The sequence below is a fragment of the Haemaphysalis longicornis genome, unplaced genomic scaffold, assembly GCF_048455015.1.
Source record: "Haemaphysalis longicornis isolate Haplotype H1 unplaced genomic scaffold, Haemaphysalis longicornis Haplotype H1 scaffold_7, whole genome shotgun sequence".
Taxonomy (NCBI): domain Eukaryota; kingdom Metazoa; phylum Arthropoda; class Arachnida; order Ixodida; family Ixodidae; genus Haemaphysalis; species Haemaphysalis longicornis.
The window spans coordinates 76,537,591-76,681,769 of record NW_027526422.1 but is presented as its reverse complement, the minus strand read 5'-3'; the positions used below and the strand labels follow the sequence as shown (position 1 = coordinate 76,681,769).

At 48.8% G+C, this 144,179-nt stretch overlaps 2 protein-coding genes and 1 non-coding gene across 5 annotated transcripts in view; 1 reads left to right on the top strand and 2 right to left on the bottom strand.

Annotated features, from left to right (window-relative positions):
- The first annotated feature begins 54,842 nt into the window (after nucleotides 1-54,842).
- Nucleotides 54,843-54,967, top strand: LOC144147450 (U5 spliceosomal RNA). The gene has a single exon (XR_013317939.1). It is a non-coding gene; the product is annotated as a U5 spliceosomal RNA (small nuclear RNA).
- A 5,036-nt stretch (nucleotides 54,968-60,003) lies between these two features.
- LOC144145990 (E3 ubiquitin-protein ligase MIB2-like) lies at nucleotides 60,004-112,667 on the bottom strand. 3 transcript variants are annotated; one of them, XM_077677882.1, is made up of 21 exons: nucleotides 112,382-112,667; nucleotides 111,269-111,312; nucleotides 109,069-109,302; nucleotides 107,018-107,189; nucleotides 105,187-105,293; nucleotides 102,308-102,505; nucleotides 100,198-100,331; nucleotides 97,250-97,357; nucleotides 96,799-96,903; nucleotides 96,250-96,388; nucleotides 95,594-95,664; nucleotides 93,103-93,207; nucleotides 91,881-92,019; nucleotides 91,201-91,283; nucleotides 90,338-90,489; nucleotides 80,935-81,094; nucleotides 73,556-73,710; nucleotides 69,939-70,065; nucleotides 66,418-66,642; nucleotides 64,695-64,882; nucleotides 60,004-60,399 (listed from the first exon to the last, which is right to left on the bottom strand). In XM_077677882.1, the coding sequence occupies exons 2-21, from the start codon at nucleotides 111,309-111,311 to the stop codon at nucleotides 60,354-60,356; spliced, it is 2,691 nt and encodes an 896-aa protein (XP_077534008.1). In that variant the 5' UTR covers nucleotide 111,312; nucleotides 112,382-112,667; the 3' UTR covers nucleotides 60,004-60,353. The 3 variants fall into 3 exon arrangements, with proteins under 3 accessions (XP_077534008.1, XP_077534006.1, XP_077534009.1); XM_077677880.1 differs by having other exon boundaries at nucleotides 96,160-96,388; nucleotides 112,382-112,665; XM_077677883.1 differs by lacking the exon at nucleotides 111,269-111,312 and having other exon boundaries at nucleotides 96,160-96,388; nucleotides 112,382-112,665.
- Nucleotides 112,668-131,256: 18,589 nt separating this feature from the next.
- Nucleotides 131,257-144,179, bottom strand: part of LOC144146366 (short-chain specific acyl-CoA dehydrogenase, mitochondrial-like) — a 37,839-nt gene continuing 24,916 nt past the window's right edge. The window contains exons 3-7 of the mRNA XM_077678323.1: nucleotides 143,993-144,108; nucleotides 143,082-143,369; nucleotides 136,339-136,476; nucleotides 134,855-134,950; nucleotides 131,257-131,453 (exon numbers count right to left, since the gene is read on the bottom strand). Of these exons, the coding sequence (XP_077534449.1) occupies nucleotides 131,298-131,453; nucleotides 134,855-134,950; nucleotides 136,339-136,476; nucleotides 143,082-143,369; nucleotides 143,993-144,108 (794 nt within the window). The 3' untranslated portion in view covers nucleotides 131,257-131,297. The remainder of the gene's footprint in view (nucleotides 131,454-134,854; nucleotides 134,951-136,338; nucleotides 136,477-143,081; nucleotides 143,370-143,992; nucleotides 144,109-144,179) is intronic.

Sequence of the window (144,179 nt, the reverse complement as noted above, 5' to 3'; positions counted from 1 at the left end):
CCAAGTCCTGTCAACGTGATAGACTAACCAAGCTTATGCCCCGCGTCATAAAGAAGCACGGTGAAGAGGATATAATCAAGAAAATCAACGACAAATCGTTACCGCCTACCCCAGTTGTGCAGCATGACCCATACCAAGGGCTACGAAACAAAACGCTCGATCGGGAAATCGATGTTGAAGAAATTCGAGTGCACTACACGTATTAAACAGCAAATCTGCAGCAGGCAACAGTATCACCGCCGCGACAGTAGAAAACACCCAAGACCATTTTCATCCCTAAGCCAGGTAAACCGCCGGACACCGACAATCTTAGGCCCATATTGCTTACGTCGGGCGTAGGCAAGGTGCTGGAGCATGTCCTCATAAATCGATGGCAGGATTACCTGGCGAGGGAGGAACTATACCCAACCATGGTTATCGGCTTCCGAAAGACATTAAGTACCCAAGATGCGATGCTTCAGTTGAAGCACGAAATCATTCACGAGTCCGGTGCCTCAAGAGACAATAAGGGAATCCTAGGGCTGGATCTCCAGAGGGTTTTCGATAACGTCAAGCACTCTGCAATATTGCCGCAAGGTTCTAAGCTCAACATGGGTGAACGGAGCTACAACTACATCCAGGACTTCCTAACGTGTAGAACCGCTCAGCTAAGAGCACACCATTCAGAACTCGAGGATAAGAAGCTCGCAAGCACTGGCACTCAGCAAGGGTAAGCGATATTACCATTACAATTCAATCTAGTAATGTCTGGAGTAGCCAACAGACTCACCAGAGTACGGATCCGCACACAGTCAATTCCGATGATATTTCACTCTGGATAAACAGGGGTTCCGACGGTCACCTTGAGACCAAACTACAAGATGCAGTCGATGCCATTGATGAACATCTAGATGGGTCAGGACTTGTTGGTTTGTTCTCCAAGCAAATCGCAAATCGAAACTCCTAGTTATACCACCACGGAGGGGTCGCATCACGAACAGCAAACAAGGCACGATCAGGATCAATACGCGATCTCGTCAAGTTGTTCCAGAAGTCAGCAAGAGCAGAGTACTCGGCATGATCATCGAGAGGCACCGAAGAAACGTAAAGATTATCGCACGCATCAAAGCCAAGACCGCGGGTGCAATGAGGCTCATCTAACGAGTCACATCACGGAAAGCTGGCATAAAGGAGGAAGTCTGATCAGACTAGTCCACTCCTTTGTGATCAGCCACATATCAGGTATGTCGCGGCCTAGCACAACTGGTTACAGCACGAGCGTAACAAGATCAACGCCATCATTAGGAAGGCCTATAATTCCGCGCTAGGCCTGTTTGAATCTACAAGCACACAGCTCTTCCTCAAGTTAGGAGTGCATAATACACTTGAGGAGATAGCGGAAGCAAAAAGTACGGCCCAGCTCGAACGTGTATCGACAACGAAGACATTAAGAAAGTTCCTAGAGGACATAGGATATGTACGCCGCAGTGGAGGTGACAACAACTCACCATCCTGGACGAGATGCGTCGCGTGATCAGGGTAGATCTTCCACGAAAACCTGAACCTCGACTACAACAAGGGTAGGAGGGCGGCAAGGGCTAACGCCCTCGTCGACTTACACGCCCAGGATAAGCACACTCGCCATTAGATGCGGCGGAATATCAACATGAAGCCTTCGCTGCCCTTGTCATAGAGGCAACCACCGGAGACGCTGCGACGGCGGCAAGCGTCAAGTGCACCAAGGCAGAACGCGCAGAGGGGGCCATCGCCCTGGCTATACGCCTCGAGATTCGCGATCGCTGCGCCGCCTGCCGCCGCTTCTCCGCGGAGTTTGCGGGATTAGCGCTGCGTGGCTGACAGGTGGTTATGCAGTGTTTTGGTTCTCTTTCGCTTCTCTTTGCCTCTCCGCTCACTGAACCACTTTTAAATGCAGAGCATTTGTATAACTCACGATGTCACCCGTGCGTCGGCGTCCGCAGCAGCCAGCCTCCTCCTACACTATAAAAAGAAATAACAGTTACCGGCGCCTGGTTTCGATCCCCCGACCCTGCGGGCGGAACGCAAGGTACATGGTGCTCTACCCACTGCGCCACAAAACCGACACAGAATGAAAGGCTACGAACGTGCCTTATATCCTTGACTCATTCAAACTACGTCAAGAAGCTGCTGATACAACGCATTCACTACCTGTGGGCGGAACGCGAGGTACATGGTGCTTTTCCCACTGCGCCACAAAACCGACACAGAATCAAAGGCTACGAACGCGCCTTATATCCTTGACTCATTCAAACTACGTCGTCAGCGGCGTGCGTTGGCGACTCAGCGGCGTGCTAGCGGCGTGATAGCTGCGTGGTGTACACGTGATAGCACCAACCCCCAAAACACTAAACGTTAACGAAATACACCCACCCCCTATGCGACGCATTTACGCGAGTCCCCCTCGCGGGGAGATGGGCCCATTTTTATGGTGACGTCTGTAAGCAAATCGCACGTTCAGGGCACTTAAAAAAACAGGTGCGTCTTGGTAGAGCGCTCGAACACCAACAAGAGCTACCCGGGGAGGCGGTTCTGCGCGCTTCTTGGCCGCTCTTGCAGGCGTCGGCGAGGGCAGCAGAATATCACCGCTGTCACCTTCGAACACGTCAGTACAAGTGAATTCTATTTATTGTCGCCTCGTTTAGACCTGATATTGGCACTGTAAGAGGTTGGTTTGTTTTGCAGCGCAGACAACAAATGCGGCTTTGCTTAGAATATGTACGTCGTAGAAAAATGTTTCGGGGATGTGATAACCCAATAGCTGACAAAAACTTGTGCCTTTTGGGAATATAAGCCACGCGAAAATGTCAAGTACACTCAAAGGCTGTGCATTGTCAGATATGTGCCCACTCATGCCGTATCGTAAGAACCAAGGTATGAGTTAATGAAACCACGGGAAAATGAATGGTCTGCAAGTCAGGAATAAATGGAATAGTCGTACGGGAATGAAAAAAACCGAGTGCAGCTTCTGACATGCTGAAGACGTTTGTTTGAGCAAGGTAGTATTCACCAGACCAACTAGATGCGAAATGCACTATTTCGCTAGATATGGGGGGGGGGGGGGGGGGAGTACGCTGAACTATCGTTGTTTACAAATGCGGAGCGAAATCAACGAATGAACGTTTTAGTAATCACACACACAAGCTGCGTGTTCACTTTTCGTTTGTTTTTCGTCTTCAACGAACGGCTGATCACTCGGCGGACGCATTTTTTGAAGAATACAGGGTCGGCAGTTCACAAGCGATACGAGGTGTCGTTGGAAGAGTTGATTGATTGATTGCAGGGTTTAACACACCGACGCAACGGAGACGATGAGGCACGCCGTAGTTGAGGGCTCCGGATTAATTTTCACCACCTGGAGATCTTTAACGTGCGCCGAAATCTCGTACACACGGGCTCGTTGGAAGAGTGTCGTATCTGATAAGCGTCTCTGATTTCGGTTTATGCTAGATTCTGCAGTCTCCCTCTGTCATATGACGATGTTTCGAAGAAGAGTTTGGTCACAGACGCGGATTACTCTATAAGCCCATCTTCGCGCTTCTCGTGGAGGATAAATGTAACAGATGAATCTTTGCGAGCGCTCACCTCACGACAAGACGACCCATCATTAAATTTGTCGTCGTGTGCTGACTCCGGGGTGTAATTTTGCATTATCCATCGCACTTCTTTGGTACAATGTTTGTGAAATTTATGCCGCATTGGCTTGTTCATGGTACTGATCAATATCTGATATGTGATATTGGCAGGCGTAACTTACGTGCTGTCAGGTATGAGTGCTCCACTGGATTTTGTAAGCGAACAAAGTCGATTTACATCACAGTGTGTATGGCCGCAACATGGCCATCGGAGGAAACACTGCTTAGGGAGACACTGACACTAAATTTTAGGGCAGCGGAATTGCAATCAGCTGCATGCAAATGCTGGCTTCGGGAAGCCGGCCTGTGACACACGCCCGGCGCTCATATAGATCTTACTAAGATCGCGTCATAAACGTTTATACTCTCGTGAACACAGCACGCTTGCAAACAGAGTGCCTGCTCCACGTTATTCGGTATTTCTAACGCGGACAAACGGTAAATCACTGTCTTGAACGAGCCCCGAAAGCAACGGCGACAGGGGGGAGCGGGCCGGGGACTCCCGCGCCTGATTTCGGAACGGGCCGCAAGGGGGATTTCAGTGGCGCCCCTACAGGCCGTGCTCGAGGCGTATAAATGACGCAGGCTGCCAGTCGGTGATCCGCGACTCATGGAACAGCAGTTCGGGACTGCGCCAAGCGACGCATCTGCAAAGAAGCTTTGGAGGTGCTATGCAATACACGTCAATAATGCCCAAGAACTGTTCCAGTCAAGGGGGTCCCGGTGCACGCGGGCAAGGACGCCTCGGGTAAGAACGCAAACGACAACGAGACGGCACACGCGGAGGCGCGAGCACTGACCAACCACGCCCCCGCAACTGACCATCCAACGTGGTTCGGTGCTAAGCAGTGAATGACAGACTGTGGATAAATCACCAAAGCCTACCGCATGGCTCGTAGGACCTTCCCACCTCCGGACCCGGGTTGGGCAGGGTGGAGGCAGTGCTACTAACGCAGTTTCAAAGCGGGTCCCTCTCTATCCGGCTCTGGTGCACCGAATGTATCCGGAGGCGTACCCGACCGACAAATGCCAGCTCTGCTGCAGGGTGACTGCAGACCGGAAGCACATCTTGTGGACCTGTGTCATGAATTCTATAGAAGCAACGTCAAGAACCACCGAGCCACGGATTGCAGAAGCCGCTAGGAGCTACACCTACGAACATCAACACTGGGCCGTCCAGCAGGTCCTGCGGGCGCTCGAAAGGCATGAGACTCGCGAGTCGGCAAAGGCGAGCTCATGTGCCGGCTGAGTAGTAGCTAACTACCAGGACGACGCCGAGGCCCACGTCACGGCCCATAAAAAGTTCTTCCGCCAGCTTAAATAAGGTTTATTAAATACAATCAATCCAATCCAATCCAACCTACTTTAAGACCTTCACTATGCACCCTATCGTCAAACAATTCGCAGCACAGTGATATTCTGAAATTTGGAAAAAAACAATATGCACAAGCGGGCGCCAACTTGGCACTACAGATTCAGTTCTTTTCCTCGAAAAACTTATTATCAAACTCAGCAAAAGTTGACGACAGATACACGGTCAGAAACTGCAAGTATATATACAAAAACGCTAGCGGCGTTCTGGAATCCACTGCTTAGTTTTTTTTTACAGTGAGCTCCCGAACCACACACAACAGTTGTGCGTGGGGCACTAAATAACAAATTCCTTCAGTGTCCCCGCTGTAGTCCAAGGGTGCATGTTGTCCCGCTCTATCCTTCTGTACGCGTCTTTAAGGCTTTAGCCCCGTCGTTTTACTCAAGTATATAACAAAAGGTCCAGAACCATAATTGTGTAGGTAGATTAATTGCTAAACACAAGGCGTAAGGGCTAACTTCCCACTTCGAGGTCTAACGTCGTCAACGGGTAACCATTGAGGAGCGTAGTGAACGTACTTAACGTATTTCAAGCTACACGCAGTGGATGATGTCGCAAGACTTCAACGCGTGACGTCAGGTGAAGGAAGCGGCAGGGATACCTGTACTGATTTTCAGAAGTCAGCACGAAAGCAAGCTTCGCTTGCTGCTCCATATGGGAATGAAGCGAGCGAAAATGAGCGAAACAGCATAGGACACAAAAACATACAAACACTAACGTACCATGAAAGCCCCCCCCCCCCCCCCACACACACACACTGCAGACGCAAGACTGGCAAAAGAACGCATGCACGGAAGCATGATTAGGACAGATGTTCACAGTTCTGTCGTATGTGGCTATGCTCCACGCTCCTGCATGTACCGTATACAGTTGCTGCTGGTGACTTAGCAAAGTGATACACATGTGTTGACAGCACTTACCCGAAGTATGTGGTTGGACAACGTGTTCTGAACAAAACTGTCGCCTGCTGCTGCGCGCATATCAACAGACGCTACCAGACATTACCCAATGAGGGAATGAATACATCAATTACACCGCAAGAACTCTGAGGATAGACCGCAAGAAATCTTTACCCATAGTTTCAAGCGTATGCGCACTCGGAAGTCTAGCAAAGCACTACCCACGCACAGAGCGGCGTGTATCCACACCGGGGTATGAAACAGCGCTTCATAGGAAGGAGGCTGTGCTTCCTTTACGCTATGCGCCCTGGGTGGTGCAACCGAACCGTCTATTGAAAGCATCTAAAAAAAACAACCACCTCACTGCATGTAGTTCGCATTCACGATGTCACGCACCACTGTAAGTGATCATTATCTCTCAAACCGTGCTGGTCTGTCAGTATTTATCTGTCAGTATTCCTGCTTCCTTGTGACATTTATTTGAACTTGATACCGATGAAGGAAGTAAAATTGGAGGGAGGGTGACAGCAAGGAAATGGAACCTTCAAACCGAAAATGTTTGGCAGAGTGAATGGTGACAATGACGACGATGACGATGATGATGATATTTTTATTTCGCCCAAAACGGGGGAAAGGAGGTGGTGAAGGCGCAAGGCAGGCAGGAAGGGAGGCTAAAAGTAATTCAGTTTGGCAGCACAAATCTGGCGCACAACCGAAAGAAGGTTCATCGCATCCTATCGGCAATCACAGGAAATAGATTCCATCTAATCGTTCGCTGCATTCTTGCTAGGCCTTCTTTTCATTCATAACTTTGTAAAGAAGCACTATGCCTTCGAAATTCGGCATTTGGGAGGCATTTATCACACACGAGGATCTTAGCTACCCATCATCATCGTCATTCTGCCACCCTCACTCGGACACGAGCCACAGCTTTCGGAATTCATTCTGCCCTTCTCTGTGCGCCGCGTCCCAAAGGGAACGGCAATGGCAGACGAGAAGATGCGTTCCCCCACGCCTGAGCACCGAGCCCACGCCTCGGACGCAGAGCATGGAACGTTGTCAACCGAGACCTCAAAGCTACAAGCTTTACGTGAGGACGCAGCTGTGGACACTCTCAGTCGCGCCCACTCCAGCTATCCAGACCAAGGTTCCTGTTTGGTTCACTGTGCCGCAGAGGCTTCAGTGGATCGTGTGGCCGATTGCAATCCCGTCGCTTCAGCAGCAGGCTCTCGCAGCGTCTCTTCAAATACACGAACACATATGACTCCGCCCCGACAAGGTAAACCGGAATTTGACCTTACTGCGCGCGTTAACTCGCCCATAAGTCACGCTCTCGACCATGCCAACCCGACCAGCCACGGTCTTTCTCGAGGAAGTCCCTCCATGAAGACAAGGTCACCTCCTGATGTGGTTCCAGTTAGCTTATATTCCCCCAGTGGTGCGCCAACCCAGAAAACTTTGAATATAACCGAAGGTACTCCACCCGGAAAAAGTGGCGGGGAAACGGTCGGACAAGACGTATTCACTGTTTCGACGAAGTACGGTGTGCGCTCGCACGAGAGTATGAAGCCTTCCAACGACGACGTGGCAGATAACACACCAGTAGGAACTTACGCCGACCTTCTTGCCACCACAGGTACAAACATTACAGGGGATGACCGCGGCGAACGAAGATGTAGCTCGGAAAATCGATTCAGCTACACCACAGCGCTAAATCAGCCCGACCTGCGTCTTATACACAACGTTGTTGATGACCTCATTAAGGAATTTCATTCACAGGGAATTTTTAGAAGCCCCTCAGGTCCACTCAGTCAGCGCCACAAAACACCTTTTCAGGATCTATTAGCATGGAGTGAGTCTCCCAAGAGGACCCAGCCATCGCTGCTAGACGCTGGCAAAAACCGTGACAGCGTGCCGCCGCTGAACGCTAAAATGAAAACGATGATGTCCCGAAGATGGTCATCCACCACGCTCCAAAGTCCATCTCCTCCTGATGAAGCCAGCAATAAGGAGCCTTCCCCACATAAAAACAGCGAAAACGAAGTGGACTTAAAATGCGTGTTAGCTGCGTGCTCCGTATTGGAGTCGGTCACGACGGATCTCTCAAACGAAGCGCGTCAACTGTCTCAATCGTGGTCCAACAGGAACGCAATACGGAAGCGGGCAGAAAACCTTGCGGTGCACGTAAACGAAAGAGGAGGCGGCGAAGCTGGGGATGATTTCGAGGGCAGAGGTAAAGCAACCGGCGAGAAAAGCAACCGCGTTTCTAGGCAGAAGTCGAGACGGTCGAACAACATGAAGGCCACGAAAAAGAAACGGAAATCGGTAAGTTCGACAATCGACCAGCCACGAACCATGTCGAAGCAGAACAATCACGGAAACAGTGAGGAAGCGGAGAATACCGTAAATGTTTTGGTCACGCCTTATTCAGTCCGGCCACCATTCTTGGGAAATAGCGCCTCGTCAGGGCACCTCCAAGAGGGCCTTTTCACTTCAAAACCAACGCAACTTACTTCCGCGGAGCATAACTTCCAACAACTCGCTCAGGCTCGACAAGAACAAAAGGACACCAACAAAGAGCCACCGGCCATACGTTGCCCTTTTCAGGTGACCCTTGATGCCACAAAACACCATAAATTTCTGCGAAGCCCAAAGGTTAATATTCCTGAAGGCCCGATTGATACGTCTTCTCTCGTACCTACAGTGCCTTCCTTGAGCTCCATTTCAACGGGCCTTCAACAGCCAGGCGCTGTTATGGTCGAAAAAGTGTCCACCCACTTAAGCTTGCCAGCCCCCGTGGAAGTGTCCTGGCCAAGCTTATTTTACCACATGCAACCGGTCCCCCCAGCTCACATCGACCTCACTGCAGATCTACAAAAGGATGATGTCACTGCGTCTGGGACCTCCATCGGGACCAGCTGCTCGAACTCAACTTACCATTGTCTCACACAGGAAGCTGGTTTTGGAAGCGAACGCGAAATGGAAACGCATCGAGCGGATGCCGGATCCACGAACTCTATCATTTCGAGTGCCGAAAACAGACTCCACAGAGAACCCGCCAAGGCCATTTTCGGGCGTAGGGTCAGTGTGTCCTTCATCACCATCTTGGCCTGCCTGTTCGCAGGAACTGTAGCCTACTTTGTCATTACTGCCAAGCGTCACCAGCCATGGGACATCACAGAAAGCGAAGAGGACAGCGGAGAGAGTACGTGGTTTTTCAGTCCCCTTTCAAACAGCGAGTCAGCTCTGACAGGGAATCACCCCTCCTGCCTGAGTAAGTTCTGCAGCGAGTATGCGGCAAAACTGTTTCGCTCATTTGACCCCAACGTGCACCCTTGCCAAAACTTTTACGGACACGTGTGTCCACTAGGGGTAGTGAAGGGAACGGAGGATGAGCAACTGGCACAGCATCCCACACTTCGCGTTCTGTATTTTCTCAAAGCTAATAAGGACGATGCTAATGAGGAACATCCACTGGTAGTTGCCTCCAGGCACCTCTGGCGTGACTGCGTACAGCTGGACACCCTCAGCCAGAACGACAAGGCATCGTTGCTCGCACTGCTCAACCTTACGGGCCTGGCCGCGTGGCCTTATGATAGTAATGCCTCACTCCCGGACGTCTGGAAGGTAGCGGGAAATCTGCAGCGACTCATGGCACTGGCTCCCCTTGTTGAGCTGAAAGGCTTCTCCAACGGGAAAGCACGGCTTACCCTCGGCAACCTAGGCGGCTCCGATGACGCCGATGACGTACTGGACGCCATGCTGGCGTTACATCCTAGCAGATTACGTCTCCGTGAGCTTGCGGTGGATGTCGCCCGTTTGAACCGGCGCCTCAAAAATCTGCGCTACCGCCAAGCGGTGTCAAAGTCTCTCGATCGAAACAACATTAAGTTTCTGCCAACTCCATACCTTGAAGCGGCTCTGACTGGCCTTGCTTCAAACGTGGGCACAGTGGACATTCAGCTGGAGCCGCTGATCAGGCCGCTCGTGGAGCTTGTGCGGGACAGTAGGCCTCAGCCGGTGCTGAACATGCTTGGCTACCAGCTGGTGCGCCACGTCGACCTTTTCACGGCTACAGGGGCTAACGCGGATTTCCACTCAGGATCTGTGTTAAGCCGGTAAGTTTACTGATGATGTAACGTCAACCGGAATAGGCTTAAGCCGATTATAAGTTAGTAACTGTTGACTGTGAAGTTTGATGGTTGTATGCTGAGCATGCTTTTCTTATACTGGTTAGGGTCTCTAGCCTTTATTAATAAATAATTCTCACCGCTTCAAATTATGTCCTTGCATTTTTCATTGCTAGCAGCAGCCGTTTTGCCTGTGAGCATGCCCTGATAGCGGCTGTGTCTATTATTAAATAAGACATCGCTTGCAAAGTGTGGCTGAAATTATTTGGACCTAGAAAGTCTTGGCTTTGCAAAGTTTTGCATGGTTACGGAACGTTAATTTAAGCCGAGCACCAGGGCCCCATGTTTTATGCATCCTCATTAGAATAAGAGGGTAAAGAATCCTCTTGAATCACGCGGGCATCTTTTACATCTTCGAGTACGTGTGAATATCTCAGCGTCATTCATGGAAAGACAGTCTCGTTATCCTACACTTCCTTCCGGCTCTTACATAAACTAGATGACTGTTTTTACCTAATTTTCTGTTCCTTTATTTTCGAAAGCTTCAGGTATGGAGGTTGTTAGACTTTTAAAATGTCTACTTGTTTATCAAAGCATGTGGACATGCATTGACGTTCCAACAGATTCTAGCGGTAAATCAAGAGAATTAGTTCGACGAGTTGGTTTAGATCCGTCTTGTTGAAAGAACCCGTTATACGTGTGCCCCGCTCAAAGAAACGCTTTGCTTAAATGCTAACTCGGCGAAAGTACTTTGTAAATACATTTGAAAATATTTCGTTCAATAAGTCGACATTACCTCTACGACAAAATACTTGGTCAGACGTAACGTGCAAGAATAGGTGCAACTTTGCTATAGGAAGTCCGCCTGGAACACACCTTAGACATCTTTGGGGCAGCATAAAGGGAACATGTATGACGCATGCCACTGGTTTTAGAAATGTTGAAACAATCTTGCTTAGAAATGCTTAGTGTTGAAAAATTGTTTACACTTAAGGCTGGGCGTTTGTATGCGGTGACAGACAGACAGACGGGGAGGCACGCAGGCAGGCAGGCAGGCAGGCAGGCAGGCTGACCAAAATATCTGCGTTCGGGTAGCCGAAAGACTATCGTCTTAGCTTCGAAGCTGAAAAAGATGTCTTGGTTCAGTAATACGTGTTTTGCGTGCGGAAGGTGCACAGTGACTCGGGTGACATGACGATAAAACGAGTACAGGCCAATAAGTCATCCCAGTGCCCCAGAGACACGACTTCTCAAAATTCTCTTTCCACAGGGAGTCGCGATGCACACGCGCTATCCTGGACGACGCGCTTTCCTACGACGAGGCGGAGTACGTGCGGTACGCGGCGCTACGCGAGCATCTGAACTTCAGCTGGGTGCGATCCGTGGTGTCGGACGTGAAGAGCACCCTGGATGCCAAGCTCGCCGATCAGCGCTGGTTGGACATCCGCACACGCGCGAGGATGCAACGTCATCTTAGGGAAATGAAGGTAGACCGGCCGCGTGTGCAACATCATCGAGTGCCGTTGTTTTGGGTCAGAGAGCCTCAGCAGATTCTCGTAAAATGTCTTGAGAATACGCTTACTTGTGCAGGCGCATCCGCAAAGGAGGAACCGGTTCAGTATGCATCACTTAACCGTGGGTTGAAAAGCAAAGGGTTTTGCTTTGAATGCGAAGCATAACACATTACAAGGCGATGTCGTATTCATTTTCAATCACTTCTCCAAAACCAACCGGCTGTAAGGGCTTCCCGCAGGGAACTCTGGTGGCTTTCTTCCTCGGAAGCAGTACTTGGAGCAACGCATTTGCGTGCGCAGGTTGGCTTCTTTTTCGAACGCTACGAAACAAACGGCGAGAAGAAACTGGCGAACAGGACGTTGGCGCTGCCGTCAGGGGGCCTGGCCACGTACCAGCGGTTCCGTGAGTCGCTGTTCCGTACCCGCGTGCTTCACGGCGATCTCCACGACGACGCAGGGGACCAGGACTGCGCCTACGACGAGCACAAGAAGGTGAGGACATGCCTGCAGATAAAACGAACGCGGGAGGGCCCTGTATTTGGTCCGCTCTCGTGACTTCCTTTATTGTAGTCGAAAAATCCCGTTGTATTGCACCACCGTAACTTCAGCGTACAGCGCCGCCCGTGGCGAGCCGCTCATCAGTGGAACGCCGGTGGCGGTCAGCAGAGCGTTGTTGTGAAAGGCTTTCTGTCGTTCTGCTGCGGTGCGGCTTCCAAAGCGTAGATAACCCCAAAGACTTTTGTCAGATCGGTAAATCTTGAGCGTGGAGGTTACCTTTACGAGGCATGCCATGTGTGTGATTTGCGCCAATACTCAGTGACTACAAATAGCAGACGACGCTAAATGCGCCAGGCTAGAAGTGAAGCGCTGGAAGCGCAAGTCCGTTCCTTCGTGCAAATGTTTCATGCCTGCATGCAGTTTGACGTATCGAGGAATATATTGCAGCTAAGTGCTCCTACAAAGCCGGGGTGTGCGTCATCTAGGAATGCTGCGGCGCTGGCATTTGGCAGTCGATGACAAAACGGCGTCGTGCACAAGCAAAAGACAAAGTTGGGGGTTTCCTTTTAAGATTTACCTCCAAACAGAAATTGTGATGAACGACGCACCCGTAAATTCATTAACTACGATAGAAAAGTGTTTAATTTCACAGAAATACGCTTACTACAGTCATCGGGAATCGTTTACAGAATAAATACCGCATGAGAGTAGAACGTTATGCTTGTCGTGGACAAGCACTGCTTTACAAGAATTGCAATGGCTGCTGTCTAGTTGGTTAATGGTTTTTCAAAAAACAATTCTTGCGTGGCTGAAGGACGAGAGACAGGAGGGTGCCGAAAACCTGAATGCTGCGGTGGTTTTACAAGCTGCCACCTACGTTCGAAAAATTACGCACTCCTCAGTCTAACAACGATGATGGTTTATCGCAAAGCTTCCTCGTGTGGATTTCCTTGGATGCCTTCTGGATTTAAACTTTGACTATTGGAGCTTTGAATTTGACCAGCACGCAGTTTGGTTTTTTGATCGCAGCGCCCTTGACTTTGACCATTTCTCATTAGAGTTCGCACGACGAAAGCTTCGCGGTCAACCATCGTCGTCGTTAAACGGAGGGCTCGATAATTTTGCTATTTAATTTTGCACTTCCATGCACCCCTCTTCAAATCCTCACTGCTTTATAGCGTATCGGAATTGCGTCTGTGTTAGAGGACTGGGGCTGATGCACACCTATTTTAGGCAACTAGTCCCTCCATTTTGCTTTCTTCACAAGGCATCCACGATTTTTTCAGGTGCTTGGTAAAAAATACATCAGCATCAAAAACGCCAGCTGACGTTAACACTGCCACAGTTTTTTAACTATCGGTGCCAGCCTTTATTCCACGCACGGGATAAAATGGGAAGAGGAGGGAAAATGGTCTCTAGCTCGGGCTGTTGGGTGGTTGAATAACTTTTGCCCTTGATAAAATGACCACCACAAACGTGGGAGCTCCGCTTCGGCTCTCAGGCTCCCATGCTGTCACAATGTCGCTCACCAAATCCGAAGGCAGAATGGTCACGGTTTCCACGGCCATACGGTACCCGATCTCGTACGTAAGTGCCTTTCTCTTCAAAGCACACGTATAGAGGTATGTCAGCGTTAACGCTGGCATGGAAACCGTAGTCATTTAAACCAGTGAAGATAAGTTGAAGTGGTAGAAATGAATACTAATATTCATAGTTTTATTCCCACTCAGCTCGCGCGGAACCAGGCGAAGAGTGCTGCGAAAAGCGCTCATGTCAATGTAGCCCATTCCCAAACTTAGAAGCGTCGTATAAGTTTACGTAGCCATTAGTGAATTTGGGAAGGAATGAATACTAATAATATTAGTTATATTCGTACTAAGAACGAGTGGAGTCAAGCGTAGATCGCTGCAAAAAGCCCTCATGTCATTCCAGCCCGTAGCGAAATTTAGAAGCGTCCGACAAGTTTGCGTAGCCACAATCGCATCTGAGAACCCAATATATCGGTCTAGACTTCATTTCACCACACATATCCACTCAAAACCCGCAAAACGTTAAAAGCACCAAAGCAAACAGGGCAAAAACAACGGGAGGCTTCGTAGACCAATGCACCAGTTCAATCCACTAACGAGGGAAGCGCCGAATGGTGGCGCCACCTGTCCAGCTGCCCGGTCCCTATACTTACGCTTGTTGCCATAAACAACGACCCGCCGCAGTGGCTCAGTGGCTAAGCCGTTGTCCCTCTGAGCACGAGGTCGCGGGTTCGATTGCAGGCCGCAGCGGCCGCTTTTCTGATCGAGGCGAAAAGCCAAAACGCCCGTGTGTACCAGATTTGGGCGCACGTTAAAGATCCCAAGGTGGTCAGAATTAATCCGGAGCCCTCCACTACGGCGCGCCTCATCGCCAGCGTTGCGTCGGCGCGTTGATAAGACCTTGTCCAGACGCGCCGCGTTCCCACAAGGCATTTAAAGCTGTGCTGACATTTCTCCGCAGCAGCGGCCTCTCAGCGATATTGTAGTTGAGGCTCATCCGGCTAAACTTTATTACATGCACAGTATAAGTATAGGCATCTTCTGTACATAGCCATTTATTCATTTATCCGCCATCTTCATCTCTCTCGTCCTCTATCCACGCTCTTTCCTCCCCTTTCCCTTCCCACGCACACAATAGCTGGCCAGATACACTACCATCAGGCCGACCTTTCTGTGTTTTTTTCATTTCAATCAAATTACCCCTCCTCTCCTCTCTCTAGACCCTACAGTCAATCAATAAATCAATCAGTCAAGCTGTGGTAAAGAAAGCACTTTTTTCTGACATACGCTTGCGTGATTTCTATGTGAGCCAAATTATCATAGGGAAGATGGGCGTGCGCCTCGATTCGCTGCCGGAGTGTGCTGCGACTTAGGCCGAGGGCGTTCGGCGGCCCCCGACGTTAAACGGCAGGTCATACGCGGCTGTTGGATAGCCGTGCGCAGTTGTCGATCCAGCACCCAGCGATACACTTTGGGCCGCGCACATAAATGGGGTAGTAGACAGGAGGCTTAGCTGCGACTGCGTTTAAGGACGCACAGGGGTGTCCACAGAAGTTGCTCAGGTAGATGACGCTACCAGTCACCTGCACGGTCTCTTAGTCTCCATTGTCCACACTTCCGTAGTCACAACTGCGCTCTCCAGAACCACAGAAAAAAATGGCTCCAATTCACGCTGTGGGCGTCGTTTAAAGCAAAGCTTTAAACGAGACCCACAGTGTGAGTTGTCGTTTAAACGACACACACGGCGTGAATGTCGTTTAAAGCTTTGCTTTAAACGACGCCCACAGCGTGAATTGGAGCCATTTTTTTTCTACGGTTCTGGAGAGTGCAGCGCCGCTGTAGACCGGCCGTGAGTCGGGAGAAAGAAAACGGAAAGGAGCGTCTTTCGAAGGGTGAGACAGCGGAATACAGACATCCTGAACGTTTAACGCGCGAACCTTATCTAGCGAAGCAAGTCTCGAGGTGTTGTTTGAGGAATTAGAGGGCATTAAATGGGATGTAATAGGGCTTAGCGAGGTTAGGAGGACGGGTGAAGCCTTTACGGTGCTGAAAAATGGACACGTCCTATGTTACCGTGGTCTAGAGGACAGAAGAGAACTGGGAGTGGGATTTCTAGTCAATAAAAGCATAGCTGGCAACATAGACGAATACTATAGCATTAACGAAAGGGCCGCAGGTCTTGTAATTAGGCTCAATAAGAGGTACAAGCTCAAGGTGGTGCAGGGCTACGCGCCCACATCCAGCCACGACGACCAAGTAGTGGAACGCTTCTATGAAGATGTGGAATCGGCAATGGCTAAAGTAAAAACGCAGTATACTGTAGTTATGGGGGACTTCAATGCTAAAGTAGGCAAGAATCAGGCTGGAGACAAGGCAGTTGGGAACTATGGTCTGGGCTGTAGAAATAGCAGGGCGGACCTACTAGTTGAGCTTGCAGAACGGAATAACCTACGCATAATGAATACCTTCTTCTGTAAACGGGAGAGTCGGAAGTGGACCTGGAGGAGCCCGAATGGGGAGCACAAAAATGAAATAGACTTCATATTATGCGATTACCCTGGCGTTGTGCAGGATGTGGAAGTGCTCGGAAGGGTAAGGTGTAGTGACCACCGTACGGTAAGATCTCGAGTTAGGCTAGATTTGAGGAGGGACCGCAACAAGCTAGTACGAAAGAAGCCAATAAATGAGCTAACAGTAAGACATAAAGTAGAAGAATTCAGGATCGCGCTGCAGAACCGATATTCCGCCCTTAACATGGAAGCCGAGCTTACGACACAGGAAGCCAGCGACAACCTTACACGCATTATCACGGAATGTGCAGTAGAAGTCGGGGGCACTATGGCTAGACAGGATACTGGTAAACTTTCACAGGACACGAAAGATCTAATCAGGAAACGGCAAACCATGAGAATCTCTACCGCAGCTGACAGAATAGAACTAGCCGAGGTCTCGAAGTTAATCAATAAGCGGAAGACAGCTGACATACGGAAGTATAATATGGAGAGGATCGAATACGTTGTAAAAAACGGAGGTAGCCTGAAAGCAGCGAAGAGACGTCTTGGCGTGGGGAAAAATCAGCTGTATGCACTTAAGGATAAGCAAGGCAATGTCATCACAAATAGGGATAAAATAGTCACAGTGGCCGAGGAGCTCTATAGAGATCTGTACAGTAGCCGGGGCATACAGGATAATGCCGAACGAGACAGTAGTTCAGAGGAGATAGACATCCCACCAGTAACGACCGAAGAAGTAAGGAAGGCTTTGAAAGAAATGAAAGGGGGCAAAGCACCTGGTGAGGATCAGATAACAGCAGACCTCTTGAAGGATGGCGGAGAAATTGTACTTGAAAAACTGGCAAACCTGTATACGCAATGCCTAATGACCGCAATGGTACCGGAATCTTGGAAGAACGCGAACATCATCCTAATCCATAAGAAAGGCGACATGATGGACTTGAAAAATTACAGGCCGATCAGCTTACTGTCAGTCGTCTACAAGGTATTTACCAAGGTAATCGCTAACCGAATCTCTGCAACCTTAGATTTCAGTCAACCTAAAGAACAAGCAGGGTCCCGTAAAGGTTACTCAACAATGGACCATATTCACACGATCAATCAGGTGATAGAGAAGTGCGCTGAGTATAATGAACCCCTATATTTAGCCTTCATAGATTATGAGAAAGCATTTGACTCGGTCAAAACCCTAGCAGTCATTCAGGCACTACGGAACCAGGGGGTAGATGAGCAATACGTAAGAATACTAGAGGATATCTACAATGGGTCTACAGCTACCATCATCCTCCATAGGGAGAGCAGTAAAATACTTATAAGGAAGGGTGTCAGACAAGGAGACGCAATCTCTCCAATGTTATTCACAGCATGCTTACAAGAAGTATTCAGAACGCTGGATTGGGAACAGGTGGGAGTAAGGGTTAATGGAGAATACCTCAGTAACCTCAGATTTGCTGACGACGTTGCGGTGCTAAGTAACTCGGGGGACGAATTGCAAAGCATGCTTTCTGCACTGGGCGAACAGAGTAGAACCGTGGGCCTGAAAATTAATATGCAGAAAACTAAAGTAATGATCAATAACCTCGGGACAGCACAGCAGTTTGAGATAGGTGGCGAGGCAGTGGAAGTGGTAAGCGAATATATCTACTGAGGCCAAGTTGTGACCCCAGATCCCAACCATGAGGCAGAGATAATTAGAAGAATCAGAATGGGGTGGGGTGCATATGGCAGACATTCCCAGATAATGAATAGCAGCCTACCATTGTCGCTGAAGAAGAAAGTGTATGACAGCTGCATATTACCGGTACTCACCTACGGGGCAGAAACTTGGAGGCTGACTAAGAGGGTTCAACTTAGATTGAGAACGACTCAGCGGGCAATGGAGCGGGAAATGCTAGGTGTAACATTAAGGGACAAGAAGAGAGCGGAGTGGGTCAGGGAGCAAACTGATGTTAAAGACATATTGGTAGAAATTAAGAAGAAGAAATGGACGTGGGCAGGGCATGTAATGCGAAGGCAAGATAACCGCTGGTCGTTAAGGGTAACAGAGTGGATCCCTAGAGAAGGCAAGCGCTGCAGGGCGCGGCAGAAAATTAGATGGGCAGATGAGATCAAGAAGTTTGCGGGGATAAATTGGTCACGGTTGGCACAGGACCGAGGTAATTGGAGAAGACTGGGAGAGGCCTTTGCCCTGCAGTGGGCGTAGATAGGCTGGTGATGATGATGATGATGATGATGATGATGATGATGATGATGATGATGATGATGATGATGATGTACACACCACCGCGCGATAGAAGCGCAGACACTGAAGCAATGCGGCATGGGAGCTTAGTGATTCCTATTTATATCGATTTAAACTAGGTAGTTTAGTAAGTTTGAGAATTGCAGGGAACTTTTATAATCGGTATTCATCAGAACCAGTGGCCGCTTTCGCCTTTTGCAATACCTCTTAAAACATAAACGATTTGGTAATCACACATTTAGAAAGCGGAGTCCCATTCGTGGCAAGCAGTGCGCAAAAGGTAGCGTTTCTCCAACGGCCAGATATCATTATGGGGTTCGTACATTTTGTTTTCCCGCACTGCAAACCAATACTTAACGTATTTTTGCCGTACGACCTCTTAATTTTGTTTGCGGCGGGTTACCCTGGAGGTGCTGTCGAACAAGTTATTCAAGCCGTGCGAATACACCGAGCAATGGACGCTAAGCTGTACCAAAACAGGCCATAAACAACCGTCGCTAAAGCAGACGACAAAACCGTACCACCGACACAGACGCCGGCGAGTAGGCACTTCCGCGCGAAGAACGCTTGGTAAATTCGCCGCGCCATCTCTAGTGTGCTCCGTGAGGGGAACCCCCCACCCTCCCCCCGCCACCACTTCCGGCGCGTTTGAAGTTGTTGTCCCGCACGCCACGAAAGAACCATTGGCTGGTAGAGCTAGAAAGCTTTGCTTTAAAATTTGAAAGGAAAACATTATTGGCACAACATCAGAAACCCGACGGGCTGGTCTAAACAAGTAGTGGCTATTTTCTCCAATGACCACAAGTTTTGGGCCGCTCATATCACGGAGATATGTGCCATTCGGGTCACTTTCTCACTGATGGCGGCGATCTCGTGTTTATTGATTCTCTTATGTAACGTGACAGTAACGGTACGTAACTTCCAATGCACAGTGTACAGGATCACTTTACCAAGGACGCCATTGGCGCCACAATGTACGAAATTAATGGCACAGGCGTCACCTCTCCTCACCAATGCAGGTGCTCTTCTTGCGGCTATCGGCAGTTGAACTGCGCGACCCGAAGAGCCCCCTATGGCCGGCCCTACAGGCCGCTCGGCTCGGGCCCCGGCTTTCCAGGTGCGTGCTTCGCGTGTTGCTGCCGTGGCCGACCGACGGGAACGTCCGTGCAGCCGTGCACTGGTCTCCCACGGCCCACACCAGGCTCGACGGCCTATGCGCATGCGTAAGAGCACAGCGCGCTCGACGATCGGAGGCTACCGAACCGGCATGGGGCCCACAGCAAGAAGCACTGGCGGTCATCGACAGTGCTGCCTTGGAGCCAGCCAGAGACGTCTTCCGCGCATACGTGGAGCGCCTAGCCAGCAAAGGCCCTTCAGCACTCTCGAAAAATAGAGCAGCTAGAAACGCCATCGAAAGTGACAGGGTGTGCAAGGTTTTGGTTCTTTATAAGACTTGCAATTTTCAGTGTTACGACTGCTTCGCTACTCTTGCAGTGAAACGCACTCCCTTGGAAATAATAATAATCTTCTGAGCGACTGACCACCTCTGTGAAATTGTGCTAACGATAATTCGAAAAATTCGCTTCTTCGTAGAAATCTTCTTCTAAACATACTTGTTCTAACCATATCTTGTTCTAACCATCTTGTTCTAACTAAAACTCGCTGATACAGCGCTTCGCTGCGACTTAAGCTTCGACACATGATGCCGTAACTGCAATGCATCTGTTTCCCTGCAGCTTTCATATTTGGACATTGGTTTCTGATGGGAATGCACTTGAACACTGCAGGTCTTCTATCTTTCGTACGCCCACTCGATGTGCGAAGGGCCAGACCACGGACGACGTCTGGTGGGTCACACCACGCACTGGGAGACTGTCAACGACCAACTGTCCAATGACAGGGTGTTCCACGAGGCGTTCCAGTGTCGTGCGGGAGACCCGATGCGTCTCGGCAAGACCTGCTCATTTTGGGAGAAGAGCCACTGAAATACCAGTTTCGTGTTTACGTATTCATTAAAAGTCGCACTACAGTACCTTTTTTCGCACTACAGTACCTTTTATTTGCGCCCAAAGCAGTGGTGATTACCCTGTTTTTCTTGGCGCAGAAATATTCACTGCGCGGTAGAACCAAACGAGATCACAGGCATTCGTAATCGTAGTAGTAGCAGCGTTTTATCTCAACACAAACAGTAGCCCTGCCATCCAGGGTGTCAAACCGGAATTTTAATCCGTAGCATTCTTTCCCGAGTACCCCCACAGCCAGGACCGTGTGACGCCCTGCATTTCCACAAAAATGCAGATATCACAGAACTCCCACCTGTAATCCCTATACTAGCGTAGATATAGATAACTGGTCGCACGAAGTCTTGAAAGACCAAAAATAAGAAAAATACAAAAAAATCGTGGGAAATGGCGAAACGTGCAACGACCTGCATTCCCACAATAATGCAGATATCGCGAAAGTTCCACCTGTAATCGTTATAGGCTCCGTGCGCTGGTGTTTCGAGCGCGACCGCAGCGCCGCCGAACAGCGGCGCCGTCGAAAATCGGATGTTGGTCACCCCGAAAGAGCGGCTTACCGGGCGGAGATTCCGCAGTCGATGTGAAAAAGTCCAGCTGGTAGTGTGCATTTCTGTACGTATTGCTGGGTCTACGGCTCTGCAACATTTTAAAAAGGTCGCGAGGAGGCTGACGAAAAAAAAATAGTTAATCTCGGTTCCCTTGAAATGAAGCGGAAAGGCGACAGCGATGGACCCGCGCAGTGCGACGGGCAATGTAAACAACGCCGATCGACTTCTGGCCATAAGCGTTCGTTTTGCTGTTTTGTGTGAATGTGGTTTATGCTCTAGGATCTTGTTTCTGTGCACACCCGCTATCAACTTCGCAGGGGACCTGCGACAGCCCGGCGAAACTTGCATAGGCAACGCGAACTTCATCGGGAACAAAAACAGCGCGTCAGCATACACCCCACCAATCTTACCTGAGTGCTACGCAATGTGACACACAGTAACGGTTGACACGAAACTGCTGTGATCCCACAGGCAACCACCGCAGCTAAACGAATGGGCCATTAATATGCGCGTCAATCATCTTGTAGCAGTGACGGTGTCGGTCGTTTTCTTTTTTCTTTTTGTCGCTGAGCTTATGCTTCCCCGGCATTTTAGCATTACGTGTTGCTTATGCTTCACCAATCTGTATCGGTTATTCCTCTTCTGTATCATGGTGCTCATCGCTGTTTACCCCTTCCTAGGTGTACGCGCGGAGGTTCTGCCCGTGCGACCTTGGCGGCTGCTTTGACGCAGATATCGCGGCCAACTCTATACGAATAACATTTCGTTGATTCGGACAGAGATGAAACACCGGCGTTGATACCGGCGCTAAAATTTTGGCAAAAGCTGGCCGCTGCTCACAGTTATGAGTTGACGAACATAGCAACTGCATCGGCATGTTTACGCGAGCCGTGGCACCCGGCCTTGTGCGTGCAGCTTCCCCCGCCTACCTCGCTTACACTCACTGAACTCATAATAAAGTGCAGAGATGCGTGAGCCGCGTGTTTACAACAGAACTCACAACCATTCACTGTACCCGCCTCTAAATAAAAGTCGCAGCCCAGGGCCACGTCTGTCATGTGCCCAACGCCATTGCTGGAAACATCGGACGGCTCCGTTGCGTTCGCTAGCTCCTCCCGGATGCAGTAAACATCGTTCGTGGCATGTAGCTGGCGACCACGTTTTGAGGTTTTTATATGAAAAAGAAAACGAGCCAATATATCCCATCTCTAAAACCGTTAAAACGAGCGCGCTAGTTTTGAGCAGTCATCGCAGCGTAGCACGGACGGTGGGGAAGGGCGCAAGCGATGACAACAACATCCGATAAATGCCTCCGGTGGCCGTATATGGCGCTAGTTGTTCAGGCGCTGGTGTCGCCACCATACCAGCGCACGGAGCGTATAATAGCGTAAATGGAGATAATTGGTCGAAGGAAATTTTAAAAAACAAAAAAAAAAGAAAAATATCGAATAAGAAAACTGGCGAACGGTGTAACGCCCTGCACTTCCGCAATAATGCCGATTCAAAAAATGTTCCAAATGTAATCGTTATAATAACGTAAATGGAGATCATTAGTCGAACAAAATTTTGGAAAAATAAAAAATAAGAAAAATATGAAATAATCACAAAAAATAGCCAACCGTGTAAGCCGTGCATTTCCAAAATATTCAGATTTCGGGAAAGTTCCAAATGTAATCGTGATAACAACGTAAATGGAGATGATTGGTAAAAAGAAATTTGGAAAAACAAAAAAAAATGAAAAAATATTAAAATGTACGGAAAATGTCAAAACCTATAGTGCATGACATTTCCACAATAATGCAGATTTCGTGAAAGTTCCAAATGTAATCGTTATAATAATGCAATTGGAGATGATTGGCCGAACGAAATTTCGAAAAACTAATAAACAAAAAAAATATTTAAAAAGTATGGAATACGTATAACGTCAAAACGCATTTCCACAATCATGCAGATATCGCGAAAGTAATATCTGCACCACCTCCAATCATTCAACCTGCAATCATTTTAATAGCGCAAATGGAGATAATTGGTTCAACAAAAGTTTGAAAAACTAAAAAGTAAAAATAATATAAAACAATTACGAAAACTGGCGAACCTTGTAATGCCCTGCATTTCCACAATAAGGCAGATTTCGTGAAAGTTCCAAATGTAATGGTTGTAATAACGTAAATAGAGATAATTGGTCGAAGGAAATCTTGAAAACCAACAAATAAGAAAAATACAAAAAAATTGGCCGCCTATCGGCTCCTTTCGTTGCAAATGTCGTCAAAAGACGATAATCTTTGTAGAAATCTGCCAAGGAAATTCCCCCCTTTGCTTTCCCGCTCACCTCTCATGCTGTTCCTGTATCGTCGCGCTCATCCCAAGGTAAACACACTAAAGGTTTACGCAAGGCGATTGGAATTTACCGCGTTCCACTGCTACAGGCCGGGTTCCCCGATGCCAGCGCTGCAGTACGGCGGAGACGCGCGTGAATGGAGGCGGCCGACTACAAGGTTTATAGAACCGCGTGGCCGTGCTCCACGTGCTTTCCAAGCAGAACGTGGAACTTAGCTAGTGGAACCTTTTGTTGCTATTGCCGCGTGATTTTTCAGATGCCACCAGGAGGCGGCGGTTTTCTGCAGTAGATATAGAATATCATTTGCTATCGAAAAATCAAGCATCCATGAATTTTTTAATAAAGGAACACTGTAAATATCCCTTGTGTACTAATTTCCTGTCTTATGTTTGCGTAATGCCTTGTTTTTGTTCAACAAAGTTGACAAGTATGAACATATAAACCGGGTTTAGACGTTTACATTTGGCTGTGAGTATAGGACACTATTGCGCGGTAAGCATTTTACTTTGGCCGGGTGGCTGAATCGAGTTACAGACAGACAGACGGACAGACAGACATCGACATGGATATTTTGAGGCAAAGTGAAAAGAACATAAAATATTAAATGCCTCAGCCTGTGCCGGACAGACAGACAGACAGACCAAAATTTCTGGGTTTAAGTAGCCCAATAAAGACTATCGTCTTTACTACGGAACCGTGTAATGCCCTGCATTTCCACAATAATGCAGATTTCGCGAAAGTTAAATGTAATCGTTGTAATAACGTAAATGGAGATAATTGGTCCAACGAAATTTTGAAAAACTAAGGGCCACAGCCTCCGCATTGCGGTGTTCAACGGCGAGCCCTTCTTAGCACTCGGTCAACAGGCTAAAGAGAATGTTCTCAGTATTTAAATCGCACAGAAGGTGGTGTTCACTGTGCACAGGATGTCGCGTTCCTGCACGGTTCAGGAAATGTCATGTGGTACGGCGCCCACTACAATTGCAAGAGCTATTCATTACAGTCGATTGATTGATTGTAGGGTTTAACGCGCCGACGCAACGCAGACGATGAGGCGCGCCGTAGTGGAGGGCTCCGGATTAATTTTGACCACCTGGGGATCTTCAACGTGCGCCGAAATCTCGTACACACGGGCGTTTTTGCTTTTCGCCTCCATCAGAAAAGCGGCCGCCGCGGCCGGGAATCGAACCCGCGACCTCGTGCTCAGCAGCGCAACGCCTTAGCCACTGAACCACCGCGGCGGGGTATTCATTACAGTCGCTTCATTTCATGGGGCATTCGATTTATTGTTAACAAGGTCCGGGTTCCTTATTAGCCAGTCGATTTTACGGCGATGTCTTGTTTGTCCGTCCCTCTTCGACAACAGCCGAAGTCAGCGTCCAGCGCCGCACGAGAGGAGAGCTCAAAACACGAAGTAAATATATGTCACCACAACCACTCCTTCAAAACGAGCTTCCTGCCAATGCCAAGTAGTCGCTAAGCGCCGACCTGGCTGTTAGAATGGAAAGGTCACTGCCTGAGATCGGCTCAGACAACCCTTCGATGGTAGCGAGCGATGTTTTTAGGCCATGTCTTCCAGGCAGTGGCATCCGGCCCTTGAACTTTTTAGCTTGGCTCCAGGAGAAGCCCCGAACCTGGAAATGCCTCGTCGACGACTGGCCTGGCCACGCACGTTTCCGGGGGGCTCAATTTCTTCACGCGCAGCACCCGAGAACGAGACACCGATTCGGGGAGGACGGCACCTTTGTTTTCAATGTCCTTGGAACACTTCATACTTGAGCTTTTTTTGTCGTAAAGTACCCGGAGGTCCTTGTGCCCGGCGGACACCAACTGGAACTGGTAGAATTCAAGGGAGCAGTGTCAACGTCATTTGACATTGACCTGCCTTCACCACAAATGGAAAAACTATCTTGTTCGTGGGGATTTATCTTACGTCTTTGTCGCAAACGGAAAGCGAGAATGATAAACACACACCCCAGGGCTTCTTGGAGAGGCCGACAGCGACGTTTAGTTTGCTGAAGACCTGAGAAGGGGTGTTGTCCAGATCAATCAAGGAACGCCGCGCATGCGTCGTGCACGTACGCGCCGCCGCTGCGCCCCAGCTGTTGTCAAGGGCAACTGCGCATGTAATGCTTGGCGAGGACATGATACCAAAACATTTGACGATGACTAGCACAGCGCAAAGCGACGACGCAACATGTACATAAACAATTTCAAAAGTCAGAAGCGTCCACCACGCAAGCTCCTGACACGAAGCTGTTCACGACAAAGAAGGTTGCGGCCTTGAAAATAGGGAGCTGGCGCGAGTCTCAACCAAGGAGGTTAAAAGCAATTTTTTTTAACCTCCTTGGTCTCAACTTACCTGCCACTTTATCAACTGGGCGCTGCCTTAGTTTCGATTGCGCCGACATAGTGCGGAGCGCGGCGATGTTTGGCGCTTAAAAAATTTAAACTTTATGGAGAGGTGGCAGTCACCATGGCGCTTCTTATTCGAAAAACCTTGCATTTAACCGATGTAATAGATTTTAGCTTCGAATCATCGAGCCATTTCTTCCATTAAATTTTATGTAAAATTGCTGGGACCAGAACATCACTTTCAATTACCCGAAAATTCCAATTAGGCGACTTAGAATTATCGAGAGTCCATAGTAGCAGTCAAGATAATGGGGTCGACAATAGAAGTTCTACACAAATGCATAAACAGACATAGCTGCACTGAGTATCGATCTTTTGCCCGCCAATGCTAGCTGTGAAATCCCGCCACCGTAACCACGATGTTTGAGGACGCAAGTATTAGGGGCCAACAAATCACGTCACATTATTCTAGCTCACCTCCTACCTTGCTTCGTATTGTCATGCATTGATAACAATCCACTTCTAGCAGCAAACAGTTTTGTACACCAATTACTAGTATTTTTGTCTGGAACAAAATGCTCACACCTTCAGCATGTCTGCAAAACAGCGGCCAACCAACACAAGCAACACTGCCACTTACCTGACCCTGTTTGTCGAGTCATACCCGATGTTTCATCACATGATTATTGTAAACCGTAACCCAATACGTCCCATACAAGTCCGTTCGCAAATAAGTATACCAAGCGGCATCGTGGCACCACGTAAGAAGGCAGCAGATGGAGTTCCGGCTCTTGTTGGATTGCAGAATTGGGGGGCTACATGAAATCAACATAATGACAGGCCATTTTTGGTACCTCCCCCTATTACATCAATGCTTACGTCATGAAACGTGCGATGAAGCTGAAGAACCTAATTTTTGTCTCATTGTTGAACTTCTGAGTGAATAAGGCATCGTTTTCTGCCGGACGAGTACTGAGGATACTCGAAAAAACCGATTCTTTTGTATGCCTTCTTGACAGCCTCTTTAACAAGGGTCTCTTTAACGTGCAAATATCACGCACCAAAGTTTTAAGCTGGCATGAACACGTTCCCTGTCAGCCACCGATCACGGGTACACCGCCAGCCAGCAAGATGCGGCACTTGTAGCACAAATAAAGAACGAGAAATAGAGATTATAGGAATTAGCATCTCTGCGCTTTACAAGTAGTCTATTCACGACAGCCGTCATTTGCAGTGGCGGGTAACCTTTAAGGGCATTGAAAACCTAGCATTAAGGGGCTTGGTTGCAAATAATCTTGTGGGCTATTCAATGTTGATAACCGGTACATAGTGCATAGTTACTGAATGGTTATTTCCGCAGCTTCGCTAATCTCCTTCTTCTGCAGGACAGACTGTCTCAGCAATCTGAAATATTGCAGTTTACCGTATACTATCCATGGGATTCATCGCTGTTGTGAAGAGCTGAGAAGGTCTTCCTGCTCTTTCAACGAGTAATAAGCTGCAGTTAAAATCTTTCTTTGAAGCGCACTTGCGTCGTCAAGGGGCAGTTACAGATTGTGCCTTTTACCCCAGAGCCCGTTCTTACACCTTAACGAACTAAGCTAACGCCGAAAAACTTCTACAACAAACTCTTCAGAAGTATGAACAGCCTTGCAGTCGACCAAAGCGTCGCAGCCGAGTTATTTGCGCCACGCTACGTTTGAACATGACAAGACACATTCGTATGCTCATTTCATGCTCTCAGCGGAAATCATTTCAGCAGCACAGAGCTTGGGCGCCACTCTGACGAACAATGCTGAGCTCATTTAGCAGATCCAGGGCAGATTCGCCACCATCCTCGAAAGACCAGTTGCCTAAATCCGCCTGACATAACATTTGCTTCAAGAACTGCCGAAGGTTCTTCGCAGCAAACATTGTGATATTCCAAATTGAATTAGATCATGCAGCGTCCCGGAGTACACGCACGCTCACCCAAATTCAATGGACGTTGTGCGTTGTTTTTTTCGCACACGATTATGGACAGAAAGTAGGTGCAACTTCAAGCAGCAAATCATTGAAGTGGGTTTGGTTTTTCATAGCTTTCAAGCCCTTCTTTTGGTATTGAATCACCCTGCATTGTACGTAAATCTTAAAATAACAAATCATGTGTGGGCCTTATTTTCATGCACAAAAAAAAAAGGTTTCCCACAGTACAAGACTTGTCCGCTGCTAGCACTGCAACCCACAAACTTGCCCTAAAATACCCTGCTGAAGTAACTACGCATTGACCCTATATGTGTAACATAAGTAACCCTATATGTGCCTAAAAATCTGTACTTGATGTCTATGTACGGGTAATCGGTACTTTTGAATGCCCCGTACAGGCGCCTGAAGCCATGATTTTTTGTGCCTAAAGTTCCGGTCTCTACTTATAACGTCTTCGTTGGATGCGACCAGTTATTATGCCGAAAAAGCGGGTGGGCATTGGCTGCAAAGTTGGCTATGCAATGACCTTGTAGCCCGATTGACTTCATGTCGCAGGACGTCATGCGGTTGCCAATGCATCTGTGCGGCGGCTTGGAGCCCCATTGGACATGCGAAGTCCAGACGTTAAGAAGAACGTTACGCATTAAGGCCTGATGTCGTAACCGACTGCCACCGCTTAGAACATCGTTAAGTTCCACGTCATGGTAACCTCACGCGAAGGCTGAATATAGACCTAATACTATACCCACTCAGCTGGAGTCGCCACTAACTATGGCAACAGCGTCGGACGCCTACGGCTGATTGACCCCTTCCCGGTTGGCCACATACCCACATTCAACACTCCCATAACTACACAGATTGTTGACCAGTGAGGATAAAATTTGCATTCAGCAACCCATGGTCTATTCCTCACTTCCCATTCCCCTTGGGGACAGCATGCTCTCCCATAAGGCTGGCATAAAGACTCGCCTGCAGGGCTGTTTCAAGTTTCTCCGTCCTGCCCACGCTGGAGAGCAGTCGTTTGTCACTCATCTATTGAGCAATGTGTATTAACACGGCGTACAATGTTTGGACAGACGGCATCATCGCAGTGATTGGAAATTCTTTATAGTACGCGGAAGTTCAAATGACTGGCTATTGGTGTGTTTCTCTAAAATTCCTAAGGGCACTTTACGGCTTTTAAACAACTCCATCTGGCGATACTTATCACCCTTCTTTAGTGGCACTAGTGTCTGTTTCCTTATATTTAAAGCGAAGCCTTCTTGGTCTCACTGGTGCCGTGTTGTAACCGAGAGGCAATGCAGGAAAGCCAACTTTACAATAGGAGGGCGCATTATGATGATGATGATGATGATGATGATGACGATGAAACAAGAAAATATGGTTCCAGTGGTCTTAAATAAAAGAGAGAGAGAGAGAGAGAGAGAGAGAGAGAGAGGGAGAGAGAGAGGGAGAGAGAGAGAGAGGGAGAGGAAGATATCCTTTATTTTGGCAGGTAGACTATATGTCAAGTGGGCATATCGGGAGTAGAAGGGGAGGTGTGTCCTGGGCCTCTCACGTTATGGGGCCAACATCCATCCGATTGCGCTGTCATCACATACGGGTCGGTCAGCGTTTCCTTTAGGTTCGTTGCCCGGTTCAGTAAGAAATTGTTCAGTAAGAAATCGGTTCAGTACGGAATTGTTTCTTCAAGTGGTGATAAACTTGCAGTTTTGTTATTGTTCTGTTAGGACGCAGAAGATCTCGGACAATGCCAACTGGAACCGATGCTTTTTGTTCCAGTCCAACCCTACTTTAGGTCAAAACTGGCGTGTCGTCCTTCAGAGAGTGGCAAGGTAAGGGGGGTTCTGACCTCGAGCCGGAGGCCGCATTATATTGGCCCGCCGCTTTCCGCATCTGGCCCGTATACTTAAAGTTTCCGACCCCTGCCGAAAGCAAACAGCAGACTGCTATCAGGATCAAGTTTATTTCACGGTCAAAGGAATGGGGACACCCAAGATTTTTGTACTGCTAAAATTTCCCTATTAAGAGAAAATGGCTCACTGTGCTACCTTAGGCAACATCGGTAAACGATTTAGCTGCTTCCGCAACTGACCATTTTTTGTTCAAACCAAAGTCACGCTGTTGACCAGTGGCGTAGAGAGAAAAAGTGGTGCAGCGAGAAAGAAAAAAAGAAATGGAAAGGGTGGCCTGCGGGGGAACATCATTCCTTTTTGTCTGATTTTATTGTTTTTACATAATATACCGATGCAGAGTGTGATTAGCGCATACAAAAAAGGCCGAAATGAGGAGGGGACAGGGAGGAACTGCACTGCTCAGAAAATTTCTGAGGTGTTCCGACACCGAACCATCCCTCCTCTTCCTCCTGGCTACACCCCTTCTGTTGACTGAGAGGAAGGGCAGGGGCAATACCAAGTCCACGAGATTAGCATTTTTTTTTTTTGCTGTTTCAGAAATATGTCCTTTCTAAACTAAGAAAGGACGCGCTCGCGGTGCCCGCGAGGATTTCGGCAGGAGGCCTGGCTGGAAGTGCGGCCTGATCTTCCGCACGGAGCCCAGCAAGATCACGGCGTTGGGCCGCTTGCAGCGCACCAGGAACAAAAAAGGTCGGTCCACGGTGAACTTCTCGTGCTCGGTGGAAGGCTGCGGAGGCGCCTCCTTGCGACTGATGCGCCCCTTCCAGCTGGCCCGAAAGGCGGCCACGTGCCTCGCAGAGGAGAGGGCGACGCCTTCAGTGCTGCACATGCCCGAGAGGTCGGCGACGCCTTTCTGGAAGAGAGCATCCACTCCCATCGAAGACAGCGACGCGACCAGATCGGCCACGGAGTGCATGTGGAACTTCGGCAGGCTCACGTCCACGTACGGCCGCCTCTTGAGGTTCTTGATGCACTCCGCGAGGGCGGCCGCGGTCATCCGGGCTTCCAGGGCGTCGAGGCCGTCTCGCCTTTGCGGCAGGAGGATGATCAGGGTGCGCTGAGCGTGCTTGTAGGGCAGCTCGAGGGCCGTCGCCTCAAGCTCGCCACAGTCGGCCATGCGGAAGCAGCCGGTCTGGTGCATCATGACCACGGGGCGCGGGCAGAACTGGTCGTCCGTGCAGCCCAGCTCCCCGTTGGCGGGCTCGTAGAATACGCCCTCGCGCACCTGGGCGGGGTCGAAGCGGCGCCGCCAGCGGCCCTTGACGCCCAGGGCGCAGAGCAGCACCAGCGACGTGTTCTCACCCACGCTGCCCCATGGCAAGCACTCGTAAGAGCCGCAGCCCTTGAGCAGCGGCACAGCCTGGGTCAGCTGCGCCTCCATTTTCCAGCGCTGGTGCACCGAGTCGTTGACGAAGTCGTGCTCGCGGCAGCGCATCCGCCGACGCCTCGACGGCGCTGAGCTCTCCGTGTTACTCTCCTCAGACTGTTGCCGGGATGGAGACGCCTTCCCCGTTGCGAGCATCGCCTCGAACTCCGTCTTCAGGGCGACCCCGCGTTCACGGTGCAGACAGCAGTCGTAGTAAGATTTAAAGCCGCTTTTGGCATCGCCCTGCATCACGTGGTGGTCTCTGCGGGCAAAGTACCTCGACACTCTCTTCTTCGCTTTGCTGCTGAGCTGAGGCGGCCAGCCTATGGCGCGGCCGATCTGCGCAGCTGTGTCTCCCTGGGCGCCTGTGTACAGCAGCTGCAGCGCGCTGGCGATCTGGTACGGCGACAGCAGCAGGTTGTCCTTCGGCTCGTCACCGGCTTTGCATCCGGAGTGCACCGCTCGGTGGAGGTCGATGCCCAGTTGCAAGATGGCGTTGCTCAGCTTCGCGTCGGCCTTACGAGTCGATGAGCGGCGCCTGCTTCGCTGCCTGTGGCGAGAACAGAAATTTGGTGTGTCACAAATGGCAGAGACCACGCAGTTGTTTTGTGTTTCTGACGAATAAGTAAAAAATGAGTTGGCTTGGGCTTTGCCAACCACGGAATATCTAAAAGCACATTTTCTCCCGCCTACTTTATTACTCGCAAGGTTTTGGTTTTGAACGATTTGAAATTTCCCGCTGACATCACAGCATGAACCGCGAGTGGCTGTGGCTGTATCTGCGAGCGCTACAAACGCTGCAAACAAGTATTCACGGATCTCGTCTTCCACCTTCGGGGGGAAACTATAGGGGGCTTGAGAAGTTGTATATTCGTATAAAACATGGCGAAGCGTGTCAAAGCAAGCATTGCTGGCATTATAAACATTTTTACAGTAAAGCTGTGTGCAGATACCGCAACAGGAAAATAACTTCCATAGAGCTATCCAAAAACTGAATAGAAAAATCCCTGTACTTCCTTTGGTTTTAGGTGCGCGATGTCCGAATTGATCATTTTTCCTTCCGTTATCTGTGCAGAATCCTAATACGCAATTCGGGGGAACTTTACCCTGAGAGTTCTCGTTCCACCAGTATCATTTGGAGAGGTTGCACTTTACCCCCAAAAATAGTTCCGTGTTCCTGTAATCTTGCAGCCCCCTTTAGTCAAAGTACGGATTTCATCTGACATATACATAGATTGCACATGACATCACAGCCCTCTCTTCTAACGTTCTGAACCACTTCCTGGAAAACAGAGCATCTGATAAGTGTGCAACAGTTCGCCGTGCTTTTGGGCCACAAACATGGCAGCAATGCTGACGTTAGTCCAAGCCGTCTATACTATTGGTATCACGAGGGATATCCAACAGGGCCACTTGCCCCACCTCCAAGATGCGCCATCATGTACTCCTCCACAAACGATGCACCCCGCCCGCGATGCAAAGGGTTTGCGCCGGGTCAAGACGAAATCTTGCCGACGCCCTTGATCTAGACTACTTAACAAAAAATGCTAACCCTAAACAATTATTTTGCCCCTGTAGAGAAATGGCGGAAGCGTGTACGACCTTTCACTCTCGGCCTCCGACTTGGCTTCCGGCTCCAGCTTTGCGACTTCCTCGGAAGGCTTGGTATCCGGAACGTCCTCTGCACCGGACTTGCAATCTGGCAGGGGTATTTCATCGTCGCCCTCCTCGTCCTCCTTCGTCTTGGCGGCGTCCGGCTGGGGCGCACCGCCATCCTTGCCGGGCTCCTGCTGCTTGTCTGGCTCGTACCCTTCGTCCAGAGGCCAGGACGGATTGCGTACGCTCGTCGCCTGCGTGAACGTGGGCACGTTGGTCGTCGTCGGGAAGGTGGTGGAAGACGGGTCGTGGCTCATGGTGCCGGCTGTAGCTCCGTTGCTGCCGGCTGCGTCCTGTGCGCTGCAGCTGCCGCGGACGGGACACCCGCGCTGTATGGAACACCCAAAATGGCGCCGCTACGAACTCGAGCCACGAGTGCACGCACTGCGACAATCTTCTTCCTCTCCTTCTAGTGGCAAGCAGGCACTCAAGAGAAACTACAAAACGCGGCTGATTAGCGACGTTCATTTGTGTACGCATTTTGTAAAAAATCACGATAGACAATTAAGAAAAAAATTGATAAGTTCGGTCCTGTGATAAAATAAACATCCAACAAAGCTGGTCACCATGTTATTGGAGAATAACTGTGTTTGATTGTGGTGGTGGCGGCGGCTCTAAAGCGACACACCGTTCGAACCTAGGTTTATGTTTGGTAATAGCGGCGCGTTGTAAACATAGGTCGGCAAAACAGAAAGAACTCACTCAAACTCAATCACAATTTTTTTCATTCACGCTGTACTCAATCAAACTCAGACTCAAAAAGTTCGTCTGTTCACAAAATCACTCGTACTCACTCATCAAATACTCATTTGTAATCATACTCACTTGTACTCAAACTCATTTGTCCTCACGAGTATTCGTACTCAATCTGTACTCATGAGTACTCAATCTTCTGTACTCATGAGTACTACTCATTCTGCAATCATGAGTACTACTCATTCTGCACTCATGAGTACTCAATCTGTACTCATGAGTACTCAATTTGTATTACGCACGAATAATCAACTTATCTGCACTGTTAGCTAGGTCGTATCTCGGATGAAAGACTAAATAGAAAAAAATAAAATGTATAATTGATTAGAAAAACACAGGATCGGGCTCAGGGGAGCTCGGGGCTTGTCGGTGCGGCCGTGGCCGTAAACTGCGGTTTTCTGCGTGTCTTCGGGTGGCAGCTTTTGTCGTCCGTTTTCGTTTTCGGGCGCGCTGATACTCTCCTAATCGCGCTCCAAATCCGAATTGTGCCTGCCCCCAGGCACAATGAAGCGTTTCCGTAGATTAACGTCCGTTCGTATCCAGATCACTGTCCGCTTATTCACAGATGCTCGATGCTGGCGTTTGTTTTTGTTGTTCCGGATACTAGAAACTTCGTTAGGTGGGTGTTCGTCTCGTTGAGCTTCGGTGAATTTCAAATCTGCTTTCTTTTATTGTGTGTGTGCCGTGGGATTCCCTTCCTCAGACCTGAACTTGACAGTGTTTACGGCATTGCGTTAGTCGCGCCGCTTCCGTCGGCGATTGTGTTCGTGTAGCTCGTCGCGTGCTTGATGCATGTGGGGGCGTAGACGTCCGGTTTGTCCGGTGGCGAGCTGCGCTTTGTAGGGATGGCATAGTTCGGCGTGTTGAGGACGTTGCTTGAATTGACGTGTGCGTTGCGTATGGTGCGGGAGCCGATTGGCTTTTCGTTTATTGTGCGGTAGCGTGGCGTTTTCGTAGGGTGGCATGGCTGATCGGCCCAAGTCTTTGCGGCTCCGTTCTCGCAGTTGCCGTGGTTGTTTCGGAAGTGAAACCGTTGTGGTGGGGAAGCGGGCGTAGTTCGTGCCGTCCGTTCGGTCCCACATTCCTTGGCGTCGCAAGCGTGACTTCATTGTTAGGGCATTCGATGCCTTCGTATAGATCGGGTTCATTCGTTGTCGTTTTTGCTGTGTCCGTGTCGTCGCTCAAGCCCTCGTCTTTTGCCCGTTGTTTCGAGAATGCTATAATCTCTATCTCTCCCATACAAGCAGGCTCCGTTCGTCCCGAGTCCGCTTGCTCGCGGTTGCGTCCTCTTGTACGAAATAGTGTTTATCGTGTGAGTCTCGGTCGGAGCGCGGATGCCGGGGGTATTGTTTGTTCTGGCTCGGACATGCCGCATGCGCTGGCCGTGTCATTGCTCGTTGACGGACACCTGCACGAGTGCTATGTCGTTCGTCCGCTGGACTCGGGCTGGGGCAGCGGGTGTCGGAGAGCTCGTACGTTCCGGTAGGGTTGAACCGCGTGCGCTCGGTCTTTTGTTGCTTATGGCCACGTGATTTCTTAGGTTGTAACATTCGCTGGTCAAGTCGGGATAGCAGAAGCGCGAGCGGAAGATGTCGCGAATAGCAGTTTTTTCCGTGTGTGCTGGCTTGACGGCGTTCCGTGCGCTGTGCATTTCGTTCGCCGTGGTCAGCTCGACTGGTTCAAGTTGGATGTCGTTCGTCACCTCTGGTGCGTTTCGTGCGCTGTGCGTCTCGTTTTATCTAGAAAACTCCCCTATAATTGGTGTGCGGTCGTTCGGCACGTATGGTGCATTTCGGGCGCCGTGCGTCTTGCTCGCTTGTCGGGGCCATATCTAAATATCCGGATGCGATGTCGTTGGTTGCGTGGACCGGCGCCGGGACAGCACGAAAGAGGAACGGGCGAGAGAGGAACGGGCGACACTGCAATACCTCGCGCTACGCAGCGCGAAGTTGCAAGTTTCACGGCGCAACCGCCACAAGTACTCCCTCCGTGATGTGTTTGCCTCTTGGCTAAGGCTTGCGTGTTCGCCGATCCACACGGCGGACCAAAACGATTATTTGGACCGCGGTCCGCGCATCACGTGATAGGACGTCACCAGTTCGCGCGGACCGCCGTTGAACCGTGCAGGACCGCGGCCTTCCCGGTCCAAATATTCGCCGAGGCTTTCGGTCCGCAGTCTCGACGGCGGACCGCGACATCAATCAGCGTGGTCTGACAGCGGCCGCGTCGCGTGGGCGGAGCCGCATCCAGTTGCGCCAATAGAGAACAGCGTGTGCAGCGCGGCTGTTTCGAAGCGCTCGAAGGAGCCTGTCAATCACCCGCGGTTGGATAAGCGGCGGGGTAGGCTTACAATCGCGACGCATACTGTATTCGCGCTTTTTATTGCGACTCCTATGACTCTTACTAGTGCGATGTTAGCTATGATTATCACTTTGTTTCACGCATGTGGACCTCAATTTAGGGAAGAGTTCGGTTCCAGCGAGCGGTGACGAGCCGTATGCAGCCCGGATAGCCCCGCCGTCATCGCTTGTCGTGTCGCCTTCATGCGAACGACGGCGGCGGCTGCGTGAGCACGCCGCCCGGCTTGCATGCGGGTGGCCGTTATTGTGGGGATGAAAGGTTTCGTGCAGGCTTGTGCGTTACAACATGTTGTCGTGGCCAAACGGCGCCTGTGTTCAACCTTCTGGCTTGTCAGTTCAGACGGTCGGCCATTCGCGGTCCGCTCAGCTGGGCCGCCGTGTGGATGCGCTCTGCTTTGGATCGGAACGCGGCTGACCGTGACGTCTCATCACGTGACCGATTGGACCGCGGACTCGGTGCGTTGTGTGTATCGGGACACAGGGAAAGGCGTCAGGGTGGCGCGTCGCTTCTTTCTTTCTCTCCAGGGATGCTATCACGGTGCCAGGAAAGGAGCTGAGGGCAACAGGCAATGGGGTGCCTCTCATTGGTCGATGGCGTGGGTTAACTGAGGTCAGCAAAACAAACAAACAAAAAAGCCTATTTTTCACCGCCTTGTGCCGCCGGTTGCACACTCTTTCTTTTTACTTTCACGCTCGCGCTTCCGGTGCCGGCGCGCCAGCGAGGCGGCTCAGCGAAGAGGGAAAAACAAAATCGCCCTTCAGATGCATTTCTGACGCCGTGCTCTGGTGTTTATTTTTTTTTTTTTCTTGCTTTCATGACGTACAGTTCCCGTAATAGCTCGAAAGCGCGGCAACGTTTTAATCGTTGTGTGCTCCACTGTACATATAAATAATGCACTGTCGACGCCGGCAGCGTCAGAAATCGCACGGCTGTTAGCCAAGCTTGTATGGCTATGGTTCCGTGTATAATTCATGTCTGTAAATAAGAACTCCCGAGACTCCATGTGTCTTCGAAGAGCGCGGGGTTGTAGCCTGAGACTTTCACTTTCATATCACTTTCGTATTTATGTCTGGGTTCAAATATCTCTAATGTTTTATTTTTGTTGAACAAAGCTGATAAATAGGAAGCATGGTCCCAGCCTTAGTAACGAGGGAATATTTTGCCAATATGAAGCCCTCGATTAAGGATTCTTTTAACTTTTGGCCGAGCGGCTGAATCGCGGGGCGGTTGGCCAGTTGTAGAGAGGGCACATTATGTACATAAAGCTACTTAACGGTGACCCCAGTAGCTCCCATGTATACAGCGGGGCGTGATATTAAGTTGCAATAATAAATTATCTTTATGACAGACACAGACAGACAGACTGACAGGCCAACATTGTCGCGCTCAAGTGGCCAAAGAAAGGCTATCGTCTTTAAAACCAGCTGGAAAGGGACGCTGCCGCCACCAGCCGAAGTCAAGGCATCCCGGACTAGGGACGCCTTCCACGGGGCGACGCCCACCCATCAGCCTCTGCTGGAGAAATAAAATCTCTCTCTCTCTCTCTCTCTCTCTCTCTCTCTCTCTCTCTCTCTCTCTCTCTCTCTCTCTCTCTCTCTCTCTCTCTCTCTCTCTCTCTCTCTCTCTCTCTCTCTCTCTCTCTCTCTCTCTCTCTCTCCGCATTCTGCGAACATTGCGCAACCGTACCCCTCGCAAGCGCCGCCAGCCCGCAAAGTAACAGATAAACAGAAAGACGAAAACCGGCTACCGCGCGAAAAGCCAAAGAGGGAGGTCCCGCCGCGAGAAAGGGACGGGACAGGGGCGGTACGCGTCGTTGTGTCTATTTCCGTTAACAGCACGGTCAAAACCCCCACGGGTCTGACCTTAATCACTAATTTTTGTGTGCGTGTGTGTGCGGTTAACCAGAGCGCCCGACACAAATTTGCTGCACATGGCGACGCGCCGACGGTGGGCCCGATTCGCGCCTCGGTCAAACAGCTCGAGGTAGACGTGCCGCGACTTGGCGGCACACAGCGTCGCCGAGTCTACTCTCCTTTTCCCATCGAGACGGCCGCACCAATCATGCCTGGGACGACCAGCTCGAAAAAGACATGCAGCGAGTAGACCCTGGAGACGGCGCCGCTGAGTCGCCTTCCCTTTCTTGCCGTGGCTCGGCTGACGCAATCACTTCGCTTTCAAACTGCGGCCAGTGATAGTCCTGATTGGAAAGATTCGAACTGCACGCGGCTGCGGTGGAACCCCGGGGGTATAAAACCAGCCCTGAAGCAGCGGCTGTGCAGCGGCATTTCATTGGAGGCACTGAGTTGAGAAGTGTTATCGCCTTTGTGCGAGCCATGTAACAGCTTAAAATCACTGTCGGCTCGACAACTTCATCGCTCTGCTCTGCGCCGCGTCGATGGCGGACTGAGCAGGGCAACGTCGCAACAGTGGTGACTGAGCAGGAATGGCCCAGTCCCAACACTGTGCGTGTGTGTGTTCGGGGGGGGGGGGGGGGGGGGGGGGGGAGCGTGGACAGGGTATCGCTGGCAGTCGAGGGCCGCAGGGCACCCAGTTGCTGCCGGTGCTTGGCAGCCGTTCCAGCCGTTCTTCGTGCACTCGAGACCAAAGTTTGCAGACGCGTTTTTTGGAGGCGTGATAGCTTGCACTGACGTCACTGTATTGCCGTGTTGGTTGTTTGGTTGCACCGTTGGAAATCTGCAGCTCTTATCTCGAGCAGTGCGGATGAAGCTGACAGCGATCGATCAAAAATAGCGGTGGCGTCGTTATGTGCAATCCACGTGTTTTACGAGATGTTCCAAGACGTGAGCTTAAGCGACAATCCCGGCGTCTGGCGTTGGCGTTCATCACTTCAAAATGATTCCTTCACGAGGCCTCCCACAGTGCGAGCTTAAACTCGACAGTAGCTGCTAGCGAGGGGTGGGCGCCCGCCTGTAAACAGTAGTGAAGGTAGGGGAATAACAACCACTGAAATTCACCATCATCGTCAGCGTCGTCATTAAACAGGGGCATAAACGAGAAGCGGTGAAGGGGTTGCCACTCGAAAGTAAAGCCATTCGAAAGCAAAACGCTCCTCCAGCGGCAAGATGCCAGAGCTCTTCGACAAAATATGTGAGGCTAAACAAGGCGTCGCACGCGTTCAACAAGATATTATGATGTCTGATTCACAACTCACAAACGTGCTGAGGTGTACTCGGATATTTTATTTGCATTGCTGGGGCAAATTTTACCGCCGCTCCTGTACGGTGGAGCTATATGCTCACTTGTAAATGGCACTACACGAGACCATATTACTAGCGAACCTGAGCAAAATGTTTCAAAACGGGAGCCTAATAAAACCATATGGGCGCACGTACATCAGCCAAATTTTTGCTTGAATACTCACAGCGAAATGGTGCGGACAATTTTGGTGAGACAAACGTTACAAACCACGTAGTCGGTTTGACGCAAGTTACGTAAATTAACTGCGACTGTTGAAATGAGCGGTTCGGCTCACAAAGCGACTACACAGCGCGACATGCGTCTACGGAAACTTCTGAAAACCGAAAAAGATGGATTTCAGTACGCCTAGTGCGTGCATTGTTAGCAGCCTCCACCGCCTCTCCCCTAAAACAACTGGAAGGGAGCACGCGCAATGAAGCCGCCACGCGTTCACAGGCCGCGTCAACAAAAGTAACTGCGGCAGTCAACAAGTGCCGTAGGAGAAGAGCAACTGCGGCCGCGTTTCCCGCTGGGCCCTCACCCCCTCGTTTTTCCCTCTTCACCGTGACCCCTTTGCAAGCGACCACCGTGAAACGCTTACAGCGCCAAACAGGGACCGGGAAAAGGGGGAGGTGCAGTTTTCGTTGTCTAATTTTGCCATCCTTGACAGTTAAGCTGCACAGCGGCACTGCTAATGTTTGGGACTCTTACACGCGCGTCCAAACTCGAGCTCGTGATAAAACCTGTTTGCAGTACTGTACTCACGAGTGCACATACTCAAGAGTGAAAGCGCTCGCAAAACCAGTATTCATGAGTATTGTACTCATGAGTACTGTGTACTCATGAGTACTGTGTACTCACGAGTACTGTGTACTCACGAGTACTGTGTACTCATGAGTACTGTGTACTCATGAGTACTCATACTCAATAGTACTCAAACTCATGAGTACTCATACTCATGAATGCTGTACTCATGAGTACTCATACTCATGAGTACTCATACTCATGAGTAGTGTACTCATGAGTACTGAACTCACGAGTAGTGGACTTACCCCTGTACTCACTCGTCATCATACTCACTTTTTTTTTCTGGGTGTGTACTCACTCATCATCGTACTCACTCGTGAGTTTGAGTACAAATGAGTACAAATGAGTGTACTCACGAGTGAGTACGCCGACCTATGGTTGTAAAACGTCAATTAAACGTGTTGATACGGCGTGCCACCTTCTCAAATCCACCGAAAGGATACCTGTAGTATCGTGATTTTCGTATCCTACCATTTCAGTGTTCTACCACCAGGCGGCTGAGACGCCATCTTGAATAAAGGTTCTGTAGCAGCAGCTCCAGCGACATCGCTAGATCGAGCGCCGCACCTCGCGCGGCAGCCCAAGCGACATGGCGGGACAGGCGCGGCCGCGCGAGCGCACGAGGACACGGGGTCTCGCAGAGTTCCGACAAAATAGAATCTTGTTTTGCCTTGCGACGAACGGTCGTCCTGCCTGAAGCTCCTTCTTCTCGCCCGACATAGCGCCCTACAGTTCTCTTGGCTTCCACCGTCAACGTATACGTTCTCTCTGTAGTGCCCGTTCGTTGCGACACTGCAATACCAAACCCCTTTCATTGATGAAAAGAATGCGCATGACTGAACTAAGAAAATATTTACAATATAAAATCCGCAGTGTTCGAAAAAATCCCGAGCAATCTCCACTAACGTGCAACCTGGGGAGGGGCGAAGCATGCAGTGTATGAATGCAAGTCTCTCTTGCCAAACGGCGCGCGCTGATTGGGCACCGGAAAAGAGGCGATAGGCGGAGCAATCGCACGCTTGCCGATGTGGTGGCGCCGTCTTTTGCGTTGAACCGCGCGAGGTGCTGGAAAACGAGTGTACCGGTGTACACTCGAGTGTACCAGTGTACATGGAGATGAAACGTTCTAAAGTGAGCCGTTAGAAAATGATAGTCATGGTGTTTTAGTACCGTGACTACATGATGCAACAGTAGACGCCGAAAGACCGATGCCCAAGGTGCTTCGCGCCTAAAACATTAGAGCAGCTGGGGCTCGAACACGGGGCGTTCGTTCCTGAACTCACGATACTACCCGCTGGGCTATGAGAAGAACAGCGGAACTATTTTAGCAGACGCATGAAAAAATGCAAGGACTGTTCCATGCGAAACATGTTGATGGCGCTGAGTGCGCTCAGGGAACGCCTGGCTTGTGCCCAGAAGGGAACGAAACCTCGCGGTGGTTAAACATTATATTTGTCCTTGAGGTAAAGCGGAAGGGCAAGTGGTCAGCGTCCCATGTCAGGAGGTCGCGAGGCGGGGCCGATTCTCGTGCTCGTTTTACCAGAGCGAGTAAACAACATTGCGGTGCCGAGCTGCTGAAGGTTCGCTGCCACTTTTCAGGGGTGGGAGAATGAAGGTATTTTGGTGGTGCGGGAAGCTGTGTGGTCAAGGGAAGGCCAAACGCTTAGGAATTACGTGGGAAAGAGGATTGGGAGATGTGTGAGAGAATGGTGTGATTATAGAGTGTCTTTGACTGAAGGCGGCGTTAGACATAGGAGAGAGAGAGAGAGTGGTGGTGGTAAAAACGTTTATTTGAGCTTTAGGGGAGAGGGAAGGGGAAGTGGTCAGCCTCCCATGTCCAGGAGGCCGCGAGCCCGCGCCGATTCCAGAGCTCGTTTCACCAGGCAGAGCTGCTGCTCCGGTGACGAGCTGGTCAGAGCGGACTCCCACTGCTCAAGGGTGGGGGAGTGAAGGGGGGTTGGGTGCTGCGGGCAGGAGAAGACTAGGTGGAAGGTGGTAAGAGGAAGGTCACACGCTTGGCAGTTATGGGGGAAGAGGGATGGGGAGATGTGTGAGAGAATCGTGTGATTGTAGAAAGTTTCCGTCTGAAGGCGGCGATAGACATAGGCTTCATGTGGGGTAAGGGATGGGTGGGGAGGAGGGTACCTTCTTCTGTTGTTTGTGTAGTGGGAAAGGATGGAGCTATAGGTAGAGTCCAGCGGTGTTAAGGTGGTGCTTGCAGAATCTGGACGTCCTGTGGTATCTAGCCTTGCAGAGGGGAGTGCCCGGTTGTGGAGAGCGCGGGCTGCGGCATGGGCCGCTTCATTCCCAGCAAGACCAGAGTGGCCAGGGGTCCAAATTATTGTTATTTCTATTTCTTCGGGGAGACAGTGAAAGATGGGAAGAGCTTGAGGGGGTGCCAGGCCAGCTTGATACCACCGGCATGCTTGCTGAGAATCGGTGATGATGGTTAGGTAGGGCTGTTTTTGGTGGGTGGTGGTCGCATGAGCGACGGCGAGTGCCTCTGCTGTGGGAACTGGTAGCTGCTTGTAGGTGGCTGCAGTGGCGAGATGGCCGGTAGAGTCCAGGGTGACGAGGGTGGTGTGTGAATCGTTGGGAGTATGGGCGATATCCGTGTAGCGCGTTTGGGCGTCGGTTTCATACCGCCTTGTGAGTGTTCTGACACGAGCTTCTCGCCTTCCCCTATTGAACGTCGGATGCATATGTTTCGGGATCGGGGCGACCCTAAGCCGCTGGCGAATGTGAAGAGGGATGCGTTGAAGTTCGTGAGTTGCAGACGGGGTGGACCGCCCAATGGTGCGAAGCACGTTCCTGCCAGTGGGAGTAAGGGCCAACCGTTGTAGCTGTGAGGTTCGTTGGGCTTCCAGAATTTCACTGAGGGTATTATGCAGCCCAAGTTGGAGTAGACGCTCAGTAGAGGTAAATGTAGGGAGGCCCAAGGCAGCTTTGTAAGTTTTGCGGATTAGGGCATCCAGCTTGGTGGTTTCTTGGGGTCTGAGATTCACAAACGGGGTTCCGTAGGTGAGACGGCTGACCATGAGGGCTTGGACAAGACGGCAAGTGTCTGGCTCTTTTAGACCGTATGCCGATCCCCGGATTCGGCGTATAAGGTGGATGAGCTGGGAGACTGTTCGGTGCAGTTGGGGGAGTAGGGCAGAGCCTGAACCATCCCAGTGGAAGGGAACGCCTAATATCCTGAGCGTGGTAACTTGGGGGATAAAAGAGCCACTTATGGTGACCTGTGGGTCAGGGGTGGGCGCAGCCGGACGGCCTCTTGTGCGGGCGCGGAGGACCAGTAGGGCGGACTTAGATGGCTCGCAGGTCAATCCCCTGGGCTGAAGGTAAGCAGTAGTGGTGTCGACTGCTTGCTGAAGGATGTCCTGTTGTGCACCGCTAGAGCCTTGGGTGGTCCAGAGAGTCAGATCATCAGCGTAGAATGCGTGGCGTAGGCCGGGAATGGCTAGCAGTTTGTCAGGGAGGTGAAGCAGAGCTATATTAAAGAGAAGAGGCGAAATAACCGATCCTTGTGGTGTTCCCTTTGCCGGGGTGTGGAAAGTAGGCAAGAGTAGAGGGCCGAGTCGGAGTGTAGCTGTTCTTTTCTCAAGGAAGGCTTTTACAAAGCGAAAGGTATTTACGCCGCAGTTCGTGGTACTCAGGTTTTCCAGTATGTCTTCGTGGGTGACGTTGTCAAATGCACCCTTGACGTCGAGCGTTAAGATTGTTTTGGGAGAGGTGCGGCTCAGGTGGTCCACCACCTGTTCCTTGAGCTGCAGGAGGACGTCTTGAGTGGATAGGTGTTGCCGAAACCCAAACATTGTGAAAGGGTAGAGGTTGTGGTCTTCCAGGTATGCGGTGAGGCGCTGATGTACTAGGTGTTCGAAGAGTTTACCGATGCATGAGGTCAGGGAGATTGGTCGAAGAGTGGTCGGCGTCAGTGGCTTGTTGGGCTTTGGGATTAGTATGATGTCCGAGTGTCGCCACTGCTCAGGTAGAGTTCCCCCCTGCCAGTGATAATTATAAAGTTCGAGGAGATCTTGGAGTGTGTCCTCGTCGAGATTGCGGAGAGTGCGGTAGGTAATATGGTCCTTTCCTGGGGTGGTGTTGCGGGTGAGGCGGGCCAGGACAGCTTGAAGTTCAGTGAAGGTAAAGGGGGCGTCTAGTGCTTCGTTAGCTAGGCCCGTATAGCATGTGTCGGGGATGGGTGGGTAGGTAGTAGGGTCGCCAAAAAGATGGTCACGGATCGACTTGAGGAGTTCTTGAGAGGGGAGAGCGCTGTTGCGGATTAGTTGATGGATTCTATGGTTTGTGTATCTCTTAGTATTGGTGTTGTCGAGAAGGGAACGGAGGAGATGCCACGTTTTCTTTGAGTGGAGAGTGCCTTGGAGCTGATTGCAGAAAGAGTGCCAATTTTGTCTCTGGAGATCGGCGGCATATGCTTGCGCTTGCTGGGTTAGGAGGGCTATGCGCTTTTTAAGTTTACGGTTATGCTTCTGCCGTTTCCAGCGTTTAGTAAGACTACGACGCGCGTCCCAAATGTGCATAAGGTGGGGGTCGACTGCCGGAGTGCTGTCGGTAAGTGCGATTTCTTGGGTGTGCTTTTTAACCCGGTGTTCGAGGGCCTGGGTCCAGTCACTTAAATTTTGGCTTATTGCAGGGAGAGGGGTTGGATCTTCACGGAAGGCGGACCAGTTAGTCAGGCGTGCGGTGCCCGTCCGGGTCGTTTTCTTTTTGGTTGGGAAGCGAAGGGAGAGGAGATGATGGTCACTGCCGAGTGTTTCGTCGAGTCGGGACCATTGGATCCTGGAGGTGTTTTTAGTGAATGATAAATCAGGTGTGGTGTCTCTGGTGACACTGTTGCCGGTGCGGGTTGGAAAGGTGAGGTCGTTTTGGAGGATCAACTGGTGGTTCTGGGTGGCGCGTAAGAGGGCCGTGCCTTTCTTGGAGGCAAAATGGTAGCCCCATGCAGGATGTGGGGCGTTGAAATCTCCGAGGAGAAGTAAAGGGGCGTCCTTGGACAGAGATGCGGCTTCGTAAATCAGTGCCTCAATGTTGTGGAGGTTATCAGATGGGGGACTGTAGATATTCAGGATGAAGATGCTGGAGCCAGTCGGCCTTGTGGAGATGAGCTCTACAAAGGTATGAGGTACGGTTTGATTAAGACAATGTGATTGGGCCGGATGGGAGTTATGTACGAAAGTGGCGGTGCGATGCTGGGGGTCTTGCGTGAAGGCGGTATAATGCGGTAGGCGGGGGGTAGGAGTGTTGGTCTCTTGCAGGGCAATGACATCTGGAGGATCTTGTTTGGTAAACAAGTCTAGCTGGTGTCGCTTGTTGTTGAGAGAACGGCAGTTCCACTGGAGTACGACGAGGTCGGTATCCGGGGGATTAGTCATGGTAAGGGTGATGTTTGAGTTTCTTGGGTTGGTGAGTCGAAGCCAGGGAGTTCTGTATGCCTTGGATGGTCTGCTCTAATTTGTTTTGTCGTTCAGTTATTGCCTGGATGCCACTACATATGGGGGCCAGAGTCTCGGTTTGTGATGCTATCAGTTCTTTTATGGCTTCCGCTATTTTCGTGTCAATGAGTGCATGAATCTGTTCAGGAAGGGGTGCTGGTGGGGGCGGCGGGGCTGGGAGGGGGGAGGCTAATAGGGCGTCAATTTTGGCAGTTAGAGAGGCGAGTTGTGCCTGGAAACGTTGCTGCTGCTGTTTAAGTTCAGCAATAGCAGCGGAGTACGAAGGGTGGATTGGTGGTTGGGGTTTTGGGGGGGGAGGGGGGAGGGAGGGTGAAGTTAGAGCAGTGGGAGTAGAGCGGAGAGCATCTGACCAGCTCACCTGCGGTTGGATGGCGTTCCGGTCTTCAGGGTGGGTAGTCGAGGATTGGGCTTGTAGGGCTGGAAAGTCCTGCTCGTGGTAGGCCAGCGGGGTCTGGCCGATTGGTTGGTATGGGGACTGGGCAGGATGGCGGAACCTCCGTGTTTGGGGAACTGGTAGAAAGCGTTTGGGGCATTCTTTGTTGGCAGTGGCATGGGGTCCATCACACAGTTTACACCGAGGGGCACAGGAGTGGTCCGGTGACGGGTTGGCGATACCACAGGCCGGGCAGCGTGGCTTGTCGGGGTGCGGGCACACGTCTTGACGGTGCCCTATCTCACCACAACATTGGCAAGTCTGGGCGGCACGGCGGTATGGACGGCAGCGCACCATTTCACAGTCTAGTTTAATATAGTACGGGATGCGGAGTCCGTTGAAGGTCAGTAGAGCTGATCTCGTGCGACCCATGAGGCGGGCGTGGATCAAGTACGGTCTGTTAGCGGCGGTGAGCTCAATGAGTTGGTCCTGCGTGATGCCCTCGGGAATGCCGTGAATCACTCCACGAGCAGTGCCCGGAGGGGGCTTCATATAGGCAGATACTGCATAGGTAGTGCTTTGGAGGGTTAATGCGGTGAGTTGGGAGAGTCGATCAGCGATATCTGGGTCAGGGGTGGCAGCTACGAGGAGGTTTTGGGCTGGCTGTACTTGCAGTGTGACAGTCGCACGGAAGAGGGGGCCGGGGATCTCGCTTGCCGCGACGAGGCTGCATACCAGGTCACGAGCAGGCCAGTCTCCGACACGAAGGCCGTCATGAGGTCGGATGACAGTTATGAAGTGGTTTGACGGAAAGCGAGGAGGCGGTATTTTTCGTGCGGGGACGGCAGTCGTTGTAGCGTTTGTGGGGCGTACCTGGTTTTCAGCAACGGTCTTGTTCCTGCGGGAGTTTATGACCTGACGCCATGGGTTAGGTGTCGGAGCAGTTCTTCCTTTGGAGTCGTCGAAATCCATGTGGCCGTCTGCGCTGTTTTCATTGACAAGGTCTTGCGCCGGCGATGGTGTGTTGTCTTGGTCTTGCGTCGGTGACGATGTGTCTTGGTCTTGCGTCGGTGCCGATGTGCTGTCACGCGCCGTAGCGCAGCTGCGGGATGGCGAAGGGGGCATGGTAGATGGCAGGTGCACGTGCGCGTGCGGCAGCGGCAGCTCGGGGAGGCGGCCGCTCGTACTAGGCCTGTAATGTAGGCCTAGCGGCGGCCCCGGCGTGGTCGGTAGGTTCGATGGTCCTGAAGGGGGGCCCGACGGTGGTAGGTGGCAAACGATGATATCCAGAGACGCCAGAGGTACTCACGGAGACGATAGGGGCACAAACTTGGTCAGGCAGGCGAAAAGATCGCGATTGGAGCGACAAAAACGGGAGTCGAAGCGGGGCACAAGCACCCGTGTCGGCCCCCTCGAGAGAGAGAGAGGAAAAAAAACTTTAATGAAGACCAGCGAGGTTCGAAGAGCCGTCGCACTGGCTTGCTACGCTAGAATGTAGCCCAGCGCGTATACATAGGGTTGAGTGGGGTAAGGGATCGGAGGCCACAAGGGTATCGTTTTCAGTTGTTTATGTAGTGGGAAAGGACACAGCTGTAGGTAAATCTAGCGGTGGCACAGTTGCGCTAGAGTCCTGACGTCATGTGGTGTCTGACCTCGCAAGCGCCCAGCTGTGGAGAGCACGGGATGCCGCGCGTGTCGCTTCATTTCCAGGAAGAGTAGAGTGGCCAGGGGTCCGGAGGGTTGTTACAGCGGTGTCTTCGGAAAGGCGGTGAAGGATAAGCAAATAGAGGACAGTGACGGCTGATGTACTTTGCACTGACCTAATCCTATCCCTCCACTTGGGAAGAGCAACGACTAACCGTCTTTTGTAGAGGAAAAAAGCCGTGTCACTGTCTCGAGAACCCGATTCGAGGACCCGATTCAGAAGCATACAGTCACCCACCACCTTATTTCCATGCAGGAAAGAAAGCCTCGCCCTGAACACGAAAGCTGTACGAATCTTCTTGGCGCAAGAAGTATTTCGAATGCGCTTCGTTGCTCCAAGTAAATTTACCGGTAAAGTGGTGGCGTGAAGGAAAATTATCAGCATATTTGTAACTTGAACCCGTAATCGTGGCGTTGAACCGCATCACCTTCCCGCTACGGCGTCAAACAGAACGCTCAGTTCAGCATATTGCACAGCCTGTCTCCCCGGCAGATAGAAAACCCATGCCAACCAGTTAACTCAGCCAGATGGGCAGCCAGGGCCTGGAAGTGTGGAAATCGTTTGCTTAGACAAACTAATTACCCATTACTAAACAGGAAAGTCCCGTACAGGGGCTCTAAATTTCGAGCTACTCTGCAGCACAATTTAGCAGTGCCACTAATGTACAACATAAATAAAATAAACAAGGCAGCTCCTGGAGAGCGTCATATACGAATTTATTAAGCGTCCACCGTTGGAAAACCAGACAAGCGTTCGCTTTTGCGTTGCTTAGTTTGATGTTGCCGACAAAGCGGCATCACATTTGGGTAAAAGACTGAACTGTTGGCTGGAGTGAGTGAGTGAACGACTTTATTTTGCCCGAATCGGGGATGGGGAAAGAAGGGAGGTAGAATCCCCTTCTGTAGCCACCCTTCCGCTCAGATTTGCAGGGGAAAGGGACAACCTATAGTCACTGTGAAAATAATGCTTGGAGCTGGGTTTGCCGCAGTGTGAGCACAGCAAGGGTGATGATGGAACTAATACCATCTGCGGCAGAGGCAAGTTTCAGTGACCTATTTTAGTTTGGAAAGAAGTTAGAAGAATTTTTCTGCAACTACTCCAAAGTAGGTGCACAGAAAGAGCTCAGCAGAACAAAATTGCCAGAAATCTTGCGTGTTAAAGCACACAAGCAACTCAAAAGCTCCTAGCCTGGTTCATTTATTAACATTTCATTAAAATATAGCGTAAATTAGTGGTAAACCCGCACGCGCGATGCCTACAGAGCGTAGTCAAGGCAAAGAAGCAGCCGCGCCAGGCCCATCGTGATCGGCAAGCACACTCCAGAGAGGGGGAAAGGCGGCCAGCGCTCCGCGACCGCTGCGTGCGAGAGTACGCTTCCCCCTCGTCTGATGGAACGGTCTATATTTCGTTCGAAATTGAGTAGCCCTTTCAGGCTTCGGCTGGGGTCAGCAGAGCTTCTCCCAAGCGTACAATCCCTGGAAGAGCCCGACCCCGGGCCAAGGGGACGCTGGTACCCTAGCAATTTTATATGCCGGTGGGTGTACTTCAAGACGACCCTCTGCTTACTGAAAGACGCTTATTTCCAGTTTTTGTAATAAATGCACTCATAAAGAAACCTTGCGGCCGTGTGTACTTTGATAATTTTATCGGGCGCAGTGCGGCAATATTTGAGTCTCGTTGCGCCGTCGCTCACGCGATCACTCTCATGTGGCTGCCTCTGCGAGCGACTGGGACATGAGACGAGCAATTGCGAATCCCCGCGGCGTCGCTCAGAAAATCGCTGCGTGTGGTTACCGCTTATGAAAAGCACTGGTTTCTGCCTATTTTGTATTGCCTCCACGTCAGCAAAATGTACACTGCTCTTTATTGCGGAGCTTTGTTTTTTTTCGCACTTTTAATATCGAAACGCGACACTGCCAGTATATGCGACATCAAACCTGGACTTGTGATGTAGTAAGTACCAGTTACGTGTGTTCAAGGAGTTAACTTGCGTTGGCGCTAATTGAAGGTCCTCACATATCCTTGCAGTACATATCCTTAAACCTTGACCTGTGTTTAGTTCGTGTACGTATTAATCCCGACCAGCTATAACCACATTAACCCTTTCAAGCGCACGGAACGTTTGAAATTCGAACTCTTCACCTAAAATAAAACGACTCCAAGAAAGTGATGATAACCTGCCTGGGTTCATCATCATCATCGTCACCAGCCTATCTACGCCCACTGCAGGGCAAATGCCTCTCCCATGGATCTCCATTTATGTCGGTCCTGTGCCAACTGCGTCCAAGTTATCAATCCCCGCAGACTTCTTTATCTCATGATGGAATGTAACACCGCAATAAACGACGAGGGACACAGAAGGAAATTCACAAGACGGGCACTGTCCCTTTCACAAGACGGTCGCTGTTCCTCAGCGCCCGTCTTGTGAATTTTCCTCTGTGTTCCTAGTCGTTTATTGCGCTGTTACATTCCATCATGAATACGTACCAACTCGGAGAATTTTCAATCTTGTTGCAATACATTTCTTTATCTTATCTGCCCGTATAACTTCTTCTTTATTTCCCACTTATTTCCCACTTCCCACTTTTTCTTTATTTCTACTAACATGTCCTTAACACGCATTTGTTCCCTGACCCACTACGCTGTCTGCTTGTTCCATTAATGTTACACCTATCATCTTCCGTTCCATTGCTCGCTGAGTAGTCCTCAATTTAAGGTGAACCCTCTTAGTGAGCCTCCATGTTTCTGCCCCGTAGGTGAGTACTGATAAGATGACGCTGTCATCCACTTTCTTTTTCAGCAACAAAGGTAGGCTGCCATTCATAATCTGAGAATGCCTACCTAATGCACTCCACCCTATTCTTATCCTTCTAAGTATCTTTGACTCGGGATCCGGGGTGCGTATAGGCGTCCCCTGTCAGCACAGCCAAGTGACGCATGGCACCATCTAGGGACATGTTTGAAGCTATGTCCACGTGCTTGTGGCTTTTTATTTAACCTCCGCCACACGCGCAACTCACCCGTGAGGAAGCCGCTGCATGGCGCCAACTACAAACTAGCACGCTTCCTAGCCTCTCGCTCCGGCACACATTCTATCCTACCATGTACCCGGACAGATGCCCATCCTGCGGAGGACACCCGAACTTGTACCACTCCACATGGGAATGCCCCAAACCCCCGACCCAATTGCCTATACCCAGCCCCTCCCCCTCCGGATGGGAAGCCGCTCTTTCCAGCTCAGCCTTGGACGGCCAGCGCGGACTGATCGACCGGGCAAGACGGATCGCAGCAGCAAATGGGGCCCTGGACTAAGGGCACCACCCTCTGAGGGCTAAATAGTCTGACTTTATAATAAAGTTTTCTACTACTACTAGCGCCCAGAACCGCTTGCTCTCGTAGTGTAGTAGTTCCGCTCCTGCGAAGCAACCATCCTAACCCGGGTTGAAATCCCGTCACAGCTTTTTTTTTTTTTCGTTTTCAAGGGTTTATCATATTCGAATATTAACATTTGTTACCACGCATATAATCTATTTATGACATCTTTATGCATTCTAAAAGGGATTTCGAGTATTTTCGTTGCCTTTTGGTCAGTTTCAGCTATACTGCTTCTCGTACGTTTCTGTGGGTTTGCCCCTTTTATGTCGGTTTCGGCTATTTCTGTTGAGTATTTCTCAACACCGGGGTTTTTAACCATTGTAAGACCGTTTTGACTGTTGTTTATTTCTGTTCGGGTGGTTTTGCATGCTTTAGGTACGTTTATGCTGTGATATAACCCCCACAGCAAGCTAAGATGACTACTTGGCCCAAGTATATTCGCTTACAACTTCCACTGCCTCGCCACCTATCTCAAATTTACCGCTGTGCTCTCCCGAGGTGTTAGTCAAGTGATGGGTTAGTATAGATGTATATAAACTCCGAAATTCCGAGAAACCCCTGGTAAACGTTACACAAGAGAACGCCTGTGGCCAGGATGTGAGCGAAAGTTTGCCTTGCGTCGCGAATCCAATCCAACCCTCTAAATTACGCCGCCTACCTACTTCGAACGTTGACGCTGGGTTGCCGCCCACGGAGCCAGCGACACCCAGCGCCTCCTTCGGCAGATACGTGCAATACTGGGTCGGTCGCCGCGCGCCAGCACGTTCGTGGCGGGGGCGCGCTCCTTTCTCACCGCACCCCGAGAATCGTATTAGCAGTCCTTTGTATTTTTAAAACAAATTGAGCTATTCTACATTACTTCTGCCACACAGTGCAGAAGAACAATTACGGATTTTCTCGGTTGAAATCGCGTATGGGATTGAAGGTCGAAACAAATTGGCGTGACGCCCAGAAGGGAAGCGCATGCGCGGGATAGCTCACGCGTCTTCGGACTGGCCCGCACAGATTTCTCGTGATCTGCCTGTTCTGGTTAAAAAGAAACAGCACTTTACTGTTTTCCACTCCCCTAAAGACGGTGTTTCGTTCAGTCGTTTTAACATATTTTGTGTCGTGTTTGCCAGGGGAGAATGCCGCCGGTCGTTTCGCGGTATGGATCTGCGAATTGTTACCAAGACTTTCTACGAGAATGTTTGACGGATGAAGGGCGGAAGCTGTGTACAGCAAGCTACGTGTACGACGTGGAGCTCCACTGGGCTTGCGCAGCTCCGAGTTCGTGTTGCCCACCTCTGCATGTAGACAGAAAGAAGCTCCTTCCAAAGCAAAAAACCCAAACGCAACGGACTTGCGCGCGGCGAGTTTTAGAGGGGCTTCCCCAACAACCCGCACCCAGCCTGCGTTGCTCGGGTCGGCTCGGGTGTTGGGAACTTTAGGCTTAGCATTGTGGCGGATATTTGATCATTGCGAATGACAAACCCTAACACAACTTTTTACCACACTATCATCCCCTTTCCCGCATGTGGAGCTTTATTTTCGCAATAACTGCGTTTTGAGGCGATCGGTGACTAAGGCATGCAACTGCCGAGGCCTGTTTTGATTCTTCCGCGCAGGTAGCGCCATCGTTCGGCCACTCACCACACTTTGTAGTCACGACGGGGCAATCCGGAAAAAAATTCCCGCGCCTTCCCGCGAGGGGAACACGATTAAATGCAGAGCATTGGGGCCCCAGTTCGGCGGCGTATGCGCGCCGCTTAGCGGCCTTGTCTTCTGCTGTCGATGACGTTGCCTCTCGCGGTACCGTACTACCAAAAATAAAATGGCGCTCCCACTAGGACGGCGCTACCTGTCAGTCAAAGCTCCAGCGCAGGTTCCCTATGAGGGTGTTAATTTTTTGCTCAAATCAAGAATCAAATAAATACAGGCTGGTGTGATGTATATGATTCTGTAGAGCACAAATGCCTGTACAAAACGAAGGCTGTCTGCTTCCTTGAGTCCCCATTGTCTATTTGCCACTCTGCGTATCATGTGAATGACCTGTTCGCTAGACGCCTTTGCGAAGCACTTTTGAGGGCGATTGGCGGTGAGCGCGACCACGGGCGGCGCTGCGAAGCGCGCCTCCGTGACGTCGGCATAGGGATTCTCGCATTTGTCGTCTGCTTCACTCGGGCTCGCTCTCCCTGCTGTTTATTTGCGCTCGGTAGACGTATGATGCTTGTCCGAACCACATTTTGCGTGTGCGTAACTTTTTATCATAGGAATAGATTTAAAATCGCCTACACTAGCTCAAGGCGAGATTTAACGTATAGTTCTCGATACCGCTACGGAAGAAATATCGCCGGCGTCGCCCCATTCTTTGCGAAGCCGGTCTTGTGCGCAGCGCGAAGAGTCGGAGCTAGGCGTCGGCTTCTATTGTAAGCAATATTAGAACTCTTCTAGTACACTCTAGCAATATTAAGGGAACAGCCAGCTTCAAGTAGCCGTCAACAGCCAAAATACAAGACCAAAACAAATACCAGGCCTTCGCGGCTGTCGGCTTGGCAGAAGGCATTACGATTCCCGGTAATCGCATGTAAGGTAAATCAGTTTTGAACGCTCGAAAGTATTGTATCACGTCACTTTACGTTGTCATGGCATGAAAGTTTCCCGACATGCACTATGGGCCACAAAAACTGTAGGCTGAGTTCCAAATAACCCACTGTGTGTATATATAGGCGCGTGCTGTATTTATAAAGGCTTCTAACCAGTATGGAGGTTTATTGAGAAAAACGAGCCACGTCTGCGGTAAAATAATAACACTATGTTTGTTCAGAGCTGGAGGGATATTACGTTACATTTCCCACAGCCTTATCTTTCCAATATTCAGATATGCGTTACAGAAAAGCTGCACTCGAAGGGAGGAGGTGGAGTAGGAGGGGGAGGAGGAGGAGAAAACTTTATTGAACCGTAAAATCGAGATGATTAGTGGGCCGGGTCCTCATTCCAGGACAAGAGCGTAAGATTAATTTTGTTCTTTATGCCTGGAAGTAAAAGTTGGAAAACAATAAAGAGCTGCTTGGAAATATTCATCTGTTTCATTTCTTGTTATACATGCACGTATACTATTTATTGCGTTCGTTAACAACTATATCAAGCCTTCAACACCGTAATCATGTCGTAACTGCTCAGGTTGAGAATCAGTTCATTATGATACGATGGTTACGATAAAAATTAGCACAAAAGCCGCCTTCGAGCACTCTGGACAACGTTGTCTGAGGAGCGATCGCTGTGGCGTAGCACAAACCTTCTGTTTGTATTTGGATGAGAATAAACAACTCACGCTGCAAATATACACCTTCATGCACGCAGCCATAAGGAAAGCCAATTTGTGAAGAAGGGAATCATGTATGCCATACTGCCTGAAGAAAATATCCACACAATCTTTGTGAGCCTGCCAAACAACCCCAAACTTACTAATAACTTATAAGACGTTCGTGACGAAGCAGAAAAATTAATGCATTGGGCACAGAAAAAAAAAAAACATTAATCTGATACAAGTCAACGAAAGAAATAGAAGACAGCCGCTTTATTTGCTACTGTGCGATGTGCGAATCCGCTGCTTGGTGCGGAGCATTCAGACTGCTCAGTCTCCATAAGAGCACCTCAAAAATACTGTAGGGAACCGTACGCATTTGGGATACTTATCAAGCAGATCTGAGCGTTGAGCCTCGCGAATAAGCTAGAAGGACGAGTTAGACCCGATCTTCTGACCGATACTCTAAAGAAAGTTGTCTCTCTCTTCGTGTGTTGCAAACTTGTGGCGGATACAGCTTGAAATTATTCAGATGTGTCAGAAGCCGGGAAAATTAACTGAATTACTAGAAATACGCATTTTAATGCACTAGAGCATCAAAGCGGACGATTTCTAGCGCAGGCAGTGCTGCCCTCACACGCGGAGTGTAGCAGCGGAGTGGCTGCACTCACAAGCGGAGTGTAGCAGACGACAGTGGCGCGAGTCCCTCAGCCGACGTCAGAGCCAGGGGGCGCCACTGAACCGCCGCGGCTCGTGCTGCGGCCGCCTGAAAACCTCAAGTGTGCGGTGCCTATATAAATGCATCACTTATCAACAGTAAATTTCAACTGTTTATATAAAAAGAAAAGTGTATTTTAGACTGCGCAACTGAACCACTGAAAAAGTTATTTACCTAGCGTGACCATAATTTATTGAATCTGTTACAAACATGTAAGGTCACCGGCGATTGTTGGCCTACCACCGTAAAGGGCAACTTTTAACAAACCGATTAATTTTAAGCGCTCAGACCTCTCCTCAAATCGTGCTTGCGAGTTGATCTTTCGCCTTTTACTAAAGATCACCGTGGGGTGGGGTCGCAAATGAGCTTGTGAGCAATTTTTGAATGGCCCTGGTCGTTTGGCTGGGGCCTCCTATATAAACCAAAATCAGAATGTTGCTTCACAAGTGTGCAGTTCTGTGCGTTTCCCTCTGCTGTCCCAGTGGATAGTGCAGGGCATATGCAATGCTTACGAACAGTGTCTCTGCTAACTCTGCATTCAAAGCACATTGAACACGTCCACGGGAACTACGCGGGAACTATTTTGCGGCGGGCAAAGAGCCAACGTCAGGACGCCTCGTGTGCTTGTGGAGACACGGCTACGAGTGTGCCAATCCTTCCCGAGGCGACTTGCAGATCCCGGCCGCTGCCTCGAGTTGATGACGAAGAGCTGGTGGAAGTCTACAATGCTGAGGAAGACTTTGCACCCATCACTCGCCGCGAAGACCTCTTCGATGCATATGATGACGATTACTAGCACCGCATCCATGCAAAAAGACAATAACTTTGTGTCCGGCAATACTCACCTAAAACAGCTTCGCCTTTTCTGAGTGCAAGCTTCCCTGAATTTTTTTTTTTTTAGAGAGTGTGTTGGAGATGTTTGCTAAGATAAAAGGGTAATCAACATGGTGCGAGTCATTATTGGCCGTGAGGGCCAGCACAGGACATGTTTGTGCTGCAAATGTTTTAAGTGCAATGCACTTCTTAAGCGACCCTGAACCTGCGTCCACCGGCGATGTCCGCGCACGTGGAGATGGGCGCGCGCAGCCTGGCCGCTGACATGGCACATACCCACGTGGGGGATTGGCCAGGAATCTCCTCGTCTTCCTTGGCAACGGGGGGAGATGGGCGCGCGCTGCCTGGCCGCTGACATGGCACATACCCACGTGGGGGATTGGCCAAGAATCGGGCGTGAGAAGGGCTAATGCACCTGCTTAAAGGAGTACTGACACGAAATTTCAAAGCTGGACAACACAAATAGGTGTCTGTGAATAAATGCATCTATCTTTCTTTCTTTGTAGTTGTGTGTGTGTGTGTGATCTCTCTTTCGCGAACATTACCGAACCGCGCAAATTCAACTCGTGCATTCGCACTTCCACATTCTTCCCCTCGGGGAAATGCGGGGAATTTTTGACTTCACAAGTAGGATGCCTGATTTTTACCTCACTGCGGTGTTTGCCGCCTCGGGCCTTTTCTGACCTCTCAAGAGGATAAATGTACTTCGCAAGAGAAAAAAAAGGGGGATGGTGATCTTCCAGAGCGAGCAGTGCTTTTCCTTTTTCTTCTTTGCGTTGTGCAGCTCACAAGTCAAGGAACACAATTACGCCCGAGTGCTGCATTTTTAATTTTCAAATTCACGAATACTGTACCCAAGGTCGTGTCCGGACAAACACAGACTCGATCTGCAGAAAAGTGTTGAACCTATTCTGCTGACCTCCACCCAGTTGTAGGTCAGCAGAAGTTAACTTTTTCGGAAGGTTATTGGCAAGACCACAGTTTCTTGTGCACCTACTTTTCCCTTACTGCTGATTCCTGCAGTTTGCTAAGTGTTGAGGCAAATCGAGGCTAGAAGTGCAGTTTAGCGAGACAAGAAGACTGAGCATGAATAAAAAAATGTGGAAGTGGAAGTTCTGCACTGAAGTTGCCTTACTGCATTTTTGCTGTAACGGTTAGAAAAGTGTGCTAGTTTGCAAAGTAGCACCCGCTGTAAACACCTGCTTGTTACTTCCAACTGCACGTTACATAATTATATATATGTGGAATGTGGTGTGTAACACACACGCACACTTACACATACACACACATATTTGGGCAAAGGAACTTTTGGCTACGCACATTTATGAGCCTAAAACTATTTACTCGACAACACAGAACTTTTCTTTAGGCAATTAAGCCCACACCCGAAATCTATTCTTGCATGGCGTGGTTGCTACAAAACATAAGCCTTTACTCCTGTCAAAAACCCACCCCAAAGGCAATAAAAACTGACAATGTCAATGTGTTGCATTCCAACAAGTCAAACCGAACTTAAAAAAAAAATGTAACTTCAGGAATAATGACAAAATGGTGATCACTGCTCACCACATCAAAGCATACATAAATAGGAACTTTAGCAAAAAAAAAAAGTCTTATCGCACTTTCTATCAGTCCTTCTAGGTTCATACGCAATGCAACCTGTTCACCACTCCCATGTTTGTTGCTTTGAACACTGCACTGGGTGCCGAACCCGTGGTAAGATTAGAATTTGGCGCAATGCTCCGGTTCTTGTCGCAGCAGCACTTCTATATTTGTTATGCACACAATTTGAGACACAGTTTGGATGTATTTCATATTGAATTATCTGCTTACCCTTGTTAAAAGCAGTTTAATCGCACTTCGTGGCACTGGGTTGCTGGCTACAGGTCACGACAACAACCACGGGCTATAGATGTTAGCACCTGGTCAGCAAGCTACTTTCTTGCGTCCGGTGCAGCAGAACCTCGTGCGGAACATGCGCGGATGCGACAGCTTGAAGCTTGTGGTCGCACAAGCACAGGGAATGCAAGTGCGAGAGTCCGTCCCCCTGCGGATGCAAGCCTGCCCCTTCCTCTACGCACCCAGTGCCCTCTACAGGTTCGTTTTGAACGCTCCTTCTACTGTTTCGAGAAACTGCCAAAAGAACCCTCTGCTGTTTGGCCTCAGTAGCCTAGGGGTAGACCCCCGGGTTTTGGCAAGAATAACCCGGGTTTGAGCTACCCCAGTGCCAAAATTTTCACAAGACTTGTGATATTTCTTTACTGTAAAATGTTCTTTTGGCTCAGTTCTCAAAAACAAGGGTGGCCTGGTATCTTTTAGGTAGGTCTAGGGGTGGGGCACTGCGTATCAACACATTGAATGAACTTTCTGCCTCGCACCGAAATATTGCAATGCGGGCCACGGGCACGCAACGTAGCCCCATCATCCTAGTGCCACCGTAACACAGAGGTGGGGCCACGGCATGTCTTCCAGGTTGACAGCCGACCAGTAAAGAGGGAGTCCTCACTGGGTCAAAGGAGGTTAAATATCGGTTTTATGGGAAAGTGGCCTCTTGAATGGGGAGTGTTTTGATCTTGTTGTGGCTCTTCTGGGAGGATGAGGAGGAGGAGACTTGTTGTGGGGGACGCATTAGGATGTGCAGACAAGGCCTATTATTTTGAACTAGGCCACTTGATGGTTAAAAATAGTTAAAAACGGTGCAACGGGGCAAAGGGTGTGAGTGTCCACAAAGTGAGGGTATGTTGTCATGTACCTGTAAGCACCTTGCCATGTAACTGCTTCTGTTTACAGGGTGAATAAAGCATTGTTGTCTGTCTCAGTCCCTGGGAGCCTGTCTTCGCACTGTCGGTCAGTTTGCGTGGACCAAGTTTCGCAAGCCCCGTATGCCGCATACTGATGCAGGAGATTGGCTAAGAGTGATTAGGAATGTGTGTCAGCCACACCCTAAAGGTTTGGCTGACTGTTGGCAACACAGTCTGCAGATGGTAGTACTACCAATAAAAGGTTAGTAAAACACACTGTGCTTAGCTTTACTGTTCTCACTGATGGTTTCTGTAACGCGAAAATGCCCAAACGAAAGAAAAAAAAAACGCTTCCCGTGGCCAAAATCGAACCTGGGTCTCTCGCGTTATGGAGCCGGAGTCTATCTATTGCTCCATTTCGACATGGTCGAAGGGGTTTGGAAAATTTAGACGACAACCGAAGAATCCGTGACAAGAAAGCTTCGCATTCGTTCAATCATCGTTTGACAGAGGGGTGCATGACTTTTTGGCCATGTTGACATCAAACCAGAACAGCCCCCTTAGAACACTTGATGCTGAAAAATTTTGCAGTTTTCCCAGCACTATTTTTAAAGGGGCCCTGCAGACAAAATACAAGTTTGTTTTATTCGAAAGATTTCCCGTTTTATAGTGCCCCCCCTGCGCTTGCCCGGAAGCAAACAATGCTTTATTTACTGCGAAATTAATCAATTTAAGTTAAAATTTTCATTCTCCCACCAAATCGTGTGTTTTAACGTCTGCAATGACATCATAGAATGGGTCTTCAAGCTAAACCTGGTGTGAAGCGGAGACTTGTTTACCGTTAGTCAACCTAGACAGCGTTACCATATCGTAGCGGGCCGTTTTCTGCCTTCGCTTTCTTGTCGACCGTATTTGTAGCTGGCTTGTTTTTGTTCAGGAAGAAAATAATCGTTTCGTAAAACATGGAGCTCACTCGACAAATTGGACCCGTAAGACACTGTCGCTGATGCCAGTTGGCCAGTGTCGTCTGAGACAACCCCAAAGCGCCGCAGTGCTGCGCAGCTAAAACAAGCATAGTGCGCGCGGTACCAACAGCAGCACGCATTGGCACTTGCATTGGCACTTCTATGTTTACGTGTGCTTTCATAACTTCCACTTCTTATCCCACCATTCTTACTGCTATGAAAACAATGTGCCCTAAATTTAGGCGCAAATAGCTCGTTCGGCAAGCTTATAAGCTCTGCCTTAATTTGCGTTTGCCGGCCTCAGCCAATCGCAGAGCTGGTGTGTATGACATCGTAGGTTCTGTTGCAGGAAATGAGCTAGTGGGTCGCATGGCCATTCCCTTTTTTCCTAATTATATAGCTTATTTGAGTGAGGTTTACGTTAGGAATATGGTGTCAGTATATTCTAGCGAGGCAATCTTTCGAATTAACCAAACTTGTGTATCGTCTGCACGGCCCCTTTAAGAGCGGTCCTCCTGCCAGCCGATACTTGCCGATCTTGCATGCATACCCAAGAGGACTATCGGCTGAAAACGACACCTTTGCTGTACACTGCTGTGAAAGATAACTCGCATTCAAGGCTGTAAAAACCACGTTAACACCTCCTACGGGAAAAGTTCTCCAGTTATGACAAGTCCTGCAAAGAAGAGGGAGAGGGACAGGTGTGCGGGCAACTCTCCACGGTTTTTTCAGCACTTGGTCAAACAACACATGAGCACATTGTTTTGTGTCGCCTTTCTCAGGCACCACTGGACGACAAATTATGGTTCTTCCCACATGCCCAGCGTCCACAGATAATGCACACAGGAAGGCAGCCATTTTCATTCGGGGCTCAATTATCAAGCCATGGGACACTGCATGTTACCGTAGTACATTTTTTATTCCGGTCTTTGATTTCCCAAAAAACCCTATTTCACAACTCGCGTGGGATCAAACTGCAACCACCTGTCCTTTCAAGTTCGCAATGGTTGGCTTCTTCCACTGTTTTTGCTCAGTGGACAAGTTAATCACTTTCCAAATTAAATCTCTGCTTTGCGTAAAGTCTGCAAAACCCATGCTGTCCGCACCGATATTTGGAGCACAGCTGCCACCGCACGCTAGGCACGCAGGAATCGGGCAGCACATTGCAGATATGGAATTCAAGGGTGTGCGCCGCTGTCACTGGCACTCCTCAGGCAGTCAGGAACAGTTCCCCTTGAGGCGTCCAGGCGATCATCTCAGCATGGTGGGCTCGACGGTGTTTGAAGTCGTCGCATCACTAGGAGAAAATGGGGAAAGCGCCTCATTAGGACTCTAGTCATGCTAGGTAGGGCTCCAATTTGACTCGCTAACTGAGGAGAGTGAAGGGATGGTGGCAAAGTCTGGGTGGGAATCGGAGGCATGGGCATGAATTTAGCTGGTCAGCATGAATTTGTCATGCCACCTGAAGAATGCGAATGTTGTAACACTGACAGCCATCAAATATGTAAGAAAACCACCCGAAGAGACGCAGACACACCAGCAGAGTAGACAGGATAGCCAGTACAGTCCTGTCTACTCTGTTCTTGTGTCTGCATCTCTTCAGCTGGCTGCATTTTATTCATCACAAACAAGTGCCCCAGTTTTAAGCTTTCCTAATCAAATACACAAGGTCTTCTCACAGTTTTCAAAAGTTCAAATGCACGCTCGTGAAGAAAACTGCAGATCCGGTGCATGCAACACTGCTGCAAAGTTCAGTGATTATTGGAGCCCGCTCATTAAAAGTGGGAGCGTGCCTCAGTTGTTCTTGGGAAAACCCACATCAAGCCGCTTCTTCTCGCCACGGCTTTTCCCTGTGTAAGGGCCGTGACGCCCCTGGCAGTCAACCATCCTGCACTGTTATTATAAACTGGCCGTCTGTACACTGAAGTCTAATTCCATATGCCGGCAATAAAATGTTAGAGAAGTTTGAAACGCCAATTGCGTTATTTGTCACATGCTAACACTGTCTGTCTAGGCCACCAAAAAGTAAACATGTGCAGGAGTATGCAAGTAAGTATAGAAACCAAACATCGGAAGAAAACAGTGTGCTCACAACAGACCGAAGGTCTGCAAATAATGCAAGATTTGACAAACCCAACAGAAGGCTTTTAGAACACTTGAGAACCTATAATGCCTTGAAAAGCTTACGTGTAATACGAGTTTCTTCGTACCGTGCTTTTCTCGAGAAAACCGTGGTAAGAAGAAACTCGCATCACACACATGATCACGAGTTTATCTCATGCACACATTCATGGATGGGCATAAAGCTAAGTGACTTTCCAAGTGGAAACACCAAATGGGAAGTCCGCCGGCATAAATTTCAGGGGCCATGAAGACAAAGTTCAACTTTGGTTCATTTAAAGAGACTCCTTTGTCACGATGTCAGTGATACCCAATTCACCGTAAACTTCAAAAAATCGATATGTTAAGCAAGACAGATGAAGTAGTGGCTGCCCCCATCCACTGTCTGGCAATTTCTCTGCGATGTTACAGACTCGTTTGTGCCTTTGGTGGCCGACGATCTAAAAAACCCGCAATGAACATGATTGGGCAGTTGTAGCAGGGCCTCCAGTTCCGTTTGATCACATCACCCTATTGCTATCATGCAGTTAACTCAGCAGTGATGCTACTGGCTTAGGCCACTTTGGAGCAGCTTTTGGAGCAGGCAAAAATGCGTTTCGGAGCAGCAAAACCAGCTTTCGGAGCAGGTGTTAATAGAAGCAATTTTAAGACACGTACTGCATTCTTGATAGATAATCGCTAAAAGCACACCCTTCAACAATAATAAAAATTAAAAGAACCCAGAACATGGATATTTTGTCCCCATTTTTCTGCATTAAACTTTGTGCAGCAGCCTGCCCAACAAAAATTAAAAAAAAAAAAAAAAGCTCTCATTTTTACACAATAGCAGATTTACTATGAAAAAACTAAAAATTGCTCGTCACAACAAACATGCTATGTAAAATCGAGCGCTATTGGAAGGCTATCGTGGGAGCACTGACCAATGATATCAGTAGCGCCACAGCTTTGACTGCATAATTGAACACCACACTCCTCCCCGTGTTGCACATGCATCACTATTTAGCAGCGTCAGCGCTGCCACCGTAAGGGTCTAAAATGACAAGCCACCGATAGCAGCGCTATTGTTTACGAAGGCAGCGGGCAGCCATTTCCGGCAGCCAACATGCAGCACCAGGCTGAACCTTGGCCCTTTACGACACGTTTGCCGCAAGCAACCAAAACGCCTCCGTTAATGACAAGGTAGCCCATTAGTCCCCCCCACACCCTCCTCCTACCCCGAGACTATGTTAATTCCCTGCGAGGCCACATGCGCGCATTTCACCTTCAATTTCCCCATATGTGAATTAAGACGGGCGTCGTCATATGCCTGCCGTACTCGTTAAGCTCTGAAACAAAGTCAGGCATCGTAAAATTGCCGTACTCACTTGCCAGCACGCGGCCCGAACTATGTCACCGTTTCCTGCCCTTGCATACTATTTTCTCCCCCCCTGCACTTTGTGAATTCTCATTTGTTTACAGTAAAATCTCAATGATACGAATCTCGCGGCACCGCGAAAAATATTCGTATCATTTAAAATTCGTGTGAACAACACAGACCAAAAAACTAAGCACCAAAACAAGTTTTCGATTATTTCTTTTCTTACTTTCGCATGACGAAATCCGTGACGTTTTTCTGCTTTTTTTTTAACCTCCATGTCGCCGAGCGGTCCTTTCTGGACTTTCACTCCCTGCAGGGGCGATTTTGCACGCGATTCGTGCGCGTCGGCGTTGTGCGCGCGATATTTTCACGCCCGCGTCGGCGATTCGGCGCCCGCGGACGAGCGTGGCAGTGGGAGGAGCCTGATGACTTGCGCCAATGGCAAGGCACGCGCCTCATGGCGGCAGTTACGAAGTGCTTGAGACAGCCGGCTGGCTCCGCCAGAGATGTTTAGGCTTAGCACCCCGACAGATATTTCATGGGCGCTTTCACTAGCGGCGTGGATGATGTTTTATAGCACCGTTTTCGTTCACATTGTTAGCTCATTTACCGCACAAGGAACTTCCTGTGTGCTTTTAGGGGCATTTTAAAGAGCGGTTAAAAGCGGTCTCTTGAGCGTCCCGCACCACTTCGTGACCGAAACCGCCGCCATGCTGCCGCGGCCAGCTGCGCCCGGCGCAGCGTGCGGGTGGTTTCGCGGCGGCGTCAGCGTGCTTGTAGAGTGCACGGCACGTTTTTGCGAGCAGAAAACAGCTTGGCCGTTCCAGGAGAAAGAGCGACAAAGAGGGCAAAGGGCCCGTATGTCGTCGTAGCTTGCTCGCTCGGCAGTCGGGCGCCTCGCCGACTCGTTCTTATTATCCGCCGGGCACCGCAGGTCCGTTCGTAAGAGCCAAAACTTTTCCCATTTCAAACAGTGCAATTTCGCCGAGACTAATCAGAAATTCGTCTCATCCCGAAATTCGTATCACCCAGGTTCCACTGCAAATACAACTCCTGCGTCCTAATATCTTGCCTACTTTTCTTCCAGCACAACTCCGCAGGCACCCGGTACACGTGTACGCTGTCGGGGCGCGTTGGCGAGCGAGTACGGCGATTTCACGACGCCTGACGTTATTCACGAGTACGGCACGGATATCACAACGCATATCGCGGCCCGAAGACCGCGAGGCGGACGGTCGCGACGGCGGCAACCGGTCTCGCGAACCCAATAGGTCTCGTATAAGGGGGCAGATTTGGCGTTGTGCGCCTACATGCGCAAAACGCATCATCGCCGTTACTAGAGTGCCTAGAATATTTCAGAAATATTCTAGGCACTCTACCGTTACCACTACAAGGGCCAGTTTGCCTTGGCTTGGCTCGGATTGCGGCCTGAAAACAGGTGTACCGCGATGTTGCTTTCAGTGGGGAACCTCAAGTAGTTAGTTTCGTTTCTGAAAGACAGCGTACACCCTTGGGCTCAGGTCGGGCGCAGAATCGCCAAATTTAGAGGAAATGTAGCAGGATGTAGCAGCCAGAGCACTTGGGCGCAGTTTGGCACAATTGGCGCAGCGGTAGCATCACTGTATTAGTATTATGTATGTTTCAAGTGGTGGCCCATTCTATGGCACTCCTGCCCATATTACGCCACCATAGTGCAAAATTTTAAACTTTCAACATTTCTTCTATTTTGTTCGTTAAAAAATGCCTTTCGTGGCTAGTACTCAGATGGGTGGGTTCCCACAGACTGGCTCTTTCAAATTGAACAAAGATGACGATGATGATGATGATGATTTGGTTTTACTGGTGCAAGGTTGATTATGGGCAAAGAGCACCAGACATGAAAACTCAACAAAGGTGCATTTTCTCTTCAGGGCCCCCTTTAAATGTCCATGAGCATACCACCGGCACACGCTAGCACCGTGCCACCAAACCTAACGTACCACCCAACCTAAAGAAGCAGAAAGCCAGCAGCAGCAGCCCTGCATGAGGCAATCACGGGCTTGCGGTACAACATAAAAGCAGACATCACCGCTCGCTCATCTTGCTCGAACGGGTGAGCAAAGCGCACAACTTACCATTTACGAGCTTTCCAGGCAAGGAGGAGCTTTGGCGCGTGGGGTCCAAACCTCCGGGCCATCTGCAGCGGCGTTACCCCGCTCTTGTTCCTCAGGTGGAGGTCGCCACCCCTGCTGGCCAGAAAGCAGGCCAGGGCTAGGCTGGGGTCGAAGGCCGGCCGACGCGACTCCAGAAGCTTGTTCACGATCTGTTAGAAGACGAGCACATCTTTTGGTTTTTACTTGCAGTGACATACATCAAGAGACCACCGGCCGCCCTTGTAACTACGCAAAAATTCAGCTGATATACTCGGGACTGTTCAATTTTCTAAACTGTTTCAATCAGAAAAAAACCTTATGCACGTAAAGGGCCCAACACGACAAAATACTACCTTCTTCAGTTTGGAATAAGTAGCCTTTAGTGACTCACTCAGCTACATTCCAGCCACAAGATATGCCTTCCACACACAAAAAAAAAAAAAAATAATAATAATAAAACTTTTACGAAATGTGATGAAATAGAACTACGGGCCCAGAGCAATCTCCCAGTCCTGTTTCTCATTGGTAGCACAGACCAGCAGCCGCAAATTGCACAAACAAGATTCTCTGACGTCATAGAAAAGTTGCAGGAAAGTTGCAGGAAAGTGGCTCCACTGCTTGGTATGATCGCTTTAGTATCTCCACTATTTGTTTGAAGTGCATGACAAAATTGGTGTCAGAGTTGTTGGGAAAAGGCAGCTTTTTTAATAAATCAAACTTGCATTTTGTCTTCATGGTCTCTTTAGAGGGGCCATGCAGGCAAAATGCAAGTTTAGTTTCCTTCGACCGATTGCTTGTTAGAATGACACTGACACCACTGCGAACGCAAACTTCACTCGAAAAGGCTCAAATAGAACAAAGAGAATGGCCATGCGACCCCCCAGCTCATTTCCTGCACTAGGACCAACGTCATATTTTGGGCAGCTGTGCGATTGGCTGAGGCCGGCAAAAGCAAACGCAAGTTAGGGAGGGCTTATACGCTTTCAGAATGAGCTATTTGGACTTAAATGCGATGCGTATTCTTTTTGTAGCGGTAAGAATGGTGGGGCAAACAACAAAAGTTACGAACGTACCCGTAAAAATAGAAGCATTATGCCGGTTATAGCTGCACAGCTGTCCGGCGCGTTGAGCTTACACTGGCCAACTGGATTAAGTGACATTGTCTTTTTTTGTCGAGCGTATACTCAATGTTACAAGAAATGACTATGTACTATTAACCATACAAAAATTAGGTAAAGATCCAGTCAAACACAAAGCGAGTGCGGAGAGCAGTCCTGAGCAGTATTGTGGCACCATTTAAAAGGACTGAACAATGCACTATGCCGTTTGTTTGAAAAACAAGCAGCAGGTTTGTTTGAAAAACTTCTGCGAGAACACTGATCTTTGTAACACCGTGAACCTTCACCACAGCCACTGCCAATAGTTTGCGTTTAGGCCCCCCATGCCCTGATGTGCAAAACCATTCCAGACAAACAAAAGTGATGCAATATTACGGTACTTCAATTAACTCTGCACTACTTCAATTGCCTCTGCAATATTTGAAAGTCATGAAATATTTGAGTAGGAAATATTCAATTCGAATTCAAAAATAATATACATGCACACGTTCAGTAAATACGGTTCTATTTCTCTAATGCAGGCCTTGTAGTTGCAACATACGGCAGCGCACGGAGAAGCAAAAACATGCACTGGCCACACCACCCACCCCTCTGATGGCCGGAGCGGTTGAGAGACTGTAGTGTGAATCCATCTTCAGAGACAGCCACTGGCCCAAGCTCGTGTGCATGGCCGTGTTTCCGTCTTCAGCTGGCCGGTTGATGTCGGCACCGGCTTCGACCAGCAGCTCCACCAAGTGGATTTTTCCACCGTACACGGCCACGCCAAGGGCCGTTGTCTGCCGGCTGAGTTCTGCGTCGACCGTGCACTGACCCTGCAGAGGAAAGGCGGGCGGTTGCACGTAGCTGACGCACGGGAAGTGCTGCCCGCTAAGCAGTGAAATCTTCCTCCTCATTTTTTGGTGGGAAGGAGCAGGTCTGATCTCCACTTCTACCCTTCACTCTTGGCCTATTCAGAACGAGAGTTCATTGGGACTTCCCGCTGAACACCAATTCTGCCTGTCATCATAGCTTGCACAATTGTGGTGAGGTGGAGATCTGGGGAAATCCGCTGACTCAAACATTAGCCTCTCGGACAGAGGATTGCCCAGGGCTCCTTACCACAGCGATAAAAATGCGATGGCATGAGGCATGAATGCCCGTAAGTTGACAAATTTCATAGCATGGCCTATCTTATGGGGAGGACGTTGCCCGTTTGTGTCTTTTGTGTCAATGTCTTTATCATTCAGGCTTGCCTGTAAAGCGTGTTCCATTCATTATGAAAGACGGCCTAATCCTTGGTTAAGCAAGGTTTTGTTATACAATCGTGGCGAAAGCATGGCCAATTTTTGTCATTCTGGACACAGTACCACACAACTAGAGGCAGTTAACATCTTTGTTGGCTCCTTGGTACATGTCCAGTGTACAGTCGAAACCCGCAATAACGAAACCGCCGGGGAAAGCCAGAAAATTCGCTATTGAGGGAATTTCGTTGCCGCGAGAATGAAACATAAACGACCGAAAAATTGGCCACAAACAAAAAATTAATTTCCTAAAGCCAATTATATTACTTCGTGAGCCTTACCTTGCAGCCAGCGTCACAATTCAGCTCTCACTGTACAAGTGGTTCATTGCTAGTCGTCGTGCGCGCCCAAGAACGAGATCGTGTCAAACGCATTCAAAACATTCCGTGGGTTCACCTTCTCTGCACGTTTCTCGCCCTGGCCCTCAGCACCGAGTATGTCCAATCATGCAAGCGAAGCCCAGCTGCTTCTGTTTGCGAACTTTGCCAGGCAGAGTGGCACCTCGTTGCACCAATACTGTTTAGAAAACTAAGTGAGCACCGCTTTGTTGACGTCCAGAAATGCCACAGCCGTCACTGTTTTGTTTTGCGCACGTGCGCCATTGAGAACTCGTGGGATCCTTGCTTTTCGAAATGGTTGAGCTAGCTCCAGGCGTTTCCAAACTTGTCGGCGCTATCCTCCTTGGGCCACTGACTTGGGCGATGATGGTTGCCTTATCTCGTAGCAATAAAAACCTCTACTTTTGGGCTGACGAAGCATCTTACTGAGAGCAAACATGTCAATCGCCGCATACAAACTACAAGCGCACGCACGCTGTAGCCCAAGCCAAAGCCGCGACTTGAGTCACCATGTGTCACCCCCTGGTGGTGCCACTGCGAGGCTGCCTCCACGGCCACCGGCTGCGCGGTCTTTTGTAAACAAATATGGCGGCGGCCATGCAAGCGTGCTGTGGCTGAAGTTGACGCACTTCGAGTCCAAAAAAATGCATTTGAGCACTTTTTGGACACAGTTAACCTCCAATGGGTAGGTGAAATGCCGACCAAGCTTGCACCGAATTTTGTTAACGCGGAATCAGTTTCCGAAAACGTTTCGTTGCCGCGAGATATAAAATACATGGGCGTCTATGGACGTTCGCCGGGGATGCGAAAATATTTCGTTGATGCGAGAATTTCGTACCTGCGGGATTTCGTTATCGCGGGGTTTGACTGTAATCCCACCGCAGAGCAGACTGACACAAAAGAAGAATGGCATGGACCGAAGCTGCATAGTGACTGAAAGTGATGTGAACACAGGCTTTTTTTGTTTAATTAATGGGGTTGTGCCATCAAATTTGTTGCTTGTGAGTTCTTTGTTGCAAACATTTCATATTGCTTTAAAAAGCATGCTACACGCTCTCCCAATCTCATATTCTGAGTAAATAATTTATTATCGCAAAATTCATGTGAACATGATCCGGTTTCGGTTTCTGGGCGCCGATTTAAGCAGTGACGTCAGTGTTATGTGCGAGGACACTCTGCCATGAGTGTCGGCCATGTGGCGCTGCAGTACGCGGCGACTTTACTGTGGTGTCTGCTCTCACACACACAACAAGTGGTATTCACAAGGGAAAGCATTTCAGCAGAGAAATTCCAGGGAGGTCGTGGCGTCATCGCAGGCGGACTTTGGCTTGGCTAGTTCCTTTACTCACAGGGAGGATCGGACTGTTGGACGGATGTGACTGTTTGCAGTCGCCAATCTCTACCGAAGAGCAGAGCTGCCGTAGCACTGTTGATTCCGCATCGGCGGCGGTTTCTGCTAAATCCCCTATGTACTGATCATGTCAGCCGCCCAAAGAGCGGCCGTGGACGTGATGCAGGCCCTGCGAGTGTTAAATCCTGCCGCGGCTAGAGAACGGCTTGCGAGGCAGTGGGTGGGGAGACGTGTACTGGGAGCAGCCAGCCAGTCTGCCTACAGGTCTGCCTACAGATGTTAGGCTTAACACTCCAGCGGATATTCGATTGCCACTCTCATAAGCGCTGCAGATGAAGATTTTTAATGCAATCGGCCATCACATCATTCCTTCCTTTCTCGTATGTGCATTTTCGTTTGGGACTTGAGTCCCATTTAGTGGAGCGGTAACAAGCTATCGCTCGAGCTACCTGCGCCTGCCTGCACCACTTCGCGGCCGTGGCCGCCACCTGCACAGAGAGGGCATAGCTCCCTCAGTGCACCTGTCTAGACCGCGGCACATTTTCGTGTCCAGTGTAATAAAAAGAAATAAAAAAATGGTGCCTGGCACTACTCGAAAACTTGAGTTGCAGCCAGCTCCCCGATGAGCTAACGAAATCTCGCCGCCTCTGCCGTCACAGATCAGCTCGTTTGTAGGTCAAGAGCAAAAGCTTTGACCTCTGATCGGAGTGGCAGATGGGACTCGCGCATCGTTCGCACTCCCTCGCTGATCCAACCAAACAGGTAACTGTGGTAACTGGGGCTCACGTTGACATCACTCGAGTTGCTAACGTGGTATGACATCGCTGAAAGTTTGTTATGCTGGCAATACATTGATGTGTTGGTTAGTGGCGCTAGCGATGGGACCGGATCTCCAGAACAAGGTGTCCAAGGATGCGGGTTAAATTTTGGCCATGGTGGCTGCTTTTGTCGTGATTTCGTGTGCCGTGATTTCGAAATCACGACCTGTGTGTCGTGATTTCGGCGCACGTTAAAAGATCCCCGGGTGGTAAAAATTAGTGCGGATTAGAAAAATTAGAAAAAATTTGGATTAGGAAAACCCTCCCCATTTATTAAAACACCACGGAGCATGCAAGTTGATCATGCAATCCTAACAGCACCTGTGTCAGCAGCGTCTTTGAGAGCCTGTAGTGGCCACAGTGGACGGCAAACTGCAAGGGGGTGTGTCCCTGTGCAGACCGCTGGTCCGCAAGGCTTGGCTCTCTGGACAGAATCCGATGTGCTGCGCTGTAAAAAACAAAACAAAACTGAGCACATGGACTAAAATATTCGCTTTCGTTTCGATATGTACAGTGTGGTAACCAACGTCCCACACACAAATTCACACCCAAAAAGACTTGAAGGGACACTGAAGACAAAACCAAAGTTGGTCTAAATAGACAGATTGGCATCCCCAGAAAATGCATATACCAGTATCTGGGGCAGTACCTTGAAAATAATTGCGCAAGTGATAAAAAAATTCTACTGCGAATTCGAAGCTACCATTGACCTGATGGACGTGAAAATACGTACAACGATAGGTCGGCAGTACCAATCACGAGTGCACTTACACAGCCCTCCCTCGCCCCTCATGAGTGAGTGGTGAGTGAGCCTCGCCATTGTTTTGCACTGGTAAGTGTGAGGGCGAGTGAGTGTGAACCCCACGCGCAGTGAGCCCCGCTCACGACTCGTGAATGTGAGCGCCACTTGCGGCAAGCCCCACTACCCACTCGCGAGTGTGAGAGCAACTCGCGGGGTGCCCCGCTCACCACTCGTGAGTGCACTCGCGCCATTTGCGGGGTTAACCGCGGTTAGCGCCACTATTGCGCTTGTACTCGCTGTTGGCTATTTGTCGCAGGAGCCGCTCGCTGCGATGGTTGTTAGTGCCGGGATTGATTTTAGCTCCAGAAATATGTTGTCACCGAGCTCCCGCTATGGGGAACCCTAGAATTAATTTTGAGTTAGGAATATGGCTTGGGTGGCTTTCTGACGCCGTAATGCACTAATACTGTTCGATTTCATGACTCATGGAGGGTCTGCACACTCGCGTGGGAGGGGAGTCAACGAGTGGGGAGCGCGAGCGTGAGTGACTGCGAGTGGTGAGCATGAGTGAGTGCGAGTGGTGAGCGTGAGCGCGAGTGGGTGCGACTGGCGGAGGGCGCGTAGTGAGTGTGAGTGTGAGTGAGTCAGTGCGTGAGGAAAATATATATTTTTCTGTGTGAGTGTGAGCGACGGTCGCCCAGTTTTGCTGAGGTATGCATACAGTGCAACCCAACACCCGCTTTCCTCGCCCGCTCGATTCAAGTCTCTTCCTTTCACGACGCTCTCTCCCCCTCTCTCTGCTTATCAGTGTCTTTGAAAGCCGCGTTGTCGCTCTGCTCTTTTCTTTCCTGCCTTTTTTCTGTCACCACCTTATACTATCATTCGTTTCATTTGGCCTTGGCAGTTTCACACTGTCGCCTCGCCTTTTCACCTCTCAATTTGCTCAACCATGTCAACCTTAAATCTCGCGCGCGAGGTGCAGGGCTGGCGGGTTATAAATAGCACCGGACGACACAGGGGTCACTTAGCGCACAATGCATGCTTGGCAGGCTAGCGCAGATGCTGTGGAGAGGAAGGGGGCATTAAATAGGGGTTTTATTTTTAGAAACTTTAGATTTCAGTTAGGGGTTCGCAAATTACGCGAGAACACGTGAAATATAGTAGTTTAAATAAGTTCTTAGCCCACCTGTCGCGCGAGACCATCTACTAGGCCGGCATTCACCCATACCCCGATCGTACGACACCCTGGTCATACGACGCTTTCACACAGTCCCTGGAAAGTTGCATTATTGGTGTTCCACAGTATTCATTTCCACTAAACTCGAGCGCGGACTAAGCGATGAAAGCTGCGCGCTCTCTCCCGTAGAGGGGAGCGGTTCGTGGCGTTCTCTTCGGTGGCCTTCCATATATCACAGGCCGGGGAGTTTTCTCCTTTTCTTCGCAACAGGAGGTGTCTATTTCCGGTGTGGTGCAACAAAAAAGCAAGCAGTGATGCGTGCTCGCAAGTGCACGCTCTGGTTGGTAGGGCGTTTTTGAACCAATAAACGATTGTTGTCAAGTAGTCTGGTTGAAAGAAGAGTATTCAGTTCATCACTCAAACTCTCCACGCACTCAAAACACAAAGTGCCAAAACTGTTTGTACAGGCTCAGGCACAGAAGAAGTTGATGCACAGCACCAACTACAGTGGACCGTCACAGGAAATGCAAGAAATAAACCATTAAGTTGACCAGCAACAGCCAATAGGGCAGCCACGGCCAAAATGACATAATTACAGTGGTGCGTAATGGATGAATTGGTTGGCTGGTTTTTCCCGCATATTTCACAGCAATTTGCGAGCTTACTGCTTTCACATGCACGTGTCATATTTGGCTCAGGTATTCCTGGCAGTGCAACCTAAACGTTGCATTGGTTTATTTGGCCTGCACAAAGCGTGTTGCAGGTCCCATTTAAAGCTCTGTAGCATACCAGAAGAGCCCGTTTTGCACAGACTTCGAAACAGAATGTCACACTGCAGTGCCCAAGTCCTTTCTTTCCTCCGAATTTTCTGATTTCATCACTCCATCGAGTTAATGGTCATCCCCTATGGTAGTCAGTCTGTTACTCGCATCATCCACCAGTTGATTCAGTCCCACTCAAAGGGCAAGTGCACTAACCGCAGGCAAAACAGAGTTGCTACACCGGGTGCGCGAGGTATTTGAGAACAGAACATTGGCGTCAGTGACAGGCGCAACAGAATATCTCCACCAAAATCAGCCATATTTTCACCAAACTTTGCGAAGTACTTCTCTTATTGTTTATTTTCATAACTGCTCCATGAATCCGCCAGCGGTAGCAATAAGCGATTTGATTCGACTTCGCAAATGGCTGCAAGCACTGATCTGGTGCTCCTTAGAGATGTTGGCCATTAACTAAGAAATGGCGGCCTTCAGAAAGTCTTTTGTATTATACGGTCCTTTGTTGGCCTCTCTCTCAACGATGCCCCAGACATTTTAGTCGAGCCGATTTAAATCTAGAGATCTAGGAGGCCACAAGTTGGGAGTGACGGGGTGGCAGAAGTTGTCAGCTATGCCACTATTGGGTGACGCAGGCGGTGTGGACAGGAGGCGGATCTTGCTGCAAGACATATGGTCTTGCTCTAGAAACACTCTCTATCCATGGCTTTACAATGGTGGCAAGCACATCCACGTAACCGTCACCACTAACGCGGAGTCCTGCAAAAAAAACGTGTGGCGGCATGACATCACCCTTATTGCGGACAACGGATAACACCACTACGAAGAAATTAAGGGGTTCTGACGACGTCTCTGGGCTAACTGTGCCTTTTACTATTCGCCACAGATGCCACGTCACCGCCACAACACATCAGCTCTGTCTGCACCTTGTAAACGAAAGACTTCGCCACTTTCAGAAAGGTGGCAGTTCCCAAGTTGCTGTGGTGCGCGGCCAGGGCAACGAAGACTGCATGATGTTTCATTTCCTGCTTCAACTTGCACACTTCCATCTTTGAACAAACTGAGCAGTATGAATGATAAAGGGCCGATGAGCAAGAAGCCATACCCCTAGATATATAAGATGAGGCTGCTGGTGTGTACGGCGATAAGGAATAGCGTTCTCAAATACCTCGCGCACCCGGTTGTACAAAACCCCACACAACTCTCCTGGGTGAGAGCTAAGCGTCAGTCGATCAGTGCTCACCCGTTGTGTCCCAGCATGGCCGCCAAGTGAAGCGGGTTTATGCCCCGCTTGTTCTGGATGGCAAGGTTCGCCCCGGGCGCGTTCACGAGCACGTCAATGACCTCCAGGCTGTTGTTGGCCACAGCAGTGAACAGGGGCGTGTCACCATTGTCAGCCTGCAAAGCATGAGACGTGAAGGTTGCATGAACACAAGGAAAAACTCTAAGGACTCCCAAGCACCTATTTGTTGTGAATGCAAGAGCATGAACGTCTAGTTGAATGCCAGAAACGTCCTGCTTCTGTTTCGTGTTGTTGAAGGGCGGCGCTGTAACTATTACGCTTGGGACACTGTGCTTCACGATCCGCCTTAATAGTTTTGACAGTCTTCGATCTGTCACCTATACATCACTTCTTATTCTTGCCGCCATGTTATGGGCGAACTGACGGCGGCAGTGAATTTCGCTGCCACCCTGTTTGCTCATTTGGCTGCACTCTTCCACTCTCTCATTTAACCTGTGGTGTTCTGGTGTGGACGGTGGATGGCCACCTTTCACTATTGCCAAGCGAAAGCTTGTTCTATGAAATGTCTCACACTATTGGCGATGAGCACGACCACAGGCGGCGCTGTGAAGCACGCCTCCATGACGTCGGCTTAGGGATTCTCGCATTTGTGTCGTCTGCTTCACTTGGGCTCGCTCTCCCTACTGTTGTTTTGCGCTAGGTTTTCCTATGATGCTTTCCCGCTCCAGATTTTGCGCGTGTGCAACTTTTTATCATAATAATAGACTTAACTCTTTCGCTACCGCGCCTATCAAAATCGATCAATTTGATCGGTACTTTTGGGAGCGCCTTTTCATAGCGTTCCAGGCGTTTCTCGAACAAGTAAAGCTGTTCGGAGTTAGATCCAAAAATGGCCTTTCAAAATCAGTTTTGTTTTCATTTTTGCAACGGAATCGTGATTTTTGACATGCTTTTGAATCACCTGGGTGTGGAAAAGGGGCGTGGTCATTGCGCGTCACGGCTACCAACAAAGAATGCGTGCAACTCGTAATTACTCTGCACCAGCGCTTGTTTTTTGCTATTAGGGCGTGAATGAGGAACTAGCAAACGATTTTCAATCATTAGGTTCGCGCTCTGACAGTAATAATCTCAGAAATCGGCTGAAAAATTCAAGCAGTGCCTGGTTGCAAAGCTACTTTATGATTTTAGGCACTTTTATTGCCTTTGTGCACGTTGTTCTAAGTAATGTGGTAGTTCTACTTACCCCAGGACCATTCGCAAACAGTTTCCAACAGTTTCGGTTTCGTTTCTGCATCGCGAAATTCATATTTAGCGCTACTGCGCAGTTACCGAACTTCAAGGCTACCTGCCATGGCGCCTGAAGCGTCCGCGACTGATCCTCAAACAAAGCACGGCGCTCCTGATTTCCCCCCCCCCCACCCTAACCCGATTTCTGCGATAAGAACTTCAGATGCAAGTCAAAAGGTCACACCCAGTCGCCAGATATCTGTTCCGCCGAGGACAGCGCTTCGAACCGGCCTTACACTGCCAACTGTTTGCCTTCCAGTTTCGTTTCCATGCGAGGGTATATCCAGGTGTCTAATGTTGCTGCTTAGTTGAACTGTCTATCTGGACGGAGTCTCTGATAAGTTTTTGTACTGTTTCATTTGAAAAATGTTAGGTGGTGCTGCAATAGAGGAGGCTCGTTGTGCTGATCTTTTTCAGCGTGCAACTGCTACTCGGCCCAAGATCGCAGGGCACGATTCTAGCTTATCGTACCTCATTTTTGCGAGCAAGGCTACAATTGCGAGTAAGAAGATGATAATAAAGCTCAGCTTTATGTTTTGAGAGATAACTGACCGTGAACGACAACAAGCGTCAGCCACGGCGTTCCGTTTTCAACTTCATGCACGTTTTTTTCCACATCGCGTGCTTGTCCCAAATATTGTGCTCGCTGTAAATGCAAAGTCAGCCATTGACAAGATGTTTTTACGTTATGTGGGGGCAAATTGGTGCCTCTGATAATGACAAACCGCCAGATTTATTCCAGGAAACCACCCGAAATTGCACATTTTGAATTGGAGGTTGAGCTTCACCGTATGACACGAGCACCGTGCATGCTAACATTTTTTTTATACATGACAAACTGTTCCGCGCAAGTTGACATTTTTTCTAGGGCGTGTTTTTGAAATGTTTTCCTACAAAATGTATATTCTAATTTTTTTCTACTACCGGTGGTTTGATATACACAACTCCTTTTTTGTCATTTTTTTCGACAACTTGACAAAAATTTTGGCTTTGATATGTTTTTTACAACTATGATATATAAAAACCTTTAAAAAACTGGTATTATTGGAAATGCCGTTAAATAATCTGCATTTTCTGCTCCTGCAATTAGTGCCTAACCTGTTTTTTAGCAGGCCAATTTTTTAGCAGGAAAAAAAAATGTTTTCTTAAACCCCTATAATTAGTAAATTTTCCGGCGGTAGCGAAAGAGTTAAAATGGCATACACTAGCTCAAGGCGTGATTTAAAGTATAGTTTTGGATACCACTGTGGGAGAAACATTGCTGCCGTCTCCCCAGTCCTTGCGAAGTCGGTCCTGTGCCGAGTGTGAAGGCTAGGCGTCAGCTTCTGCAACAGCAATCTTTCGAACAAAGGGAAAAGCCAGCTGCTAACAACCGACAACAGTGAAAAGGCAAGACGAAAACAAATTTCAGGCCTTCAGTGCTGTCGGCTTTGGAAGAAGGAATCACGATTCCCGGTAATCGTATGCAAGGTAAAGCGGTTTTTCAACCTTGCCGAACGCTAGAAAGTATTGTATCACATCAGTTAACGTTGTCATGACATTGAAGTGTTCCGACGTGCACTATGGGTGGCAAAACCTGCAGGTTGAGTACGAAAAAAACCTACTGTGTGTATAGGTGCGTGCTGGGCCCGCTTGCTCGAAGCCAAATAAGACAGTCTTATTCGCAGTCTAATCTTATTGGCAGTCTTATTCGGGGTCTTATGTTCCCTAGGCTATAAGACACTTTCCGGAAACTTATAAGACGGCGAATAAGACCCAAAATAAGAACGCAATAAGACTGTGAATAAGACTGCTCCGAGCAGTCTTATTCACGGTCTTATGCTGACGTGGTCGGTCATTTCATCATAAAGATCGACCTCCATACCGTGAAAAACGAGTGCAGTAGCCGCAGAAGTGGCGAACGATGCCGCGCGGCGGCCGCTTGACCGTCTGCTTCGAACAAATAAATGCCTGTTCTGAGGAGATCGACGCTGTCGGAAATGCCGTCGGGAGAGAGGGTGGAAAGGACCAGACAACGCCGACGCCAGAAGCCGCAAGGCCTACCTTCTTTGATGTGGCACCGATGGCTGCAGCCAACCACCGTTTTCAGCTTTCGCTGTGCGCTATGGGTGTGTGCTTGTTTTTCCCGGGTAGCACGGTTTTTTTTCTCCCTCACGTCAAACAAAGATGGACAGGAATGATAGTCTGCGGCCCAATATTAGTCCCGAGCAGACATCGGGTGGCCAAGCGCGGGGTGTGAATGTGTGATCGTCTGCTATGCCAGCTGTCACCACATTAGCTACGAAAAGGCGGCACGGAAATGACGGAACAAATGTATGGTTTTATAAAATCGTACCCATTAACTCAGGAACAACAAATAGGCGTTCACAATAGAACTACAATGGGACAACAAAATTACACACGACAGCAAAACGCTAGCAGCCTGTAGTACCTCTGCCCGTGAGCGTCAAATAAAATCGCGTTTTCAACGAGACGCTGCGCAGACTCGTGTCTTTTCATCCTTCTCTTCGAAAGTGGCGGTTCCGAAGCTTAATTGTTTGGGTTTGTACTTTGATTGCACATTCTGCTTGAGCAATAGCAATCTTTTGCATGTAACAGCAGCATGTATATCAACATTCGGCTATTTTCTACAGCATGATTGTTAACAGCTGCAGCTCTCGCTAAGCGAGCGGCTAGGCAGCGGATTTTTGTGATCGTGTCACCGTTTCAGGCGGCGTGAGCCGCTGGAGTGCTCGTTGCATCCGAGTCTACGACGATGAACCCAAAGTCAATTCGCAACTTTCTAATTCACGGTGAAATGAAAAGCACGACTCGTGTTGCAACAACGTGAGACAACGTCGTTGCTTTTTGCGTCAACCCAGTGGGTTTCTCAGGCCCACGCTTCGAGCAGACGATCTTTGTTTGTGACTTCGTTTACGCGGCCGGGCGACCGAGGCCCGGCCGCGTGAGTTGGCCTACCAAGGATGGCGGATCATTGTAACGTATCTGTCACAAGGCCCAAATACGCCGTCTGATGGTCAGCATTTCTTGAATTTATCCAATAATGTTTAAAAATAAACGCTTGCTCAACGCCGGCGGCGGCAACAAGCAGTTTTGCGGCGTATTCCCAGCTTTTCCCTAGGGGCCTCTCTCGTGCTCGTCTAGGTACCCGCTGTCCCTATTGTCATCAATAAGACAGCTCTGTAGCCTGGCCCGAGTGCTTTCGAGCAAGCGCACTACTAGTCCGAATCTTATTCGCGGTCTTATTGAAGTCCGTGAATAAGACTAGACTGTGAATAAGACTGCCAATAAGAACGTGTGTTCGTGCAAGCGGGTCCTGGTTTTACCAGGCTTCTAACCAGTATGAAAGCTTATTGAGCAAAATGAGACACGTCTACAGCAAAAATACAGTAACACTATGTTTGTTCAAACCCGGAGGGATATTTTGTTACAATTCCCACAGACATATCTTCCCAATATTCAGAATATACGTTATAGTAAAACTGCACTCAAGAGCAGGAGGAGGAGGAGGACACACTATTTAGCAGTAAAATCGACCTGGTTAGTGGGCGGGCTCCTCAGTCCAGGACAAGAGAGCAAGAGTAATTTTCTTCCATTCATAGAACGCCATCCCAAGTAGGCCAGAATTTGTTCTTTACGCCTCGGAGGGTTGGAAAACAATAAAGAGCAGCTTGGACATATTCATCGGTTTCGATTCTTGTTACCGTAAAAACCCGCGTATAATACGGACCCGCGTATAATACGAGGTGTAATTCGGGGACAGCAAAATCAGAAAAAAAGTTTTCATCCGCATATAATACGAGGTAAAGAGCACAGAAAACATTTATTTGCACTACAGTTACCCTTCAGTCATTGTCAGTTTTAGCTGGCACTGTCTCCGGACGTCCGTTCAGTCATCGTTAGGTTCGCTGCCGCTGTCTCCTGAAGTCGCCTTGTTGGAAATGTCTTCCCACAGAAAGTGGTCCTCAGTGCCATCAAGGGTGTTCGAGATGCCGCATTTCTTAAAGGAGCGACTGACGAGCTCCTCTGGGATGCTGGCCCACGCATCCGCGATGCAGCCACAAAGCACCACTGGAGAAGCCCGCGTCAGCCATCCGGTAGCTGTCACTTACGGGTCTCCTGACCTCATCCACTCTTGGTAGAAGGACCTTATGCAGTCTTTGAAAGGCTTGTTGATGCAAACGTCTAGCGGTTGCAGCTCGGATGTCATGCCTCCTGGAATGACAATGAGTTCGATGCGGGGTTCGCGCAACAACTTCTTCACGGAATCGGCCAGGTGGCAGCGAAAGGCGTCCAACACGAGCACTGACGGGAACCCCGAACAGTGCTCCAGGCCGCCGACACCACACAGACTTTATCCAATCAAGCACCAGTTGCTTTCTCCACCCGCGAATGCTGCCTTCGGTGACGCCGAACTGCCGTCCTGCGGCGCAATTCCTGATGGTTTCGGCACACAAAATAACTTTTCTTTTAATTGCCGCTGAATACTGCCTTCGTGCACCCGACATCGTGATAGACTTGCGGTGAACGTGCCGATCCTTCGCGGGGTCAAACCAATCAAAATGGCACCGGCTGAGAGAAGCAGCAGCCAGCTAACGCCACCGCAAGATGGCCCATTCTCCGCTGAAACCCACACCGGAAGTTCAAATTTTCTGCTGAAAACTTTGGGATCCACATATAATACGAGGCACAAATTTAACATAGTCAAATTTCGAAAAAAACCTCGTATTATACGCGGGTTTTTACGGTATACTAAAAACCGACACGTATACAGTAAAACCTAGTTACAAGAGACACTGTTACAAGAGACACTTGGTTATAAGAGACATTTTAATGAAAGCAGTTTGGTTGGTTCTCCTATGTTTGCCATGTTAGCAACATTGCGTGCAAGAGATCTTGGTTACAAGAGACGTTTTTTGGTTCCTTGGAGTGTCTCTTGTAACGAAATTTTACTGTAATATGTACTGTGCTCATTAGCAAGTATATCAAGCCTTCAACACCGTAATCTTGTCATAACCGTTCGAGCTGGGAGTCGGCTCGTTATGATAACGATGGCGATGGTAGAAATTCGAAGCACGAAAGCCGCTTTGTACTCTGCACAACATTGTCTGAGGCGCGATCGTGGTAGCGTAGCACAGACCTTCTCATTGTATTTGCATGTGAACACACAACGCACGCTGCGGATATGCACCTTCTTGCACGCAGCCATGACGAAAGCCAATTTGTGAAGAAAAGAATGTATGCCATACAGCCTTAAGAAAATATCCACACGATCCTTGTGAGCTTCCCAAACATCCCCAAACCTCCCCGTGAGGTGTTTGTGACGGTGCAGAAAAATTAATGCATTGGGCACAGGAAAAAAAAAAAAAATCATCTGATACAAGTCAACAACAACAAAAGAAATAGAAGACGGCCGCTTTATTTCCCACTGTGCGATGCCTGTGTATGCGTCCGCTGCATGATGCGTAGCATTAAACTGTTGAGTCTTCATGAGAGCATCTCAAAAATACTGTAGGTAAGCCTACGCATTTTGAATGCTTATTGACGAGTTCTAAGCACTGGATCTCGCAAGTAAGGTAGAAAAGGCGAGTTACACAAGATCATCTGACCGGCACACTGAAGAAAGTTGTTCTCTCTCCTTGTGTGTTGTAAACTTGTGCGAAATAGAGTTTGAAATTATTCAGAGGTGTCAGAAGCTGGCAAAAATAGCTCGATTACTAAAACTACGCTTTTTAATGCACTAAAGCATCAAAGCGGGCGATCTCTAGCACAGGCACTGCTGCCCCTTACAAGCGGAACGCAGCAGACGACAGCGGCGTGAGTCCCTAAGCCGACGTCAGAGAGCCAGGGGGCGCCACACAAACATCTCACCACCAATAGAAGACTGCCAAGACACACAGGTTACTACCCGTTTCACAGCTCTAAACGTCGATGCTTTTGTCGATTGTTTCCCTTCCAGAGCGATTTAATGCTGATGCATTAAAAAGGCAAATGCCTTTCGAGGCCAAACCCGACCTAAACACCACCAACAAGCGAGGCAAGGTGAAGGAAAAACAGCAAACCATTCCGCCGTTGTTACACAGCCATCGTACCTGGACGTTGACATCCAGCCCGATGGCGCATTCGGCCAGGGCACGCACGCAGCTGACGTGCCGGGTGGTGGCAGCGTGAAGGGCGGTCCTTTCGCTTTTGTCGGCCGCATTCACTTTGGCTCCCAGGTTGAGCAGCAGCTTCACCATGTTGACATCGTTGCTGGGAGAAGGTGGAGGAGGAAAGCGAATGACGAGACACGAAGCCACTGTCTTCAGCAATCACAAAAGAGAAGCGCTGCCAAGCTAACTGTGACAAGCAGACAGCACCGATGGCTGGCGATTAGGCCCGTGCAATGACTGGTTATTTCTTTCCAAGAGAATGTGAAGAGGACAATCATTTATTTCTGATCGCTTTAAATTGAAGTTGATGCTTTGATCTCTCTGAGATGAAAACTTACATTTACTGCAGTTAAGTTTCAGTAAGCAGTACAAACAAAAATTTCGGGCTAGGAACTCTGTGAGAACTTTTTATGATGTAAAATGAATACAGCAACAAACTTAAATCAGCACACTTATAGGTTGGCTAATTTTTTTGGAGGAAACTCATCTCTGAAGTATATGGAGTGAGAACTATTATTCGAGGTATACAACTACCCAAATTGTTATTCCTGTTACTGTTTATTCCATATCTCGTCCCATTCTATCCTTGTTGCTATTCTAGTTAATATCAAACTTCTCTTCACAAGTGATAATGTCAACAAAAAAGTCAGCGTCACTTAACTTTTGTTTAATTACTTTTGTTTAATTTCTTGTAGGAAAATTGAGTGTGTGGGAGACATGCTTGCAAGGACCAATAAAAGTGCCCAGCTTTTAAAACTTCGCATGCATTATCTCAACAATCATATGGACCAGTGTGGTGGTGCAGTTTCCCCTTGGCACATTAGCTCCAGTCTTAATACTAGTGAGAATGCAATTATTTGATCATTTGAACACGCATGCCCCGACTCTGTTCACGCATGTATTTACACTGTGCAAATATTCCAGGACTGAATTTGCTAAGGGTGTGAATTTTGTTTCCAATGCCTCGTGCATAACATTTCAGGCTTGAAAATTTCAGTACGGGGTCCTTCAAGGTCATTTCATACCCCAATCGGGGTATCGGTACTGGTAAGCGCATGTAACATGCAAAGGCCAAGTGTTATAAGAACCTTAGCCGCGGCCAATGTGGGCACCCTGCATCAATAAGAGAACTATTTTTCATACAACGATGAAATTACAAACTTTGGGAAGTTACCGTCCCTCCAAATGTCCCAAATATAAGAAGAAGGCATTATTATCAAGCTATGACATGTCGCAATGTTCATCATTTCATGAGAAAAGTTTTGTGAAGATGTGTTGACCGGGTGTGCTCACACACGACCACATTGTCAATGTGTGCTGTCGACCCAAAGCCTAGGGATAAGGCCACCCCAAAAGCCCCTCCTTTTCACCTGCCAAGCAGTCGGTTAGCTTCCCAAACATGGAGTGGTGCACTGCGGGAAGGCTGTCGCAAGGTATTCAAGGAAGCCAGGGCATTTTGGCAGTGATCCAAAGATCTCGCAGCGTGACATAGCTGATGCCCAGTTAATTTCAAATGTGGTCATTTTACACGCGGTTTTTAAGCAAACAGTTTTCGGAGTAACGAGGGGCATAATTCCCGGTAGCTAAGTTCATTAAAACCAGGTTTAATCAAGTGTTCCCAAGAATCTATTTGTGCTCTCAAACCTAGACATACTTCAAGGATATTAGCAAGTTGTCAAATACCCCCATTTTATACAATCCAAAATTGAATATTCTATATTTCACATCAATATTTGAAATTTTTGAACATTCCTATTCCCCCCTCCCCCCACCCCTCACCCCAATCAGCCAATTGATGTGCACTGTAAGGAAAAAGGATTAGCAGAAACGTGGATTGTAGTTCTTACAAAATGTTTGCAAATACGTTGCTGTGGGGTGTGGGGTCTCCCAGCACTCCTGCATTTACCTAAACTTGTGTCTTGCGACACAATGCAACACAAATGAAAATGAGTTTATTGGCAACACTCTTAGTGATACCCAAGGAGTTCAGTATCGCTTACATGCACCCTGCTGATCCTCCAAGCTTACTCCAAAGTTGTTGCATAACTGACAGCAGTAGCACTAGACAAGAAAAAAGGTTTTTTTTTTTTTACCGTGGCTCAAACGAAGGTGCGTACCTTTTGCAGCCAGTTCAGCCTTGCCTTTGAGGGGGGTTGGTGGAAGCAAGCATGCATAAGCAGGTGATAGCTGCGAGCTGTGCAAGGGAAATGGAAACTGTTAGGGCTAGGAGAAGAAAAGTGTGACTACAGGCATGCCATGGGAAGCAGCAATCAGACAGCCAGAATATTAAAAGCAGTTAGTGTCGCAAGAAGAGTCTTGGCATCTTACAGCCCTTTAACGTAGGCACCTCGACACTCTATCACACTAATGAAGCATGCTGCTTTCAAAGAAGATTCCATCCAAATGTGTGCCACAATTAAGGTCACCAGTCAAGACAAAAAAAAAAAAAACACCCAAAGCAGACACCTATGTGAACAATATTCTGATCCCTGTTAAAAATACAGGCACACTATATGCCTCGAGCTTCGCGATCGCTGCGCCGCCTGCTGCCGCTTCTCCGCGGCGTTTACGGGATTAGCGCTGCGCGTCTGATAGGTGGTCATGCAGTGTTTTGGTTCTCTTTCCCTTCTCTTTGCCTTTCCGCGCGCTAAACAACTTGTTATGGTGACGTCTTTAAGCAAATTGCACGTTTAAGGCACTTAAAAAAGACAGCTGCATCTTGGTAGAGCGCTCGAACGCCAACGAGAGCTACCCAGGGAGACGATTCTGCGCGCTTCTTGGCCGCTCTTGCGGGCACCGGCAACGGCAGCAGCATATTGCCACTTTCACCATCGAACACGTCAGCGCAAGAGAATTATATTTATTGTTGCCTCGCTTAGACCTGATACTGTCACTGTAAGAGGTTGTTTCGTTTTTCAGCGCCGACAACAAATGCGGCTGCGCTTCGAATATGTACGTCGTAGTAAAATATGTTTCAGGGATGTGATAACCCAATAGCTGACAATAACTTGTGCCGTTTATGGGAATATAAGCCACGCGAAAATATTAAGTACACTCAAAGGCTGTGAGTTGTTAAATATGTGCCCACTCACGCCTTATAGCAAGAACCAAGGTAAGTTAATGAAACCATTGAAAAATGAATGGTCTGCAAGTCAGTAATTAATAGAATAGTCATACGGGAATGATAAAAAACCCAGTGCGGCTTCGGAAATACTAAAGACAATTAAGACAATTGTTGGGAATTAACTCTTTCACGACGGCGCCATAGGCGATCGGAAGCCGGCGTCCGATGATTTTAAATCTCCCGCAAAATCTGAAACCCGCGCTCCACAGACAACTATCGCCATCTGGTGTGTTCATTGGCAACGTGTCTTTCAATTTCGGTTTCGTTTGTTTATGTGTCTCGTGTGGTGGCGGCGTAGCAAGAGTAATTTGAACCGAAGGGGGAGGGGAGGAGGAGGAAAAATGGCGTTCGGTTCGCGCCGCGCTCCGCACAGTCGGACTGCTGTAGCAAGCACTTCGGCTGCTCCTGCTGTCAATTTTTCTGATTCCAGCTGCAGTGAGGGATCAAGCAATGATGTGGGATCTTCAGATTTCAGTTAGGAAGACGAAGCTCCGGTTCAGGTGCCTCGAACTTCAACAAGCGCTGGCAGGTAATTTCGTTGTGACTCCGCGCTGTATTTATAAACAAAACGTGCTTCTTATCTGACGACTGCGGTTTTGATTTTGTGTTTAGGGTCTCGAGAACGTACGGGCGGGATATTTTGCCAAATGCACCGCGCCGTATCGCCCTATCACCTTCAAGATAACCTTGCGCTCGTGTCAGATTAGCGCTGCAGGGTTCAGGTGCGATGCTTGTCGAGAGCGCTCGATTTTTTTTTTTCTTGTTTTTTACCACCGAACTGATAAGGATTTTGTGCGAGGTCACAAAAGAGTATACCGTAATTACCTGATTCTAACGCGCACCCAATTTTCCTGACAAAAAACCGAAAAAACTTGCACCTCCGATTGTAACGCGCATGGAACTGTGTGAGAAAGGAAAACAAATGCGATAAAAACGGGTGATTTATTTCCCGAAGTAATCTCACTCATCTCACTCCTCGTCGCTCTCCGCTGACCACAAGATCTCGTCCTCGGTGCCGTCAAGCACGTTCGCGATGCCACACTTCTGAACGAACGTTCAACCATGGTCGATGGGATCGTGGCCCACGCCTCACACGCCCATCCCGCGAGCTTCTCCAGAGGCGCACGCTTCAGCCGACCGCTCGTTTTGAACACGTGAGAGCCGCTGCTGCCATTGCTGTTATCAAGCGCGCAAGTGGAATGATCTGACTATTTGTATGAACTCCGATGGAAAAGCCTAGGTGGCCTAGGCGCCTATGCTTCCTGCGTGCGAAAAATTGTTGCTAAAAGCTTCAGCGCCATCTTGACATGGCGATGGTGATGGGTGGGACGAAATTTTCGCTGTTTCGGTGTCGGTTTCGTATCCGATTCTAACGCACATGTGATTTTTCGACCTATTTTTCCGGAAAAAAAGTGCGCGTTAGAATTAGGTAAGTACGGTACTTGGATGCACATTTTACATAGACTCACTCACCCATGAGTGCCCTCGCGGCGTGGCACAGCCGTCAGTTGCGCTAGGTTGACGGGCCCTCAAAAATCCAAAACTTGGTGTAGACTGTTGATTTATATATTGAATCATAGCCAAGGAACGTAGGAACAATTTGTATATCTTAAAATACCTGAAATAATTTTTAGTCTCGGTAAAAGTGCCGATTTGTGTTTTTAGTATACTTTTCTTGGGGGCTTTTTTCTGATTACTTGACAAATAAACTGTAAGTAATTGTACTTTTAACAAAATTGATGCTTTGTGTTTGGAAGAGCAATCTATAAGCTACAATTTCATGCATAGCAAGATTACGTGTGTCCAGTAGCTCAAGAGAAAAAAAACGTTTTGTGGAAGCACTTAAAATCGGCCGTTTTTCCGCCGTAACGAAAGAGTTAAGCAAGGGAGTATTCACCAGACCAACTAGATACGAAATGCACTGATATTTCGCAAGACAAGGGGGGTAGAGGAGGGGGATGATCAACTATTGTTGTTTACAAATTCGGAGTGAAATCAACGGATGAACCTTTTAGTAATAACACACACAAGCTGTGCGCTCACTTTCCTTTTGTTTTGCGCCTTCAACGAACGGCTGATCACCCGGCGGACGCATTTTTTTAATATAGGGTAGGCACTTCACAAGCGATACCAGGTGTCGTTGGAAGAGTTGACTGATTGTAGGTTTTTAACGTACCGACGCGACTGAGGTGATGAGGCGCGCCATAGTGAAAGGCTCCGCATTAATTTTGACCGCCTGGATGTCCTTAACATGCGCCGAAATCTCGTACACACAGGCTCGTTGGAAGAGTGTCGTATCTGATAAGGCCCTCTGATTTCGGTTTATGCTAGATTCTGCAGTCTCCCTGTGTCATGTGACGCTGGTTTGAAGAAGAGTTTAGTCGCTGACGCGGATTACCCTATAAGCCCGTCTCCGCACTTCTCGTGGAGGATAAATGTAACAGATGAATCTATGCGACCGCTCACCTCGCGACAAGACGACCCGGCATTAAATTTGTCGTCACGTGCTGACTCCCGAGTATAATTTTGCATTATCCATGATACTTCTTTTATAGAATGTTTGTGAAACCTATGCTGCATTGGCTTGTCCAGGGTAGTGATCAATATCTGAGACGTGATATTGGCAAGCGTAACTTGCGTGCTGTCAGGTATGAGTGCTCCGTTAGATTATGTAAGCTCACAAAGCCGATTTGCATCATAGTGTACGGCCGCAACATGACCACCGGAGGAAACACTGCTTATGAAGACACTGCCACTAAATTTCAAGGCAGCGGAGTTGCAATCAGCTGCATGCGCATGCCGGCTTCGGTACGCCGGCCTGTGACACGCACCTGGCGCTTATGCAGGCCGAACGTACCACACTAAGATCGCGTCATAAACGTTTACACTCTCGTAAACACACACGCTTGCAAACAGAGTTCCTGCACCACATTATTCTATATTTCGAACGCGTACAAACGGTATAACGCAGTCTTGAACGTGCCCCAAAAGCAACGGCGACAGGGGGGAGTGGGCCGGAGACTCCCGCGGCTGCTTTCGAAACGGGCCGCTAGGGGGATTTCAGTGGCGCCCCTACAGGCCGCGCTCGAGACGTATAAAGAGCAAGTTGCAAGAATAGCCAATAAATTCTCAATCACAGGTAGTTTTTACCGAGTATACATACCAACTACAGTTGAACCCGGATATATCGAATTATTGCATGTATCGAACAGCCTGAACATCCTCTTGGAAATTCCATGCAAAAATACAGCACTCCCGATCACGGGCACATTCGATATATCAAACGCCGCACTGAAAGTGCCCCTGCAAGTGCGCTTCTCCTAATATTGCAGAGGCGATGATGTGATTACTTTTCGCGGGCAGTGCCAGGCTCGGCGCCGCCACCGTCGCGTCACTTCGACGGCCTTCAACACCTGCTCGCATGCTAGTGTGGGGGGCAGCCGAATTGTAGTGAGAACGTGGGCAGTGGTTGGGTGCAAAAGGCAATAAAGGAGGAAGCAGAGCTAACTGGAAGTGCTCGGTTTTCGGCATTTTTCTTGCGTGCTTGAGCGGTTACCGGTGGTGGCTGACGCACGGGCCCCGACGCGGAGTGGTGCTTGTTTTGTCCACGGCACGCATTTCGGAGCCATGGACGTCAAAAAAACGGAAGAATTTGGATTTAGCAATGAGAGCGGACATCATTCGAGAGGTACAGCCCGGTAAAAAAAATGGCAGTTGGAGATGTATTCAAAATTCCAAGACCATTTTTGAGCGGAATACTGCGCATCACACCTGACGTTAAAGGAGCCATGAAGAGAAAATACAACTTCGTTTAATTTGAAAGAACTAGGATTCAATATCTCACTCAGCTCCATCACAGCCCCAAAAGGTGTTTTTTAACGAAAGAAAAAGCAAGAAGTATTTAAAAACTTTCAAATTTTGCGCCACAGTGACGTGATATGAGCAAGAATGACGTCATACGGGCCAACAATAAAACATAATTTTCAGTGCGTTAACTGCACGTTAGCATTCAAGTGATGCGGTCAAATGGAACTAGAGGCCCCATTACAGACGTACAGTCATGTGTCGTCGCGACAGGCCAGTTAGGCGGCCGCCAATCGCACAAACAAGGTTCCGTGACGTCATAGAAAAGTTGCGGGAAATTGGCTAGGGCGTCGCGACTGCTTCACACGTTTCCTTTAATACCTCCATTATTTGTTCGAAGATTGCGATGATATTGGTATCATTGTTATCGGGACTAAGCAGTCTTTCTAATAAACCCAACTTGTATTTTGTCTTCATGGCTCCTTTAAGATGAAAGCAGAACGGCCCGACCCAGCCGTTCCGGAGTGTGTCGTGTGCAAAGCAGCTTCGTTGTGCAGCTCCAGACGCGAGGTGTTTGGATACCGAAGACGACAGCGCTGAGTACGTCGAGAGTGAATTTAATAAAGCTGTGTGCATTACCATGCGCCATACTGAATGACACAACAGCTCACAACTTCGTCAGTGCTGAGGACAATGTGAAGGCTGTGGCGGACATTACCAATACCAAAGAAGCGGACCCTACTAGCAGACCTGACAACGTTTCCAACCACCTACTGCAGCCAAGCTTACATCAGTGTTTACTGTTCTGCCACAGTGGACAATGCCGGATTTTCTCCTTTGGACAGCGTTAGTAAGCTTGAAGGCAGTTTGGTGAACTTTATGGCGCAGAAGAAGAAGCAAGCGAATCTCAGGGACTTTTTTCATGCTAAACAAAGTGCAGTGGTCGTCGCACTGTGGTTCGAAATTTCCAAGCTTTGGGGAACAAATTGGTAAGCTACTGCTTGTCACAGTCTCGAAAAGCTCTCGGCAATGGGCAGAATTATCACAGAGGCTTCAGATAGGCATATTTTATATTTCGAATTTTCAATACATCAAACTATTCTGTAATCCTCTCGGAGTTCTATGTATACGGGTTTGGCTGTAGTAGCATCATTTCTGTTTTGTACCATATTGCCATTAAAGGAGTACTGACACGAAATCTCAAAGCTGGGATAACTATGTGAAAGGCTTCCTTTGTATATGAACATTTACCCCAGCAAGTTTCAACAGTAACTGTTCCGTATAACATACGGTATTTTTGCGTGTATAGCCCGCCCCTCCATATATAATCCGCAACCACACTTTCAGCCCGCCGGTAAAGAAAAAAAAATCCTCGCGTATTGCCCGCACACTTGATACAGGAAAGGCTGCACCAAAGCTACTGCTCAAGCAACACATCACATACCATGCAGACAGAAAAAATACAATTACTTCAAGGCGAAAGTCACAATTCACTCAGTGTCACTGCTCTCGATAAAGTTATCACTTGAGCCGCAGTCCTCACTGTTGCACACAATGTTATGTTCGGTTCTATCCATGCTGTTTGTGATGCTCTCAATCCATGTTGTTTGTGAACTAATGAAATTCAGTTGCTGGAGTGTGCTCGTTCTTGTTTTCTCTTCCTTGTCCTCGTATGTTTTGCGCAATCGCTGCCATGGAAGGCTCAGTTAGTGTTACTGTGTAGGAGCTTCACCGCACAACTCACATTGCCGAGAAGCTGCACTCAAGGAAAAACCCCGCCTATTATCCGCACCCTATTTCGCCACTGAAATTTTTGCATTTTTCGGTGCGGGTTATACGCGCGAAAATACGGCATTTTAAATCCATTTTAGTCTTTGTGCGCACGAGAAAGCTCAGAACGGATACCCTTTCGCAATCGGAATCAGCATGACGCCATCTGCTCCTCCTGGCCCCAAACTGCCAACGTGAGGGCCCCTGTGACGTGGCCAACGCGCTGGCTACGGCTGGCACGTGCTGTTCCGCCGTGTGTATCATGTTGTGGTTTCAGGACTGATGTCATGCTGCCCGGCACGTGGCAACAGTCAGTCTGGGCATGCAAGCGAGCGCTCGCACATCTACATCAGCAGCGGTGCAACGAGAACGGTGACGTCACGAGCGCCCTCCTGTCATGGCGCCCGCCTTGGTGTTCGTTTAGTCGAAACCGAAACTGACACAAATAAACGAGGCTGTAAATAAATATTTACGCTGCTATTGACCGTCTAATATGCCATTCTATGCTTGGTGGGCTGGTAGGCACCCATAGCAGCGAAAAAAAGTTAACACGAAAAATTTCGGGTCACCGAAATGACACCGATTAAAGCTTCACAGGTGTTTTGAGCGGAGCGAAAAACTTTACAAATGAGAGAGGGTGCTCACCCCAGGACCATACGATGAAGGAGGGTGCGACCCTCTTTGTCACTCTCCTCCAAGTCTGCACCGTCGGCAACCATCGTCCTGACCGCACTCTCATCGCCCAGAAGGCAGGCCTCGTAGAGTGGCGTCAGTGTCTTCCCCTCACCATCACCATCCTGGGTAGAGCAGACCGGTCACGACACTCGCACTCCCTAGACAACAACTGATCACTCGAATGCACTGGCGGACCACAACCAAAACAAACTGGCACAAAAGCGTTTTTTCATGACAGACATACTGTCATCCCAAAGGGCATGACAGTGTTGTACTTAAATCGGCTTTTCCGGTACAAAACTGTGTGAAGTAGATATCCCCGGTTTACCATATATAGGATGGTGGTATAAACACTAGAACGCAAAGCTTTATCAACAACAACAACAACCACAAAGCTCTCTACTCCGCACGCCCAAGAGCGTGTATCTGTGGTTGTGTGAACTTCACATCATTCCTTCACCTTCATGTTTACCTAAAGTAGCAAGTCAGGCAGCATGCCCAGTAAACCTTATCTGTTTTCACATAAAGGCTGCCTAGGGCTCAGTCTATGGGACCTATTCGTGTTTGTCAAGAGAATAAGCTTCGCGACAAGAACAACTTCCTTTCAAATGCTCTGTAGCTCTCAATCTAATGTACATGTCCTGGAAAAAAAATTGCGCAGCAAATCACACACAAGCACTCAGCCACCACGGTAAGTAATTTCTGAAGGTTAAGCTGTCTGGACAGTGCCATTTACAACTAGGACAGGTAGGACTAGGAAAACTAGCTAGGACAGGCTGACTCCATCCCAGAAGGGTGAGAATATGCGAGTTTAGCGTAACCGAGAAACTGACCTCGTTGGGTTCGATCTTGTGCCACGTGTGGCTCGTGTAGTCAAAGACGTATTGGCATCCATCACCAAGAACGTGGGTCGTGCCTAATGAAAGAAATACATTGATGCATTGAAGTTGCTCCAAGAAGGGACAAATATAAGAGTAGCAAGCAATGCATGCACATGCATTGCAGGTGTAGTGATGCATTTACCTCAAACTCACGAATGAAGAAGTTGGTATAGTTCTAACTGAAGCTTCAAATCAGAACAATATTTTCTGCAATGGCACTGTGACTGACTGCAGGCACATGATACATTATGGCAACAGTCAATGCGAGCGGGTGCCACAAATGCAACGTTTCGCAGCAGTGGTCAAACAGCACATGTTTTACAAAACTGTAAAAAAATATCTCACACTGAGGTACAATTTTGGCAAAAACTACTGCACTGGGTGCCTGTATACGCTCTCTACAATGTCAGAGTTGAAACAATTACACATGATAAGAACACAGCCTTCTTTACAAATTAGTCATAAGTTCAATCTTTCAACCTAGGCGGCAACTAATTGAAATGCGGAAAAATACAGCTGTATAGTGCAAAGCGCCCAGAGAAATAATGCCTTACTTTGATGAAAACAAACTGGAAGCGAGTTAAGACTTGGGTGAGCCCCATGAAAGGCACAAACAATATCCCGAGGCTCACCGATCGTGCCATCTTCCACCTTCTCATCGGCCGGCTCCACACAGTCCGGACTGAAGGCCCACACCTGTCCGTCGTTGAACTTCACCCTCAGGTCATTGTCGGGGTCCACGAAAGCAACGCACCCCACTCTTCCGAGTAACTGCAAACGTGCAAAAGAGAACAAATCAACGTCAGCCCTAAGGGAATGTTGACTATTCATTCGTACCCCGATTGTAATCAACACTTCTCCAACTTCCCCCACACACACAGTTCTTTGCCACACAACACCAGCTGTAACTGCTCTTACCAGCAGGTATTTGTGGCGTACGTACTGCATTTCAGCCCGTATAACCCGCTCCAATAATTCATAAACCTGAAGAGGAAAGTTGGGTTGTGGGTATTTTGCAAATTTTTCCCCAAACTGCAGCTTCACCACAATGCACGTGAGCCGCGATTAAAGCATGACAGACAGCCGCCACTAACTGGAACCTTCCTCCCGCTTTGGTGGAGCCGGCTTAATGCCAAAAGCAATAATTAACTGAAGCCTTACTTTTCAGTCTTGAACCTGCAACATCAATACTTATTGCGAGTGCAACTGCCCTTCCAAAGTCAGACGCTGCCGTGTGGTGTCGAAGAGGATGAAATAAAAGGCACCACCCTAGCACAAGCGAGAGGGAAGCTTCTGACAACCTAGCAGCTATCGTCAAGCAGTCAGCTTGGTAGATGTTGCTGTACAGCAATATGGTTCATTGGCTGCATCCTTCTTCCTCCAGTATTGCATACTTTAAGCACGGCTAAAGAAAACATCATCTCAACCTGGCATAACTGCACAGTACCCCTTTTTCCTGAAGACTGAAGGTTGCATTACAAAGTCAATGGTTGGGCAGTATACACGGAAACTTTTTTTTTTCACGACACGCAACATAGGTGGTGTGGATTACCTTTTGTGGCTAAATTTAGTGACATTCGTAATCAAGATGAATGCACTCTCGGTTTTATTACGACGTCCTTTCAGAGCACAACATTAGGCTAAAACTGAACGGTCGTGTTTCTTATAAGTGCCCCAACAGTGCCCCCCCACCCTTCTCATGATGTCGATAACCGCTACTTTCGAATTAAACCCCCCATCGTGTGCAAAAACAACTATTCATTCTCTGTTTTTCTCTTGTCACTACGACGTTTAAATTATTGAAGCTATTGTACCAGGCAGGTGGAATGCGCGCACATTTGCGCACATTCTTACAGAGCTCTCGGGGTCGAAGTAGCCTCCGTGACCTCGCTGCAACCTCTTGACTGTTCCAGCGTCGCTGCAAACCTTGACTGTTTGTCCATATGAGTACCTGGCAGGCTGCAAGCAGGCAAGAGAAGGTCCTCCGTCAGGAAAAATGGAAATGCTAAAACTTTGAAGTGGCTGCTGGACACACGAAGGATGGGTTCTTTTCACTTTCATTCATTATTTAGTTAATTTTTTAGTACATACTGTAGGCCCATTGATGGGCCCACGCAGGAAGGGAATAACAACAGAATGTGCTGCAGCACTTGAAAACTCATCGATGATGCGATAACGAGATCGCATCATCACGTTATTACTAACGCTACCACGTTACCACTGTGTGGTTATTCGAGGCTATTGAATATCCAAACGAATATAATAGGGTATTTGATTTAGATGCAAGTTTATACAGGGTGACCAAACGTCTCGTTTTGGTCGGGACAGTCCCATTTTCGAGGTCTGCTTCTGGCGTCCCGTCTTTTTGTCCCAATAGAACAATAATGTGCCATTATTGCAGGACTGCATAGTTTCAAAATGGCCGTGCCAAGCAATTTGTCAAGCCAAAAGTGTGCCAACCTGTTGCAAGTACCTATATTTTACAATTATAACTTTTAGCACATTAAAATATTTACCGAGAGAGTAAAATTTAGATCTATTCTTACGAAAGAGCACTTCGAAATTCCTTGCCGAAGACAACTGTGAAGAGGCATTGTTTCACAAGTGGACCATTCGTAAGCAAAACATTAAAAAGAAACTAGAAGATTGAAACTCTCCAGGTATATTTTGGTCTCCGAGAGATAGGAGAGGACAACAGGATGTATGCTGCACTGACATTTCTCACGTCGCGAGACAAGCCCTGTGCTCTCCTGAAACTACGGCTCTAGCGGAGTGCATTTTTTTCTCATTGGGAACTCGGCACCACATCAACTTTCAGTCAACACTGCGTGCAATGTTACTTGTGTGACTTATGTGAAGAATTTTGCAACCGAATCTTGTGAGATAAACTCTTGCGTAAAAAAATTTATTCATTAGCAAATTACAACAACGAAGGATGTGAAGCAGGACCTTTGAAATGAGTGCACATAATTGATCTGTGAGTGGGATTGTTGTTCCCTCGGCCTGAATGAGGGCTTAGTGCAAAATATAACGTTTTAAATAGGAGCTGTTCTTGCATTACAATGTTTTCACCCAATTTCAACCTTTTGCCTTTTGTACGCACCCCCCCCCCCTCGCTTGGATGCCCCATTTTCTACTGGTTTAATAGCACTATTTGCCAATTGAATAACACAATGTAAAAAGCCCAAATAATTTCAAAGTGGTATTCTGAACTTGGAAGGCAGAACTCCAATGTATGAAACTGCAGCTCACAAGATACCAGCACACATAAAACATTAGGCAATGGTTACACTGCACTTTGGGCACTTGCGAGAAGCACTGCGATTTGCTATGCCAATCCTTCAATAGTGGTGTAAAGCTTGCCTGAGGCATTGAACATCTTGAGGGGAAGCGCTGAAGGCAAACACACAAGAAACGAAGAGAGAATGGCTCTGAAATACACCGCCAACGTGTGACCGGAGGGCAAAAGGGAGTTGCTTTTGGAGAGCCTGTTATCTCCCCGATTCAAGCCCCAATACTAACACGGTCCTGCACAACTGCAGGGCCTGTAAACAACCCATAGATGACAAAGCATAGCTGTGCGCTGCTACACAGCCCCCCTTTTTCTCATCAAATGATGAGCAACACTGGCCCTTTTCTAGTGCCTGAAACGCCCCACTTTTTGTATATTCAGGATGTGTAAGAAAAACACAATTATGCAGCTTCCAACTCCCAGAAACCAAGGCAAAGCTTTCAAGCTTTGGCACCACAACATACAGGAAACTAGTTTTCCGACACCGTAAAGTTCATCACCACGCATTCCTGTCAACATAGCCTGGTGAAATAGTAAATTGCCCTTTGGAAGAAAGTACGAATACGGAGCGAATAATGGTTTCGTTCAAATACGTTCGCTGTTGCCAACAACCAGAGCAGAGCCACACAACCATGGGCGTCCGGAGAGGGAGGGCAAAGGGGGGCAGCTTCTCTCCCCCTTGGAATTTCGTAATTTTATTTAGTGTGACAATGCTGTTAAAAATTTGCCCCCTCTGGTGCCCCACTTATGGGCGTCTGCCCTCCTCCCCTTTGGAAAGAGTTCTGCGGGACCCCATGCACACAAAGTTGCTTTCGTTTCGTGCATTCTACATTCCTGCGTTCGGAGAAAAGTAGCAACACTCTACAGAGCAGCCACAGTGCTACCAACATTGATGTGCTTGTCGTAAAGAGGGATACTGGAGGTAACAGAGAATGCAACTCTTGGGTCAGAGATTGCGTGGAAGCAACAGCAACAGCTGAATATGGGAGGAAGGCTGCGTAAGTTTCGTGATGTCAGCATGTGATCTGAAACACGTTGTCAATACACACCTACCGTATCAAGCCCGCAGATGTCTGCCCTGGTCCCCTCTTGCACCGAAATGGTGGAAGCCGTATGAGAAGGGTCTGCACGGACACCAAAATCAAATGCTGTAGTCTCACACCTAACAAACTGCAGCCCACGGCAAACAATTCAAAGCGTTTTCAAGGTCGGGGAATTGCACTGCACATAGCTTCTTTGTGCTTATAACCTTGAACTTTTCCTCTAGGGACCGCCCTTGTAGGGTTGTGTGGAAGCTTCAATGGGCAAATCATTGTGGCCTGTATAATCGGCTATCCGTAAGGTCAATAAAAAAAAAGTCCATCGGAAAATTATGATACAAGTTGTAGAAGGCAAAATTGGCCAGCCTCACATTCTTCTGGTTAACATAAAAACTGACATCGTTCGATTTTAGATAATGGTGGCGTAAGAGCTACATTCAAAGTGAGACAGCAATCTCAATCCAATGCGCATTAGAGCAAGGAATAGCCTTGCTATACAGCAAGTACTAGAGCAAGCCTTGCTATAGAGCAAGGAATAGAGCAAGGAATTTAGACCTTGCTTGCTGCATTGAAAATTACCTCTACCAGAAGCATCACCCAAGACGAAATTCTTCACTGTGCACTTCTCACGCTTCCGTTCACATGCAGCCAAAAGTGAGCAAGGTGAACCTCCACTCGTGTGGCCATCCAGACTTCTGCCCGTGCGGGTCACGCAGAGGGGGTTCAGCGTCCAAGTTCTCTCGCCGACTGTCACCCGAAGGTCATGACTGGGCAGAACCTGAAAAACGCTTCCGGTCTGCCCAAGGCACTGCAGAGAGTAAAGAGCAGAGCAGGCACGTGTCACTCCAACAAAGCCACTTCAGTGCAACTCCTGGGGATCAGAAAGGGAAATGAAAACTTTCCCCAGATCCCTAGCCACTCGAACAGAGACCTTTCCCCAGATCCCTAGATGGTCTAAATTAACCCATAGCCCTCCACTATTGGCACGCCTCATAGCCCAGGAGCATCGTTATTTAGTGAAACCACAAGTTACATTCTATTTTCAGAAACAGAAAGTACTCTTGCTGTCCAAAACATTATGATGATAGCTCCACCGGGTTGCAACAGCTGTTTTTCCGAAACCAAATTTCACGCAAACCCAAACTGTCGTAGGCATAGTTAAGGGTACACAATAAACAAACAGAGGGTGAAAGAAAACTGGTACAATGCCTCTCATACCGCATCCATAGCTTTGACGTAACCACCATGCCCAGTCTGGAGGCTCTTCAGCTTCGACAGGTCACCAGTGATTTGAACCTCGTCTTGTGGGAAAAATGTCGGCAGCTGAAAAATAAGGGACAACACTGTTGCTGTGCTGACCAGTCCCTACAACAAACTTCGAGGCTTTCTTTTTCCCCCGTTTTAAATGCGGCTTAATTCAAACAACTGACTCAAAGGCGTCGATTATAGAAAACGCGAGGGCAGTTTTGCTGTAAAATTTATTGCAGTGCACGAAAATAAATGACCAACTGAGTTCTTGTTGAAGCGTTTGTTGCTGTTCCAGCTTCCCTCTATGGCAGATATTCAAATTATTCACTTTATTAGTATTCTACATTATGTCATTCCCTTCATACTCCCTTCAAAGGCAAGAGATTCACTACTTGCACATGCCTGAAGGGTAAGACTGTACCTTTGTAAGTGCTGCAGGATGAATTGGCCACTTCACGTGCATTCCGAAACTGACTCTGATGTTACCCTTCGAGTCAACATCCTGAACGGTGCCAATTTTGTAGACAGCCTGGAAATGAAAGCCAGTACGGCACAAGTAATTCACAGAAGCCCACAAACTGTTATAAATCAGCTGCATGCAGCGGCGTGTATATGTGAGAAAAGCTTGCAAGCATGAAAGGAGGACTGACGGTAAGCAAGGCTTCGCAGTAGTATCAACACAAGCGCGCCTCCGCTCTAGCCCGGCTGTGCTGCAGTCTGCTGCAGGCTGGACACAGTGCACTTGAAGTTCGTTTGAAGACCCATTCATGTGACATTATGGCAGACGTCACAAAACACACGATTTGGCGGGACAACCAAAATTTTAACTTAAATCGATTAATTTCTCAGTGAATAAAGCATCGCTTGCTGCCGGGAAAGCGCTGGAGGCACTATAAACACCAAACTTTCCGAATAAAACAAACTTTATTTTGTCTGCATGGCCTCTTTAAAGTCGTGAAACTACAGTACCACGTTGATACGTTCCCGGTTCATACGATTTCCCGATTACTATGCTCTCAATTGTGGACACTAAAAACGCCCCATGGTACGTTTTTTCCAGGATACAGTCGAATCCCGCTACTACGAAACTGACGGGACGTGCGAAAAATTTCGTTGAAGCGAAAATTAGATGAGGGGAAATCTGCCCCATGACACCACAGAAGTGCAAGAAAAATAGCCCAATATATTTCTGCATCATTAGCAGCAAAGTACAATGTTTAGATGAAGGAGTGACAGACAATAACGCCACGTTTATTCGGATAACAAACATACCAATGGTTATGTTTTTACCTGCACGTGAAGAGCACGTTACGGGGTGGGGGGGGAGTGGAGGGGTGAAGAAATGCAGGCGCAAAACACATTGCTGTACAACAAGGCGTATTGACTGAGCTGATTACTTGGAGATAGCTGCTAGGCCGTCGGAAGCCCCCCTCCCACTTATGGCAGGAGCGACGCCGTTATCTGATTCTCGGACTGGGCACGGCAGCAACTGACCTTGGCAGACAAGCTGTGCGCGGTTGCATTTATCACGATGGCTGCTCGCAACTAAGATGGGACGACGCGGGATCACGACTACCTAAGCACGAAAATATTACTTTTGTTTTTGACTTTGAAGAATTGTAGAAGGCAAACTGCAAGGACAGCTGCTCACAACGCGTACATGACGGCACTGCGCCAGCAGCAGAGCCCATTATTCACGTGATTTCAACTGGATACGGATTGGCTATACATAGCTCCGGCTTGGCGAACCTGGCTTGGCGAACCTGGCTTGGCGAACCTGGCTTGCGAACCTGGCTTGGCGAACCTGGCAAGCCTCATGGCTTGCACCTCATGCTACATCGTTATCACCAGCAAACAATGGCGTCTACCCAAGAGTCTGTTTTTGTTTTGGGTGGTAGTATGGGCGGGTGACGCACGTTTTCGGTGAAACTAAGTGCCCTGAATGTATAAAAAGTTACAGATAGTTGGCGTTACGATAATTTTTTGTAAAACAAATGTTCAAACCCAGCCCCAATGAGTGAAAATCTCATTGAGGCGAAAGCAAGCCAGACAAATGGTTCATTGTAGCGAGAACTTTGCTGCATTGACTTCTATTGCTAACTGATGGGGAACTGGAAATATTTCGTTGAAGCGGAGTTTGTTGTAGCGGGGTTCAACTGTAGGGTACATTTTCCTGGATACTACATTTCTTCCTCTTGGTTTTTTTTTTTTAAATAAGTCAACGAGGTTCTACCATACTCCCGCTATAAGTTCACTGGCTTTAGTCTGTACGTAATACACTGTGTAATGCTATTAGCATCAATAGGGGACACACGTGCCGTACACAATGGACAATGAACACAATCCTAGCGGCCCCTGTCCTCGAATGCACTGCGTCAGAACCTGTAGCCAGAAACACGCTTCACTTTCTTAATGACCACCCCTGTCAGGAGGTGGCTAACCTGTCTGCATCTGAAAAAACACTTCCACAACTTCCAAGTGTTCCACAGTGGGCAAGAAAAAAAAAGGCGGCTGGATTTCAAAACACAATTTACGTGGATTTAATTCCACGCTACAAAGTACACAGTTTGTTTGCTTGCAGATATAGACAGAAAAAGGCAGGGTCTACTGCTAGTCTTTAAAGGAGCCATGAAGACAAAATACAAGTTGGGTTTATTAGAAAGATTGCTTAGCCCCGATAACAATGATACCAATATCATCGCAATCTTCGAACAAATAAGGGAGATATTAAAGAAAACGTGTGAAGCAGTCACAACTGCCTAGCCAATTTCCCGCAACTTTTCTATGACGTCACGGAACCTTGTTTGTGCGATTGGCGGCCGCCTAACTGACCTATCGCGACGACACATGACTGGACGTCTGTAATGGGGCCTCTAGTTCCATTTGACCGCATCACTTGAATGCTAACATGCAGTTAATGCACTGAAAATTATGTGTTATTGTTGGCCCGTAAGACGTTATTCTTGCTCATAGCAAGTCACTGTGGCGCAAAATTTGAAAGTTTTTAAATACTTCTTGCTTTTTTTTTTCGTTAAAAAAACAATCTTTTGTGGCTGTAATGGAGCTGAGTGAGATACTGAATCCTAATTCTTTCAAATTAAACAAAGTTGTATTTTCTCTTCATGGCTCCTTTAACCCTTGCCCAACCTGTACCCATGAACTCAAAACATCACCACCATCATCACCATCGAAAAGGAGGCAGTGTTATGAAGAATGCCTACACAACACTTGAAATAGAAAGGCACAGGGAGAAGCAACAGTTCGCAAAGTAACAGCGAATGGCACGTTAGGATGCTTCAATAGCGACTGCGCATGCTTCGCTAGGAAACAGTGGAAACACGAAGACAAGACGGCAAGCCTGTCGCCCACCTCTTCCATCTCTTCGTGCCAACAGCTGTGGCCTGACTGAAGAGCCCTGAAGTCGTCCGCACCCATCAGGATGGCCACACGGTCGCCCACACAAAAATCGCTCGTCCCAGCCTTGGAGGTCACTTCAACAGGAGCTGTAAGAAAAAAAAATAAAGAGGTGTGAGCAAATGCTATAACAGAGCCCAAATACAAATCAAATAACAAGTACCACATTAGTCAGAATATAGGTTGAGCCGGAATATAGGTCAACCCCTCACTTTGTGGCCGAGAAATGGAAAAAAAATTACGCCAATGATCGCCATATAGGTCAAGGAGTGACTTTTAGGCAAATTTTTTAGTGAAAAGTCTCGACCTATATTCCGACTTATACGGTATTCAATAATTTGCCTCACAAATGCAATACTGAAACAGTTGAGCCCCACTACACTGACCCTGCAACAACAGACACAACTACAAAAAAGTTCATGCTACAATGAAGGATTGCTAATATTTTTGCCATCTCCCAGAACATTTAATGCACAAACTATTCTTTCTAACTGACCAACTTTTCTCAAGCTGCTCCGCTTAAACAAAATTCTTGTAAAGAAGAAATTAGGATTCCCTGTTTCGTAACAAACTCATACATTTAATAATAACATCCGAAAGAGATGCGCAAAGTCATTATTGTAGCACGGTCCCCTTTTTCTCCATGCAAAAAGCCCTCACTTTCAATATTTCTAAGGCCCCAGTTGAGGGGAGTTAGTACATGAGGTGTTACACCTTCAGCCAATCATGCCAACACCCCTTGTCTTCACTCCATGTCCCAAGCACATCCTTCTCTGCATTCACAGCAATGAATATGGCCAGCAGCCTCCCACCAGATATCATATTCACCATCATCATCAACAGCCCACTCAGGTCCACTGCAGAATAAAGGCCTCTCTCATTCACCCCCAAGAAAAACATGAAGCAAGCTCACACTACCACGTCAGACTTGAAGTTAGTGAAACTGTAAGAACCTTCACGACCATCACGAACGTTTAAGTACATGACTGCAGCCAATTTGCTTCTTCTACGCTGCAGCAACGACCTTTGATTGATTGATTGACGGTTTAACGCGCCGACGCAACGCAGGCGATGAGGTGCGCCGTAGTGGAGGGCTCCGGATTAATTTTGACCACCTGGGGTCTTTAACGTGCGCCGTAATCTCGTACACACGGCCGTTCTTGCTTTTCGCCTCCATCAGAAAAGCGGCCACCGCGGCCGGGAATCGAACCCACGACCTCGTGCTCAGCAGCGCAACGCCTTAGCCACTGAGCCACCGCAGCGGGTCAGCAGCAACGACCTTTACTCCATCACTATTGTTACAAGTGCGGGCTTCATCATTGGACATCACCATGAAGGGCTGTACACTACGACATGTCTTTCTCGCTCTGAGAAAGTGTTGCCATAATTATGAAGACTTTCTCGTTATAAGCAAGTGTTCCCACGATTACAGCATATGATGCAGTTTTTTTTTTTTTTTTGCCAATCTTGGTCAATCTTCCTAAGCGGGTATGCTTGTCTTGACAAACATGCGCTAGGGATGCTGGGCGGTCGTCGCAAGGCCTGCACACATGAGCATTAAGCATTTTTTTGGTTTTGTTTACTGCCGGGCGGTCACCGCGAGGCCCGCTTGCGCCCACTTACGCACGCTCGACCATTTTTTTGGCATTTTTAACTGTGGACAAGAAAAATTATGATCTGCTAAGCAGCTTTGCTGTTAAAAAAGAAACAGATCTCCAAGATAGCTGCGATAAATAAAAATACTTTGCAGTGCAAAGTGAAACACGCAAACCGCAACGAATTCGATGCGCAAATATCCAGAGATAATTTCGCAAAATTCTCCAAACAACAGCGTTCAGATTATGAAGTGCAACAAACAAGCCAAAGCTACCCCAGGACTAGTATGATACGTGCCGTAGTGGAGGGCTCCAGATTAATTTCGGCGATCTGGGGATCCTTGGCATGCGCCAAAATCCTGACAGATTGGCGCATTTGCTTTCTGCCTCCAAACAGTGTGCAGATTGGCGAGCAAATGACCGGAATGCGGAGATAACTAGGTCGACATCCCGGGTCCCAATGGTCTCACCTATGTGCGGCATGTGGTCTGCGTAGAAGTGGCCACCGGAGGCGGACTCGCTGTACCGGACGTCCACGTCACCGGCGTGGCCCAGGCAGTAGCTGTTGGCGATGGAGTCCGGCCACTGCACACGGACTTCGCTGCGCACCGAGCCGTCGCCCCAGTCGCCCAGACCCACCACGGTGCCGCCGACCTCTGTGACCAGTCCTGCCCGCGTAAAAGGGTGCACCCGTTACAAACGCACTCTGCGCGCACTACAGTTTGTGCCCACTGGCGGCTGTTCAGTTAAAGGGGCCGTAAAGCCGAAGTAGACGTTTGGTTCATTAGAAAGACTGCTTTCTCCCGGTAACAATGATACCAATTTTATCCACAACTTCAAAGGAGTAACTGAGATACCAAAGAGAACATAACGATGTGAGGTAGGCAGTATTTACATGGTATACTAGTATTTACAGTACGTATTCACAGGTATATACAGGGAATGCCTGGTGCAAAAGAGCATTTAACAAGCCAGAAAACGAAATGGCTCGCAGGCAACCGACGCAGTGTCCTCGTCCTTTCCCTCCCTTGACAATGATGATTGCAGCGTGGCCCAGCACGTGAGGCATCCTCTTGCATATGATGTAAGGTGTCTCGTAACAACATGAAGCAGCGGCGCCTCAGCAGCCACTTTCAGGAAATTGCTCTGCGATGTCGCAAAATCTTGTTTTTTTGTGATTGGTGGCCGCTGGCCTAAGGCCCCGCAAAGAAACACGACTGGGCGACTGCAGTGGAGCGTCTAGTTGTGTTTGATTGTATCACTTGAATGCAGCTAACGCACCGAAAACTATGCTTTCAGTGCAGACTCATACGGCATCACTCCTGCCCATATTACATCACTGAAACGTGAAATTTGAAATTGTTTCAGTATTTCTTCTGTTTTTTCGGTTAAGGGGGGGACACTGGTCTTGAGGAGTGGGAATCTGCCAAAAGATCAATTTTCTGTATTACTAATTTTATTTGCAGCCTACAGGTTTCAAAGAATGTACCTGCAAAATATTATAGCTGCACCCTGTTACAAAATGTGGTCTGGTTGGAAGGAAGACAAGGCAGAAGGAATGAGCCCAGCAGCAGAAGCACGGGCAGCGAGGTTCGTGACGTCTTCTTCTTTTACCGATTCGCCGGCTCGAAGGTCATAATAAACCAGTGCTCCTTTAACCACGTCTGCTTCCTGGTCTTCAACATACCCCAAGTACTTACAAAGCTGTCACCCTTTGAAGTTGCCTCAATGACCATATTCACCTATGTTTCCAAACTTTGTGCCTTGTTTTATCAGGACCTATTTCTTTTCCCACGAGAACCCCCGTCGGGTACAATATCTTAGGTTGTACTGGTCAGATTTGTATCATTCTTGCTGCATTCGAAAGCTTATGAACTGAACAGTGCAATAAAACCACAGAAATGTAGAATTTATTTTTGCTGGGACAATTTTTTGTGCAGTTCATTTTATGAAAACATTAGTAATTGATGACCTGACATATTGATGACCCGACAATTAATAAGTTTACAGCAATTACAGCAGAAATATTGCTAAAATTACTCCTGCAGTATAGTTGCACTCCCTGGTCCTTCTAGAGCACAAAAGGATAAAAAGTATTCGAGTATTTCATGGGTTGAAAATGAAACTTTTTCCAAAACGAAAGGCACAACACGTTGCGCAACTCTGAACTTACACCACATAGACAAAAACTGACTGCATATTTGTGCTCAAGACGTTAAAATACACTCAGTGTAAATTTCAAACACATAGGTTGAAAAGTAACAAAAATGTCCTTCAGACCAGTGTCCCCCCTTTAAGCAAATGTTTTTCGTGGCTGGAATGGTGCTGACTGAGTTACGAAAGGCTAGTTCTTTCAAAGTAAACAATGTTCTATACCCTCTTCACGGCCCCTTCAAATGTGCTCGTGTTCCAACCCTTTGACACTCTGCGTCAGTGTTTTTTTTTTTTTTTTCGTTCAATTACGAGCGCTTGCACTATCATCAGGTGTCTCCAAACTGTGCAAGTTCTGCTACCAGGAAACACAGCAGGACTAAACACAGTGGAACCCCGATCATACAACTTTCTCATGACCATGCGAAAATGAGCCATATAACTGGGGTGTGAGTATAAATACCACCTTAGAACATGGTCTCGCGAAAATGGTAGGCAGGAAACTTGTACAAACTATGATACAAAACACAAGACCCGCAACAAAAATAAAGTGCAACTAAACAAAAAAAATACACAACAACATAAAGGAAAGCGTGCTCTTGGCGACAGCAGACGACAGCTTTAACTGTAACGCCTTAATGGCTGTAGGTATTCGAGAGGCGAATGCCTACCCTACCTTTGTTAACAAACACCGAGTAAGTAGGTCTCTAGCAGCCTCCCTTTCTAAGAGAACAGCCGCACCATTGCAAAACTGGCATTTCAACCAAACAAAAATTCAAATTCTGGGGGTTTAATGCGCCGAAGATACACCTCGGCAACGAAACGCGGTATAGTGGGAGGCTCTGGATTAATTTTCACCACTTGAGGATATTTAGTGGGCGCCAAAATCTCGCCACACGGCCGTTTTCATTTTTCAACAGCATCAGAAAAACGGCTGCCACGGCCGGGAATAGAATTGGCGTCCTTGGGCTTGGCAACACGACACCTTTGCCACTGTCGCGGGTGACCAGCATTTCAGTTCCACTCCCAAACGACATAAGGTCTTTTAAACTCTCGGTTTTTTTTTTCTTTGTAACTAAGTAACTAAAGCGCCTTGTCAATGCCTCTCTTTGGCTATCGCAGGATCTCTGTTTAGCAGTTTCAGGGCGTACATGTAGGGTCATTTGTGACACGAACTAGATAAAGACGCCAATCCTACCGTCCTCACGGCTCCGTTTCCAGCAGGTGCGACGGACAACCTTGGCTCCCACGAAGATGCCGTGAACTTCAACCCTGTTGGATCCTTGCCTGGGAGGTACCTGAACACTTGAAGAGCAAAGGATTTGAAAGTTTGTTAGGACCACATTGATCACACCTATAGGTGTTTTGGTTTCAAGATGTATGGAAGGCTGACCATTACTACCAGTACTATTAGTACTCACTGCACGCAGGGTGGTTTTACGAGGCGAGAACTCATGGCGGACGGGGATTTTTTTTCGCCACGCAACTCGAATACTGGTGAGTCCGCTCTCAGAGAGGTGATAGCTTATAACCTCTACGTTCAACTGCCGGTACTACATTTTCACTGGAGTCAAGGCTGTGAGCAGGCTAACTGCTGCCTGGCTGGCAGGGGCATTAGCCCAGAAAAGCCACGTAGAAGAAAAACTGAAAAGGAGAAGACTGTGTTGCCAAACCCACTGGGTTTGTTCGCAGCAGTGATAACTCTTTCATTATGAAACATTTCTCCGTTCTGAAGGCTGCTTTTAGAATTTATTCTTGCAATAACATCAGGACTGTGCACTAAGGAAACCAATAAAAAACTAAGATGAGCAAAGGTGACTCTACACTGCCACCAACTTCAGAGTGGCAATGATCTTTGTCTTGGAGTTCTCTCAACAGGGAATAAAAAAAGACACCCTGCAGTTGTTTTCCATTCCACAATTATCTGCTACGCCCACAAAGGAAATGAGACCAGTGTACAAGGACATTTTCTACTGGCACAACTCTTTAAATGCAGTGCACAGAACACTAAAGAGTACACAATGTTGACTAAAAGCCTTAAGCTGCTGGTGACACTGATGAAAATATCTCGAAAAGAAAAAAGCTCATGTCTGTTACCATCTGCATTCAGGGAAGAAGGAACTGTGAATTGTATTTCTATCAAGTGCAATGCACTTGCTTCTTTTTAAATGAGGGGAAGTTCGCGAGAAAACACACACGATTATTGGGTGTAGCCGCTATAACTTATGACGGGGGCAATTAAAAAAGCAGGCGTTACTCCAATGTCAGATATTATGACGTGGAAAAAGGCTCATGCAGCAATAGACTTCCATGCGTTCGTACAGTACAACTCCTTGTTACGGTGCCTAATAATAAGGGTAATCGGATGGCTGATGGAAACGTCCCTGACATCTTGTCTGGTATGCATTAACGTCTTTGCACTTTCAGGTGTGTTTGTGCCAACGGTAGGGACATGCCAACATTCGAGTTTCAAGTTTGGATTGGATAATCACCCTGCGATCAGTTCCACTGGAAATCTAATCTGTGACACTTGACTCCACAAGCAACCCGAAACCTTGAACAGTCAAGTTTCTTCCGAATACCCGTTTGGTACTTGCCTTCCCTCCCACCCCACCGGCTTGCGAGAACTAATCTTCTAGATTATGAGTCAAATTGACTCGCAAAACCCCCATTTGTGTGTACGGCTGTGTTTAACATGTAAAACCCAGTGGGTGCCCAAGCAACCTGAGCAAATGTCCCGTTACGACAGCCAATCCGACCCAACAGCAAGCACATCCTTGCAAGCAAGGAGACCACCACGTCTGCAGTCACAATGGCCCTACTACTGCGCAGAACTGTCTACGAGGCACTCCCACACATTTAGGCAGGGAAGGAACAAAGCGTGCACGTCATCTTATTGGCACGAGCACTGCACATCAGCAATGCTGACACATACAGCCACGTGCATGAAGGAGGCCGTTGTGCCGCAATTCTACACGGAACCAACGACATTCAATCGCGAAGCCATCGCTCGTGGTCACAACGCTCACCCTTCAGTGCCGGGAGCATCGAAGCGCAGGAAGGCGTGCTCTGTGCTGTGGCATCCGGCCATGTAGCAGCCGTGGCAGAGGTGGCAGTCGGCGCAGACGCGGCACTGCCACAGCGTGCCGACCATGTCGCTCCCATTGCAGGCGTCGCAAATGGTTCCAGGGAACGTCACTCCTGCGCCAGTTTAGTTAGTCGGTCAACATATGCCTTTTCTTCCTTTACCCACCACTGGCATTCACTACTGGGAGTAACAGAGCTCACACATGATGCCACAAAAAGGCAAATGCACGCTGCCTACTGGATATGTCACCAAGAGTGTGCCAATGGAGACCTAGAGACGTGTACAGAGTGTACAGAGACGAGTACACAATACATCCAGGCTGCTCAACTTCGCCATGGCAACACAACGACAGTTTGCTTTTTGAATCACTGGAGAATGCCAGGTTTCTGCTGCCCTGAAATAGTCTCGGTTTGCGAGCATGGGGGGGGAGAAGAAAAGCCCCCACAGAGGAGAAGGAAGAAGCGAAAAGACAAAAAAAAAAAAAAAGAAATGTACAAGGCTACAATTAATGAAAACCAAACATTTAAACAGTGGGGGAGACACTGTAGGGTTTCTACAGGTGCAGTGTATACCCCATTGGCACCCTAGGAGAGGTGGTGTTGAGCGCTTCCACTGCCATCTTAACAATAGAAAAGGAAGTCTGTGTATCAGAACTGGGCATACAACTGATTGATTGATTGTGGGGCTTGACGCGTCGATGCTACACAGGCAATGGGGCGCGCCGTAGTGGAGGGCTCTGGATTAATTTTGACCACCTGGAGATCTTCAAAGTGCGCTGAAATTTTGAACACACGGGTGTTTTTGCTTTTTACCTCCATCAGAAAAGCGGCCGCCACAACCGGGAAGCAAACCAGCGTCTTTGTGCTCAGCAGCACAACGCCTTAGCCACAGAGCCACTGCGGCGGGTGGGCATACAATTTTTAAATCAAACCAGCTCTAGTATCACACCATACACAAAAATGAAAACGTTATCACCCGCGCCGCTCACATGCAAACGAAGTTAAAAACATGAGACGTGAAAGAAAGAGGCCCAATTTGTTATGACTGCAACAACAACAATAAAAAAATATGAGAAGTAAAGCACACAGGACTACTCTTGATGCAGCATGTCAAATTTCTGGTCTGTGTTTTTGCTGCCACAATGTGCTCACCAAAGTTGCTCGAAAATATTTCCAAGGTAACCGAACAACAGCCGCTGTGCCGTCTGCGGGTCAATGTGCACAAGCTTGCAAGCATCGTGACATGTGTCTGCAGTGCATCGGCAAGTTTCCCCTCTCCCCCAGGGCCATTCGCTCGTGCAAGAAAGACCACAACTCCCCCAAAGATACCCAGGGAGAGCCAAACCACCCACAAAGTCAGCTGCCATCAAGAAACAGTCACAGTTCCACAGCTTCATCGAGTGCACGCATTAGGCAAACCATCACAGCAGGCAACCCACATTCTACTGACGGGGGTAAGAGGAAGGGGGGGATAGAGCATCCTGGCTATCGCCAAGGTCGATCCTGCTTTCGCTAGAAGTGTTACAGATTCGCATAACGACCTGAAAGATGGAAAGTTTATATTTATCGAAATTGGCTGCAATGTTCCAGGAACTTTTCTGCGTCTACAGAGGACGCAGTCAATGCCCTCCAACAGTGCAGTCAAAGAGGGAAGAAGGAAGGAAGGAAGGAGGCCGGTAAAGGGAAGGCAGCCTACAGCCTAGTTTGCCATCCTGCACATGGGAAAGGGAAAATGGGCACAAAAGAAAACGTAAAGGTTGGAGCAGAGAGCAGACAGGTATGGCCAGCGTTAGGGAACTAAACGTTCGAGTTCACTGATTGGCACTTAAGTCTTTCGCTCCGTTAGTCTTGTGTTTGCATTAGTCACCCTCAGGAAGTGTAGGCGTGACTCGCCCGACCCTCGCAAACCTTTGTCCAGGACACGGAAAACTGCGCGAGGGTAATGACTCCCGTACATGAGCACTCCCAAGGGGGCAGGAGCTAGAGCACTTGCCCGTGGGGCCGCCGTCAAAGAGCCGCAGGTCGCAGGGTCCTTTCCGACTGGCCTGGTAGTGACCCACGACCCCCGAGTCCCAGACGACCCAGACGCAGAGGCTCGCGGCATCGTCCCCGATGGGTGGCTGGCCAACGGCAACCACCGTGCCCACGTGGCCATAGCCGCCATCCTGGTTGCCCCACTTCCACTGAGAACCCCTAACCACTCGCTGTCCCAGGCAGGCTGGTATCCCTGAAAATCAGACACGCCACAGGCAGCGAGTTAAGAAAAAAAATCATATTTTGGGCGTTTTACATGCCAGAGCTACAACGAGGCTACAGGGCATGATGCCATAGGAAAAGGCTCCCAATTAGTTTCACCACTTGTCCGGAAGCAAATGATGCTTCATTCACTGCGAAATTGATCAATTTAAACTAAAATTTCGATTCTCGCGCCAAAGCGTGTGGTTGAACGACGTTTAAAATGACATCATAAAAAACAGGTCTTTCAGCTAAACTTGGTGTGGAGCGGAGACTTGCTTACTGTTAGTCAACCTAGATGGTGCCACCACACCGCAGCAAGCCGTTTTCTGTGTTTGGTTTGTTTGTGTCCGCATTTAAACCTGGAATTGTTTGTGTTCACGGAGAAAATGACCGTTTCGTAAAACATGGTGCTCGCTCGACAAATATGGTCACGTAAGACACTGTCGCTTGCGTCAATCGGCCAGTGTCGTCTGAGACAACCCCAGAGCCCTGCACCGCTGTGCATCTAAACGAAGCATAGTGAGCGCAGTACCAACAGCAGTACGCATCAGTACGTATACTTCCATGTTTACGTGTGCTTTCGTAACTTCCACTGTTTTTTCCCACCATTCTTACTGATGTAAAAAGAATTTGCCCCAAATTTAAGTGCAAATAGCTCGTTCGAGAAGCTTGTAAGTTCTGCCGAATTTGCGTGGTACGACATCATAGGTTCTGTTGCGGAAAATGAGCTAATGGGTCACATGGCCATTCCCTTTTTTTTCCTAATTATACAGCTTATTTGAGCGAAGTTTATGTTAAGTGTCAGCACGTTTCTAACGAGGTAATCTTTTCAATGAACCAAACTTGCATTCTGTCTTCAAGGCCCCTTTAACCCGAGCCGAAATCTCAGCACGAGGTCGTTTTCATTTTTAGTCTCCATCAGAAAAACGGCCACTGTGATCAAGGTCGAGCCCACTTCCCAGAGCACAGCCATACAATGCTCACTTAGCCACCACAGTGTGCAAGCAACGAGTTGGCTACCCACACGCACTGGAGAAAGGGTGTCACTCGTATCACTCTCCACATCACGTCCTGCGTCGGCCCCCTCTGGTCTTGTAGGTGAGGATCACTTCTAAGTCCCAACAGAAGCCCAAGAAGCCTCGCGCTGGGATCCATTTTATAAACCCTTCCAGGTGTGTGTGCCTTCCTGTATAAATTGTTTTGCCAGGACACTGGTAGTGCTGGTCACCATTGTTTGTTAAACGCCACTTTCAGGTTCAATGCCGCCCGCAGGATTCCCTGGATTTTCGACAGTCGTCTGTGTAATACGGCTAATTTCGCCCACACATTTCCCCAGCAACTGCTATCAAAGCACCGCATTGCCACTCTTCAGGGGAGCTGACAGCTTTGTTGGCGACGGTTCTTCAAAGAACAGCAGCTGCTCTTCAATGAGCACTTGCAAGAACTGATGTCCCACATATGCACAACTCGGGGAAGGAGTGTGAAACGGGTGGCCACGGACACAGGTAGGCACGCATGCAATACACCAAATTTTATGTGGCCTAAAATAATCCCACACTTTCCAAGAACTGTCCATGCGTATTTTCTTAGAAAGTTCCTCCAAAGCCACGATCAAGGAGAAGGCAAAATGACACAAATGTAGGCAAGAATACTCGGAACACCAAAGGATTTGTGAACACGCCACCTGTCTGGACTCGCGGGCGATGGGCTTCCACACTGCAGGCATTACGACATTTGTGATCCGATCTCTGCATGGTTAAGTTGCCGTTGCAAGCATGCACTTACAAGGAATGTTTCACACCAAACCGATCTGCTGGCATGATGCAACACAGAATGCTAGGCAACATCCCAACCTAAGCCAACCGATCTGTTTCATGTTTGTGTTTTGTTCCCCCGTCAAGCCCATCAAAATTTCTTTTTTCTGTTTGTAGCGGCAGTTAACAACGTGCACTTACTTGCGGCATGCTGAGGATCGCTTGTTGAAGTGTTGTTCCCCATGCTGTAGCAGTAATGAAAACAGAATGGCACAACATGAAGCCCCATTAAACCATATGCCTTACAAGCGGGCAAGACTACTACATACAAAACAGTTATGTGCGGGGTTACCAGCTCCACAACAAAGTCAGAAATGTTGGTTTGGGTGTTCGTATATATCCACGGTTTACTCTTTCCAAATGGTTCAAATAAGCACGTACCAATTGTTACGCAGCACTCAACTTGAAATGCTGCATGGCTCTCAAATGAAAGCTACCCTCTGGAATGCTTTCCAACACGGGTGATCAACAGGGCTGTGGCTTCTCACTATCCCAATAAGAAGGATTTAATGTTTATAACTACACCCATAATTTTATGGATACAATTTTACGGATGTTGTTTTGTACGTGTGCCACAGCTGTTTTGTGAAGTTCATTGAGAAGCTGTTATCACTGCATGCATCATAAGTATCATGCCTATACGTGCCCGACATGGCTTAACTAGTAGCCTTGGTACGGGAACACGCGCTGCCGCTGGCATCGCCTTCATGAACATCGTTGCACCTGCAATCTCCTCAAATTGCAAAAGGATTCCCAATTTTGGAAGACTAAGAATAGTCCACACAGGGTGACAAGAGTTTAATTTTACTTCCGGCTTTGTAAAGTTTACGAATAATTCAGCTCCACATCCCTTCGCCCTTATCCGCACACGTCGGAAGCGGTCTTCACCTAATGCCAGTACATGCTATCGCAGTGTGCGACAAGAGGACATGCCGACGTTGATGCAGTCACTGTAGCAACCCGCGCATCCTCTTTCAGGCATCAACAAAACTCGGCACACAACTGTATGCATCTCAGATCAAGACGGAATGGCGTTGTTGTTGATCAGTAACGCTGTCAGTGTGACCACATCGTTTGATAAACAGTTCTACTACTGGTCACATAACCACTCGTGGGAGACTGAAACGCCTTGAAAATCGTATGCGTGACAACTGGCGATGGCGAAACTCGCGCATCAAACGGGAGACAACATTGAACAATCGCGCGTGACAACGCATGACAACCCGCGAGAAACAAAAGTGTTAAAACACTTACACTTCAGTAAACACTTGAACGTCGAACTTAGGTGGCCTGTGGAGTGATGTGGAGTCAACAAAAACGCAGGCAGCGGGTGTGCCCAGGGACCATTAACGTTGCACCGCCCGCCACAACCGGAAAGTTACGACGGAAAACTGCTAGTGTATCAGTTGCATTCACAGTGCGCAACACACACTTTGACATTTTTTTCGCGAGGCTTCAAAAGAGCGTATATAGAGTGATAATTAAATATTCATTATAGGGTAAAATCTAGAGCAAAAGCGTGAATGCATGTTTCTTTGGTTTCGTTCAGTTTACCCGCGAATTTGTGAGGGGCGTGGCTTAGCTTCCCGTCGTGTTCGGCTTGATCTGCTCTGATGCCGAAGCGGGTAATTCAAACTGGCTGTAGACGTGTCTTGCCGTTCCCCTTCTGTTGTGCTTCGGAGCCAATTTCTCCAGCCCGATTTCGTTCGGGGACAGGATATCACGTAACAAACTGGTGGGTCCAGGAAGCGGGAAGTATGAGATTCCTCAGGCGAGATCGAAACTCGCGCAAGCTCACAGCGCGCATGTTTTCAGCTTGACTATTTGAAGCCGAAACGATTACTCCTCGAGTCAGGAAAATTTCTCCCCGCTTGAGCGGGGAGAAATTACTCCTTGAATTAAGAGGATATAGGTATTTTTGTAAAGTCCTAGTATTCCAGCAACTTCTATAGAATGAATGCGGGTGTTACACGCGTGTGGAACACCGCACACAGTCTGACACAGTAGCCCTGTACTACTCGCTTCCGGCCAACTATATTGGCGTGTATATCTTCCAAGTCCACCAATGATATGTCTTTAGCCTCATTAAGGTGGCTAGAATGGGGAGGTGTGAGTACCGGCGGCGGAAACGTGACTCCAAAGCGCGCAGATGCCACGGGCGGCGCTGTTGACCAAGGCGCGGTAAGGTCCCTAAAAGCTCTTTCAGGGACCTTAAGGCGCGGTAAGGCGCGCAGCTGGAATGAGCGCGCCGCCGGCATCGCGTCGGCTGCATTTCTACCATCAAGGGGGAACCGAACCCGTTGCGGTATGGCGAGCTTTCTGGAAGAGTAAAGGAGAATATTTATCACTAAAAAAATTTTATGAGCCCATTTCATTACACCCATGAAATTTAGTTTTACGGGAACAGTTCGCATTGCATGCAGTTTCAAAAGCACGTTTGCACATTACGTGAAGTGGCTCCGGCTTCTATTAAAAAAAACTTGGAGTTGTATAATGTGCACTGACACCGCCCGGTACAGAGGCGCCTTGCATTTCGCTTCCCTCGAAATACGGCCGCCGTCCTCTAGATCGGCACTACGGCATGGGCCTGCAAACTGTCAATAACTGAAGGCGTCTCGGAGTACACCGCGCTTTCTTCTACCCTTAACAAACCGCTATACCGCATGCAGTTATCCCGCTCACATCAGAAATGATAGCAGACATTGAAGCAACGCATCTGGTCTCGTTATGAAATTGTTTATTTACAATGAAAAAAAAAAACGGTTTATTTACATGTGAAGATACAAATTTAACTATATTTACAGGTGCCCATTAGCACCTGTATATAAGAAACACACAAAAAGCATTTACCGCTGAAAAGAAAACAAGAACTATTCACCGGGGAAGAACTATTTGCAGGTGAAGAAGAAACAAAAAAAAATCATTAACAGGTGAAAAAAAACAAAAAAAATGTTCATAGTGAGGATACTAAAAGAAGATATGAAGTAGGAAAAACTATTTTAGGTGAAGAAAAACAAACTACTGACAGGTGATGAAGAAACAAAAAGTATTTACAGGTAAAGAGAGAACAAAAGTATATTTATTGGGGGAAAAGAAAAAGTATTAACAGCGGAGCTGTTGTACAAGCCGTAAGTTCGCCGTAGCAGAAAATAGATACCAAGAAAATGCCGAGCCCTCGTGAGAGCGTGCCTCGCGGCGACCACCGAGCGCCTTCGGCACGGGAAGTGGCTTTAGTTAAAAAAAAAAAAAAACAGCTCTGTCCTCAAGTCCTACCGCCCATGTAAAAAGAAACAAACAAAAAAACTTCAGCGCTAATGCGGAAGTTCCCGCCACCGCTGCCTCGAGAATTGATGAGAAGAGGTACGGTACGTGGAAGTCTACAATGCTGAGGATGACTTTGCATCTGCCACTCGCCGCGAAGACGACGGCATCTTCGATGCTTAGGACGACGATTACTAGCTCCCAAACAATGCAACTAAACAGTGATACTTAAAACTTAACTATGCGTCCGGCAATGCCCAACTACAAGAGCTTTGTCATTCAAGTATTGCGCGTGAATGCAAGCTTCCCTGAATTGTTTTACAAAAAAAAAAAATTGTAAAATTCAGCCTGCATCGTGCAACGTTTCACTGCATTCAGTTTCTTCTCATTACCTTGCTAGTTCACACCGTAAGTAGAAACTGTATCCTCCTAAGGCAATAAAACCGTACAGCGTGAAGCTCAGGGCAGCAGAATGGTCTCGGCAGCCAATCTGCGGCACATCACCCATTGACTAGCGAATTTCTGCCGCGGCTTTAGCATGCAAACGTGCTACGCTGAATGCGCAAGTTAGTTTGTTTTCTCCGTTTGCTCCGTCATTTTCTTTGCTGTCGGCAGCATCGCACCCCGAACAAATGCCCGAACGGGAGAACGACGCGAGACAGTCCACAACGCACGACGAAGCTGGTCACGGCGAGGGCAGGGAGAGCGCGGGCAGGACGGTGCGGCCGGCTGCGGCTACCGCGCCTCAACGGGCAGCGCCACATTTTCCCTGGTGTCATCTGCGCGCAAGGGAGTCACGCGCGGCCGAAGGAAGGCGCCGCGGTACTCACACCTCCCCATTCTAGCCACCTTAGCCTCATGGGTACTCGCAACTCCGTTGTCAGGTGGCAAAGAAGAGTGTCGCACACGCAGCACCCGTTGTGAACACCGACTTATCCCCGTGAGCACGCAAACTTCGCAATGGGAAGGCGCGCGCGCCAGGGTCAGCAGCTCAGCCGGCTCAGCCACGGAACAGGGAGGATTGCGCAACTCGCTCTTCGTTGTCTCAAGTCGGGACAAAATTATTTGGGCTTACTTCCGGAATAACGGAGCGGAAGTCACGTGATGTTGACTGGGCCGCTGCCCCGTCAACATCACTCCATGGGGCAGCGTAAACGTTGCGTTTGATACTATGCATTAACAGTGTTAGGAAAAACTTCTAACAAAAATTTCTCTCTGTTTATGATATTTTATGGCCATAACTATGAAGTTACCGTAACACTGTAACTTTGATGTTCCTAGATACGAAACTGACTATAAACTCTGGCTCTCATCCGCTACCTCGCAAGCCATCGCAAGTAGGGTGCCTGGATGTTCCTCCTCGCCGCCCCTCCGTGACGGGTGGAGACAACTGCGTCGTCTGCTACGGAAGCCGCCATGTTGAACCCCGCCGCTGGGGCAGCGCGCTGCAAGCACGGGGATGTCCTATCGGATTCTTATATGCACACGCATTCCGTGGCCACAAACCGCTTCCAGAGGGAAGGAGAACTTATTTGTGGGCTTGTTTGTACGTCTTAACAGTGAAAACACTGCGCTAGCTAAGTCGACAAGATGAAATAGCGGGAGAAACACGGCACACAGAGGCGCATCCGCGCCTACCGCCTATACGTGCGTCTCCTACTTTTTGTTTTGTAAACTTAAGTCAGCGCAATGTCTCTACACTTTTAAATGTAACACGCATAATAATGCATCACTGAGGCTCGCTTCTTGATCGTTAGTTTTGGTGTTAAATCTCATCTGCGAAAAAGTTGCGTCTTATATAATTGCGTTCGACCGGCAATGTATTGTGAAAAGACTTCGCGGGAGAGGTATATGTTACATGAATTGCCCTGTTCTTCCACTAAGTCTGTCTGATTTCGCAGTTAACTGATATTAATCATGAGCCTTCTTTGCCGAAAATCATAGCCGCAAAAAGCATACCTTGTATATGCAAGATAATGCGCAAATGGCGAAGCGAGGGCACTCAGTTGTTGTAGTAGTGTATGTAGTTGTTTCTCCAAGGGGAAAACAAAAGCTAAAAGTGAATGAACGAAATAGCAGAGGCTTATCTAAAGCACCGCAGTTAACACATAAAGAAAAAATCTGCCAAGAAGCCCCAAATGTATAGCGCTTTGTAACTGAAGAAAAATGCCTAATCGGCGAAGCCATTTAATAGGTACAGGAAATAGTGGCGCAGCATGCAGATGTTAATTTTGGGTGAGGCGGTGGACCTTAGAGCTGTGAACAGGCCGAAATTTCTAGGCCCGGCCCGACGCGCCCCGATAGAGACACGGCCCGGGCCCGGACCGGGCCCGAGAAATTCATAAAAATTGAGCCAGGCCTGAGCCCGACGAATATTTAAAATCTGAGCGCGAGCCCGGCCCGAGCCCGCCAGAGTGTTGTTAAATATCATCCCTAGTCCGACAGGATATTAACATGAACTTGAAGATGTTTGTTGTTAACCTAAAAAGCGTAAGCACAAAGCGAATACGACTGTCTAAGATTTAAATTTCCTTTAAACTTGGACCGAACTTTGTACAACTTATCCTCACTTAGAAGCTTTTTTTTTTCAGTAGCCGTGTAACTTCATTTGCCAGCCTTCGAAATCAAGGCACACCCGAGGATACCTTAAATGGTTCCAAGTAAGGTGATTTTTTTTATTATTGTAATTCTTCAACAGATATTGCACCTTGCGTTCTTCCATTCCTTGCTGAAATTTTTGTCTTTCCCTCTAGTTACGTTGGCAGCACGATTTTATCTGCGCTTCAGTTCTTTCTTGCCTTTAGTCATGGCTCTAAAGACATTCTTGCGCGAAATAATTATGGGCTCTGCTTAGAAAATTGGTTCTTCAAATTCTGCACACACTGCAAAATCCAGGCCACGTTTGTTCTGTTTGTTTTAGTTTGAAAAGGGTTTGTTTTAGTTTGAAAAGGAGAGCAAATACAATCATGTTGTAGTCGGTGGCTGGAGTGTCCTCGTTTCCTGGCCTGCTCTCTCCCACTAATCTGATGGTTTGATTGATTGTAGGGTTTAACGCGCCGACGCAACGCAGGCGATGAGGTGCGCCGTAGTGGAGGGCTCCGGATTAATTTTGACCACCTGGGGATCTAACGCGCGCCGAAATCTCGTACACACGGGCGTTTCTGCTTTTCGCTTCCATCAGAAAAGCGGCCGCCGCGGCCGGGAATGGAACCCGCGACCTCGTGCTCAGCAGCAGGAACTAAGCTGGTGGGACCCAGACGTTTCTTTTATTGATGTGAAGGCTTTCTAAGTGCAATCGTTTTTTATCATATCTTTTAACGGCGCGGTAGTGAATCAGCACTTCCTTTTTTTTTTTGTTTTCACTTTACCGGAAATATAAAAAAACTTTCTCTTGCCAACAATTTAGAATTTGCTGCACAGGATAGCCGTGCCTCAGGAACCGGCCCGGCCCGGCGCGACAGAATTTTTGGTTCAAGCCCGAGTCCGGCCCGGGCCCGAAATATTGCATGCTACCCGGCCCGAGCCCGGCCCGCGGGTCGGGCCGAGCTCGGGCTTTCGGGCCGGCCCGGGCCCGTGCACAGCTCTAGTGGACCTGGGAACTTGCAAGAAAACTATCAGAAAAAAGAAAAATCTATTCACAATAAAAAGTACAAGGATTGGGGATCATTTGGTAAAAGGTTAAAACAAACAAACACAACCAAACAAAGCGAGAAGTCATGAAATATAATTCAAGGGGAACTGATTACAACAGAAAGTCTCCCAGTTTGCTACACACAGCCACATCTCGTTATAATACTCAAAATGATGCAATGAAATCCCAAAAGTACGTGTCTGGTTCAGCACCTTCACTTGATCAATTAGAAATATTGCACAAGATACCACCACAGAAACATTCGCCAACCATTCCTGCAGTGGTTTGTGCACAGAGGCACGCAGCAACCAGGCATTTTGAGCCGCTAATCGCGGCCAGACAGTTACAGCACGTCGGCCGCTGCACAATTCGGCGGTTCCGCCACAGTAGCGGGGTTCGTCATGGCGGTCGGCGGCTCCGAAAACCGGTCGAGGCGGCGAGGGACCCTGCAAAGAATGTCTCCACCCTTCACGGAGGGGCGGGCGAGGAGGAACATCCAGGCACCCTAATCGCAAGCTCGAGGCAACGCCGTCTGTGTGCTGTCGAAAAAAAAAAAAAGTGCGATCTGCTAACGGCGGCGCTACCAATACGCCCAAAAAAGGTGTTTTGGTAGCCTAAAGCCACGGCGGGCTTTCAAGGAGTGAGGTGGAGCTGTTCCTCAGCTGTCGGAAAAGGGACCTCGCCGGTGTGTAGTACGACTGTTCCGCGCCCATTCACGCCGGTCAGCGTACGTAGTAGCAGTTAGTGCTGTCGGCGCAATTTTCTTGGTTTTGTCGCATGTATCTACCTGATTGAGGAGTAGGAAAGCAAGCTAAACGTAAGGGACAGATGTGGCGGTACACCCCTGCAAGTAGTCGCACACGAGTGTTTTGGCGTCGTCCAATACGTTGTTTTGTTTGTTACCTGGTGCCCCCCTTGCATAGTACGCGCGCCTGTGTGGACACAAGGTCGTTGTATAGCATCTCACTGTATCTGCTCTTCAAAGGTAGTAACTCTGAACTTCTGTGACTTGATCGTACTATACTCGGTGACAACTTAGCATCCTCGATTAACCACACCGGTGCACACCGGTGCGCCTTTTCATCCTCGATAAACCGGGGTGCACCGTCGCGGGGCAATTTTTGGTTGCACCGCCGCGCACCGAGAGAGTCGACGGTGCGACGGCGTGCAGTCCCGAGCATCGCGGACGATGCCGGCGAAGGAGCTTCCTCCGCCGTCTGCTGCAGCGACGGCGCCATCGCATCGCCGCACTCGTGTCAAGGCGGACGGAGCTGTGTATTGTTGCTGACAAGGATGGCGTGCTTGTGAATTCATCGGGCAACGATGCGACAGTCTCCTAACGGGCGGTAACAACAGCCAGTGATTGTAAATGAGGACGCGAACTTTGTGTACTTCAAAGGCGGCTACATGCATTGCCAGAAAGTTGGGGATTGACATTCGTTTCGTTCGATCGAATTATCATGAACTGTTACCGGAGTGCCTAGACGATGAAGACCTACTTGTTTTGCTGTAACGGAAGGGCGGAACAAAACAGGCACTCGCATTATGGCTCAAACGAATATTAGAAGCAGCTTGTATGTAGCTGTTTAGTGGAAGCGGTGGCGGTACGTTGTTCCGCATGTGTGACGGGTTTAAGTTGTGCGTACATATAATCATTGGCCTTCAATAAATACCACTTTCAAATATAGCTGTGTCTCATTACAGTGCTGTATTGTTACTTGTGAACGTTTTTATGAGTTGATTTCTTAGATTAAGAGATGGCGCCTGGGTAGAACCGCCCCGTTTGTCCTCGATCAACGCTCCGTGCCGGTACGCACCGTCGTGGGGCACTGCGCACCGCGCCGGTTTTGGGGGCAACACCGGTGCGTGTTTATCGAGGACGCTATTAAGAACGGCAGCGGTACTCGCAACTTCGTTGTCAGGTGGCAAAAAAGAGTGTCGCACACGCAGCACCCGTTGTGAACACCGACTTATCCCCGTGAGCACGCGAACTTCGCAATGGGAAGGCGCGCGCGCCAGGGTCAGCAGCTCAGCCGGCTCAGCCACGGAACAGGGAGGATTGCGCAACTCGCTCTTCGTTGTCTCAAGTCGGGACAAAATTATTTGGGCTTACTTCCGGAATAACGGAGCGGAAGTCACGTGATGTTGACAGGGCCGCTGCCCCGTCAACATCACTCCATGGGGCAGCGTAAACGTTGCGTCTGATACTATGCATTAACAGTGTTAGGAAAAACTTCTAACAAAAATTTCTCTCTGTTTATGATATTTTATGGCCATAACTATGAAGTTACCGTAACACTGTAACTTTGATGTTCCTAGATACGAAACTGACTATAAACTCTGGCTCTCATCCGCTACCTCGCAAGCTCGAGGCAACGCCGTCTGTGCGTCTGTGTGCTGTCGAAAAAAAAAAGTGCGATCTGCTAACGGCGGCGCTACCAATACGCCCAAAAAAGGTGTTTTGGTAGCCAAAAGTCACTGCGGGCTTTCTAGGAGTGAGGTGGAGCTGTCCCTCAGCTGTCGGAAAAGGGACCTCGCCGGTGTGTAGTACGACTGTTCCGCGCCCATTCACGCCGGTCAGCGTACGTAGTAGCAGTTAGTGCTGTCGGCGCAATTTTCTTGGTTTTGTCGCAGGTATCTGTGACAAGTGTGTGGCGCCCCCCATCCCTGATATTCGTTGGCCGCTAAGTTCAGTGGCTCCACCAGGCTCGGTGGGCAACCTTGTGTGTGGCCGGGCAATAAACACCTCCGAGGACGGCTGCTCGGAGGTCAGTCACCGTCACCACCAGCACGCTGCATGTCGTCTCTCGGCTGGAGGGTACCCCTACCCTCCCAGGTTCACGAACGCGGGACTAAATCGTGACTCTGGCGACGAGGGAAGAAGCCCGCGGAGCGGCCGAAGCCACCGTGAACGCCGAGACACCGCCCCCTCTAGCCAGCCGCCATTACGCCATGCCGCTGTACGGGAGGCTCGAGCCGTTCGAGGGTGAAGGGTCCGCCTGGCCGGTCTACGAGGAGCAAGTCGGCGTGTTTTTCCGGGCGAACGACACACCCGAGGCAAAACAGCGCGACATCTTCCTGGCCAGCTGCGGGACCCGCGTCTTCGCTCTCCTGCTCGACCTGCTCAAGCCGGCCACGCCGCACGAGAAGTCGCTGGGTGAGCTGCTCGCGACGCTACGCTCGCACTACAGCCCGGCTCCGTCGACGTTAATGGAGCGTTTTCGCTTCAATAACCGGAGCCGCCGAGACGGAGAGACGCTCGGGCAGTTCGTCGCAGCGCTGCGAGGGTTGGCGAGCGGCTGCGCCTTCGGGGAGCAGCTCGACTCGCTGCTCCGGGACCGTTTCGTCTGCGGCATCAACGACCCCGCCATGCAGACGCGACTCCTGGAGCTTCCCGACCCCTCGCTGGACGACGCCGTGAAGGCAGCGCTGGCGATGGAGGCTGCGGCCAAGGACGCGGGCGAGCTAGCGCGTGCGGCCGGCGCACCGTCGGCGGAGGCGGCGGTGAACAAGATGGCGGCACGGCATGGCAGGTGCAGTCGCTGCGGTGGTCACCACCCCCCTTCACAGTGCCAGTTCGCGGAAGCGGAGTGCTTCGCGTGCGGACGAACTGGGCACATTGCTCGGGCGTGCCGAGGGGGGACGACGGCGGACGGACGGAAGCAGCAGCCGGCGCCGAGCACAGGTTCCGCGCCAGCCCACGGCCGAGGGAGTCGGCGCAAGGGTAGGCGGCGGGGGCGTGCGGCAGCAGCTTCGGGTGCAACGGCTGGGCTTCACGTCGTGGCCGAAGACCCGCAGATGTTCGACATGTGGCACGCGGCCACAGTGCAGCCGCCGGTGCCACCATACTGGCTGACCGTCGAAGTCTGCGGGCGCCCCATCTCCATGGAGCTGGACACAGGGGCCAGTGTGTCGGTCATGGCCGGGAAAGACTTCAAGCGCACCTTCCCTGGCGTGGCCGTCGAGGCGTCGGGCGTCGTGCTGCGCAGCTACTCCGGCAAGCTCGCCCAAGTCGAGGGTCAAGCCCAGGTCAGCGTCCGCCTTGGCGACAGGGAGGCCACCCTTCCCCTGTACCTGACCAAGGGGCCGTCACCGACGCTGCTGGGCCGGAACTGGATCCAGGCGTTGGGCGTGAGGCTGCCGGAGTACCAGGAAGCAGTGCATGCAGTGGCAGACGGCCCGAGCCTCCTGACCAAGTTCGAGGCCCTGTTCCAGCCCGAGGTGGGGACATTCACCGGCACGGCGGCACGCATTGAGGTGCCAGAGGGAGCACTGCCCCGTCCAGCCCGACTGCATGGACGGCGTCATCGAGCAGCTGCTGCACCGGCGAGAGGCCGGCACCAACGGCGGCGGGGTGCTGGGCACCAACGGCCGCCTGCTGCACCTGGTGGTGCTGGGTGCCAGGGCCAGCGCCCAGCAGGTGGCACAGGCTATGCGGCAGGTGCTCCCGCAGGGTTTCCGGCTCGACGACAAGGCCCAGTACGCGCTGGATTTCAAGATCGACGGCGACGTGGGCCTGCCGCACAACTCGTTCCACACGGAGCCCCTGCCCCACAGCTGCCTGTGCGTGTGCACCAGCCAGCCGGGGCTGGAGTACATCCGCGAGAGCCTCGAGAAGACCCTGCTAGCCAACCTGGAGCAGGAGAACCGGCTGCCCTTCCACGGCCTGCCCCTGGTCATGGTGTTTGCGGGCCAGGGGGACTTCCTGCGCGAGGAGGTCGTCAACCGGGCCAAGAGCCTGCAGTGCCCCTTCGTGGACGACGGCGGCGGCCTGGACCCCGTGCGGCTGGAGCAGGCGCTGTGCGCGCTGGTGGAGAGCATCGAGCGGCTGCACATCTACCAGGCGCTGCCCGCGGTCGCGGGGCCCCGGCTGGACATGCGGCTGATGCTGTGCATGCTGTGTGGGGACCCGTACGCGCCCGAGTAGGTGCTTGCGCCCCTGCTGGCGCAGCTGGGCTGCCTGGCCACGGGCCCGCTGCACTACCTCAGCCTGGACTCCTTCAAGGGGAGCCAGCTTCACCGACCGCTGCCAGCACAGCACCAGGGGCTGGTGCTACTCGCGCCACTGCGGCACCACGCGCAAGTCCTTCGACACCAGGAAGGCTGACAGCTGGTGCGAGTGTGACACAGGTGGCACCCAATGCTGCCACACCCGCATCGACACCTGTGCCCAGGCGGAGTGCGAGACTGCGGAGACCTCCGGACCGGTACTCGCCGGGGGGACAGGTGTTGTTTTGTGTTTGTGTAGGACAAACAAACTTGGGGGTGAGGGGTGTGACAAGTGTGTGGCGCCCCCCATCCCTGATATTCGTTGGCCGCTAAGTTCAGTGGCTCCACCAGGCTCGGTGGGCAACCTTGTGTGTGGCCGGGCAATAAACACCTCCGAGGACGGCTGCTCGGAGGTCAGTCACCGTCACCACCAGCACGCTGCATGTCGTCTCTCGGCTGGAGGGTACCCCTACCCTCCCAGGTTCACGAACGCGGGACTAAATCGTGACAGTATCTACCTGATTGAGGGGTAGGAAAGCAAGCTAAACGTAAGGGACAGATGTGGCGGTACACCCCTGCAAGTAGTCGCACACGAGTGTTTTGGCGTCGTCCAATACGTTGTTTTGTTTGTTACCTGGTCCCCCCCACCCTCCTCCCCTTGCATAGTACGCGCGCCTGTGTGGACACAAGGTCGTTGTATAGTATCTCACTGTATCTGCTCTTCAAAGGTAGTAACTCTGAACTTCTGTGACTTGATGTTCTATGAAGTTACCGTAACACTGTAACTTTGATGTTCCGAGACACGAAACTGACTATAAACTCTGGCTCTCATCCACTACCTCGCAAGCTCGAGGGTTGGCGCAGGGGGCGCAGGTGACGACATGGTCGCGCGCCGTTCACGTGGAGGAATGGCCTTGGCCTTGCCCGATTGAAGCGCTAGACACATGTACGATTGGTACACGCGATTCGTATTCGAGTGATCGTTACGACTGCCACCACGACTAGTCGTACGCGTGAATTTGAGACACATGGCCCGATGCGGGTGTGCGCCTCGTCGGCGCCGCTCCGCCCACTGTTTTTGCTCCATGGTCAACTACGACGATCGCTGCGCTGAATTTGTAGATTCCACGCGTTTGTACGCAAGAAATCGATAAAGCAGGCAACCGTGAAGCGTTTTCTGCATCGGAATTCAGTCCGCGCACACGCCGGTCGCGCCTGCCAGCTCGGCACACTCAGCGGCTCGAACCGGCGCAGACCACGGTAGCAACCGCTTGTCGCTGCTCTTCCGAATCAATCTGATCGCTAAAACGAAGTACCACCTGCGAGGAAGTAGGTGTTAGTGTGGTGAAAAATTGTGCTAGGGATTGTTTTCAGGGCTATCTGCCGCGATGCAAGCCTATGCTTACCGGCCGTGGATGCCACGGCGCGCGGTGCGCCGAGCGGCCGGGAGATGGCGATACCTGCGCGGAAGCATTGAAACAGGCTACGCAGATGTCTCGGTCACCGATCGCTCAAGCGGCAGTTGTAGCTCAAATAGTTTCACATGCGAGAAAGGGGATGATAGTGTGGTGAAAAGTTGTGTTACGGATTGTCATTCGCAGTTGCACAGATAGCGGCGATCAAATATTCGCCGGGACGCTAAGCCTAAAGTTTCCAACACCCGAGCCGACCAGAGCAACGCAAGCCGGTTGCGGGCTCCGGATACGGTAACACGGAAGCAGAGCGCCGGGAGAGACGCCGGCCGCGTACGGAACAAATGGCGCATGCGCAGTCGGGTCCCGGTAAACCCGGTAGCAACGTAACGAACGGAACGGCCGGAGCATACGTACTGCTAAAACTCTAAGCCTGTACTAATCAACGAACAGCATGGGGCTCATCAGTGCGGAGAAAAGTGTTTGAATTGTAAAAGCAAGTAATCTTCGTATTAGCTAGATGGATAGAGGGTCGGTAGGTTGACTTGCAGCCTATTCGTATACCTCTATTGGCGAGTACGTGGTAAGCACCGTAGAGTTCGGATGCATGGAGGAAGATAAGTTCGGATGCGTCAGAACTCCTGCGTTCGCGAAAAAAAAAAAAGCGAAATTTGTGGGCCTGGATGCTAGTGTTGTGGCGTGAGAGCAAACCTGTGTATTTATTCCTGCAATATACGTCGAAAAGAGCCTGCTTGAGTTCATTATTTTTGGTTCCACACGCAGTTCCCGCAATGATTTTGGAATTGTTCCAGGATAGTAGCATATGTGTTCTGCGGTGATTTCTTCCTCTTCTTGCAGCGCTAGTGTAACACATTTTTCTTTGAGTGAAAATGGTGGAAGCACCAAGGAAGTTGTACTGATCGGGTGACAGTTCCACTAAACGCAGTCTATTCATCCCTTGTACCAACTGTGAAAACCGCCTCATAACCGACGCGCGGCGCGCGCCGTCACTAGGGGCCTTACGAAACCGTAAAGCAGTGCTCCGAAGAACGCCAAGTATTTCAGGGAAGCCCGGGCTGTAATCAAAGTAAACTAACATTGAGTTGAAATGAAAATTGGCCGAATTTGGGTCTGGGTGGGAATCGACCCTGTGCCCTCGAAATTCAAGACGAGCCCGCATCCCCAAACGCCAATGCGGATGGTATAAATGGACCTAGTGAAAGCGATGTGGGCTTCGTATTAGAACTGTGTGCAATGAAGCCCCTTCGTCACGGCCGGCAGACGAGAGCAGAAGGGCAGCCGTTTGGTGAGTTGCATATATCGTTTCCTAAAAATGTCCTCCTTCCTTGGCGTGCAACAGTAACGCCATCATGCGGCATGTGTTTAAAAGTGCGATCGTACGGCCCTGCACCAACAGGTGGCACGCGACCAGTACGAACGCGGGTATATCATCCTCCCTGTTCTGTGGCAGCTGGACGGGTGGCGCCACCACTCGGCGCTCCCCTCGTCAGTGGAATGAGCCGGTGCATTGGACTACACAGCCTCCCGTTGTTTTTGTCGTGTTTGCTTCGGTGCTTTGTATGTTTTGGTGGCGTTGTGAGCAGACATGTGAGATGAAACGAAGTCTAGACAGATGTGTTGGGTTCTTAGATGCAGTAATGACTACCAAACTTGTCGGACGCGTCTAAAGTTGGGTATCGACTGCAATGGCATAAGCGCATAAGCGCTTTTTGCAGCGATCTGCGCTTGGCTCCACCCGTTCTGAGTACGAATAAAACTACTATTATTAGTATTATTTTATTCCTAAATGCACTAACGGCTACGCAAACTTATTGGGTGCTTGTAAGGTTGGGAGGGCTACATTGACACGAGCGCTTTTTGCAGCGCTCTGCGCCTGGCTCCGCGCGATCTGAGTAGGAATAAAACTATTAGCAAAATTAGAATTCATTTCTACCACTTTAAATTATCTTCACTGGTTTCAATGACTACGGTTTCCACGCCAGCCTTAGCGCTGGGATACCTCGATACGTGTGCTTTAAATAGAAAGGCACCTGCATACGGGATGGATTACCGTGTAGCCGAAAAAATGTTGCGGTAGTTTACACTGTCTGTAACCGTGAGCTTTGTACCTTCGGTTTTAGTGAGCGACACTGTGACAGCATGGGAGCCTGAAAGCCGAAGTGGAAATCCCACGTTTGTGGTGGTCATTTTATCAAGAGCCAAAGTTATTCACCAACTCAACAGCCCAAGATAAAAACCATCCCTCCTCCCCTTACCGTTTTACCCCCTGCGTAGAATAAAGGCTGGGACCGATAGTTAAAAAATGTGGCAGTGTTAACGTCAGCCGGTGTTTTTTAATGCTTAAGTATTCTTTACAGAGTACCTAAAAATCGTGTAATGCCTGGTGAAGACACCAAAAACGCGCGATTAGTTGCCTCAAATATGGGCGCATGAGCCCGAGTTCTCCACCACAGACACATTTCCGACACACTGGAAAAAGTTTAGATTTGGAGAGGGGGCATGGAAGTTCAAAATTAAACAGCAAAATCATCTAATGATTATGATGGTTGAACACAAAGCTTTCTTTCTGCGAAATCGAATGGGAAATGGTCAAAGTCAAGATGCTGCAATCAAAAAACCAAACTGCTTGCTGGTCAAATTCGACGCTTAACTAGTCAAAGTTTAAATCCAGAAGGCAACCAAGGAAACCCATACGAAAGAGCGTTGCGATAAACCATCATCGTCGTTAGACGGAGGTGTGTATGATTTTTCAATCGTAGGTGGCAGCTTGTAAACCGACCGCAGCATTCAGTTGTGAAGCTGAGTACAGGTTTCGGGCACCCTCCTGTCTTGCGTCCTTCAGTCAAGCAGGAATTAGTTTTTGAAAAACCATTTACCAACTAGCCAGAAACCATTGCAATTCTTGTAAAGCAATGCTTCTCCACGACAAGCAATAACATTCTACTATCATGCGTACTATCATGCGGTATTTATTATATCAAGGATTCCCGATGACTGTAGTAAGAGCATTTCTGTGAAATTAAACACGTTTCAGCCGTAGGTAATGAAGATACGGAAGCGTCATTCGTCAAATTTCTGTTTTGAGGTCATCTTCGAAGACACCCTCCAACTTTGTCTTTCGCTTGTGCACGACGTCGGCGCCGTTTCGTCATCAACTGCCAAAGGCCTTCGCCGCAGCATTCCTAGATCGGTTGCACACACCGGCTTTGTGGGAGCATTTAGTGCGAATATACTCCTCGATCCGCAAAACTGCATGCAGGCATGAAACAATTGCATAAAGCAACGAACTTTCACTTCCAGCTTGACTTCCAGCTTGGCGCATTGAGCGTCGTCTGCTATTTGTAAATACTGAGTATGGGCGTAAATAACACACATGGCATACCTTGTAAACGTCACATCCACACTCAAGATTTACCGATCTGAAAAATGCACGTGGGGTTACGTTCGCTTTGCAAGCCGCACCGCAGAAAAACGACAGAAAGCCATGCACAACTACGCTGCCTGACCGCCACCGGCATTCCACTGACGAGCGGTTCGCCACGGGCGGCGCTGTTCGCTGAAACGACGGTGGTGCCATACAACGGCCGCCCGGTCCCTATATTTCAGCCTGACATTAGGCCTAGGTTGCGCTTTGAGCTCCACATTTGTCAACGGAAACAGCGGCCTGAGGGACAATGATTTTAACGTTGCGTGCCCCCTTGTAATTGGCTCAGCACTGCTGCGGCTATTTAATGTCATGCCCAGTCCGAGATATAGGTATAACAGAGGTATTGTCCTGAGCTCTCGGTCACAGTAGCGGAGACAGAATGAAAAGACACCAACTGGAAAGGATTAAAAGACACAAATGGAAAGAGTTACACGAATGCTTTTTTTACACGAACGTCTTTCTTGGGCTACTTAAAAGTGAAAATTCTGGTCTGTCTGCCTGTCTGTCCCTCGATTCAGCCGCCCGGCCCAAAGTCAGAAGAATTCTTGAACGAGAGGTTTATATAAGCAAAACAATTCCAATCTACATTGCATCTGATCGCGATGTTCATACTTGTCAACATTGTCGATCAAAAAGAAAGCATTAGGCATGTGCAAAACTGACAATTGCAGTGTTCTACTGTTTAAAAATACATGGCTGCTGGATATTTGCGCCCGCGAATAGAAAATACGAGCTGAAAAAGTCTTTCAAACCAACAATACAAAAAGTGCTCGCGCGAGCCTGGACCTTATTGCGGTGTGTCGAGTTCAACAGTAACAAAAGGTTCCAATAGATGGCGCGCGAGAAGTGGAACAAGAAATGCGGCGAGACAGCCACGCCGTTCCACGCCACATGGTCCTACCCAATAACATGGGGAACAGGCACCAGCAACACCTCAATACAGCCTACTACACTGTATACATGGGAGGCCGCACTGGCAAGCACACCTCTACGGGACCAACTCAACCTGCTGGAGAGAGCGAAGACAGGCGCACTAGCCACTGGGGCCCTGGACCTAGGGTTCCACCCATGAATTCCACCCCCCTCTATCTCCTAACACATTCCCTCCTTTCCCTATTCCCCAATAAAGTTTGTTCAGTCAGAGAGAGAGAGAGAAAACTTTTATTGCCGCAACGGCTCATTCCGGGGAGGGGTGGTGACCGAAGGAGGAAGGTCCCTGGTGACTTTGGCAGCCCGGGCGACGATGGCATCTTGCACCGCCGAATCCGAGCTGCCCAACGCCCTCGCCCAGTGCTCACCGTCTCGATATGGGTCAGTCACGACAAAAACCGAATTGACTTGAGCCGACCTCCACTGTGATTATCGTAAGAGGGGAGAGACGGGAAGGGAAGAGCGGGAGATCTTGGTTGGCGGGAAAGAGAAGAGCTGCATTTACATGGCGGGGGGGGGGGGGGGGGGAAGGGGAGGGAGAAGGGAGGTGGTAAGTCGACTGTCGCTTTTCGACGACATTTCCGCCGAAAGGAGCAGATAAGCGACCATTTTTTCCCCTCACGTCATAACAATTGCTTAGATCTCTGCGTAATTGGTAATTGTTCTAATTTTGTATTTGCTTCATTTTTTCACAAAACCCAGTTTTACTTCACTTGAGCTCAGTTTAGCCACCACTTGTAAGTGTGCAGACTCGTTGAGCTCGGCGCCTTCACAATGCGGTGAGAGCAAGGAGCGCGGCACAAGGTGCTTGGCCCGTCCATTCTGTAAAACCATTGCAATTTGATGGAAGCAGGGATTTATACACCCTCCCCCCAACACCCCCCCCCCCCCCCAAAGAAGGATTTCGACAACCCCAAAGATTTGACAACCACGAGCACCCCGCCCAACGATATGCACCCCCCCCCCCAAAAAAAAAAAAAAAAATTCTGGATAAACCCGAGTACAAGTGCCACGCGCAATGGAACGGAAGATGATAGGTTTAAGGGACAAGAAGAGAGCGGAGTGCGTCAGGGAACAAACGCGTGCTACGGACATATGTAGAAATTAAGAAGAAGAAGTGGACGTGGGGAGGGCATGTAATACGAAGGCAAGATAACCGTTGGTCATTAAGGGTAACAGATTGGATCCCTAGAGAAGGCAAGCGTTGCAGGGGGCGGCAGAAAGTTAGATGGGCAGATGAGATCAAGAAGTTTGCGGGGATATATTAGTCGCAGTTAGCACAGGACCGGGGTAATTGGAGAGTAATGGGAGAGGCCTTTGCCCTGGAGTGGGCGTAGATAGGCTGGTGATGATGATGATGATGGTGATGATGATGACAAGTGCCACCTTGAAAAAACAGCGCAGTGTTTGTTTTTACTCCCTGTCGTATCGTTTTTTTTTTTGCGCTGTTTTTTCTAAGTGGCATCATGCACCAACTAGCCCGTCTCAGTTCACTTGTGCAGTTCGTTACAAGTGCCACGCTGCCCAAACACCAAGTGATAAGGCGACGTGAGCCCGACCACGGTTATTTTTACGCTAACCTCCTCTCCATACAGCCGTCCTTCGTGCATCCTGTGCAGCTACCACGCTCCCTATTCGCACATGCCCAAAGCGCCTAGGCAATGCGTTGCCTGGCGGTGCCAAGTCTTGCTCGCACGGAATTCCTTCGCTGCCCAAATGCTTATTCTGTGAGCATTGTCAGACACACGGCTGTATTCATTTATCATTAATCCCCGCTAGTGCCCTTGCATTAGATTTCGTGAGTGGGATATCGACCCATCAAGTCATCGATAAAGCAAGGAAAATCGCAAGGTCAATGATACTTACCTGTTTGAATTCCATACACCTCGGTTAATGGAAAAGTAAGTCATTATGGTGGTGAGGACGATGCTTTTGGGTGTGCTTTTTACGCTAATTAGCGTAATTAGCGCTTTTTACGCTAATTAGAAGCTGTTACGGCGTATTTGAGCGCACTTGTTATATAACGCCAGAAAGATACCCAGGCTGTTGAAACCAGGAATATAGTAGCAGAGATCGCAAAAAGTTCACCTCTGTTTATCAGCTCAGGCAGCATAATAAAGAAGATCGTAGGTTCAATAGCTATGGTACCTTGCGAGACTACTGTAAAGATGCTCCCAGGGTTGGAAGATTTAGGTATCGCTGCATAAACGGCTGTGATGCTCTGTGTTTTCATCGGGGTACATGGCGCGTTGGTCAAACCTACCGGAATTGACGTCACTTTTTCAATGAAGTTTCAGTGAAATCAGCACTTGTGTTGTCAGATCTTTATTTTTGAATCGCGCTGTTGGTCAACTGTCTTGTCTTGAGCCATAGGTTAGATTTTCAGAGATGTTCACCAGTGGCAAAATTACTTTAATTCGGTAAGAAAACAAACGTACATTTTCTGCACGTTGTACGCAGTCAAATCCACCGGACTGATAGAGCGACGTCAATTGAGCGTCAGGCAATGCCGTACTCCTTGAGCAAATTGAGCGCGATCACTATGCGATGGATTTCGCTGGTGCCCTCGTAGATCTCGGTGATGCGAGCGTCGCGATAGTGCCGCTCTGCCGGCATGTCCGTTACGTACCCCATGCCACCCAAGACCTGCATTGCCTGAAAGAAAAAGAACGACAGGTTTTCCCATTGTAAAGCGGATGCAGAAAACCTCCAGATGTAGCTACAGCTAGGTGTAGTGCGATTGAGATCACCAACAACAGATCCCAGTGTACAGGATAGCTTTTTACTGCGAAGCTTTTAATGACTCACTCCTGTGGATGTCTTCGTGTCGTGGTATGGCAGCAGAATACGCTTTGCGGCAAAGCCAACTTTAGCACCAATGCTGGCCCTCAGTCTAAAGCCCGTTGGGCGAATTTCGCTTGCGAAGTCACAGCTGCGGCGCCTCTCGTGCACCAAAACGATCTATTCTCGTTGCTGTGGAGAATTTCCAAATGTTTGGAAGAGTCGAACTTCACCTGTGAACACCGCTTTAGCATTTGGCAATATGTCGCAGCTGTGAAAATAGAAAAATAAATCGTTTTGCCGCACGGGTGGTGCCGCAACTGCGAATTCCCAGGCGAAATTCGCCCCATGTAGAACGGGCTTAAGGTACGTTGAAAAATAAATGCCGCGATTGGCCACTAAGCTGATATCATTATGCACAGGTGTAAGCAATCTGAGATTCCCGCCTGCTCTTAATACACGGGCCTGTACGGGAGCTAAACGTTTGCTTACAGAAAACGGCTATAATGTAACTATCGTGTTTGATATAAACTATTCCCGGAACATTATATGGCGTTTGACTGCTGAAAAGAGCTACTATCATGGATAACTATCAGTCGCAGTTGTAATACGAATAACACGGCGCCGGCCGCCACTCCTAAGTGATTCCAGATGCATCACAAAGCTGCTGAGGAACGAACAAACCTAATTGTCAGCTAAGGTGATACAGTACTTCCAAATTTCATTAAAGCTAATTCAGAAGAATGCTAAATCGCAAATAAGAAGCAATGTTTTGTTTCTGGCAATCGTTGGGACTGTTGCAAACTCAATACGCTCGTCCATCACGTATCGTCCCATTTATAATAAGGGGCATTTGTAATTCATTTGGTAATACAATTTTCGTTAGAAATTTAACAGCTTAGTTGTTCAGTCATGTCAGCATGGCTGAGTGTCGATCATCTGCTAAGTATCAAGCACTTGAAACAAATACTCTGTCTTTATTGCAAGGTATAAGCTGTCAGGAAGACGTTAGAATGGGGCCGCTGCTCCGGAACCGAAAGAGTCCCACCGCACGGCACAACGTTTTAAAATTCGTGTAGAGTTCATTTTGCAAGACCACCCCATTAAAGAGTCGCCTAGTATCAAATGAGATTGCTGATTCGCACTTTTTTGGTGACCTCTTTTATATCACAAATAGAAGGAATAGTGGGATGCCCGGAAAATAATTGATTCATTGTGACGCCAGCATTATAGTCTGAGCCCGTCCCCGCTCGTGGTCTCATCTCGTTACTTAGGACTCGTGCCGCGATACTGCTCTATGGCTCGACTGCAGATACCCCTTCGATTGGCTCCGGAGGCTTTTGAAGATGCTCCTTCCCAATCTATTGCTTTGTTAACAATGGCAAGATGGATTCCCGTATTCGCGAACGTTAGTCCAATTTCTAGATTCAATGTAGCTGTTAGCAGAGATATGACCCGTTCGGAGTTCGCGCTATAATTATTACTCTCAACACCTTCTAGGTCGCGATAGAAAATCGCGAATCGAGTTTGTGTGTGGGCGTGCTAACATCGCACTGTGATAGAGAAGATCTTGCATGAACTGCCTGCCTGTGCAGGCAACATCTGCGAAGAAAGGAACAGAGTTTATTTCAAAACAAATGACCGAAGCACAGACTAGCTGCTGACAACAACAGCTTCATGTTAAGACATAGCAGCAATGATGCGGAGATATCCTACTTGGTGGGTGACAAAAGTTGCTGTTTCCGACGCAGCCAACTTTGCCATGGCAGCCTCCTGCGAATAAGGCATAGAATGGGAAGGGAAATACAGTCGGTGAGCAAGAAAAAAACCACTTTTGCATCACACACAAAAATACGCGTGTAGTGCGCGTATTGCCTGTATGTGTAAAGACGTTTAAAGGCCGAGAAGCTCTCACGGGAACATGTTGGGGCTGAAGCGACATCACGGCACTTAACACTGTGAAAGTCGTGGCTCTGGTTTAATTTGAATAATTTGAACCAGCCGCGGACTTTTAGCCTAAGTCAGGACTAATTCGTTCCCATGGGAAATGATAAGGTGAACGAGAACCCTTGTTGCTTTATTGGCGTATGGCTTTGAATTCTACTGGAGAGTGCTTCGTTACATGTACTGTCGCATGCAGCGTCCTTGCAATGATGAAACCGAACTACACATATCATATATCATATAATATTATCATTATCGTGACAATTAAGCAGCGGTGGCACCGTAGCTTAGGCGTTGTACCGCTGCGCCCAAGGATGCGGGTTCCATTTTAGCTCCGGCATCCGTCTTGCTGGTGAAGGCTAAAAACAAGCACACCCCCGTGCCAAAATTTTGGCGCACGTTAAAGACCCCAGGGTTGTCAAAATTAATCAGGAGCCTACAGCACACTTTGTCGCGATTGAGGGCACCCGCTCCCCTGTGCGCGCATACAAGTTCGGTGTTGTGCGGTGATGTGTGCTGCAGGAAAGCGCGCGCCCTCCGCAAACAAGCTACGACAAGCCGGAGTGCGTTCACCGCGAGGGCCCTCGCTGGCGGTGAATCACGCCCACGGCAATTGCAAAACAAACTTCTACTGTGAATTGAAGCTTGAATCTGCGAGCGGACGCCGCCTGCGGAGGTCTCCGCTCCCCACCCCATCTCTCAGACTCAACTTGTGCCGGCCGGCTGCCACGAGACCGGGAAAGAGTGTTCTTGTGTTTCTGTACTTTGTTCGTACCGGGTGCAAAACACTGGCAACGGTTGGGGGGGGGGGGGCGGTTATGCCCCTGTGTTTTGGCGCTTTCCGTACAGTACAGTTCAGTACAGTCGCTGCGGTCGAGAGCAGCTGTAAACTCCCCCACGAGGATGTTTTTCCTGTATCGCCGCTGTTCATCTCTCGCCATGCAGTAAAACAGTAAAGTTTTGATTGATTGTGGGGTTTAACGCGCCGACGCAACGCAGGCGATGAGGCGCGCCGTAGTGGAGGGCTCCGGATTAATTTTGACCACCTGGGGATCTTTAACGTGCGCCGAAATCTCGTACACAACAGTAAAGTTTTGCTCTCGGCTCTTTGTCGTCAACACCAAGGCAGCACTTTTGCTCGCCGCTCGCCCACCGCGCTACCACTACATGACGGAGACGACAGAGCTCGGTACTGAGACGCCTTAGCCAATTTCACAACCACTAACACAACCCAGGGCGTATACAGCTCCAGCAAATTAGCATCATGATTGTCGTGCACTCGTGTGCGCGACAAGGTCTCCGTTCGATTCGAGATAAGAAGGAATCCTCACCTTCGTACAACGGCGGCCAGCATCTTTCAACATGGCTGCCCTCCATGTTAGCAGGCGGGCACTTTGTATCCGCACTTCCATGTCGGCTAGTTTCATCTGGTGCATGCATTGAAAGGGAAAAGAAAAAGAAGATGACAGTTTCATGAGAAAAGCTTTTGAGTGCAGAAAGTTTTTCAGTCCGATAAACCTAGATTCCGACTGAGCACGTAATTAAGCAAACAAACAGTTACGGAATTACGGAATTTTGAAGGCGGCACCACTCGCAGTAAGGCGTGCTATAAGCCTTTATGAACTCTCGGCAATTCTCCATGAATTCCTATGATTCTAAAGTTTATTGACTCCCTTAAACAAAATTATACAAAACTGCTCTAATTGGAGGAAGAGCAGTTTTAATCTTTCAACTTCTTTTCGAATGCCACACGTACGTATGAAAGAAACCCTGTGACGACATCTCTGCTGCCGGGACTGAGGGTGGTAAAGGGAGACTTTCCTACAATAAAATTAAATTAGTCGACGTGTTGTACGGATAGGATTGGGATAAAAAGGCGAGGATCCCTGCAAACAAGCGGCCTGATCAGCGCAACAGTCAATCCTAGTGGATATCAGCCTGACGTAAGACCAAACGTGGATAAGCTATTTTGATGTCTAAACCTCAATGCGATTAAGGCTGACGACGTAGAAAGTAGTGTCCTAGCGCATAATCCCTACATATAGTAATGGTGAAATATCGCCACCTGGATTTAAACTTTATCTCAAAGGACAGGGATTTTAGGGGTTATGTAATAGCCATTAATATTTTTTTACAAGAGTCGCTGAATCTTATCAGGTTGACTCACTTTCCCTTATCGAAAGCCAATCAAATCGAGATATTTCTACGAGAGCCTAATATTGATCGTCAGTGGTTTCTTTCAGCCACCAAGTTCTAGAGGAAATTTTTTTTGAGGAAATCAGTAAATTGGTGTGTATACACTTGGTATACATTCATTTAGCGATGGACTACAACCGTGTGAACTCTACAGATTGCATGGAGCACTTTCAGCGCTCCTACTCATTTTTTACGAAGAGCGCGCACCTCCTTGACAGCTCACATCATTATTCCTCCCTGCCGTCTGCAACCCGACTTATCTTGTCCGGTGACATTGCGCCCCCGTACCGCTCGCCCTGTCGATTGTTACAAAAATAATTTAGTCACAACTCCTAACCTTCACAGCGCCAAATTCTCGCTCACCCGGAATCGTTATCTGCCAAATTTACAGTATATTACAGGGTTATAGCCTCTAACGCTACTTCTACGGCTTACGTCACTGTCATCGACATTCGCTGAGAAACGGGCTCTCATAGAAGACGCCTTATAGGTGCAGAATGAAGTCTTCATTCTAGATATGCATGTGGCGCGATATACAGTTAGCAAACAGTGGTCGGACGCGTAATGAATAAAAATTCTGGCACCCAACTGAGAGACATGTTTTCCTGCCGCCACGCACCTGTATGGCCTGAAACTGGTGCAGGGGCTGGTTGAAGGCCTTTCGCTTGCCGGAGTACTCGAGGGCGCACTCCAGGGCAGCCTGGGCGATTCCGAGCGCCTGCGCTGCGGCTCCGATGCGGCCAGCATCCAATACCTCCTGAACGAGACAATGCAAGCGGAAAGGGAACGCATAAGCTATAAGAAGGACACTAGCAGATATACCAAACTTATCAGTGCCTCCGAGCAGCCTATAACGCCTCGAGCTTTGCGATGGATGCGCCGCCTGCCGCCGTTTCTCCGCGGTGTCTACGGGACGAGCGTGGCATGGCTGATAAGGGTTTATGCAGTGTTTTGGTTCTCTTTCGCTTCGTTTTGCCTTTCCGCACCCTAATTAGCTTTTTATGGCCACGCCCGTAAGAGAATAGTGCGTTTAGTGCACTTCAAAAAACAGGTGCGACCTGGTACAGTGCTCGAACGCCAACAAAAGCTATCCGGGGACGCGGTTGTGCGCGCTTCTTGACCGCTCTTACGCGGAAGCAGCAGCAGTATATCATCAGGCACACGTCAGGCTCAAATGGATTCTATCGTCGCCTCGTCTAGACTTGATGCTGGCACAGTGCTGGCACAGTGAGAGGTTGGTTTCGTCTTGCAGCGCGAACAACGAATGCGGCTTCGTTTCGAGTATATACATCGTAGAAAAATATGTTTCGGGGATGTGATTACTCAATACCTACACAACCACTTGTGCCTTTTATGGGAATATAAGCCGCCCAAAAATGTTAAGCATTGTACAAGGCTATGCGTCGTTAAATATGGGCGCACTCACGCCTTATAGCAAGAACTAAGGAAAATAAATGAAACCACGAAATAATATATAGTCTGCAAGTCGGCAAGAAACAGAATAGTTTGTACGGGAACGAAAAAAAAAAAAACCAGTGCAGCTTCTGGAATGCTAAAGACGTTCGTGTAAACTTAAGCTATAGGACTTGGCAGTAATGAAATTACAGTACTTAAATTACTTTTTGCTGTAATGAGTAATGCAATGAATTACTTTTGAGTGTTGGTAATTTCATTGATTGTAGGGTTTTAGGCGCGGACGCAACGCGGGCGATGAGGCGCGCCGTAGTGGAGGGCACCGGATTAATTTTGACCACCTGGGGATCTTCAACGTGCGCCGAAATCTCGAACACACGGCCGTTTTTGCTTTTCGCCTTCATCAGAAAAGCTGCCGCCGCCGCCGGGAATCGAACACGCGACCGAGTGTTGGTAATTTATTAATGTAATTAATTACTTCAGGCCAGTAATTTCATGGAAATTACTCGTTGCTTTCCCAATTACTTTCGACTACGATATAGCCTGTCCGCTTCTCGCACGGCATAAAAAGTGACCAAGAAAAGTCCACACAAGTAGAGTTTCAACACCCAGAGAGTCTCTGGGCATTGAAACTACGAACGCGAAGGAAACAACGCTTCGATGAGAGCTCTGCCTGCTTTCTGGTGCCTCTTCGTTCCCTTTTCATGCGTTCCGGGAATGCCGTGGCAACAGTCAGTCGGGTTAAATAAAAACGTGCACATTGTGTTCAAGGCTTCGTTACACTGGTCACTGGTGTAAGCTCGCTGCTGAAAACAAAAAAAAAAAAGCTACTGCAGCGCTGGCATCGAGGAACCCCGGCTGTAGCAGTGGAACGCGGTAAATTCAAATCGCCTTGAGCAAACCTTTAATGTGTTTACCCTGGAATGAGCGCGACGGAACAGGAACAGCATGAGAGATGAGCGGGAAAGCGAAGGGGGGCATTTCCTTGGCAAATGTCTACAAAGACTATCGTCTTTTGACGACATTTGCAACGAAAGGAGCAGATACGCGGCCAATTTTTAAAATGGAAAAATACACTCTGTCGTACGAAAGGGGACACCTTTCCAATGCCCACTTTGAATCGCGAATCGCAGCTCATTTTGAGATGTAATAAATATATCCAACGTATCAATGTATAGCACTGTAAATAAACTGTACATAAGTTGGTGTATAAACAAGTAGTTTTAAGATGGAGGTGTATATGTGTATAAGTGTAAATAATGTGTATGTGAGTAGGTAGAGTATGAGTGGTGAATTTTTGTTAAAGTAATTTCAAAGTGATTTCATTACTTTTGAAAAGTAATAATAATGCAATGTCATTACTTTCGGCCGCCTGTAATTTCTAACGTAGTTTAATTACATTTTAGAAAAATTGTAGGAAAGTAACGAGTAATGTATTTTTAATTACTTTTAAAGAAGTAATTTTGCCATCTCTGGTCTCACCAGACCCAACTAGGTGCGAAATCTACTGCTGTTTCGCTGGATATGGGGGGAGGGGAGGAGGGGGGGACGCTTCATCATTGTGCCCGAATGCGGAGCCAAATCAAGAAATGAACGTTTTAGTAATCAGACGCACAAGCTGCGAGTTCTTTCCTTTTTGTTTTTCGACTTCAGCAAAAAGTTGATCACTCGGCGGACGCATTTTTTGAAGTGCAGGGTAGGCAGTTCACAAAGGATAGAAGGTGTCGTCGGAAGTGGGCGGTATCTGGTAAGGCCCTATGATTGTAGTTCGTGCTAGTTTCTGCAGCCACCCTGTGGCATATAGTGAAATTTTCAAGAAGCGTTTAGTCGCGGACGTGGCTTACTCTTTTAAGCCCGTAGCTGCGCTGCTCCCGGATGCAGCGATGCAGCAGATGGTGGATGTTTGCGAGCGCTCACCTCAGGACGCGACGACCCAGCAATAAATTTTTTGTCGTGCGCTCATCCTCGGATATAGTCCTGTATTATCCACCGTACTTATTTCGTATAATGTACTTGAAATTTATACCACAATGGCTTGTCCGGGGTCGTGATCAGTACCCGAAGTATGATATTGGCAAACGTAACAGTCGCGCTGTAAGGTATGAGATCTCCGCTAGATTATGAAAGCACACAAAAGCGATATACAGTCGAGTCCACTTATAACGATACCGTTTATAACAATATATCTGATATAACGATGAACAGCTATGTCACCGTCAACTTTTGTATTCTTTCTATGGTAAAATAAACCTATCATTACAATGCTCCAGCGCCCCGATATCGGATATAACGATTGAATTCGGTGATACTGGACACCAAAAGTGCAACAGTGACGACTCTAATGACGCGGTTGCGCAGCCTACTCAGGTAGTGTCTTCGTAGGCGGCCCAGTGCGTGACGCAGTCCCTCGAGGACTTTGTTTCCGCCAAGGACATTTACCTCAGCTAGGTGAAGCACCTGTCGATGCTCTTGGAAAAGATTCGCGCTAGCTTCACACGCGGCAAACAAAGGTGAATGACTGTGGCTTCTTTTCCGCAAATTAGTAGTAGTGCGACCTTGCTGGTATGCGAATAAAATTTGTTGGTGTTCTGTTCCGTCTTTTTATTTCGCAACCCACTTATATATAACAATTATCGGTTATAACGATGGGATTTCCTTGGCACTTGGATATTGTTTATAAGTGGACTAGACTGTACATCATGGTATACAGTCGTAGCATATATGACCATCTAAGAAAACGATGCTTACGGAGACACCGTTAGTAAATTTCAGGGAAGTGGAATCCCAATAAGCTGCATACATATGCCGGCTTCGCGACCCTGGTCTGTGACAGACACCTAGCGCTCATACAGACCGAATGTAACACACTAAGATAGCGTCAGAAACGTTTACACTCTCGTAAATACACCACATTTGCGAGCAAAGTGACTGCTCCACATTAATACGTACCCAGATAACGCAAAACGTCCTGATGGCGTCCTCAAATGGTCCAAACGTCCTGGATCCTATTCTGGGCTTCCTTAGGACATCCACAGGATTAGTCATTGTAAATTATCCCTCAATGGTCCATCCTAGAGCTTATTTTGGATCACAATGGATTGCGAATGATCCCTAAATGATCCGTTGTATTACTTCTTTTGGATCGCAATCCATATGGCCGTCTGACGCTGCTGTTACCGTGGAGGCTATTACAGTAATAAATTATGCTAATTTATTACCAGTGAGGTGCAAGACAATGTAGAAAATGTAGAAAACAATGTAGAAAATGTTCAGTCCACCTGTGTAAACAGGTACAAAATGTCTCCAAAGTTGGAGGTCTCTTCACCCTTTTTCTTAGTTGGCGGTCTTTTCTTACACCCTTTTTTTAGGCCCTTTTTTTAGTTTCGAACACCCTAATTTGTAGCTTTACACCCTTCTGGGAAAAAAGGTGTTGAAATAATGAACACCCTAGGGTGTTGAGGTGGTGGTAAAGATTTGTTTGAATTTAATAACATTCTACAAGTTATGAAACACAAAAACTACCTCGTGATCAAAAAGGTTTTGCAAATCCGCGTGTTAATTTGTATATTCTCATAGTAAAATCTATAGTACCAAAATTAGCGCTAAAATGTCTGTTTTTTGCGACAAGCCCACCGACTCGATCGCGGGGCTTTCCTCTGCTGGATATAAAAGCAAGAACAGCACATGTATTACGAAGTAAGTGTGCACTCCCTATTCCGTTTGCATCCCCATGGTTTTCTTGCTCAATTCATTTGTGTTCCAAGTGTAACTTGTGTGTATTGATTGTTTGTGTTGATTGCTGTACGCTCCGCCGATTCACATTGCCACGCGTAGCTGCTCCCTGGCCACACCCTTATTTTAGCTAAAGGTGTTAAGCAACCTTACACCCTTTTTTTAGGGTGTTCACACGAACACCCTTTTTTCACCTATACACCTTTTTTTCGTCAAAACACGTTTTAAAGTTGTTCGCCATGGGACAAGATTCTTACACCCTTTTCGGCCAAAAAGGGTGCAAGAAAGTTTAGTGTGTCGTGAGGTCTGTTGCCTTAGCTTGTAGGTAACTTCAGACTAAGAAAAAAGAACATTAGTTTGTATCCTGGAAGTGTACGAAAATTGTCCAGCGGCATCATTTTGACGACGTTCTGAGGATGTACGCTGGACGGACAAACGGACCCCGATTGGACTGGCTGAGGATAAGATCTGGACAACCTGAGGATGCTGAAATGTCCAGAGTCGGACATCCTGAGGATTTACCCAGGTTTGTTTTGCGTTATCTGGGTATTTAGAATGCATACGGAGGGTAAATTTCAGTGGTTAACGTACCGCAAAAGCAGCGGCGACAGTGGGGAGGGGGCCGGAGCCTCCTGCTGCTGCTTTCGAAACGGGCCGCTAGGGGGATTTCAGTGGCGCCCTATAGTGGCGTATAAACTAGAGTGACTGTGAGAGGAAAAACGAGGCCATAGACAAGGTCGCTTACCTGAAAACCAAATGCGGTATATTTAGGTGTATCAGACTTTTAAAAAAGACTTGAAATTCTTGTTGCCTGCACACAGAATTTTATATACGTGCTTGGGAAAACTTTACATTAGGATAGGATAATTGGGAGGACAGAGGACGTCCTGGTGTCCTTCTCGCCGGTCCTGTCCATACAATGGATCGATACCGACTCACCGGTTATGTTAGTAAACCTTAATGCCAGTGCTGGAGACTTCTGCGGCTCTTTGGAAGCTGGCTATGAAGAACTCAGTGCACTAATGTAAACTATGGCTGTGTCGCTGCCCTCACCCCGTTCCACTCTTTTTTGTACTGCAGCCGTTGGAAAGTGCAAAAAGTGCAAAAACAAAGCCAGCCGTCTTACAAAAGGACCTAATGACCGAGCAGAAATCCTTAAAAGGAGCCGGTAATAAGCTGATTTCCATTCATAACATTCTGATGATCTTGCTGCCTTTCATGCGCCTTAAGCGGAAATTGCTTACACATGTCGTTGCTAGCCTGCATGTATACCTACATTTAACATTGAACTTTAATCAACTTCTGTCATCAAACTGCGGGTGAGAGCTTCGGAGTGGAGCTAGGAAGGCTACATTGTTGGAAGGCTGCCCCAAAGCACCTTTCCGGAGTTGTTGCCAGAAGTTGATCTGGGAAAGAAAGAAACCCCGGACAAAAACTTGCATCTGCTGCTTGTGTACACCGCGTGGCGCGAAGTTAAAAAAACGCTGTCATTCGGAATGGCGTTGAAGTGATTTTTTAGCCGCGGGAATATTGAGATGTGCGCAGCCGTTGACAGAAAGGCCACGTCATCACAGATTGCCAAATCGGTTCCAAGCATGCACAAAATTATGCCGACTGCCACACCGGCATTGTGTACAGAACCCCCGCTATTGAGTGCACCATAAATTGGGCAAACTACCGTGTGCACGAATTTTAGATCGCGGGACATTGCCCTCTGTGTGGAAAAACGTCCGCAATGACATCTGCCCATGTTTGGACGCCAGCAAGGCCTGATATTTATTCAAGGCACCCAGAGCAGCTTCAACGACATATAGCTTATGCCTCACGTGTGAGTCACCTTCAGTGGTATTAATGGTTATGGAAGGTGAGATCTTGAATGGTTACGAATGTCATTAAGCTGGGTTAGTGAGAAAATTCATCCGAGTGAGATTTGGCGCCGCCGAGTATACATGCGTGGTGCTTTAGTGATTTTATGTGGGAGTGAGAGCTCATCCCGCGGGGTTTCCTTTTCTCTGTCACGTGTGTAGCGCTGTGGTTAGATATGTTCTCATTTTATGGTAATATGAGCATGACCGAGATTCCACACCTTGCTTGACGTACACGCAGGTAACAACTGCCCATGGTTCGAACTGAGGTTATTCTCACTTAAAAACTTAGTGTTACGCGAATGCGACGACAATAGCTTGAAGGCGACTGATCATTGTGGTTTGTATATTAAGAAAAACCTGATTGCGGGTGCACCGGGTGCAGAAGGCATTTCTTAACGCAGATGTGCTTGTCGATTTCCTGTCCGCTCACCATGGCGATATTGAATCCGGCGCCGTCCTTGCCGAGCCGGTTCTCCTTGGGGATGAGGCAGTCCTCGAAGATTAGCTGGGCCGTGGAGGAGGCCCGGACACCCAGTTTGTCCTCGTTCTTGCCCAGGCTAAGTCCGGGAGTAGGCATGGGCACGATGAAGGCGTTGATGCCCTTGTGCTTCTTGGACTTGTCCACCGTGGCAAACAGCTGCACACGCCGTGTAGGCTTCGAGCAGCCGGAGACTAATTGGGCCTGAATGCATAGCTGGGAGTATTAGGCTCGAGGTACAGCTATAGCCAATTAACTTGAAACAACCCACCTGCCCATTGGCCATGCATGGCCAGTGGCCAGGACAGTTATTTGGCTTTTTTTAGTGGACGGTAACTCGGCTAATACTTAGTACGTTCAAACCATGATTGCGGAAGGACGTTTATCGAGTACAGCTCCAGCGATAGCGAGCATAAAATGGCAGGCTGCGAAGCCCTACTACGAGTCGTGCTTTACGGGCTTCGTGTACCGCAGTGAAGACTACGTTACGAGCATTTATAAGCGATGTAGGGTAGGCTTTTCATATTGCAACCATGGAGTGCAGTGAAGCCTACATTACGAACGAATGATGTTTGGTCGTGGACATCGTTATGCAATTTTCGATGCCCTCACCGACTTGGACACTGAATTCTGGATACTGTTCGATGAGGTTCCGGTTAACTTCACCTGTGCAGACGCTTAACCAGAGATAAAATGCGCTGTCCTAATTTCTTTTCCTAAGGGAGCGGCACCTTTGCTGCAGGAAGCGAGCGCACGAAACATGACCAAGACGGCTCGCTTACAATGGCCGCTTCGGCTTGGTGCGCGTTCGAGATCCAGGCCTTGGTGCCGTTGATGCGGTAGTGGTCACCTTCGAGAACAGCCGTTGCGGAAGAGGCCCCGGCGTCGCTGCCGTTCCCTGAGTGAAAAGAAGACTTTGGGGAGGAATATTCGCCACGCTACGCCCCTCAAGCGGAGCGGAACTTCTGT

Bases quoted from the DNA above. Each gene is read 5' to 3' on its own strand.
- LOC144145990 (XM_077677880.1), bottom strand. From the start codon at position 111,311: ATGGGGAACAACACTTCAACAAGCGATCCTCAGCATGCCGCAA. The intron at 97,358-100,197 runs GTGGGCGACAGG...TTTCATTTCCAG, and splicing joins GGCACGAAGAGATGGAAGAG to GCTGTCTACAAAATTGGCAC. The intron at 70,066-73,555 runs GTGAGCACTGAT...TGTTTTTTACAG, and splicing joins GCCATGCTGGGACACAACGG to CGCAGCACATCGGATTCTGT.